The 142,903-nt window shown below is 37.0% G+C and overlaps 12 protein-coding genes and 1 pseudogene across 21 annotated transcripts in view; 7 read left to right on the top strand and 6 right to left on the bottom strand.

Moving 5' to 3' along the window:
• The window catches only part of LOC109077139 (B-cell receptor CD22-like), a 7,433-nt gene extending 7,365 nt beyond the window's left edge, over positions 1-68 (bottom strand). For both annotated transcript variants that reach the window (XM_042764209.1, XM_042764218.1), the window contains exon 1: positions 1-68. This exon is cut by the window's left edge and continues 60 nt beyond it. In XM_042764209.1, coding sequence (XP_042620143.1) covers positions 1-55 — 55 coding nt within the window. In that variant the 5' untranslated portion in view covers positions 56-68.
• Positions 69-26,417: 26,349 nt separating this feature from the next.
• Positions 26,418-28,441, bottom strand: LOC109075902 (annotated as a pseudogene).
• Positions 28,442-30,338: 1,897 nt separating this feature from the next.
• Positions 30,339-43,005, bottom strand: si:ch211-286b5.6 (B-cell receptor CD22). 3 transcript variants are annotated; one of them, XM_042764139.1, is made up of 9 exons: positions 42,449-43,005; positions 42,079-42,133; positions 41,457-41,783; positions 39,931-40,194; positions 39,513-39,767; positions 39,311-39,416; positions 39,173-39,230; positions 39,015-39,086; positions 30,339-30,634 (listed from the first exon to the last, which is right to left on the bottom strand). In XM_042764139.1, the coding sequence occupies exons 1-9, from the start codon at positions 42,464-42,466 to the stop codon at positions 30,560-30,562; spliced, it is 1,230 nt and encodes a 409-aa protein (XP_042620073.1). In that variant the 5' UTR covers positions 42,467-43,005; the 3' UTR covers positions 30,339-30,559. The 3 variants fall into 3 exon arrangements, with proteins under 3 accessions (XP_042620073.1, XP_042620065.1, XP_018974686.2); XM_042764131.1 differs by lacking the exons at positions 39,015-39,086; positions 39,173-39,230 and adding exons at positions 30,720-30,791; positions 30,878-30,935; XM_019119141.2 differs by lacking the exon at positions 30,339-30,634 and adding an exon at positions 38,632-38,929.
• On the bottom strand, positions 32,246-37,925 carry LOC109108380 (Fc receptor-like A). The gene is made up of 3 exons (XM_042764175.1): positions 37,662-37,925; positions 37,029-37,072; positions 32,246-32,649 (listed from the first exon to the last, which is right to left on the bottom strand). Exons 1-3 carry the CDS (start codon positions 37,688-37,690, stop codon positions 32,369-32,371), a joined length of 354 nt encoding a protein of 117 aa, XP_042620109.1. The 5' UTR covers positions 37,691-37,925; the 3' UTR covers positions 32,246-32,368.
• Positions 43,006-43,136: 131 nt separating the features above from the next.
• Positions 43,137-46,298, top strand: LOC109107136 (guanine nucleotide-binding protein G(I)/G(S)/G(O) subunit gamma-5-like). 2 transcript variants are annotated; one of them, XR_002020729.2, is made up of 3 exons: positions 43,137-43,292; positions 44,660-44,855; positions 45,572-46,298. XR_002020729.2 is itself a non-coding variant. In XM_019120437.2 (3 exons), exons 1-2 carry the CDS (start codon positions 43,137-43,139, stop codon positions 44,783-44,785), a joined length of 282 nt encoding a protein of 93 aa, XP_018975982.1. In that variant the 3' UTR covers positions 44,786-44,809; positions 45,572-46,298. The 2 variants fall into 2 exon arrangements, 1 of the variants encoding a protein (XP_018975982.1); XM_019120437.2 differs by having other exon boundaries at positions 44,660-44,809.
• A 133-nt stretch (positions 46,299-46,431) lies between these two features.
• si:ch211-286b5.4 (afadin- and alpha-actinin-binding protein A) lies at positions 46,432-51,199 on the top strand. 3 transcript variants are annotated; one of them, XM_042764161.1, is made up of 13 exons: positions 46,432-46,552; positions 46,836-46,907; positions 46,985-47,089; positions 47,718-47,786; positions 48,034-48,157; positions 48,433-48,511; positions 48,687-48,804; positions 48,978-49,131; positions 49,204-49,307; positions 49,378-49,539; positions 50,599-50,716; positions 50,807-50,957; positions 51,036-51,199. In XM_042764161.1, the coding sequence occupies exons 3-13, from the start codon at positions 47,021-47,023 to the stop codon at positions 51,088-51,090; spliced, it is 1,203 nt and encodes a 400-aa protein (XP_042620095.1). In that variant the 5' UTR covers positions 46,432-46,552; positions 46,836-46,907; positions 46,985-47,020; the 3' UTR covers positions 51,091-51,199. The 3 variants fall into 3 exon arrangements, with proteins under 3 accessions (XP_042620095.1, XP_042620101.1, XP_042620088.1); XM_042764167.1 differs by having other exon boundaries at positions 46,445-46,585; positions 50,807-50,927; XM_042764154.1 differs by having other exon boundaries at positions 46,445-46,585.
• A 704-nt stretch (positions 51,200-51,903) lies between these two features.
• On the top strand, positions 51,904-53,676 carry LOC109106554 (nanos homolog 3-like). Its single transcript, XM_019119913.2, has one exon. The coding sequence runs from the start codon at positions 52,021-52,023 to the stop codon at positions 52,519-52,521; it is 501 nt and encodes a 166-aa protein (XP_018975458.2). The 5' UTR covers positions 51,904-52,020; the 3' UTR covers positions 52,522-53,676.
• A 2,618-nt stretch (positions 53,677-56,294) lies between these two features.
• On the top strand, positions 56,295-69,755 carry LOC109100635 (coiled-coil and C2 domain-containing protein 1A). 2 transcript variants are annotated; one of them, XM_042764075.1, is made up of 29 exons: positions 56,295-56,468; positions 56,932-56,998; positions 57,835-57,988; positions 58,077-58,183; positions 58,289-58,516; positions 59,461-59,773; positions 59,875-59,984; positions 60,495-60,567; positions 60,652-60,741; positions 60,839-60,966; positions 61,056-61,128; positions 62,095-62,219; positions 62,294-62,405; positions 62,481-62,653; positions 62,937-63,059; positions 63,173-63,231; positions 64,056-64,172; positions 64,256-64,329; positions 64,587-64,645; positions 64,745-64,796; positions 64,874-64,973; positions 65,781-65,871; positions 65,948-66,139; positions 66,233-66,288; positions 66,365-66,437; positions 66,522-66,642; positions 67,456-67,532; positions 67,843-67,890; positions 67,984-69,755. In XM_042764075.1, exons 2-29 carry the CDS (start codon positions 56,954-56,956, stop codon positions 68,020-68,022), a joined length of 3,012 nt encoding a protein of 1,003 aa, XP_042620009.1. In that variant the 5' UTR covers positions 56,295-56,468; positions 56,932-56,953; the 3' UTR covers positions 68,023-69,755. The 2 variants fall into 2 exon arrangements, with proteins under 2 accessions (XP_042620009.1, XP_042620003.1); XM_042764069.1 differs by having other exon boundaries at positions 66,230-66,288.
• A 931-nt stretch (positions 69,756-70,686) lies between these two features.
• On the top strand, positions 70,687-82,813 carry LOC109106953 (methylthioribose-1-phosphate isomerase). The gene is made up of 6 exons (XM_042764098.1): positions 70,687-71,060; positions 72,783-73,006; positions 73,843-74,012; positions 74,087-74,263; positions 74,343-74,567; positions 78,774-82,813. Exons 1-6 carry the CDS (start codon positions 70,929-70,931, stop codon positions 78,905-78,907), a joined length of 1,062 nt encoding a protein of 353 aa, XP_042620032.1. The 5' UTR covers positions 70,687-70,928; the 3' UTR covers positions 78,908-82,813.
• A 1,455-nt stretch (positions 82,814-84,268) lies between these two features.
• On the top strand, positions 84,269-90,982 carry LOC109103404 (putative RNA-binding protein Luc7-like 1). The gene is made up of 10 exons (XM_042764087.1): positions 84,269-84,838; positions 85,751-85,845; positions 86,001-86,099; positions 86,186-86,296; positions 87,183-87,326; positions 87,488-87,664; positions 87,737-87,921; positions 88,897-88,926; positions 89,017-89,154; positions 89,924-90,982. Exons 1-10 carry the CDS (start codon positions 84,778-84,780, stop codon positions 90,141-90,143), a joined length of 1,260 nt encoding a protein of 419 aa, XP_042620021.1. The 5' UTR covers positions 84,269-84,777; the 3' UTR covers positions 90,144-90,982.
• A 10,561-nt stretch (positions 90,983-101,543) lies between these two features.
• Positions 101,544-112,782, bottom strand: LOC109067092 (myoglobin). 3 transcript variants are annotated; one of them, XM_042764049.1, is made up of 4 exons: positions 112,638-112,670; positions 103,032-103,117; positions 102,739-102,958; positions 101,544-102,428 (listed from the first exon to the last, which is right to left on the bottom strand). In XM_042764049.1, the coding sequence occupies exons 1-4, from the start codon at positions 112,653-112,655 to the stop codon at positions 102,288-102,290; spliced, it is 465 nt and encodes a 154-aa protein (XP_042619983.1). In that variant the 5' UTR covers positions 112,656-112,670; the 3' UTR covers positions 101,544-102,287. The 3 variants fall into 3 exon arrangements, with proteins under 3 accessions (XP_042619983.1, XP_018939646.1, XP_042619996.1); XM_019084101.2 differs by lacking the exon at positions 112,638-112,670 and adding an exon at positions 104,560-104,699; XM_042764062.1 differs by lacking the exons at positions 101,544-102,428; positions 102,739-102,958; positions 103,032-103,117 and adding exons at positions 109,458-110,311; positions 110,951-111,104; positions 111,178-111,263 and having other exon boundaries at positions 112,638-112,782.
• A 3,922-nt stretch (positions 112,783-116,704) lies between these two features.
• Positions 116,705-120,098, bottom strand: LOC109064489 (the record flags this gene model as incomplete). The annotated part of the gene is given in 10 exon segments (XM_042764963.1): positions 116,705-116,782; positions 116,867-116,952; positions 117,046-117,135; positions 117,252-117,893; positions 118,032-118,173; positions 118,347-118,540; positions 118,611-118,715; positions 118,829-119,033; positions 119,104-119,243; positions 119,324-120,098. Coding segments are annotated over 10 exon segments (2,418 nt in total), but the record flags the coding sequence as incomplete, so codon positions are not given.
• Positions 120,099-135,019: 14,921 nt separating this feature from the next.
• On the top strand, positions 135,020-140,167 carry LOC109067090 (ras-related protein ORAB-1). The gene is made up of 6 exons (XM_019084095.2): positions 135,020-135,224; positions 136,146-136,218; positions 136,440-136,535; positions 137,124-137,219; positions 137,325-137,456; positions 139,783-140,167. The coding sequence occupies exons 1-6, from the start codon at positions 135,211-135,213 to the stop codon at positions 139,978-139,980; spliced, it is 609 nt and encodes a 202-aa protein (XP_018939640.1). The 5' UTR covers positions 135,020-135,210; the 3' UTR covers positions 139,981-140,167.
• Positions 140,168-142,903: the final 2,736 nt, after the last annotated feature.

The following is a 142,903-nucleotide window of genomic DNA, read 5'->3' as shown; positions in this document are numbered from 1 at the left end:
TTTCTGCAATCATAAAACGGACAGATATGACATTATGAGCATCATCTATATACATCTCAAACTCTATTGTCTTGATAATCGATAGAAGTCGTGATGATTTCTGAATAATTCAGTGCTCAGTGAAGGCTTGACACGCTGAGGAGGTTTCTCATGTCAGGCCTCATGTAAAGAGCTTCACACAATGTTTACATACTCAGATAGCACAGGTACGTCTGCAAGATGTCTGTTAAAGATCGCTTCATCTGGAAAGCACCTGCTGTGAACAAATCTCTGATAGACATCTTATGTCAGTATTAAATGCATTCTACATCATAAACATCTTAAAGACATTTTATAACATCAATTTAACATCTGCTAGGAAACGTCTAATAGACAGATGAGCAAACACTCTAAAAAACACGTCTTGCAGATGTAAATGCAGACGTCAAATAGACGTCTCCGTGATGTACTTGTGCTATCAGGGTATGGATCTACAACATGTCTTCAACTCATCACCACATTTTAACAAATATATGTTGTAGCCCTACAGAATTTTTTTGACCTCATGTTAAATAATGGTAAAAATGGTCTTACCGTGCTGCATCAGCGTCGACACCCAAATGACAGAAATATCAGCAGCTTAATGTGTCAGTGACAGTTTTCACAAATGAATTTCACAAAATGAATCTGCCAGTGAAAAAATCCTCTTCCTGTATATGCATGACACCATCTAAACTACACAAGAACAACTAGAGAAGTCTCCAGAACCAAATAAGTTTTAGAAATCACTTTTGTTAAATCTTTGTGAGAGAATATGTGAAACGTGTGAACCTACGAAACAGTTCTTAGGTTCAAGATCCTCTTTTTGACACAAACTCTTGTTTAACTTAAGCAATGATGCTATGCAACTACATTTACACAATCAGAAACATGAGCAAATACATGGTGTTCAAGTGATTCAGTGCCAGTTTCTGACAGACAACACAAGCACTATTGAATAACTCCCAAAAACATGAGAACTGGGATTCATTACTCAAACATTTTCTGCACTTCCTTTCACTTTTCTGTCATCTGGTGGTCAAAAAGATGAAGCACATTTTATTGCCAGTTGCATGAAGTTAGTTTAGAAGCAATAAAAGTTATCAAAGCAATCGTTGTAGTTTTTTCGGTTGCACTTTATTTTACAGTGTGCATTTACCTGTACTTGTAACGAATATAACTATTAAGAGAAAATATAATTTTTGTTGCTGTTTCATAGTTAATGGGTTCCCTTCCCCCACTCATAACACAGAAGTTGAGGGCAGTGTTGCCAAGTCCGTGGTTTTTCCCGTGGAATTGGGCCACTTTAACACTGTTGCCATGGGTTGCTTTTCATGTCCGTGGGTTGAAATGACCCCAATTATATTTAGCACCTGGAATGTGATTTTTACCAGGGGAACCCCGCCAAAACGCGTGTATTTTATCCCCTGAGCACGATTTTTTTAATGGGGACCCCCCCTCTCAAAACGCAATTGGGCTAGGTTTGAGAGGAAGATGCAACAAGTGTTCATGTCTGTCTGTTTAAAATATGTTTTCCCCTTTTTCAGGTAAGTCCCTGAATATCCTAATAGTGATGCTCAAATGAGTTTGAGTATATACGGTGTTCGTATAATTATGTCTGAATTATGAAAAAAGGGATGAGACTGAGTCGCACATGGCGAACATGAATAGTTTTTGATGCTAGGCTATCGTTAGCACATTTCATGCACTGTACTGTTAATATAGTAAGTTTAAGGGTGTCTAACAACTCTTGAGGAAAATACAGTATTATGCTGTTAAGATGAGTTTCTTGTGACACTATTATCTCTTCACACTTTTTATTCTCATTTGAGTTTGTATCGTAGATGAGTGAGTGTTAATAGGTCAAGTGCTGAATCCTTCCATGTTAAATTTAGCGCCAGTTTGTTATGACTTTATTACATTAAAAATGTTATATTGTGATAACTGAAATTTTATGAGCTTGAGATGCACTTTAAGTACAGAGTATCTGAGTACAGATGACCTGTGAGTACAGAGTGTAATGTATAGTATTACGTTCATTTTGATTTAAGGTAATATGATTTATTCTGCATTTTCTGTATTTTGTCACACATACAGGTGCAAGCTAACGTTACATTGTTTATTGTGTGTTAGTGTTGTCAAAAGACCCGGTACTTCGGTACCAAGTCGTTACTAAAAAAATGAAAATGTCACGGTACCAGGTTTCTTTAAGTACAGGTGGTACCGAGTACCCCGTCAACCCGCTTCTTGACGCATACAGAGCTATGATTTCCGCGAAGCAGAAAACGCGGACGTAATCTCGAAATCCAGTCATGAAAATGAAACCTACATTTTAATATGGACAGTCACGGAATTTGTCAAAGTTAGCATAAATTAATCAAATCAAATCTCCATATGGGCCAGTATCTGTAAATGTTAATCCGCAAAAGTCGGTTGAAATATGAACCCGGCATGTTCTACACGTCTCTGAGTATGGCGTTATTTCCCTGTCAAATGTCGAGAGTGCATTATTGTAGCGCGAAAGTACATAAATATAATGCACGAGCGCGAATCTCTCTGCTCGCGCGTGGAATATAATGTGCGGAGCGCGAATCTCTCTGCTCGCGCGCAGGAACTGGGTGCGCGCTCTCAGATACACGTTGCTCTTGTAAGAATTTTCTTTGGGCTCGCTCAGAGAGTATGCCTGCACTTAAAACGTGTTCAGTGCAATCGCGAATAAGCGTGTATGTGCTTAGACTGTGTCCCGTTCGTTCGCGCATGGCCAAGTACTCTTCTCTTCGATTTCTTTCTCTTTGCTCTTGGCATAAACGCTGTCAAAACGGCAACAACCAATCAGAAATAGGCTTCAACAACTGACCAATGAAAACGCGACATCGTACATGGAATCTTATTGGTTGATATTGAACCGCACATGGAACACATGGAATAAGTTCTCTGAAGTTCAATCAAGACTCAGTCCCTCCAGAAAAACGTGATTATGCGATCGCCTGATTTCATGCATAATCAGCTAAAGGCCGCATATTTATGCGGGGGTCACATTTTTTTTCAAATACGCCGCACTTTCGCCGCATAAATTGCCAATTTCAGCAAGCAAAATGATTTCATATTTGATTTCACTGTATTTTCGTTGCAAAAAAGTATATCTTAGCAGAAAGTTGAAAAATGTTGCATTTACTTCACAGAAGTAAAACGCCAATATTTTCCCCCATTGCCATGGGAACCTTATGAAGTGACATAATTATTAATTAATAATTTAATTAATAATTTTAATTTAAAATAATTTACGTTGCAGTAAGAGATTGCACTTTGTGCATTTGAAGCGCTTAATTTAACAGAAAATGTCTGTTTTGTATAGCTACCTCTGTAAAACAGGAAGCACACATTTTTTTTTATATATATTTTATTTATACATTTTTACAGAAGTTGCTGAATATTCCTTTTGTAAAGCTACAGAACTTGTTTGACTCAATGTTTTGTAAGTTTGAGCCATGTGTTAATTAAGGTCTGAAATAAAACAGAATGAGAACAAATATTCTGTGATTTAGTATGCTTGCTTATCATAGGAAGTAATAAGAAATGACTCTTTACATTAAGGTAGTAGCCTAGGCTAGGGAATCACTTTTTTTTTCTCTTTTTCATCAAACCGCAGTTTTTGCAAGTTCCGACAATTTCATCGCATAAAATTGCAAAAATATTCCGCATATTCCATTGCATTTTTTAAGAAAAGTGCCGCAAAATCAAGGATTTTTGCCCTCAACAATCACAAAAAAAATCCGCTTTTTTCTGGAGGGACTTTGATGGATCCGCCGAATCGACGATCTCGGGTAACCAGTTTTATTTGTTTTGATGTTAAATATGTCAAATGTATCTTAGAAATGTCTTGGAAGAGGGCAATCGGATTATTTTACATATAAATTACCTAGACTGTCAACCACATTGTTCACATTACGTGCCATGCCCATTGTGAGATTTTTTTTAGATAAAAAAAATAAAAATGCGTGATTGATTATAACCAAGAGCGTTTATGCCAAGAGCAAAGAGAAAGAAATCGAAGAGAAGAGCACTTGGCCATGCACGAACGCACGGGACACAGTCTAAGCACATACACGCTTATTTTAAACAAAGAGATGAGATTCGCGATTGCACTGAACACGTTTTAAGTGCAGGCATACTCTCTGAGCGAGCCCAGAGAAAATTCTTAGGGCCGTTTCATAGTCAACGCATCTGTACGCATACGCGTCCCCAAGGCTACACATCGTTACGCTTCAGCCGCCATTATGCGTCGGAGCGTAGCCAAATATGTCGTCCTAGTTTTTGATACGCGACGCGCCGATGCACGCAATACTATGCATTGTCGGTGGGGGCAACATTGCATGTATTGTACATTAATTCAAGTATATTGAAGAAGAAGGTTTGAATACAATGGCGGGCGAAGAGGAAAAATTATGCGAGCTTATACGTATAACATACCAACGCCTATCTCTGCGCTGCCTTTGTTGCCGCCGATGTAAAATCAGCAATAGAATGCACTCCTCTCAGTTGCCATTGTGATCTGAATATCACGCGACCCGACTCTACTAATATCACCCGACTCGACTACCCCCTGTTGCATGAGCGGAGTATTGCATACACGCATCGCCCGTGACGCTTGCGTCCACTGTTTAGACTATGAAAGGGAGCACGTCGCTCGCATTGCTTGCTCGCGTTGCTCGCGTTGACTATGTAAGGGCCCTTACAAGAGCAACGTGTATCTGAGAGCTCGCGCGAGCAGAAAGATTCCCGCTCCGCACATTATATTCCGCGCTTGAGGAGAGAGATTCGCGCTCGCGCATTATATTAATACTTTTGCGCTACAATAATGCGCTCTCGACATTTGACAGGGAAATAACACCATATTCTGTGTGTGTGTGTGTGTGTGTGAATGAATGAATGGCAGAGACGTGCGGGTTTGTTTACTACATAGACTGAAGCGCATGACGCTTGCAGTAATTTCAGCATCTGCCGTCTCAATGAGGACATTAATACATAAACAACATCACCAGAACTGTTCTGAATCACTTCACAAGCAATTTACCGTTTCATTTGAGTAAAACCAGTGTCAATTTAAAGGTATTCACGGCAAACCAGGGTTGCCCACACATTGATTTATTACAATATCAAAACTGACCGCCACAAATAGATTTTCCAAAAGGCTTTGAGTTCATTGAATAAACATGAGCACTGCACGTTTCAAAATCAAAAACCGATGCGGGTGTTTTTATATCACTGTATTTCAGAAGGAAACCGACTGTATTTAGAAAATTTTCGATTTCATTTTCATTTCATTTTGCATGTAGTGCTTGATAAGGCAACGCGTTTGTGAGCTCAGCGCTGCTTTTGCAGCCGTTACCGGAGAATCCTGTATCTCACCCGCTCTAAAATGCGCCTCCTGCTGGCAGAAAAGTGAATTTACATATATATGTATAGTATAAGGCTGTGGGAAACACTGCAACCCGTCAAAATAAAAGTTAATTTTTTACATAAAGGCATTCTGCTAGAAATATTACTATTATTAAGTAGAATGTATGTGATACTGCTACTACTGTTGAAAAAAAATAAATAAAACTTTAATAAATCACACAATATTTCTTCCATGTTTTTAATTTTAATAGCAAATCCCCTTTATTTAACAAAAAATAAACATGTGTTTTAATTTCATTAATTAAAAGACAAATTAAATTTGGGAAACTTGTTTACTGTTTTTCATAATTATATTAATAATAGAAAAACTAAAAACAAAATTAAAAAAGAATAAAAAAAATCACATTTTTTTTTTTTATAGATAAAAAAAGTTTTCTTCTTTTTTGTTTTTTTTAGCATATTTTTGTGTTTTGCTTTGGTACCGAAATTAGTGGGTACCGAGAACCGTGGATTTTCACTGGTATCAGTACCAAATACTGAAATTTTGGTACCGTGACAACACTATTGTGTGTACCAGAATGTATATAGTGTTTTATGCCAGTTGATGCTCATCTCTTTATTTGTTTTGTCAGCAAGTACAATATGGGTAATTTTGTGTACAAAAAGAATGCAATGATGTTATATGCAAGTTGGGATGCATTTCTTGGTTATTTTGTAAAAATTCAATGATTCTTTTACCCACTCATAATGCAAAAGTTGAGGGAAACTAAACAATTGTTGGTGTCTGTCTGTTTAAAATATCTGTGTTCCCCTTTTTCAGAGAGACTACTCACAGTGTACTTACATCAGAAAGTACTGGAAGATATAAAGAACTTACATGGGTTAGGGTTAGGTTCAGGGGAAGGATCAGAGATAGTATGTAGTTATTACCCAGTTATTGTAATTACTAAAAAGTACATAGTATATACATTTATTTTATCTGTTTATTATATCATTCATTCGATGAGAATCAGAAGCAATGAAGCTTATGACAGCAAATATTACACAAACCATATATTTTCTGAATCTTTGTATAAAATGAGATGTCAAACTTCAAAACGCATAATGCCATAACACCCCCCACTTTGGAAGGTGTTAGTAAATGATGACCAAATGATGTAAATGTGATTATTTTGCTCTAAAACATCAATCGCTGGAGGTGAAAAATGGAATCCATGTGACTTAAGATTGAATATCAGCTTTTTGAAACTCACTTACAGTAGAAGGTGATCGCATAAAAAATTTCTTACAAATGTATTCTAATGCAAACTTTAGCAATACTCAGCATTAGTGTCTGGTCACTGAGAACAGATAGCACCATCTACAGACGAGGATGTGTACAACACATCTACAGTGTTTTCTAACAGTGGGCAACCTCTTTCGAGGATTTCCTAAAACTTCACCTATCTAGAGATATACAGTAATAAAGAGATACACATTAAAGTATCTTTCTTTCCTCATACATCGCATTAAACCAGAAATAAACTGTAGGATTGTTACAAACTATTGATAATATAAATCATGAAACCAGAAATATTCATATGTAGATAGCAACTCAAAACAGACCCCAAAACCTGTACTGTTTTATTTCCCATTCTCAGTATTCATATTCACCACTTCTTTCCCTTCTGTCCTTATATTCCCTAAATATATAATTCTTTCATGAATGTTGAAAAACATGGAAGATATGAGAGAAATGCTTATGTTGGATGTCAAACTTTATTAGGTTATTTCAATAAAGATACAGTAGAACAAAATCCACTCAGATATAAGAGCAGCTAGAAACTTTAATACAATCAGTTACAGATTGTCCAGAGTTTAACCAGAAAACACTGATTGAAAATAACATAATTCGTCTTTCAGTCCTCCAGTGAAGAGATACTAAACTACATTATTGCGATATAACTTTAAATACCAGAAATACACAGGTTAAAATGTAGCCTATTTGTGAGTGCAGCACAAGTGTAATGAAAATGTGTAATGTACAATATACTGTAGGAAAGACTGAAAAAAAAAAACATTTCTGTTTTCAAACTGTTATAAGCTCGATTACAGTAAACACTGTTACTTCAAGAAGGTTTTAAGAAGATTACTGATAATAACAGCATCAAAATATGGTATTATATGAGTTTCTGAGGAGCATCAGTATCTCCATCTGAGCAGTAATACTGTGAGGAGAGTTTTAATGTGGATCTGCTGAAGTTTGACTGCTAGAGTCTCATAATCAGACGATCTGGACTGAAGATCGAGAGCCGTGTAGGTGTCATCAGGAGCTCTGGAGTCACCAGACTGTGAGAGACAGATGAACAGAACAGTCTGTGTTTATATGGATGCTGCTGAATGTGAGAGTAAAAAGTGTTTGAGATATTTACTGACTCTGATCGTGCTGTAAATGTCAGCAGATGTTCTGGACACTGGATCCAGAGCTGTGTATGTATCATCACTGGAGTCAGCCGTCTACAGAGAAAGATTGTCTTTTATTTATACAGCTCAGTGCAACAATATCATCAAATATTGCAGCTGAAGATGGAGGTGTGTGTTTGCCTGCTTTTTGATTCAAATCTTCAGTTCCACATTCTCTCTGCCTCTTCCTACTGAAAACAGGAGAAGACTATTAAAATGTGTTAAAACACATCAAATAAATGATAAAATACTAAAAGGCAAGAAAAAGTCAATATTGTCTAGAAAATAAGATAAAGTTTTGCAGATATTTTTAAATTTACTAAAAAAAAATAAATTTAGTGTCCAGACGAACTTCACTAACCTTATGACACGTCCTGATAATGATGATGATTACGATGATGAGATCAATCCTGCCACAACTCCCAGTAAACTGTTTTGTAGAGCAGCTCTCTGAGTCCCTGAAACAAGATGTTCATGAAGATTATTTCACCACTAAGAGAGATAAAACTGAAAGAGTGTTTACAGAAAATACCTTTAACAGTGACTGAAACAGATGCTGCATCTCTGAGATCCATGTTTTTATTCTGAGCCTCACACTAGAATAAAAGCGTCCACTGTGACTGGAGTTAAAGCTGGAGATACTGAACTCTGTCCAGATCCACAGCTGAGCTTTGATTCTCCTAAAACCATCTGAAGATCAGAGCAGGAGGTTTTGAATCACTGCTGCAGTTCAGAGTCAACTGATCTCTCCCTCCCACTATGTCAGCAGATGAATTAAGGTCCCCCACAACATTTCCTTGGGCATCTAAAAAGAAATGAAATTCTCATCAACAATATAAAACCTGGAACTAGAGGATCTGTTCTCAGTGTCTGTTCAACTTACACATCACATTCAGTATCACTACATCAAGTATCTCAACTCCATTTTATTTCTGCTCTCTGCACGTGTATTCTCCCTGTGGTGGCAGAGCTGTTGTTTGAGACGCTGTAGATCTTCTAGATCCAGGCTACTGTCCACGCTTAAACAGGTGAAATCTCCATGCGGGTTTGAAATCCAACTGCTGCAGCTCAGAGTCACTGAATCTCCCCTCCACTAGTTACACCAGATAAGTAGGACCACCACCAAGAACATTTTCTTGGAGCATCTAAAATAGCAATGACATGTGTCTCGACAATAATAAAAACACTGGAACTAGAGGATCTGTTCTCAGTTCTTGCGCCAGTGTTCACTTACACATCACTTTAGTATCATACATCAGAGTATTGCTCTCCATATGTTATTTCTGTCTGCACGTGTATTCCTCCACTGTGATCTAGGGAGCTGTGTATCCGTTGAGATGCAATGAGATTTTCTTTGAGATCCAGCATACTGTCCTCCTTAAAACCAGGTGAATCTCCAGGAGGTGTTTGAATCATTGCTGCAGGCAAGTCCCCTGAACCCTCCTTCCACTATTTCACAGATGAATTAAGGCCACCCACAACATTTCGTGGGAGCATCTATCATAGAAATGAATTGTCGTCGACTATAAAAACACGTGGCACTATGAGGATCTGTTCTCAGTTCTTGTTCACTACACATCACATTCAGTATCACTACATCAAGTATCTCCTCCTGTTTATTTCTGGATCTGCACTTGTATTCTCCACTGGTTGGGGATCAGCGCTGAATCCTTGGAGATGCCATAGATTCTTTGAGATCCAGCATACTGTCCTCCTTTTTTTAACCATGTGAAATCTCCAGGAGTGGTTTGAATATCAACTGCGGCAGCTCAGAGTCACTGAGTCTCCCTCCACTATTACACCAGATGTACTGATGGACACATGCGACGCTCTGAAGAGAATGATATCTAGATTCATAGTATAATTAAAATGATGAGAGAATACTTATGCTATGTTATGCTCATTACCTTACCCTTTATCATTTTAAACAATTACTGAAGTGTTGTAGAAAATCAAAAGAAATTTGAGTGATGAAATCAGAAAGGGGTGAAAATTAGTTAACACCAAATGTGTTTTGTTTGTTTGTTTGTTTGTTCTTTGGTTGATGCTGTCAGTTTATCTCTTGGAGCCAAGCAGATTTAGTTTCCAGAATTAAACCACTGGAGGGTGCTTGCGAGATGCTTTGAATGGTTTCGTCTCAAGCCTTCATGAACATCTATTCTGACGTCTATTTTGCGCAACATGCAGTGATATGGTTATCACTAGGTCAGTCATTAAAATTTTCGAGAGTGAATCCTGCATTTAGATGTGGATGTCATTCGAAAAACTTTGCATGCATGCACGCGGACTGCTTGTCCTCTTCGCAGCATGAAATATAAAAAACTTACGGTATGCTTTAGCTTAGCTTTTAGATTAAGCATGTTTAATAATATAGCTAGCTAGGTAGACATACCTGATGCCATCAAAGCAAGTGTAACTGCTGCATTCATGCTCTCCTCGGATGCTCTCATTTCCAGAGTTTGTACCACTGAATGTGAACACAACATGGACACTAATATTACTACAAATACGCTTTTGGATTTCTATTATTAGAGCTTCCGACTTGGGTTTGTTTCACGAGAATTTTCTCAAGTCAGGAACTGATTCTATCTGATTATTCCTGACATCACATGAAGCAATCTAATTTTTAAAGCAATCAGGTGTGGTGATTATCTTCTTGCATCTGTTTTGGAGCACCGAGGGCCAAATATTTGAATCGACCGCTCGGCATTTACGTGGTACTAAAAAGCAGACGATATCTTCATTGTGATTCGGTCATACGGTCATAAAGGTACCGAGCCAGAGACTTCATCTGCCTCCTCCTCATCACTGTATCCTAGTTGGGACCTGTCTAGTGTCTAAGTCCTGTTCACAGCAAGGACAATATGTCCACTAGTTGTGGATGTGCTAATCGAGTTATGGTGTTAGTCAAGTTATTGGTTGAATGGCTTTAGGACCCTTCAAGTCCATCGTTTTTAAATTGCTCCATGGGCCAACTATACAACCCTTGTCACTTAAGACCGCCCGGCTGCTAGCTTCACAACAGCAGCATGTGTTGATTGGCAAGGCTGTTTGGTTAGCGCTTCCTGTTTGTAGTTTGGGGGCCAACAAACCCAAGCTTAGCTATGTATCTAAGGTGCTCTCTACTCCGTTCAGAGCACAGTTCATCGATCTGGTTGGCTCTTCCTCGTGCCTTTGAGACAAGCAGTGAACTTACTTTGGCCTGGTCCAGGCCCTCAGGACTGTGGTGCCCTCAAGCTAATTTTGGCAGTCAGAGCAGCTCTTTGTGTGTTTTTAAAGGCCGCTCTAATGGGCTGCTTCCGGAATACAAAGGCAGAATTACCCCACTGGATAGTTGATGTCAATATCCCTGGCTTATGACTAAATGGGTTCTGAGTGCTCCATTGGAGGTGAAGCCCCACTCCACTTGGGGGGATGAACTCCTCCTGTGCTGGTCCAGCAAGAGTTTTTCATTGGGCATATATGCTAGGTTTTTATAACTTAGGCTTCCCTGCCCTTCAGGCACCCCGGATTCTTGACCAACAGCCAATTGACCTATGGGGTGGCTCCTCCCGCGGGTCACAGATGGTGTAGCGATAAAGAGTATCAAGTTTGCACAGGGACCGGAGCATGAGACATCTTTGAGTTTCAGTACCATAGAGAAAATTTAAATATCCGAGGCATTTCATAGGTTTGATGATGTTTATTGCAGTAAAATGGCAAAAGCGATGTGCCTGGGGTTTCTTCTAACAACTGATTCCATGTATCCTGAGAGGGATAGGGCAATGGAATTAACTCATTTTATTCCATTTTTACTAAGCCCAAATAAGGCGAGCATGAAATCCTGAAGCATTTAACCCCAATCAATAGCTGACTAAAACATTAATTTTCTGGTGCATACACTCATTACGTACAATTTTCATCTGCTCAACAGAAACGTTTTATGTCCATCTTGTGCCGCAAGGTATCTCTGGCTAAAACTACTAATGTTTTCTAAGTTAGTGAGTTCTCACGTCATTACTGTAGGTGCAAAACCACTAAACAAAGGTCTACATTTCAGTGCCTCTCCATATTAAAGCTGTTCATTCTGGTTAAAACGCTGTTTGTTTGTTCCAGTTATCAATTGTAGTAGGGTGGCAGGGCTTACCAATGTTTAAATGGTCTTGCACCCCTAGTAATGGTCTTGAATGAGTTTTCCGGCTGGTGGCCAAGCCTCTCTAGTTAGCCTATGTTTCTAGGGCCCTCATGGTAGCGCCCTAGAGCTGAGCTCACAGAATGGCTTCTGTTCTTCATTTATAGCACACCGCTATAGTATATCATTTTCCCAAGTATCATAAATGCAATGTGAGAGACCATTTCGATAGGGATCGCTCCAGTTACTAACAATACTTTGGCACCCTGAGATAATGATAATGATAAAAATAAATCTCTGATCTACATCCTGTCTATACTTTATGATTTGTGTGCAGAACCCAGCACTGGACAAAAACTCTGGCATTTTCAGCATGAAATCCAACTTAAATGCCTCTGATTGGCCACTGAGTTCAAGAAATCAACAGATAAATCTGATCGGCTACATTGCTCAACGCTGCAAACATGTTAAAAACAGACCTTTGATGCTCTGCATAGGACAAATGACGCTCTGTATTTTTTTCAAATACAGACGAGGTATCTCTACTTTTAAAAACAGAGGCAAACTAGATGTATAGCATAGTTTGTCACTCGATAGTTCAGCTGTCACTGGACATCGCACGTGTCCACATCCAGTTCACCAGACCGACGTCAAGTACAAGTACACAACTTTTGTCCAATAAAGTCCCCGTCCGACACATTGAGAAAAAAAACTACCTTACAACACTTACCCCGATCAACAAATAGTGAAAATCAATACTATATCTTATAAAGAGGGTCCCTCTAACAACCGATTCAGCATTCTTGATTCATGCATTTATTTTTACAAATTCTTACACATTAATGAATGAATCAAAAAAAACAAAAAAACCGAATGAATGATGCCATTTATTAGCACTTTATTGGGTGTTGCTGTACACCCAAAGTGCTTTACAATCATATGTGTGTGGGGGTCTCTCCTCACAAGCACCACCAGTGAATACAGCATCCACTGGATGATGCGTCCAGCAACCACAGCACACGGCGCCAGTGCGTCCACCACACACTAGCCTACAGGTGAAAGTGAGAGAGAATACTAGAAGACCACTCAAGGATGGATTATTAGGAGGGCCTGACTGACAAGGGGCCTGGGCGTCAATTTGGCCAGGACACCGGGGATCAGCCCTACTTCTTTATGAAAAGTGATTTTTAGTGACAACCAGAGGGTAGACCTCGGTTTCACATCTCATCAAAGGACGGTGTATTTGACAGTTAGTGGTCCCATCCTATACACGGGGCATTAGGACCCCAACAGACGGCAGGGTGAGCACCCCCGCTGGCCTCACTAAACACCTCTTACAACAGCTACCCTAGTTTCCAGGCCTCTCCCATCCAGGTACTGACTGCGCTCAACCCTGCTTAGCTTCAGTGTGCGCAGTCGTGGGAGTATGGCTGTGGCGTGTGTATCAATAAGAGTGATTGTACCATGTCCAATAAAACAAAGATGTCTGTGGGGGCAGGTTTGTGGTGATGTTTTCATTAGTGGGAAGCCCAAAATTTATACTATACAAATGCTTCCTTTTGATAATATTCGAACCTGAAAAATGCTATGATATAATATTTTCACTCTAATGTAGGACAATGAATTTACAGATTTCTACTCACATATTACATTAAAAATAAAACAGGTGGAGGAGATATCAGATGTTCATAATCCCTGTGAAATCAGCACAAGATGGATAGTTTCCTGCATCATGAACGGACTGACTGACTATTGCAGCTGAAGCTGATTCTATTTCATGGTTTCCTGTAGTTTAATCTCTGTGTGTTCTGTGTAACCAGATTGCAATGTGGTTTTTTGAGAGCAGAGAGCAGCTGCTGTTACAATGTCAGGAGTGACTTGAAGTCTCCCTCTTTTACACTCTGCTGTGTCTCCACATGCAGATTTGCTGACGCAGTTAAACACACAACAACAATGATGCGACATCACCTCGTTCAGTCTATATTACATCATCATTGGTTTTGAACAACGTAACGCATTGTAAGTTACATAAATTGGCTTCATTTTCTTTTGTACCTGTTGACCATCTTAAGCTGAGCTCAAGGGATGTCGCTGTTAAAAGTCCAGTGATCTTCATTCAATGGCATTCTCTGCAGTTAGATGTGTTCATCAGCCTTCTGTTCAACATTCAACAAAGTGATTCTGTAAGTGTTTCTATTTCACTGAAAACCTCTTCCTCTATATTCCTGGTTTATAAAACACAGCGCTCAGTGTTGGTTTTAGACATCAGTTCCGGAGAAATTTCGTCCAATTGGAGCTGGGGTAATGGTAAAAGGATGGCGTCGTAAGAACGAGGAAGATACGGACAGCATTGTTAGGAATGAAAACACGGGGTGTCGATGATGTAGCACACAAGGTCGGTGAGGAGGGGGGGGAGAGAGGGGAAAAAGAGGAGAAAAGAGGGACAAGGGAGAGAGGGAGGAAAAGGGTATCTGATTGAATAAGTACATAATGTCTCCTAATGTCTTATGCCAAGAAATAAGTAAATGTCGACTCTAGGGGGGGAAAAAAAAAGCTCTCTCGGGCCCACCCATATGTAACCAAGTTTATTTCTTCCTTAAAGATTTGGAGATATTTAGCATTACATCATTTGCTGGCTAATGAATCCTCTGCAGTGATATCTCATGGCGACTCTTAAACTATGAACACACTCACCTGCAGTGATGATCACTAAGGTTCAGAAGAGACATCGTGAGAGATGTCAGCATAGTGAATTCTGAAAATTATGACATGAGATAAAGCTTTATCTGCATACGAAAGTACCATTTATTATTTTAAATGGGCTCTGTGAACCAACAATTACCAAAGACCTTTTGCATATGCCTCAGTCAACTCTGTCCTATCTTCATATACAGTAAATAGAAAAAAAAAAGGTAAAATGAATCTTACACTGTGTGTTGGAATGAATCTTTTTTTTCCACGTTGAAATATAAATCCAACAAGCTTAGCTTAACAAGAGCACACAGTGAATGTTTAACCGTTCCTCTTGTTTCTTAGTATTCCTCTCTCTCTTTCTCTCTCTCTCTCTCTCTCTCTCACACACACACACACACACACTTATTGAACTTCCCTGATCATTAGATATATGGACATAGGTGTGAGTTAGTAAGATAGCAGTCTTTCTGCTGAGATACTAAATGTCAGTGTCATGAATGTTTCAGTTGTTGTAAAAAGAAGCACATGTATGAATAAGATCCTGATTCCACCACTGTAAACTAAAGACACTTTGAAACAGCACTGAAAAAACTAATTGCATTGGTCATGTTGCATGGTCTTTTTTTCTCTCTTTACCTCTCTTATCGTATAATGATGATGATGATGTAAGAGTTCCAAGAAACATGTATGTTGAAACTCAGAAAAAGAAAAAAAAAACTTGTTTTGACCCTAATGACAATGATATTGAGAGATAACAAACCAAACCAAAAAATATTTTTAGCGGTAAGACCTTTAATTCAAAAACACAGATACTTCCCCATCAGCCCCCTGAAATACCATATATATATATATATATATATATATATATATATATATATATAAAGACAGATTTAAACCTTCAGTAATGATTTTCAAGTCCTCAAACAAATGACCAATTATTATGTTTTTTACCTGACTTAGACATGACTTTTCCCAATGCTTCTGTTTTTTACAAGCATAGTAATGCTTATCAGTTTAAGAAGAAAATCAACTATAAATGGAAATAAATGTTTCTCCACATTCCAGCTGTTGTTGTTGGGTTGCTAGTTTTCTAGTGGCCACACTGACTAATGCTGCTTTCCATTTGTACTCCAGAAGCTGGAAATTCCGAGTTCCCAGTACAAGAGCTGTTAACTAGAACACCCTCTCCCTTTTAGAATTTCGACTCAGAATCTGGAGGGGAATCGCAACAACTCCAACTCAGAATCCAATATGGCTGCTCAGTGTATCAACAGAAGAGAAACAGTAGTGAATATACTATTTATTAGCACTTATTTTTGTCTGCGTCTCAATAAACTATGTTACTGCTTTTTTTTGTAAGAAATTTAGGCACCTGCTACAAATGTAGAAAACCAAGGCCACTACAAACTTATAATGTGTAATGTGTGTTTAGTTCAGAATAAATGTAAACACTTAATAGATTTAATCCTTAACTAAAGGTGTGGCACCCGCCGGAGAACATAACACTTCTGTTCGTGCGCTTCTCATCTTTATCTTTCTGTTTTAGTGCTGCCTTTGCAGAGGTTGTGGAGCAGCATGCAACACCTTCAGTGTAAGAGCATTTAGCAGACTATCAACTTCATATAACAATTCCGCCCCTCCTAGATATCCACATAAATACAAAGTGTAACTGGAAAAAAAAAATCTGTCAATCACAACTTGAGAGATAAATATCCTTACGTTACAATACTTCTGGCGACATCCAACCACGCTCAACTTTAACAACTCTGCTTATAATATCAAAAAACATATCCTATTTTTTTCACGTAAGTAGTTGCCTTCAGGAGAAACTTAAAAACTCCATTTTATGTACCCCTTTACTTTCACAACAGTTGTTGTTTGAGCAGTACCTTGGAGCTTTGAGTCCGACTGCTGCACTTACTACAGGCCTGGAGGATCACTGGGGCACCCAATGAGAAGCACGCGTTTAAAGAGCTTCACTCGTATTTATTTTTTTACAGGATCAACAAAAGTTATTAAACTCATATAATAAACCAAACCAACATTCACCAAACACACACATATACTTTATTTTTATTGTTTACTCAAATCCTTTCTACACAGTTATAACACAGTATAAACTCTCCAGTCTCACAGTGAAATGGCCACAGATGACAAATGATAACAGCGGCATGACAGGGAAGTGTTAAACTGCTGAACTGTTAATGGAGTATCACATCTAAAATGAACCGCCGGCCTTCCTCTTTCTCTGTATTTGCACCCTCTTCTCAACAAGTCAATTCGACTTTAGAAATAAATGTCTAATAAAAGAGGTTTCAAACAACACACGCCGAGGCTCAAAACATGCATGCATCCTTTAAAGGCAAATAAAAGCATCACCCCACTATTGTTAAAAATTTTGTGAGAATATGTGAAACATGTTTGCTTTGAGAAAAAACCGAACAAATAATGGCAAGATTAGCTGATAGGATTTTGATATCATTACATAGTTAACTTAGGTCCTCACAAAAGCAGTTTATTCAGTGTAATGAAGCCTTTCTCCTTTCAGAAATCGATATTTTGCTTAGGCTTTCTTACAGCTTTTAGTTACCTTTCCGGTTTCTCACCAAATCATGTATTTAAAGTCACTGCACACGGTCCACCACACAGTTAACATACAAATTTAACAATTAAAATTGACCCTATACTTGTTTCTTAATGCCATCTTACTTGTGAACCATCCATTAGATCCCGTGGATCAAATAAAGCCTTGTTGGTAAGGCGGAATCACTTGTTAGTTGCAACTTCTATTTCATGCCTACTTCAATGGAGGAAAAGGGAGGAGCATGTTCAGTGGTCACATGCTACAATTCTTCATGCAACTTTAATGCTGCTGTAAATCACAGAGGAATCATCCGCACTTTCAGCATTTGATCTGTTAAATAAGAATGAAAAAGACAAATAAGATGAATCAGATTAATGTGGACCCATGAAACCTTGTTCCTCTAAACTACCTGTGTCTCATTTCTTAAGAAAAACTGGAGAGTTTATGTTTGTTCACATCTTCAACCTTATGACTCGTGACGCAGGACATCATGAAGTTGTCTCCACCCGGCAGAAACAGCTGGACGGTGATCTCTCACATCTCCATACTGACATCCGTCCTCCACGTCACGTTCCTGGTGTTTCTGTGGTGCTGGACGCTGGCGTACTGAACCTCGTCTTCATCTCCAGCTCTCTGCTGGTTTCTGGGTTTCTTGTGAGAGACACTGCCATACATTAAATCATTCGGTTCACCGGTTTTTGAAGCATGTGTGGTCATCTGATCCGTCACAGCTGTGCTGTTGTTTTCCTGAATAAACACACACAGTCCGGATAATCCCATTGTGATCACAATTATGTGAAAAATGCACTAAAATAGACGTTGTTCTAGACTTGCCTGTTTTGAAACATCACCTCGGACGCCGGAGTTTCCTGTTTTCCTACCAAAGAGAAGAAAAAAGGGTCAACAAAAATGTCCCTTCTAGTGAACTTCACAAACAATTACAAAGAAACAGCAAGTAACATATTGACTTAAAAGTATATAAAATAATTTTTCTTGTAAAACGTACTGGAATACTTTTTTATTTTCAACTACGAAAAATATGATCACACTAGTCAACAGCTACTAAAACACTATAATATTTTAAAATATATATATATATATATATATATATATATATATATACATATATATATATATATATATATATGTTTATTTGTTTATAGATATGTGTTGAATATTAATTTCTTAATTTAAAAAAATGGATTACTGTTCAAAACTTTTGGGGTCAAATTTCTATTTCAAATAAATGTTGTTCTTTTGAATTTCCTAATCATCTAAGAATCCTGAAAAGAAAATGGAAAAGCTGCTTTAGTTCTTAAATTCTTTCCCTAACTTGGTGTTTCCAGCTTAAAATGACTGGTCTTCTAAAAATTGCTTGCAATTTTCTCATATCATCACTAAATCTTGCATTCAATATTTTTTGTCAAAAATTTTACAAAAAAAAAAAAAAAAAACCCGAAAATACCAAATATAGCCAGGGAAAAAAAAAAAAAAAGTTGTTAGACCCTGTGTTAGCAGAAGGTTTAGTCCAATGTGATTCCAAGAGTGCGTAAGAACATGTGCAGAATGTTCTGTGTTTTTCTGGCCACCTGAGTGAAGAGAAAACATCATTTACTGAATGCTCATAAACCGAGTTTCATTAATAGCTACAGTTCAATTAATTTAAAACCCTGCAGATATTACAGACAACAGACTCTGATCTCTGAATCCAGGTTATTCTGAGCCTCCAATAGAAGCGTCCACTGTGACTGGATTTAAAGCTGGAGATGCTGAAACTCTGTCCAGATCCCCAGCTGAAGCTTTGATTCTCCTTAAACCATCTGAAAGATCAGACAGGAGGGTTTTGAATCACTGCTGTCAGCTCAGAGTCACTGAAGCTCCCTCCACTATTGACCACCAGATGGACTGATGGATACTGAGACGCTCTTTGGAGGATCTGAAATATATAAAATTACTCCTCACAGTTCTTCATTTGATCAGTTTGGACTGAATTTAAGCTAATATGAAGATCAAGTCGTGATGTACATCTGACGCTGAGCAGTGAACGTCAGGAGACGACAGATGTTTCTGATCTCTCACTGCACAGCTGTAAGTTATCCCGTATCATCAACTGCTGACTCGACGGGGCCGCCAAAAAGCACCAGCTGATCTGAAGACGATCCTTTCTGAATAAACGCTTGCCCATTTTATACCAGGTGAAGTTTGTTTTTACCTGAGAGCGTCACAGGTGGTCTTGACAAAATAAAACAGGTGATTCTCCCTCCAGTATCTCTGCAGAAAATCTCCACCTCTGAGCTCTGAAATCACAGAGAACCAAACATATATAATTGGTTGTAACAAATATATTATATATATTATTATATAATATATATATACATATAGTATATATATATTTATATAATATATAAAATAATACACACACACCATGAAACGAACAGGGTACAACTGAAGAGTGAAATAGTTTTTGTCTGTATACCTATCAACGAGTTGAAGCACAATCCCATTAAAAACCCCAGAAATCTTTGTTTTTTTTACTCCTGTCAGGATTCTGAGGCAGTCCATTTCCTTCATCCCCATGTGTCACATTACTGAGACTGCGAAAGAACATTCCTTCTTTTTTTTAAAAAATTTTTTTGTCCTTGGAAGAACTGAACTCTGTCCTCTGTAATCTGAATGATTCATCAGATTGATACTCGTTTCTGTAGATGGGTTTTACAAGTCCGAATTTCTGCTTTCACTGTGACATCACTTGGGTGTTTGTAAGTGCCTGATAAATGTATTTGTTGAACCCTTTACGAGCAACATTTTTTCATATTGGAGGTACTTAACCCGCCCCATTTTCTGGCTGCAGATCACTGGAACATATAAAATAGGAAAATACAAATTTTAAATGTATTTTATTATGTGGTATTGTTTTTACTTTTTATCACAACACAGATGCAAGTTTAAAAGTAAGATGTGCTCAGCCTTACACATCACTCTACTGGAGTTCTTCATTAAAACATTTATTTACTACTCATCTGTTACTTACCCATGTACCGCCAGAAGACCAAAAAGGACAAGAATCAAGAAAATAAAAGTTGACTTGATAATGCTTCAGCCTCTCTAGATTCCAAATTGTCTAACATGCCCGCTCTTATGGGATAACATAAACCTTTACAACACAAAATGGCACACTAACCAGTATTTCCATCAAGTTGTTAATTGATTCTTAACTAGCATTTACTGAAGGGGTTTGTGCTAGTATTGCAGAATGAAAAACTTACAGGATGCCGAGAACCCATTCCCACCATAACCCATTAAACTTTCATTAAACACAGAATACAGGCACCCCATACTGAACGACAGATAGGGTTTCTTCAACTTCGAATAAGATTAGGTTCAGACCACCAGAATCCCAAGCAGATAAATCGAAGAAAAAAGACAGAACATTCTGGAAGACATTACGAAGCTTGTTACATTTATGGCATAAATGTACTGCAGACTGAAGTGTATTTGCATATTTAAATATAATATTTATAACCTAACTATACCGAAACTGTAGAAAAACATGTATTTGTACTGATATATATATATATATATATATATATATATATTTTTATATGATATATATATATATATATAATATATATATATATATATTTTCTCCTACCTTGCTTGAATCTGCAGGTTTGAGTGTCATGTGGAAATGACAGTTTGCTGTATGCAAGTTCACTGAAAACTACTCAAGTCAATGGACTTCACATGTCACTGGCGAAATAGCTCTCCTTCCTCTTTTTCTTTCTTTTAACGGTTATGCTGTTGCTGAAGACCTTTTTTTAAAAAAAAAGGAAATTTTAAAATTTTTTTTTTTTTTTTTTTTTGGGGAAAAGGGGGGGGGGGGGGTTTTTTAAAAGTTTTTTTTTTTTGGTTTTTCTAACTAAGGGATTTGAAATTTAAAATTTTTTAAAAAAACCTAACTTCCGTTTAAAAAAATTATTTACAAAAATTTTTTAAAATAAAAAAAAAATTTTTAAAAATTTAAAAATTTTTTATATAATTAAATAATTATATATTTTTAAACTTTAACCCTTTGGGGCAGGGGGGGAAATCAGGTTTTTAAAATTACAAAAAAAGCTAATTTCTTTGATTCAAAAAATCCCGGAAACCTTCCCTTTTTTTTTTCTTTTTGGGGGTTTACCGGGGAAAAAACCTTGAAAAAAAGGCCCTCCCCAGGGGAAAATTTTTAAATTGTTGATTTTCCCAAAACACAACAAAATTAAAAAAAGGGTATTTAAAATACAGAAAACAAAATGTTTAAATTTTTTAATTTTGATTTTTCCTATTTAAAAAAAATAAAAAAATAAAATTGTTAGAACAGTTTTAAATGAAAAAAAAAAAATAAAAATTAAAAAAAAATTTAATTTTATAATAAATTCCAATTTTTAAAAAAAAGGGTTGAGGTGAAAACTTTTCGGGGGAAAATTTTTTTCTCTAAGAAGGTTTTAACAGGGGTTTAAATACCCTCCCTTTTTTTTTTTAAAGATGCGAAAAAACCAGAAGGGGGGGGGACGCAGACCCCCAACGGCCCTAACTCCCATCACCCCCACGCAATCACAAATGCGGAAGAGCCCCATGTGTAGAAAAGGGGTGTAAAAATTATTTTTTTCCCTATTGAACAGGGGGTTTAAACCCAAAAAAAATTTAAAATTTGAAGAACCCAAAAAAAACCCAAGTTTTTATTTTTCTTTCAATAAAGGGCCGTTTCTGAAAAGGGGAAATTGGTGTTTTTTTGGGGTGGGTTTGGTTTTTCCTGCTGGGAAACCCCCCCCTTCCCAGCCCCGGCCTTATTTAAAACAAGTGCAAAAAAAAATTACTTTTTAAAAGGGTAACCCCAAAGGGGCCCTAAATACGTCCAACCTCGGTTTTTCTGGGGCAGCTCCCCGGCCAAAAACCGGGAAAATTAAAAAAGTTTTAAAATCCCCTTAGGTTGAGTAAAACAGTTTTTTTTTTAAAAATTTTTTTAAAAAAAATTTTTTAGTACTTTGGTTTAAAATTTTTTTTACCCCAAAAAACCTTAAACAAACAAGTTAAAAAAGAAAAAGTTTAGGCCCTTTTAAAAAAAGGCCCCCTATCGGGAATTTTGAATTTTCCTTGGGCCCCCGGTTGAATTTGGAAATAAAAATTTTCAAAATTTTAATAAAAAAATTTTTTGCCCTATTTACCAAAATCTCTGGGAAAAAGTAGATTTTTCAAACACTTTTTTCTTGGGTTTTTTTAAAAAAGGTTTTTAAAAAAAACAAAAAATATTTTTTACAAAAATTTTGAAGTTTTTTTAAAAGAAACCCTAATTAAATTTTTTTTGAATAATTTTTTGGGGACTGGGATCGGGGGGGCAAAAAAAAAATTTTTTGGTGGAAAAGAAAATTTTTGGAAAACTTTTAAAAATTTAGTTACACCTATTGAAAAAAAAGAAATTTTTACAATGTATGGTGTATTTTTTCAAAATTTTTTAAAATTTTACATTTTTCCCCCCCCTTATCTCCCGATGCTACCAGGGACAAAAAAACCAAAAAAATTTGGAATAAAAATTTAAAGTGGGGTTTTTTTGGCATGTTTAAATTAAAAATTGGTATTTTTGACTTTTTAAATTTATATTTTTTTTTTTTAAGGCTTTCTTTTATTTTAATTAAGCCCTTTTTTTTTAAATAAGCAAAATGTTAAGGGAAAAAATTAAAAAGTTGTTACCCCCCATTTTTTTCCAAATTTAAACCCTGTTACTCGAAAAAATTTAAGAATTTTTTTGAAAAAACCGGGGGGGGGGCTGCCCCATAGACCCCCAGGAAAAAACAGTGTAAAGGCCCAAAAAAGGGTATAAAAATGGCATCAAAAATACTCCCCCCCCTCGACTCATTGGGTTAAAAAGGGGAAAAAACCCCTTTTTTGTCAAAGAAAAAAAAAAAACTTTATTCAAAAATTTCCCTTTTGTAAAACAGTCCCCTCTGTGTCTCTCCTTCCCTATACTGCGTATGCTCTTCGTATATCGCCCCACAAGGATGCCCCCTTTTCACTTCCTTGAAAGTTACAGTTTTAAAAGTGTCCTTTACAAAAGTGTTCCCTCCCATATAACCCCAAATTCCGTTGATGGCGATGGAGATTCGGGAAAGACTTTCCTACCTTTTTTGGCCTTTCACTGTTATTTACTTGGCGCTATGGGAAGTCCGGCCTCCCGGTTTTTATCCCAAAAAATCTTTAAATTGTTCTGAAGAAACAGAGCTTTTGGGGTTTTTAACGAATGGGGGGTTTGTGATTAATGAAAAATTTTCATTTTTTGGTGGGTATCCCCTTTAAAGTGGGGCAGTTTTTGGGGTTATATCAAAGCACATGAAAATAAAAAGAAAAAATTAAAAAAACGTTTGCATTCAACAAATAAAAACGTAAAAATTCACTGGGCTAAATCGAGGGAAAAAAAAGGATCCCAAATAAAATTTTGGGAACCCCTTGAGAATCAAAACCCTTTGAAAACGAAGAATTAATTTTTTGTTCTAAAAAGTTGGGAGGGAAAAGTTTCAGTTTGGGAGTTTTATTTTTTGCTCCCAGAATGTTTTTCTAAAGGCCGATAAATTCTATAAAAATTTCTAAAAAAATGTAGCGATAACATTGTTGAAATTATTCCCTAATTTCTTCTAAAGTTTTCAGCGGGTGTTTATTTTCAGAATGTTCTCTTAAAAGTATATTTTTCTAAAAACTTCTAAAAGTTTATGAAAAAATTGTTAAACGTTATTCATTTATTGAAGTTTTTATGGGGGTTTATTTTTTGTTTTACAGTGTTCTTCTGATTGTTTTTGGAAAAACCGGGGTTACGCCTAAAACAAAAAAAAAAAAACCCTCGGAAAAAAAAACCTAGGGGGGGGGGGGGGGGGGGCCCTTAAATATGTTTGTGGTTTTTTTTTTTTTTTTGTTTTTGTTTAACTTTTTTTTTAAAAAAAAAAACAAAAAAAAATTTTTTTTAAAATCGTTTCCCCACCCTTTTTTGCAGGGGGGGGGCTTTTGAGAGGCCAAAAAAAAAAACCCCTCTTTTGGGGTTGGGTTTTTTTTCACCCCAAAACCCCAGATAAAAAAAAACACAAACAACAAAAAGGGGGCGGGATAAAAAAAAATAAAAGGGGGGGGGTTTTTGCCTTGTGGGACGGGGAGGGGCCCCAATGGGGCGGTTTGGGGGGGGGGGGGGAAAAATAAAGAAAAAGAAAACGGTCTGTTGGGGAAGGGGTGGGGGCCAGTTTTTATTTTTTTTGGTGGGGAATTGGGGGGGGGGGGAAAAAAAATGATTTGAAAAAACACAGTTTTATTAAAAAAAAATTTTTTGTTTTTTGGGGGGGGGTTGGGAACTTTTCCAGTTTAAAAAAAGGGGGGGGGGGGGGGGAAACAATCTGTCACAAGCTCACTTTTAAAACAACATGGGAAAAAACAGGGGGGGGGGGGGCCTATCTAACGAAAATATAAAATTACCTGCCTTTATGCCTAATCATTTTTACAAATACATATTTTAAAATAAAACGAATAATATAAATAAATATGAAATATATAATATAATAATCTTAATAATGTTTAATATTACATTAGTTTGTGATGTTTTTACCTGTGTGTTATGTGTTGTGTCTCGCTCCTTATAATGTTCTGGGACTCTTGTTGAGCACAAGATCACTAGCAATCTCCTTCTCACAAGATGCTTCTGTTTCTCGCGTCTTCTCTGCGTTTCGTTTCTTCAAGGTAGCCTTGCCAAGAACCGGTCTCCACGAGAACACAAGTAGCTTACGGCTCTGTAAAAAAAAGGGAATTTAGACCACACTCGCTAACCTTCCCTAAATACTTCCCTCGGAGGGAATCCCCGATGGGCATTTTGTTTAATTCAAAGCTTTGTATGGGAAGGTAGTTTTACATGGCATACCCCGCAACCCCCCTCGGTTTTGTAAGAGCTACGCCCTGTCGCCAAATGGCAGCCCTATACTCCGGACATGTGTGGTACTTCCCTCAGGAGTCCACAACACTTTGGTGACGTCATGTAGTGCAGACCTATAGGTCCCTTGGCGCGAGTCCGCGAGGGGCGCATTGATAGGGTATGTTGTGGACAGACTCATCGTCACGGCGAAATTAACGGTCTGGGTTGTTTTTTGACAGAGCTGCAGGTTCGGGGGTATGCTGCTATTGTGTGTTGTTGTTAGTTTTTACCTTGTGTTTGCGAGATGGCTTGCCATGCAGAGAAATCTTTAGCGAAATCTCCTCCCATCCATTGTCTGATTGGCATTTCGCAAGGATTCCTGGGTAGTTAAAGTGTGCGGAGCCTGCATCTATGCGGGCTTCATGGAAGACCGCTTCAAGGGTACAAAGGGGGCGCTGCTGAGCACACTACAGAGCGCGTTAAAATGCTGAATTGGGCGGCCTACGGTCTCGTAGACCTCGGCAAGCACATGCAATTTAAGTCCACGAGACCGAAATTCCACATGAAGTGCGCCATTTGGGACAGGTCCCTAGTCTGCTTCATATGCACACTTCAGGCCGCTCCATAGACCACAACACGATTATGACATCATCGCAGATCACGTTTAATTTATCCCCACCCCAAACGTTTTTTATAACAGTCCAAGCATACATATATACATATAAAATGCTGCAACAAACAAATTTGTAAGTGGAAAAATGTAAACAATAAACCAACACCATAGCAGATTCTAAGTGATCAAGGGGCTTAGGACATTCTGATTCAACCCATTCCAAGCATTCTGCCAGCAGTGGGCACTCATGCAAAGTAATCAATAACGTACATCCGAGTAAACGAGACTGAGGGAAGTTGTCAAGTGAAGGGCATATAAATGGACTGGAACACAGCCTAGGTCAAAGGAATAAAAACTAAACAAGAGAACAGTATGCTAAAGAAACACAAAAGTCCATAATCGTGACAGTACTCTCCCCTCCCTGAAGGCGTGACAAAAGGAGTGAGGCAGTGGCAAAGGCCAGAAAGAGAGGCTAGCAGATGACCACAGCGGATCAGATGGAGGGAGGAGTCAGGGAGAAGACAGGAGGAGCCAGCAGGACCCAGACCGCAGCCAGGATGGCAGCCAGAGTTAAGGAGAGTGGAATTACTGTCATTTTCAAACAGCAAATCATTAAAAATGAAGGCCAACTGAAACTGTCAAATTAAATGAAGATGTCAAATTAAAACTGTACAATTAAATTAGAAAAAATAATCAATTCTCATTATTGAACAATGTTATCATATGCAGGATCCTGAGCTTTAGGGTCATCTGTGTTTTCACAGGATCTCTTCATATTCTGGAGAAGAAGTGAATATATTCATCACTAATAAGATCTGATGTTAAACATCCACATGATGAACAGCTACAGCAGAGCAACTCACATCCAGTGTGTCGTATTCAGAACATCTGGACTGGGGGTCAAGGGTCATGTAGGTGTCCTCAGGAGCCTCCAGCTGATGACACACAATGATGAGAGAATTAATTCTCCCTCCAGAACTGACAGACACAGATGAGAAGATACATGAGGAGATTTACACACCGTCTTACTGTGTCATGATCCTCTGGGGTTTTGATCTTCTGATGAAGTCACTCGTTTCCTGTGAGAGGAGAAGAAATGAACATGAACACAAACTGACTCTGAATCTTTCTAACAGTTCAGACACAGAATCTCCTTCACCTTCTGATCAAGAGCCAGATGAAAACCACCAGAATCACAGACATCAAAACAACAGCTGCAGAGATTCCCACCGCGACCGTGATCAGAGATGAGCTGCTTTCTCAGCCGTGCAGACGAGAGAAAGAAAAACTGTTACTCTTCAGACAATGAGCTGACTGAGATCAACAGAGATGATTCTCACCTTTAACAGTGACTGAAACAGACGCTGATCTCTGAGATCCATGTTGATTCATAGCCTCACAGTAGAAGCGTCCACTGTGACTGGAGTTAAAGCTGGAGATGATGAAACTCTGTCCAGATCCAACAGCTGAGCTTTGATTCTCCTTAAACCAGCTGAAGTTCAGAGCGGAGGGTTGGAATCACTGCTGCAGCTCAGAGTCACTGAATCTCCCTCCACTATTACACCAGATGGACTGATGGACACTGAGACGCTCTTTGGAGGATCTGAAAAATATAAAAAAATTACTTCTCACAGTCCTTCATTTTGATCAGTTTGGACTGAATTTAGCTAATATGAAGATCAAGTCTTGATGTACATCTGACGCTGAGAGTGACGGCAGGAGACGACAGATGTTTCTGATCTCTCACTGCACAGCTGTAGTTCCCCGTATCATCACTGCTGACCGACGGCAGCAACAGCTGATCCGAGACAATCCTTTCTGATAAACGCTTGCCATTTTTATACCAGGTGAAGTTTGTTTTACCTGAGAGGTCACAGGTGGTCTTACAAAATAAAACAGGTGATTCTCCCTCCATGATCTCTGCAGGAATCTCCACTCTGAGCTCTGAAATCACAGAGAAAATGTTTCATGTTTTATATGAAAGAACAGAGTAGAATCTGTGAGTGTAATATTAGTTTGTCTGTACCTGTCACTTTAAGCTCAGGCCCAGGAAAACCCAGAAATCTTTGTTTTTTTACTCCTGTCAGGATTCTGAGGCAGTAAATTCCTTCATCCCCATGTGTCACATTACTGAGACTGAGAAAGGACATTCCTTCTTTATTCTGGAAGAACTGAACTCTGTCTCTGTAATCTGAAAGATTCATCAGACTGATAGTCTTTTCTTTAGATGGGTTTACAGTCCAGAATTTCTCTGTCACTGTGAGATAATTTGGGTGTTTATAAGTGCTTGATAAATTTATTGTTGAACCCTTTAGAGCACATTTTTTCATATTGAAGTACTTAACCTCCCATTTCTGGCTGCAGATCACTGGAAAATATAAAACAGGAAAATACAGATTAAATGCATATTTATCTGTTAAAAGATACAGTATATTTGTGTTTTTATTTCCACTTTTTTTCTCTATAAGGGTAATCCACTTCAGCAGTACCCATATTGTCACTTTCTCTGAATGCTTGGATTGCCTTCATATATTGTTTGTTAAACACAGATACATTTACTTTAACAGTCTCATCTCCAGTCCAAAACAACTTTAAATAAGAATTTGTGACAGACTCACCAGGAATCATAAGCAGAGAAATCAGAGATTAAATACAAAGCATTCTGAAAGACATTAAGAAAATGATTAAAATGTCAAATATATAAGATTGAAGTGTATGGTTTCAGACAAATACATGCTGATCATTTATTAACATCAACAAAGCAATCAATCAGTTTATATTTGATGCAGAGGCAGACAAGACAGTGATGACGAAAGAGTATTTTTATTCAATAACAGGATGGATATGAGACACAAAAAACCTAGATTGAATATGAAATAAATGCAAACAAATTATTGTATAATTGAATAATCTATCTTCAATAATCTGAGTGTAACAAATCTCTGAGCATAGCATCTTAGATGCTAGATAAAAGAAAAGAAACAGAGGAGCAGAGGGAGCCCTTAAGCAGTCAGAGCAGAAGAGCACCCCTATAGAAACTTAGCACTCTTTATTTACTCTTATTATAAACTTTACACATATTGTCATCAATTAGCGTATGTCTAAATCAGTCACATTAAATGTCATAAACACTTTGTGACCAGTTTGATATGGCCAGCAGACTACACCAAACAGATAGCACCTGTGGTTTGACACCCTCTGAAAGAATATAGCAAGTATAAGCATTTCTCAGTTCTGCTGACCTTATTTGTGACGCTCTCAGCAGCAGTACTAAAGTACACTCAGTGCAGTACACTTCAAATTCTAAGAAAACACTTGAGTCAAGAGAAAACTCTTATTTTTCAAAGTGTAGTAAATTCTGCCATTGTGTAAGCACATTGTGCAAGACAGTAGCTAGCATGTGAGCCACAAAAACAAGTGTTATAACTCTTGACAACTTTTAATGATAAAGAATCATAATCAGATGATAAAGGAAAATACAATAAAATAAATTAATAAAAGAAATACACTCTGCTGCTCAAAGGAAAAAATATGACTAATAAGAAATAACTACTCAGCTGTCTTACCTTGCTTCACTGTAACCTGCAGGGCTCATATATTACAATACGAGCTGATCAGGCTGGACAGTGGGAAGCTTTGTCTCTAAAATGTTGTCATTTCCTGTCTGTATTTCCTCTGTATGAGTGAAAGATGCTCCTCCTCCAGTCACATGACACTAATGTAGATTCTACATAAACATGCGCTATGTGAACTTCTTGATGGACACACGAGCACCTTGTTTTTAAGACGCCGTGTAGGGATACAAGAAATCACAGATCATGCATAGAGAACATAACAGACTTTTTTCTAATGAGAGAACACTGAAATACTACTGAAACATACACTGATGAACATAACACTTCTGAATGTCGTTGTGATGCTTCCTCTTTTTTCTTTCTATTTTAGTGCTGCTTTTGCAAAAATGTGTGAGCATCATGCAACTCCTTCACGCAAAAATTTCCATTGGATGTATTAAGTAAATATTCATCCAACCTCAAATAACAAAACCACTCTAGAAATGCAACATAAATACAGAGTCAAATTGAAACTTACAAACAAATATATAAATAATGTACAACTTCATTCATTTTACAATGTACTCTTTATCATTCACGCATTTTACTTTGGGGCAAATATGTTTAGCTATACTGAGTTAAAGACGACAAAATAGAGATAAAGGACATGTAGATGAACTGAGAAGACTTACAGAAGTGTTTATGTCTGTAAATAGAAGCTGAAAATCCCATTTTACATGGAGCTTTGAACGTTAATCTAATCACAACTCGAGGATAAATAAACGTACGTGATAATAATGCCGGCTTCCCTTCACAACTTAAATTCTGTGAACTCTGCCTTGACACTTTTAATAAGAAGAGGTCGAGCCTCTTCACTTTTGTGTCCCTCCCCTTTATTACCATAACTTTCAGGACAGTTGTTCAGTAAACAAGCAGCACCACAGACAGCGGCCTTACTCCACACCTCTACAGTACACCTGATGCGACATCTGGAGGCAGGTAGATGTTTTTATTATATTTTTATTATATCATATATTTATTGTATCATAATCTGAAGATGAAAAATCAGAGTCTGTGTTCATTATACAATACATTATGCGAGTAACAATACATTATGCGAGTAATGTTTAATTCTAAACCAGAGAGAGTGGAAATCTTACTAATGCTATACGTGAATCTATAGGAGAAAATCAATAATTAAAAAAAGATTCATATCATGAATTAATCAGTTATCAATGTCTTCATATGCAGGATCCTGAGATTTAGGGTCGTCTGTGTTTTCACAGGATCTCTTCATATCCTGGAGAAGAAGTGAACATATTCATCACTAATAAGATCTGATGTTAAACATCCACATGATGAACAGCTACAGCAGAGCAACTCACATCAAGTGTGTCGTATTCAGAACATCTGGACTGGGGGTCAAGGGTCATGTAGGTGTCCTCAGGAGCCTCCAGCTGATGACACACAATGATGAGAGAATTAATTCTCCCTCCAGAACTGACAGACACAGATGAGAAGATACATGAGGAGATTTACACACCGTCTTACTGTGTCGTGATCCTCTGGGGTTTTGCTCTTCTGATGGAGTCGCTCGTTTCCTGTGAGAGGAGAAGAAATGAACATGAACACAAACTGACTCTGAATCATTATAAAGGTTGTTAAGGAGATTTAACCAGTCAGAGAGCACTTTATTGGTAACGTTGGGAAAGGACGATAGGTGGCGAGCTAGAAACTTCCTTATCCCTCCTGTCAGCAAACAGAGGGATCAGCTAACAAGGGTGTAGAAGCACCTATCCCTGACTGTAAGCCTAAAACTGACATTTCCTGATAAGTAATCTCTCAATTCTGATTGGTTGATTGGAATGATGTCCCTGGATCAACAAAGATGTTGATCCAGTAACATGTTGTACTTGGTCAAATCACGTTCACCATATATACATATATATATATATATATATATATATATATATATACACACACACACACACACACACACATTTTTGCGTTCTGCTCTTTTTATGTAGATTTAGAGTATTTTAGTTCATACATTAATACATAAATTTAGTCACCATGGATTTTGTACTGTTATTTGCCATAAATGCGATACATTCAATGCTGTAATATTGTGAGATGGTAGTGGCTGTTTGTAGCTGTGGTGGGGCTTATTTGGAGGAATATCCAGGGCTGTTGTTTACTCCCAGTCAGTCCCTGTATGATGATGTTTCAGCACTTTATAATAGACACAAAGAATTCGCCAAACCCTGTTATACAAGGAAAATGCGCCATCTAAAGGGCAATTTAAGTTTTGCAGTCCACTAATAATAAGATATATATCATGTATGTTGTAATTATATTATTGTAATATGCTGTTTGTTGGTTTATGGCAGACCACACACATACAAATATTAAAGTCAGACTGTTCTGAATCCTGTGCTGTGATTTTACTGACACCCTGGGGGGAAGACAATCTCCTAATCAGCATGTATATTTCAAACTTCCCCATGATACAGATTTTCCTTCACCTTCTAATCAAAAGTCTGAAGAAAACCATCAGAATCACAGAAATCAAAACAACAGCTGCAGAGATTCCCACTGCGACCGTGATCAGAGATGAGCTGCTTTCTTCAGCCGTGCAGACGAGAGAAAGAAAAACTATTACTCTTTATATTCAGACAATGAGCTGACTGAGATCAACAGAGATGATTCTCACCTTTATCAGTGACTGAAACAGACGCTGATCTCTGAGATCCATGTTGATTCTGAGCCTTACAATAGAAGCGTCCACTGTGACTGGAGTTAAAGCTGGAGATGATGAAACTCTGTCCAGATCCAACAGCTGAGCTTTGATTCTCCTTAAACCAGCTGAAGATCAGAGCAGGAGGGTTTGAATCACTGCTGCAGCTCAGAGTCACTGAATCTCCCTCCACTATTACACCAGATGGACTGATGGACACTGAGACGCTCTTTGGAGGATCTGAAAAATATAAAAATTACTCCTCACAGTCCTTCATTTGATCAGTTTGGACTGAATTTAGCTAATATGAAGATCAAGTCTTGATGTACATCTGACGCTGAGAGTGACGGCAGGAGACGACAGATGTTTCTGATCTCTCACTGCACAGCTGTAGTTTCCCGTATCATCACTGCTGACCGACGGCAGCAACAGCTGTTCCGAGACGATCCTTTCTGATAAACGCTTGCCATTTTTATACCAGGTGAAGTTTGTTTTACCTGAGAGGTCACAGGTGGTCTTACAAAATAAAACAGGTGATTCTCCCTCAATGATCTCTGCAGGAATCTCCACTCTGAGCTCTGAAATCACAGAGAAAATGTTTCATGTTTTATATGAAAGAACAGAGTAGAATCTGTGAGTGTAATATTAGTTTGCTGTTCCTGTCACTTTAAGCTCAGGCCCAGGAAAACCCAGAAATCTTTGTTTTTCTACTCCTGTCAGGATTCTGAGGCAGTACATTCCTTCATCCTCATGTGTCACATTACTGAGCCTGAGAAAGAACATTCCTTCTTTATTCTGGAAGAACTGAACTCTGCCTCTTTCTTTTCTTGTCTATCATATTCAAAAAAAAAAAAAAAAACCCTGGCTACGTGTTCTGTACTAGACTAACTGAGACTTGTCATAGCACTTGTATACTGTTGTTGTTCTCTCGTTGATCTGATTGTTTCTACTGTTCTCATTTGTAAGTCACTTTGGATAAAAGCGTCTGCTAAATGATTAAATGTTAATGCCTCTGTAATCTCAATGATTCAAAAAATTTATAATATTGTCTGTAGATGGGTTTACAATCCAGAATATCTCTGTTACTGTGAAGTTATTTGGGATTTTATAAGTGCTTGATAAATATATTTTTGAACTCTTTAGAGCACATTTCTTCATACTGTATATGGGTAATTAACCTCCCATGTCTGGCTGCAAAACACTGGAAAATATAAATTAGGAAAATACAGATTAAATGCATATTCATCTCTTAAAAGATAGTATATTTGTGTTTTTATTTCCACTTTTTTTCTCTATAAGAGTAATCCACTTCAGCAGTACCCATTTTGTCTGTTTCTCTGATTGCTTAGATTGCCTTTATATATACAAACACAGAAACTTTACTTATGAGGCGCCGCGTAGGATTTAAATCAAACTTCGCTTATGAATACATGCATAAAACACGTGCATATACACCTATACATTACTCAAATATACATGCATACTACTGGATGTTCACAAATACATATATGAAATACACATGCACACTAATATGAAATCGATACCAATACATATAATGTTAACAATGAATGCATACACACTTGTGAATAACTTGCGTATACATATAAACTTGACGCGTGCATACACCAAAAGACACTCGCATATATGTATAAGCTCGATCCATGCATATACACCTACACACACTCGCGCATACATATAAACTCGCTTCATACAAACACAACTGCCCATACTCGCATATACATATAAACTTGATCCGTGCATATACACCTATTAAACACTCGCACATAAATGTAAACTCGATGCGCATATACACATCCATAAAACACTCGCGCATACATAAAAAATAACATTTACTAACGTATACAGTTCAGATAAGAAAGACACATGCTTTATTTGTGTACATGTATATATGCAAGTGATTTCATATGTGGATGTGCGTGAACTTTTCAGTTTAAAAGGAAGGCATTTCAGTGTAAAAGGAAGTCATTTAAGCGTGAACGGAAGTAACCTGTCTATATACCGCATTTGCAATCATGGACAGGGATCGTGCTACAACTGAAGCAATTAGCGTTTTGCGAAATGTTCTTTTTTCGCCCGCTATTATAATAACACGCAAACGATGCCAACATCATCCGCCGGTTGAGTTCACGCACCATGATATCACACTCGCCAGCAGTTAATTGTCTCGATCTAGAAAAAGGTGAGAATTTTACTTCTACGCAATCTTCATGAAATGCATCCAAACGCTATGCAAATTACACACACAGAGAGAGAGAGTAAAATGTCCTGCCTCTATAGTTAAAAAATATAAAATGTGTTCCCAACTAAGTCCCAGTTTCAATAGTGAGCTTTGCCATTATCAGAATTAAGGATATCAAGAAATTTTAAATGTGATTAAAGTTTGCCTTTTGTTAAGCTGTATTTGTTTTTACAGGGCAAGGACACAATACCATTGGACTTTTAATAAGGATGTTATACTGTTGACCCATCCTGACGATAATGTAGTAGTAAAGCAAAAACAGCACTTGCATGAGATTGGACACATATTAAATGCGTTTTGAATTTGACAAAACATGGGATAGAACGGTTTTAAGAAAAATCAAAGAAAAAGTGCCACATGATTTAAGGTAAATGTTTTTTTTTTTTTTAAAGATGTTAGTTATTTTAAATGTTTTACTGTGTGTGGTATTATTTAAGGGTTTATTAGTACCACTGGTTTTAATTGTGTACAGTTTGGAAATACTTATGGGATGTGGCAACAAGCTCATTACACCTCAAGTGAAGGTCAGGAACTGGATAGCAGCTTGATTTTAAAGGTGTTTAAGCTGAAGGCCTTGTACGTAAATCCCTTAAGACCACTACTCTTGGTAAGACTGGAGTGTGTGTGTTTTTGTTTTGTTTTTTGTTATGAAGTTTAATTGATTTACTTTTTTTCTTTCCCATATGGGCTTCCTTATAGGGTTTAGGGTTATTTTAGGCCATATACAGTTGCACTCATAAGTGACGTGACATACAGCCAAGTATGGTGACCCATACTCGGAATTCGTGCTTTGCATTTAACCCATCCTAAATGAACACACACAGCAGTGAACACACACACCCGGAGCAGTGGGCAGCCATTTATGCTGCGGCACCCGGGGAGTAGTTGGGGGTTCGGTGCCTTGCTCAAGGGTACCTCAGTCGTGGTATTGAAGGTGGAGAGAGCGCTGTACATTCACTCCTCCTACCTACAATCCCTGCCGGCCCGAGACTCGAACTCACAACCTTTTGGATTCTCTAACCATTAGGCCACAACCTCCCTCATAAGTTTACATACCCTTTGCAGAATGTGCAAAATATTAATAGCTGAAACAAAATTTGAGGGATCATGAAAATTGCATGTTATTTTTTTTATTTAGTTCTGTCCAGAATAAGCTATTTGACATAAGATGTTTACATATACTCTACAAGACAATATAATAACTGAATTTATAAAAATGACCCCATTCAAAAGTTTACTGTAATACCCTTCATAAATAAACGCTTAAATAATACATCACACAGTAAAACATTTACAATAACTATATCATCTTAAAAATGTATATTTTTTACCTTAAATCATGTGGCACTTTTTCTATGATTTCTATCCCATGTTTTGTCAAATTCAAACGCATTTAATATGTGTCCAATCTCATGCAAGTGCTGTTTTTTTCTTTTGCTTTACTACTACATTATCGTCAGGAGAGGTCAACAGTATAACATCCTTATTAAAAGTCCAATGGTATTGGTGTCCTTGGCCTGTTAAAAACAAATACAGCTTAACAAAAAGCAAACTTTAATCACATTTAAAATTTCTTGATATCCTTAATTCTGAAAATGGCTAAACTCACTATTGAAACTGGGACTTAGGGAACACATTTTATATTTTTTAACTATAGAGGCAGGACATTTTACTCTCTCTCTCTCTGTGTAATTTGCATAGCGTTTGGATGCATTTCATGAAGATTGCATAGAAGTTAAATTCTCACCTTTTTCTAGATCGAGACAATTAACTGCTGGCGAGTGTGATATCATGGTCCGTGAACTCAACCGGCGGATGATGTTGGCATCGTTTGCGTGTTATTATAATAGCAGGCGAAAAAAGAAACATTTCGCAAAACGCTAATTGCTTCAGTTGTAGCACGATCCCTGTCCATGATTGCAAATGCGGTATATAGACAGGTTACTTCCGTTCACGCTTAAATGACTTCCTTTTACACTGAAATGCCTTCCTTTTAAACTGAAAAGTTCACGCACATCCACATATGAAATCACTTGCATATATACATGTACACAAATAAAGAATGTGTCTTTCTTATCTGAACTGTATACGTTAGTAAATGTTATTTTTTATGTATGCGCGAGTGTTTTATGGATGTGTATATGCGCATCGAGTTTACATTTATGTGCGAGTGTTTAATAGGTGTATATGAACGGATCAAGTTTATGCGAGTATGGGCAGTTGTGTTTGTATGAAGCGAGTTTATATGTATGCGCGAGTGTGTGTAGGTGTATATGCATGGATCGAGCTTATACATATATGCGAGTGTCTTTTGGTGTATGCACGCGTCAAGTTTATATGTATACGCAAGTTATTCACAAGTGTGTATGCATTCATTGTTAACATTATATGTATTGGTATCGATTTCATATTAGTGTGCATGTGTATTTCATATATGTATTTGTGAACATCCAGTAGTATGCATGTATATGTGAGTAATGTATAGGTGTATATGCACGTGTTTTATGCATGTATTCATAAGCGAAGTTTGATTTAAATCCTACGCGGCGCCTCATATTTACTCTTCAGTTTTACTTTCAATTTATTACAAGCATCCAAACACAAAATAAAACAAGATTAGCATATAAATTGGGCATTGTGGACATGTCTTATCTCCAGTGCAAAACATCTTAAAATAAGAATTTGTGAAAGACTTACCAGGAACCATAAGCAGAGAAATCAGAGAGTAAATACAAAGCATTCTGAAAGACATTAAGAAAATGATTAAAATGTCAAATATATAAGACTGAAGTGTATGGTTTCAGACAAATACAATCTGATATTTTAGTAACATCAAAAAAGCAATCAATCAGTTTATATTTGATGCAGAGGCAGACAAGACAGTGATGACGAAAGAGTATTTTTGTTCAATAACAGGATGGATACAAGACACAAAATTCTAGATTGTGGTTTTAGACCCTCTGAAAGAATATAGCAAGTATAAGCATATCTCAGTTTTGCAGACCTTACTTGTGTAGCACTTACAGCAGCAGTACTAAAGTACACTCAGTGCAGTACACTTCAAATTCTATGAAAACACTTCAGTCATAAGAAAACTCTGATTTGCCAAAGTGTAGTAAATTCTGCCATTGTGTAAGCACATTGTGCAAGACAGTAGCTAGCATGTAAACCACAAAAACAAGTGTTATAACTCTTGACAACTTTTAATGATAAAGAATCATAATCAGATGATAAAGGAAAATACAACAAAAGAAATGAATAAAATAAATACACTCTGCTGCTCAAAGGAAAAAATATGACTAATAAGAAATAACTCATCAGCTGTCCTACCTTGCTTCAATGTAACCTGCAGGACTCATATATTACAATACGAGCTGATCAGGCTGGACAGTGGGAAGCTTTGTCTCTAAGATGTTGCCATTTCCTGTCTGTATTTCCTCTGTATTAGTGAAAGATGCTCCTCCTCCAGTCACATGACACTAATGTAGATTCTACATAAACATGCGCTATGTGAACTTCTTGATGGACACATGAGCACCTTGTTTTTAAGACGCCGTGTAGGGATACAAGAAATCACAGATCATGCATAGAGAACACAACAGACTTTTTTCTAATGAGAGAACACTGAAATACTACTGAAACATACACTGATGAACAACACTTCTGAATGTCATTGTGATGCTTCCTCTTTTTTCTTTCCATATTAGTGCTGCTGTTGCAAAAATGTGTGAGCATCATGCAACTCCTTCAGTGACAAGCATTTGTGAGCAAAAACAACCTCAAACAACAAAACCACTCTAGAAATGCAACATAAATACAGTCAAATTCAAACGAACAAACAAATATATAAATAATGTCATTCATTTTACAATGTACTCTTTATCATTCACGCATTTTACTTTGGTGCAAATATGTTTAGCTATACTGAGTTAAAGACGACAATATAGAGATAAAGGACATGTAGATGAACTGAGAAGAATAACAGAAGTGTTTATGTCTGTAAATAGAAGCTCAAAACCTGAAAATCCCATTTTACATGGAGCTTTAAACGTTAATCTAATCACAACTCGAGGATAAATAAACGTACGTGATAATAATGCCGGCTTCCCTTCACAACTTAAATTCTGTGAACTCTGCCTTGACACTTTAATAAGAAGAGCTCGAGCCTCTTAATTTTTGTGTCCCTCCCCTTTATTACCATAACTTTCAGGACAGTTGTTCAGTAAACAAGCAGCACCACAGACAGCGGCCTTACTCCACACCTCTACAGTACACCTGATGCGACATCTGGAGGCAGGTAGATGTTTTTATTATATTTTTATTATATCATATATTTATTGTATCATAATCTGAAGATGAAAAATCAGAGTCTGTGTCCATCATACAATACATTATGCGAGTAACAATACATTATGCGAGTAATGTTTTATTCTAAGCCAGAGAGAGTGGAAATCTTACTAATGCTATACGTGAATCTATAGGAGAAAATCAATAATTAAAAAAAGAATCATATCATGAATTAATCAGTCATCAATGTCTTCATATGCAGGATCCTGAGCTTCAAGGTCATCTGTGTTTTCACAGGATCTCTTCATATTCTGGAGAAGAAGTGAATATATTCATCACTAATAAGATCTGATGTTAAACATCCACATGATGAACAGCTACAGCAGAGCAACTCACATCCAGTGTGTCGTATTCAGAACATCTGGACTGGGGGTCAAGGGTCATGTAGGTGTCCTCAGGAGCCTCCAGCTGATGACACACAATGATGAGAGAATTAATTCTCCCTCCAGAACTGACAGACACAGATGAGAAGACACATGAGGAGATTTACACACCGTCTTACTGTGTCGTGATCCTCTGGGGTTTTGATCTTCTGATGGAGTCGCTCGTTTCCTGTAAGAGGAGAAGAAATGAACATGAACACAAACTAACTCTGAATCTTTCTAACAGTTCAGACACAGAATCTCCTTCACCTTCTGATCAAGAGCCAGATGAAAACCACCAGAATCACAGACATCAAAACAACAGCTGCAGAGATTCCCACCGCGACCACAGATGAGCTGCTTTTTTCAGCCGCATCTAAAATATAAAAGAAATGACATTCATGATCAACAATCACAAAGCACATTGAACCTAGAGGATCTGTTCTCAGTTCTTGCACTTGTGTTCACTTACACATCACATTCAGCTTCACTGCATCAGACTCTATCTCTCCATGTTTATTTCTGGATCTGCACTTGTATTCTCCACTGTGACAAGAGCAGATGTTTGAGATGCTATAGATTCTTCCAGATTCTACAGGCTTTCCTTCTTTAAACCAGTTGATTTCTGCAGCTGGTTTTGCATCACTATTGCAGCTCAGAGTCACTGAATCTCCCTCCACTATTTCACCAGATGGACTGATGGACACTGAGATGTTCTTTGGAGGATCTAAACAGACATACATACACAAAACATACACAGTTGTAATAAACTCAAAACAAGTTCACTGCAATTGCGTTGTAAGCATCAAATTTTTCCCTCCAGAAAGAACTGTCATTTCATTATAAAGAACATGTGAGTTGTTTCAAGGTGAAGCTCTCAGCTTACTTACATCCAGGTCTAACAGTGACTTCAGCAGATGTGGACTTTAGTCTCTCATGGCCGCTTATGGTGCAGGAATATCGTCCTCCGTCCTGCAGCTCGACAGACTCCAAAACAAGTATGTTGTCCCCTTGGTTTTGCTTGTGCAGATGTCCATCTTTCCTCCAAATGTAGGTTGGTACAGTCATGGAAGGGATGCATGAACCACAGACTAACAAAATCCAGTCTCCCTCCATCACAACATCAGACTCGGTCTTTACCTCCAGCTCCGCATCTGGACCAGAAAGAATATGTGTGTGGTGTAATCAGAAGTACCTAGTAGTAGTACCTAAGTAACTAGTAGTTCATTATTTTTCATTTACAATGAAATATCTGAATTACTTTTTCAAATTAGTAATGCCAGTTACTTTGTCTTCCTGTTTTTTCCCATGTTGAGAGAAATCGTGAGTAAGTGCAGTTTTTTATATTTAAAACAAACAAGCAAGCCCAGCCCATGCAGATGAGAAAAAGTAATGCAAAAGTAATGCAATTGCTATTATTTACATATACCTGCCTGTCTAATAATATCTTATATCGTCAGTTAGGGTTTTCATAAAAACAACAACAACAACAGCATTGTTGGTAGGTATTTTTATTTTATTTAATTCCGTGAAATTGTAGCAAAAATGACAGTGATCTAACAACCATTATTAGCAGAATACAGTAATAATTGACACTGAACATAAATAAATACTACACAAAGTAAAACAAAAATAAAAACAGAAAATAGTCTAATGAAGACCAAGTTCCAGTGAAATACTGTATTTTCACAATCCTCTGATGCCTGTAAGTCATTCATTATGTGTATTTGGTGTGATTGAGTGGCAGTTTCTCTCTGCAGATGACAAGGTTGTAAGACGTGACATCATCTGAAATGCACAATTGAGTTTGGAGTTACAATGTGCCTCCTTCCATTTGTTTATGTAAAAACAGTTATGTTTATGAAGGCCAAAAGTAGTGTGTGAGCACTTCACAATGTTATGTTATGTTTATGCATAAAAAAAGAAAATTCTAATAATATGGACCTTAAATTCAACATCTTTGTTACTTACTTAGTGGAGATTGGCAAAGAAGTATCCTTAACCGAACAGAGCTGTTCGCACTTACATGTTCTCTTAAACTAAAAAGAGAAAAATGCATGACTGGTAGGAAACCAGTTACAGTTTGAAAGTTAAAAACTACAGACATTTTCAGAAAGAAATCCTTTACCTGTTGAGAGTGTGTTGACAGTCTGTGTGGCTGGATGGCTGAGCTCCAGAAAATCAGTAATGAGCCATCTTTTCTGTATTTTTATGCTTTAAGATACATAGTGCCGACAGTTCCGTCATGTACTCATTTATTATTTGAATGTTGTTAATTTTGAAAAAGTTGCATAGTGTAGATGTAGTTTTAATGCTTGACTCTTAAATAAAAAACTGTATAATCAGTTCAATTCCAGCGCTCACACTGAAATGTAAAAGGTCTTTATTCACACCTATCATCCGGCTCTTCACTCACCTGTTACTTCTAGCTGGATTCCCTGATCGTTTGTCCAATTTCGCCCGGAAGCAGTGCTGAGCACAAACCTGAAGATGCCCGCGTCACTCTCTCTCACGTCCTTCAGCAGCAGCGAGCAGTTCCCCGCGTCAGGCTGCACAAACTCCCCACGGCTTTCAAACACGGGGTCCTGAGAAACCCTGACCTTCTGCTCCGGTGATCTCTCAAAGAACCATTCGGCTGCGCTCACCTGCTCGGTTGGAGAAGTGTATCTGCAGGGTATGAGCACTGATGACTGCTGAACCACACACATTCTGCTGACGATATGAGTCACGTCATACTGCACACCTGCAATACACAAGCATGCATGCCTGATGCTGCTTTGCCTTTCTTAATTGGCATTATATGGTTCCATGATGAACCTTAAAACCAAATGTGCACTCTTAAAAATAAAGGGTTCAGAAGACGACTATTTCAGTATATAGTACACTGCACGTACAGAAAGCTGTAAAGTGTGAAAGTTTGTTCTCAACTGCAGTGGCACAGGATGCTTAAAGAAGTTCTTTTAACCAAATGTGCTGCCAGTAAAGCAACTTTGTTTTCTGCGTATCTGAAAACAGTCTTCTGTAAAGAAATATGTTACCTTTTCCCATCAGAGAGATCCAGATGAAGGACTGAAGCAGTAGAGCTGGACACACCTGCAAGACATGAGATGTATCGTGCAAAACCTCCATAAAATACCCGATCTATCTATCTTCACAGTGAAAATTAATACAAGTAATTATTATGTATTCAGTAGTCATTATTCATTAACCAAATGCTTAATTAATGAATTGTTCTTATCATTGCTTGACTTAAACTGACCATAAATGACCAGGCTCTTCTGTACTACTATACGTCTTATGCTAAAATACAGTGCAGTGTTAAGAGTAACTTCAGTGAGTTTAGATCAATGTAAGAAAGAAACATCTCAGTAATTTCAACTAAACATGATTTAAAATGAAATACATTACCATGATATTGACGAACATAAAAACAGCCGGTAGAAGTACAGACACTGTGGTGAAACAAGATGGCTTAAGACCAGAATAATATACATCCTCTTCCTTTGTGAAACTATGGAGAGAATTTGATCTGCACTCTGTCCAAAAAAAAAAAAAAAAATGCAGCTCTTAAATGGTGACATAACTATGTAAAGTACTGCATCTCTGAAGGCGCCAAATATTATAGCTCATTCTCATGTATAAATTTCCCAGTTTTTTTTTGACAAGGACAAAAAAAATACTAAAGAAGGAAAAACTTTTGAAAAGTTACTCTCTTTTTTACATAGTGCCGATGTCACAGTGTCATATTTTTGTGTGCCTAGAACATAATTAAATCCTCAAGAGAATATATAGGCTAATAATAACAACACACTCTTCCTGTTTATATTACTTATTTTAATATTGTAAACAAAAAACGTGAGCGGTTTGGTTCGACAAACTGTGGGACCGTCTGGTCTCTGAGACACTGCGCATGCGTTCATAACTTTACTCGTCTTTGGGGACAAATTTGTCCCCTGAGGTGAGTTAAATCTGACAAAACCTCTATTTGTAAAACGGTATAAAGTAAAAAGTAGATTTAGTATTCTATCTTTAATGCTAAAAATGTCAAACGTATTATGTGTAGCCTATATAAAAAACTCTTAAACGCCTGTCCAGTATGTTCAGGTTTAGACGCGCGCTCCTCCAAACTTCCGCAAACTCTCTCCGGACCGCAGGCATCATGTCCAACAATAACGCTAGCAGCAGCAGTGTGGCCGTGGCGCAGAAAGCCGTCAAACAGCTCAGACTAGAGGCCAAAATACGACGAATTAACGTACGTATGTCACCTTCAACAATAAACCTGGACGAGTGTTGGATTTTGAGAGTTCATGGATGAGTTTATCTTGGCTGAGTTACTGCTAGTGCTAACGCTAGCCGACGAAACAACACTTAAAACGCGTTTCAACTCGAGTGTAGGTAAATAGTTTCAGTTTTTTAAAGTCACGGCTTTCCGAGATGCGTTAAAAGTGTTTTATGCGAGTTTTACACCGCCAGGAGTGTATTTAAGGCGTGAAGTTCAGACAACTGTTAGATGTTGTTCCCCATGCTCATTAATAAAGCAAATATATGCGAAGACAGAAGGAACGCTGGCGCTGCTGTGGTGACGTTACAGTGATGACGTCAGATTTCAATAGAATGTTGTAGAGTATGTTACTTTAAAGAGAATTGGAGTGTGTCCAAACTAAACTTTTTGTTCTTTTTGTGTTACTGACCTTGAACAAAAACAGGATTCTAAAGACCCCTTTTTATTTTTTGCTTTATAATACTATGCAAAAAATTCCACTATTAATGCAATGTTTGCTAGTGGTGTTACATGATATACCTGAACTAAAAGGAATCGCGTTACCCCGATTTTAAAAACGGTTATTGTGGAATAAAATTACTCAGCGTTGAATAATATTTTGGTCATATTTCTCACCCCTAGCGCTTGCCCTAATCTAACTTACCAATGTTGCAAAAAGTAGGACAGAAACACTGGTCAAGTGAGAGATTTCGTTCTTTTTTTTTTTTTTCTTTTTTTTTTACATTTTACATCCTTTCCTACAGATTTTATATAATCATGCCACTATTGTATGACAGAAACCGATTTACATTTGTTTAATGCTCAGAAGCAATCAGAACTTACAGAAAAGCTTATTTCAACCATAAATGTAGGCCAAGGTACTACAAGTGAATAGGTTAAAAAAACTTATTGATCACAGTACATTAAGACAATCATTCTAAAGTCTTAAATGTGCAAATTATGTATTAAATATGCACTAATTTGCATACGTTTTCAAAACAGAAACCTGAATATTAAATAAAGCCAGGTTCAATCATTGATTAAACTGAAAGATTTGATATGATTTTTTTATCAGTACTATTGTTGTTTCTTGTATGTTTTTGTATAATGATTGTTTCTTAAGAAAATGTTTTATTATTGTAAATGATGCATTGAATTGATGTTAATGTTGCCATGAATATGGCCAGTTGCTGATATGGCATTCAAAAATAAATAAATATATAAATAAAGCCAGATTCAGAATCCTTCTTTTCAACCCCTCTGTAAAAACCTTCAGAATATAGACAGGAATAAAACTCCGGGGTGTGTGCACTCAATGCATATCATTAAACATGTCATCTTAATTGTAATCTCTGTAGGTTTCTCAAGCTGCCACAGACCTGAAGAACTTCTGCCTGCAGAACGCCCATAAAGACCCGCTGCTGGTGGGCGTGCCATCCAGCGACAACCCCTTCCGGCCGCCCAAGTCCTGCGGGCTCCTCTGAACAACTCTGTCTGATCACACATAGGTTACCAACAAACTCCTGTCCTTCTAAAGCAGCGTAGATGCATTTAGTAAATGCTTACACAATCATAATCATTTTAAAATTTATCAGGCCATCCAAGATGTATTCGAGTTTTTCTTCAATGTAGCATTGCATCACTTGCTCAGCAGTGGATCCTCTACAGTGAATGGGTGCCGTCAGAATGAGAGTCCGAACAGCTGAAAAAAAACATCACAATAATCCACACCACTCCAGTCCATCAATTAGCATCTTGTAAAGTGAAATGCTACGTGTTTGGAAGAAACAAATCCATCATTTAGACATTTTAACTGTCACTTCTGTCTAAAATATGAGTCCATAATTCATAACGCTTCGTCCAGTGAATGGCACCCATTCACTTTAGAAGATCCACTGGTGAGCAAGTGCTTTTATGCTAAATTTCTTCAAATCTGTTCTTGTGAAGTGAAAATCTGTGTGTTTCCATCGAGAGGTTTTTACCTTCAAACTGGTGCTTCTGGCAAAAATCTGTGTCCATAATATTGTTTGGTGAAAAAGTCATCTTGTCTGAATCGGGAGAGAAATATGCACAGGTCAAGCACCGTTTACAAGCAAAACCAGTTCTAAATAAGTCGGTGGATTTTGATGTGGCCTGAATTTCTCCAGATCTGTTCCCAGGAACAAACAAACCCATCTACATCTCGGATGACCTGTTTTCAGCAAATCTTCATTTTTGGATTAACTACTCCTTTAAATATATTAATATCTATGTAATATCTGTTATTTCAGAGCTGGTGAAGTGTTGCAGATGATGTGGCTGCCTTCAAGTGTCTGTTTCTACCTTTACACTACTCCATAAAGACCCCCTTAAACCCTAAACACTACTTAGCATAGCAACAAAAGAAATATTTCCCCTGTATTAATTTTTCCTTTAAACTCATTTCATATCTGCACAGTTGCTGTCTATTTTTATGAACTTTGTTATGAGTAACAATGCTGAATTTACACTGTATGGTACAATCAACTGTAAAAGTCATGACACCCCATGTTTTGAAAGCAATTTTATGTACCAAACACTATTTTATTTGTAATGCATGTTTTATCAAACAAAAGGACATCCTTGAAGATTGTATGACGTTTTCCCTGGTTTATGTGGAAGTAATGGAAAAATTAAACTATTAGAATATTTCTATCTAAAATTAGAGGACATTTTTCTACTATAGTCTTTTACTTATTTATGGCCAGCAAGATTTGGTTTGAAGGTCATTTGTAAACATGCTCAACGTCACATGTTGGACGTCTTCCTTTATCTGACGCTCATTTCAGGTCTTGGCATCTTGACTGATGAGCTGATGAGTTGAGTCAGGTGTGTTTGATGAGGAAGACCTTCAGTATGTGCTATGTTGAGGATACCTTGATTACCTACTGAATGAACATGTTCAAATTAAACCTTTATTCTCATTTCATTGACTTTTTGCTAAACTGACTTTTAAAAAATAAAGTGTTCTTGATCATTTATCTGTTGTCTTTTGTTGAATGGGCTTTAAAATGCATCGTTCCCTTAACTAAAAGTGAAGTGTGTTTTGTATCTGATATGGGTCGGTGCTCACAGCTGCTGGTAAATAGACTGAAGCTCTTAATCACTGATGAGATGATTGAAGGAAACCTGCAGCTGAAATGGTTGATTAAGTGAAACAGAAGTCATTTATGATCTCAGTTTGCTCCGTAACACTCTTTATTAACTTTTTAAGCTGCCTTATGAGTGAATAGGTGCATCAATTTTTTTGCTTTGATAAGACGCATGTATGTATTCATATGTTCAGGGAATGAAGTGATGTAGGAAATGCAATTTTGATAAATTACTTAATGTTATTCATTTAAAAATTGTGCAAAGAAAATCCCATTTGCTTGCTGTAGAAACTGACCAGTATATTTCACACTAACCACAGATTTTCACAATTACTGCCATTTATTTTGATACAGCATAAAAAAGGGCATTTTGCATAAGATGCTAGTGTTTTGAGTCGCAGTGATTTATAATGTTATGCTGCAGGGTCTGGGCTTATGGCACACAAGCGGGTCGCAAGATCACCGACATCCCACATAAGAGCTCAGGACGGCTCAGGTAACGGAACACACACACAGTCAGCATGTTAGAAGGCCGATACACCGATTGAGTTTGTGTTTCTCTGTGTATCTCAGAGATGCTGAACTCTGTGATTCTGCCTCCGTGTCCTGATGAAACCACACAGCTTCTCACACAGGATCTTCAGAGAGGAGCACAGGGAACTGACCAACTCATTACAGGTGCATACAACACCTGAGCCTCGCTGAACATCACCGTTCAGGTGACGCTCACAAAAGCGTCATATATTTTGCATTAAACCGTGACAGTATTTTTCATATCTTCCTTTCCACCTCTCTTGCATTATGTATTTAACTTTATTTTACTATTTATTTTTTATTTTATTGTACTTTTTATTCATATCATATACATATTAACTTATATTTTGCGACTACTATTATTATTATTATTATTATTATTATTATTATTATTATTATTATTATTATTATTATTATTAATTGCATTATATATTTTGGGACCCCCTCAAAAAAAGTGTACATCTCAAGAAGTGTTTATCCCAAATATATAAATAATATTCATAATTAATATTTAATTGTCATATATACATTATTTTTGTATTAATAGTATACTAATATTATTTAAATCATATTTTATATTAAATTAATATTAAATTATATATTGGTACCCACTCAAAAACATCAAGAGGTTTATCCCAATATTATACCAATAAAATTAAATATTGTTTCATTATTATTATTATTATTATTATTAAAAATAAAAATAATAAAAATAAAAATATTATTATTATTATTATAATAAAAGAATGACTGACCATATTGTCTTTAACAGGAGCAGCTTATAGAGAAGGACCTCCACATCTCCAGACTGCAAGATGCTCTGACCTCTGAAAGAGAAAAGGTGAATCTCTCGTATGATATGCTATTAATAAGTCTAATTTAAAGTTTCTATAGTACGGTGCGAGGCAATAGATCCCATGTAGGGATAACTGTAGGCTGGAGCAGTGGGCGTGGCGAAAGGTAGGGGGCGTGGATAAGGGGTTAGTTTCTGTTGTAGCATTCTCGGCATGCCACCTTTTGCCACGCCCATTACTCCGACCTGCAGGCAGCTACACCTGTCTCACTGACCCGGTTGTCTGTGTGTGCAGTGCGCGCGGCTGCAGTGTCGCAGTAACCAGCAGGGGGCGGAGCTGAAGCGCAGAGAGCAGCACATCAACCGCATGAGAGACAAACTCTCACAGCTCACTGACAGACACAAACAGCGCGGCGTCTGTGAGAGTCAGCACTATACAAACCAGCTCATGTTTAACTGCTACTTATTTCATCCCCAAGGGCCCCACAGACCTCTGGGGCCCTCTGCAGTCTGTTCCCCTCCCCCCCCCCCCCCCCCCCCCAGCATAATATGCTACTATTCCTAGTAGGTTTTTAATTTATACAAACTCCCAGGAGTGCAAGATGATGTAATCAAAATGTGTAAATGTTAGGGTTAAGTTACCATATAAAAGCCACAAAACATTTCACTGTTGAATGATATTCCCTGTCCATAGCCATGGAGATAATAAACGTGTTGCCAAAGCGGACAGGACGGAGAGAGCCTGGCTTCAAGACTGCAAGGGCTGATGGGAGGTACAACCAATGTCCTGATAGACAATACAAAGTATTATACCCATCAGAAATGTGTTTTATTGGCAATACTGTGCACTGACAAATCATGCATGTGTATAATAGTAAACAGTTTGACTTGGCATCTTCCTTTAATGCAAAATTTATAAAAGATGGCGCAAGTGCTCTCCCTCTGCAGGACAGAAGAAGCACTGCGTCTGCTGCTGGACCGAAGGGAAGCCGAGCTCAGAGAAGCCATGAAACTACGACACGGCCTCACTACACTACTGCACATGCTCAGAAATAATATGGAGCAGGTGATTAAAAAAAACTGCATGTACACTGGGAAGATTTCCTGTGTCAAAAGGCTACGTTCCAATTTTGCCTACTTCTAAGTATGAATTGTGACACACACACACTATCTAGCATACTGTTTAGGATGGAAAGTATGCAAATTGGGTGCATCAAATAGTAAAATCTTTTTAATTAGACCCTACGAGACAACAGCAATACAGAACTGGCAGATGAGACTGACGACAATGTGCTGGTCCAATCAGAGCAGTGCCTCGGTGATCATGTGACAGGAGGTGTGGTCCAGGAGTGGATGCAAGTTCAAAAAAGACTCCAGGAGCTCATGTTAAGGAGTAAGAACTGTGTGTTTTGAAACTGACAGGTTAGAAGAGACTTTCTGTATTTAATTCTGCGTGTGTTCTCAGGTCCTGTTGCTCATGGGACAGACCAGGAGAAGCTGCTGGCTCATCTTGAGGAAGAGCTGGAGCAGAGCAGACATCTGATCCAAACGCAGCAGCAGTTACTGCAGGTCAGACACGAGAGCTGCGGTTATGTCCGATCTTGTAGAACAGTAGTTGGAAGTGATCTCTCTCTCTCAGGACAGTGTGACTCCGCCCCTCCCCGCTGTGCTGATGGACTGCTACTATCTGGAGGAGTGGGAGCGGCTACAGGACCACTGGGAGGAGTTTAACAGGCAGAGGCGGAGCTTCCAGCAAGAGAGGCATGCCTTCACTGAAGCTGCTATCCGTTTGGGTCACGAGGTGAGAGAAACTCACACTTATTTTTGTATGTAAATGTGTTTATCTTTCTAACTTTGTCATTATTCTACATCTTCACATTTTTAATGGATGTATGAAGTCAGTTCACCTAATAGGTGTCCTAGCAGTGGCATCACTGGTGGAGAGAATCACGTTAAATTATCAACATAATTCACTAATGCAGTGGTTCTCAACCAGGGGTCAGGGGCCCACATGTGGGCTTCAACACACTTCCAAGGGGATTGAATAATACCTAAAAAAATTTTTTTAAAATAAGACAAAACAAGCTTTAAAATTAGATGTTTTTTTTTTTTTTTTTTTTTTTTTTATAACCACCTCAAGGGTTTTCAAGTTTTTGAAAACCTTGGCTATACGAGGGAGTTTTAAAGGTGTGATTTCTACACCTGGAGAAGTCTAGAAATAATTAATTAATTAAATATTAAAATCATTGACATTTTTATAATGAATATAATTTTTTTGTAATTATGCCAAGCTGTAAAATACTTTGTCAGGTGGAAATAGCTGTTTGTGAGTGTAAAAAAAAAAAAAGTTTTGATTGGTAATTTAAAATTATAAACCCTTAAGAATTCATGAATTGTGGAATTAAATTATTTTAATTTTAAAAAATATTTTGTTATAGAACTTGTATTAATTAAAAATTTCAATTCAAATTTTAAATGATGCTTCTAGTGTCTGTAAATTAAGTTTGCAAAAATCACTCTACAAATTACCCAGCTCGCTTTACAGTCCACAAAAAAGACATTTTTGAAGATTTCTTGAGTAGCTTTTTGCTACAGCAACAGTTTATAGTGACCACCAGGGGGTTGTCGAGCATAAATCAAAGCATCATAAAAATAATGCATCTTTTGTATGAGCACCTTGGTAACTAACTTTTCCTTTTAGTTTCCACAGAAAAAAATAAAAGCATAGGGGTTGCATAAATAATAATAATAATAATAATAATAATAATAATAGGATTTAATTTTGGGTGAAATATTCCTGTAATACTTCATAATCATAATTATCCCCAAGCAATTAAATCTGCATGTGTGTGTGTTTCAGAGATGTGAGTTTGAGCGGCAGAAAGCCTCCCGTTTGAAGTCAGACTTCCTCAGTTTTTCTCCAGTCAAGAAAACCTCACAGTGGAACAGGAGAGAAAGCACAGCACTCAGCGACCTACGTACACACACAAACACACACACAGCTCATACACGGATCATGTTTACAGCACTAATATGACACTATAATGCAGCCGTGTGTGTGTGTGCAGGTGCAGCAGCAGCACCGGAGCAGCTCTCTCTGTCTCCATGTGCCACACCATCATCTGAGGAGTCAGAGGTCACGCCTGGGTCCCGTCAGAACATGGTCATGACCCCCAACACCCCTGAGCTGTACGCTGCTCTTAAACTACCCTACTACAGGTCTAATATCTGCCACTGTACCTCATGCACCATTCGTTTCAGAGCACAGGTGGATTTAAGTGTCATTTTCTGTTTCAGGTCAGAATGGATCTCTCAATCACCTGATGAGCGCAACACAGACTGGCCCTTTTAGTTTACACTGAATAGTTTCATGAGCTGGAAATGTTTTTTGTGTGTGTGGAGAAGTGTTTTCAAAGATACATGTTTGAAAAAATTAAATAAAGGATGCCATATGTATAGAATTACCTTGTACTATTTTCACTTTTAAACACATCAAAATCTCTCAAACGCACACATCAGATCAATAATTGCATATATTGTTTTGTGCACTGCAGCTGAGACCGGGGCTAGTTGTCACAATGTCTATTTTTGAAGTACTATATTAAACTCAGGTCCACAAATGCTTTTCAGGGTTTTTTTTCTTTTTTTTTATTCACTGTAGAGGATCCACTGGTGAGCGCGTGATTTTATGCTAAATTTCTTCAAATCTGTTTCCATGAAGAAATAAACTCTTCTGCATCTTGGATGATCTGAGGGTGAGTACATTTGCTGCAAATGTCCATATTTGATTCAGCTGTTACTTTAAAATTAGATTAATTCCACTATAATATTTTTGCTATAAGATGAAAAAAACAAACCAATTTACATTTACAAGGAAAATCGAATTGAAAAGTTGCGTATTTCATAAAATACTTTGCAAGTTGTCCCATATTGTTTTTTTTTTAATCGCAATTTTACAGAATTAAATAATTTTAGTGTGCCAATTTTACAGGTTTTCTTTTAACGTCATACAATATTTCATATTCCGAAAACGTGCTCTTCTCCAATCAGTCAATAAACAACGGGCTCTCGTTGTGACACCTTACCCCACGTGGAGAACTATATCAACTCCACAGTTTTAAAGTAATACTATTTTATTTCAATCTCCTCTACCAATCGTTTTTTGTTTCGGGGGACACTGGGGAAAATTTTCGTGTACTAATTGGTCTCCTGCCGTGACGTCCGCCCTTTAAAAACCCACGCGTGCTCAGCGCGTGCTTCATGTTTTAGTCGCGCTCGATGAATGAAGGACATGGCCTTTTCTCTTCTCCGCTACATCCTGTCGGCTCATGGATCTACGGAGTCTACAAATCAGGAATTTCAGCCCTGGAAGGATTACATGGGTCTGGCAGACATGATCAGAGGTATGCAGCGGCCAGCAGAGCAGTCAGACGCGGACGATGACCAGAGCGAGCGAGCCGCCGCCGCGCACCTGGAGTCTCCAAGCGGCCCGACGGGAGCGCACGCGACCGTGTCGACGGAGAAAAGAAACCCGGAACGCGGCAGGAGGACCAGTAGCCCATCCGAGAAAAAGTTCTGCAGCTTCTGCAAACACAACGGAGAGACTGAAGCGGTGTTTACCTCACACTGCTTAAAAGACCGCGCTGGAGACGTGATGTGCCCCTACTTGAGCCAGTACGTGTGTCCCCTGTGCGGAGCCACCGGGGCCAAAGCGCACACCAAGAGATTCTGCCCGCTCGTGGATGAAGCTTACAGCTCCGTGTACGCCAAGGCAACATGGTGAACCGGGCATTTCTGACCCACGGAAGACCTGGCCACGGTAAACGAGAAAATTAGATTGAACATTTTTACGAGAGGTTTTAATATTTAAGTTTTAACTGTTTGATTCGTAATGGCTTGTGTGTAAGTTTGCATGCACGTGTGCTTCCACGGTTCGATTGTGCACTTTTATCTTCCTCTGTTTCTTTAAATTGTGTGCAGTGGTGTTGTGTGTTTCACTGTTTTTCTTTTCAACAAACTTGTACACAAGCAAATAGGCTCGCTACAGGTGCAACCGCGTTTAACCACTGTCTGTACAAAAACTAGCTTGCCCTTGTTTAATTTGATAAAGACATTATTTGATAATACTTTTATTGTGATACTCTGTGGTACAATATAGATTATAAAACTTTTAATGTTAATATTTAGGTGTGTTTTACTGTTGAGGGCTGCCTGTGTTTTGCCTCAATAACAAAAAACTAAATCTTGTTTTATTTCTCTCTCCACTACATTTATATTTCCTCTTATGTTTGAGAACATGCTCATCAGGTTTTGTTCGGATGGCATCAGGAAATTCATGTACATTTCTGTTTAAAATGATGTTGTACTTTGTGATGGAACAAAAGAAAATGAACAGAAACCTGTTCAGTGGACTTTTGGAAATCTGTGTGTACGGATCACAGCACTTCAACTGAAATTGGTTTAGTTTGACCATTTTTGATGTCTGGTTTTACAAAACATGATTTGACAATCAAACAGCACAACAACATCAGGAATGAGTCATTTATGCAGAATGTGTTTTGAACAAGAATTTGGACAGATTTATGGCTGGACCTTTGAAGACAGGTTGCTAAGGTTACGACCCTTCAGTCTGGGGGTCACACTCTGTGATTGACAGAATTACAATGTTTATTTCTCTGCTTGAACCTCCTAAGAAAAGTGTTAACTTTGCCTTGCTAAAACAGAGCAACTCTATGCAAGTTGTGCTTTTGCTCTTCAACCCAGACTTCAAACAAGTGTAACAGATCTGTTGTGAACAAGTGACTGCTGGCAAACTCTGACTACAGCTAAATCACTCTGAACGGCTTAGTGCGAATATCTACATACTGTGTTTTTTTTTTTTTTTGTTTTTGTTCTCTACACTATCTTTTCTGCCTTGCTCCCTAAATCCAGTCTTCCTGCGTGCATCGATCAATATCTGACTGCAAGATAAAGAGCAATGAAACATCAAAATTATTATGGTTTATGGTCAAATTATTTACCATTTTATTTAATATAGTAAACATACTAAACAGAGTAAATCACAAAATCAGAATCATGCTTTTTAATTGCTCAAGACCTCGGCAAATCATGGCTTACTTCATACAGGCAATATCTCTGGACAGGCTGCATACAAGCCCTGTGGCATCTTCCAGATCACAGGAGGCTTCTGAGTTCGGGAGATCCTCAAAACTGAGCAGAATTAAACAATCAAAATGGACAAAAACACCTTGTACTGTACAGCACATTAATGTGTCCAAAACAATAACGTCTGAAATATAACCAACTTCTAGAAATCTAAACAGACCTCCAGTAACATTCAAAGTCTCGTCCCTTCATAACATTGCTGTTGAATCACTGATGGCAGATGGAGTATTCTGACGATGCTTTTCATACTTTCCTGGACCTTGACACTTTTACTTATTTGGCAGTCTATGGGACAGTCTCAAGCCTCCCTGTTTTCATCCAAAATATCTTAAATTGTGTTCCAAAGACGAACAGAGCATTTACGGGTTTGGAACGACATGGGGGTAAGTGATTAATGACAAAATTTTCATTTTGGGATGGAGTAACCCTTTAAGTGTATGTTTTTCATTGAACAGAATAACTCACTAGCACGTCTTCATTTTCACCACCTGGTGGAGCTGCAGGTAAGGACAAACTCAACACGCTGTCCTCCTCACAGTCTGCCTTGTTCTCAGCTGTGACAGTGACGGCAACCACAGTAAAGTCCGAAGACTCACACTTATCTTCTGTCTCACAGATTACAGGAGGTGCACTGATGGTCTCACTGGCTGTGATATCCATGAGCTCCACAGACTGCTCATCGGTGTGGACACTATTCATGTCACATTCACATAGACAACACTGCTTGATCTCATTGCTTCCCACTAAAAGTTCTTCTCCAAAACAGTTAGCAACCATAGAAGTGGATGCTAAGGCTTCTTTGGCCTCTTTGAGGACTTCAAATGAACTATCACAACTGCATCTTGAGCTGAAACATTGACTGAGCCCATGCAAACTTCAGAGAAGTCTACAGTACCAATCTCAGTTGTGACATCATTGCTATCTTCTCTAATGATGCATTCATTAGCATTTTGCTCCATGCATTTGATTTAATTTTGCTCAAGAGGGTTTAGATCATTGTCATTAGCGTGGGATGAGATCGTATTGTCAGTTTTGTGGGTAATATGCTAGCTTGACATGCATTCCACCAATATCTGAACTTCATTCCCATACTGAACATCAGGATGTTCCCGTTCCTCAGTATATCTTCAGATGGCCAAGAGGCTGGGAAGGAGGGCACAGAAACCTCTCACTCATTAACTCCCTCTTGTTCAAGGGAAATGGAGCTATCATTTTTTACACTGTCTCTCATCATGAGCAGCTCATCATTAGTAACTTGCCCCTCCTCCAAACACGTTCCCTCTAGTCGGCTGTCCTTTGAGCATCTTCTTCCTTTCTCCAAGCCAACACATTCCCATCCTCGTTCTTATTTTCCCCTTTACTAGAGGATCTGCAGAACCTGCATCTTCAGGCATCTGAACTCCTATCTGGTCAACTGAGGTCTCAGCTACGATGTCTAAAGACCCAAATTGTTCACCCATCTTTGGTTCAGTGGCTATATTCTCCTCATGGGACAGTTCTCTCTCGGTTTGATTCTCATCTGATGGTAGTTCAGAGTCACAGTCATCTGGGACCTTCTGAGATTCACTTTCTTCATCCTCTAGCTCTAAGTTGGACTGATCTAGATTAATAGCTTCTGTGTTCAAAGGTCTGGAGAGAGTGTATTTGTTGCTAATGTCAAGTTCTGGGGTTTGTCACTGCATGCAATCATCTTATTTTCGGCTTCAGGTTTGTTTCTTCAGTGCTTTTCTGCCGTTTCACTCTGGGCTGCGTCCTCTTAGGGGTTTTGAACTCTGCTAAGATACATTTAATCGCATCAACATGTTCTCTATTTACTGAAAATGAAATATGTAATACAGCTCTAATCAAGCTGGTAGCGTGAATGACTGATAATTATGTTTACATGGGTCCAAGGTATCTGTCGTCTTTCTTTTGGTCATTGTCTTGATTTAGCCCAGATTCAACTAAATGAATAAAAGTTCAAACATGTTAATCACACACTTAATTTGCATACTGTATATGGTTTGTTAAAATGTATTAATTAAATTTTCCTCAAACCCAGTTTTGTAAAAAAAGAAAAAAATTATTATGAATCGCTTAACAAATCAAATAAACAGTTTTAAAACCATTTTAAAAATATTTAAAATATATAAAAAATATAAATAACGTATCATTTATCTGACAGACATTAAATTGACAAGTCAGGAAGGATTCGTGACGCCATATTTAGTAAACTATTTCTGCACCTCTTTACAGAGATAACAAACTATAACACGACAAACCATCACAAATGTTAATAAATGATTTAAAATCGTAATACACCGACACGCTAGCGGCTGAACTACAAGTCCTGGGTTGTGGTTGTGGGCCGTTCCCGCGTGCCGTAAAGCGCGAGCCTCTGCCGTTGCTATGGGAACCCTGGCGAAAAGCAGGAAGTGCTGAATCTAGATTGACAGCGGTGCGGATCTGTGTCTATCTCTGTATTAATGACACTCTGGTGCAAAAACTTAATCACAGGCAGCTTATTCGTCTTAACGGAACAGATATTACCCACGTAACCCGCACTCGGAGGAACATATGATCGAGGTAACGTTATCGCGTTCAAATTATTAGTAAATCGAGTCTGATGTAAGACTTAGCCTCCTTGCTAGCAGACACTTTGACTGAATTAGTTGTTTACTTTATGATTTATATTATGAATGATCCGATATTTATTTTATTGCTTCGTTGGGCTTTGCCTCCAACAGTTTTGGTGCAAAACCAGCTAAATAAGTGCTTTGGATTGACTCGTTTAACCCTGTAAACACTAGCAGGTTAAATACTGTTGAAACATTTCCTGTTGATCTCATAGTCAGTTAATGTGTAAGGTGACGGAGGTCTGGGAGAAATATAAAACAATACCGTGGATTATGCGAATACAAACGTCATGGTTCACGTAATGTAGGACTGCGCCGTGACGTCACTCGCTTTCTGGCGCGGTTGGCTGTGGTGTTGTTGACAGGCTGACCCTGATGCAGTGGCTGTTATTAATGAATCACTCTCACTTCAGGTTTGAGGGTCCTGTGGAGAAAATGAGTCGAAGCCAGAAGCCCCCGCAGAAGGGCAAGGCCAAACAGGTAATACACAAGATGAGAGTCAAGACTGTGCATGCTTATTTAAGTACTGATTTATTTTATTTTATAATATTTGATGAAAATGACAGACTTGTGGTGACATGTGTAGGACTTTTTTTATTATTTAGTGTGCTTAAACTGCATTTACTTGTGTGTGCCACACATGCAGGTGCAAAAACTTCAGCAGTTATTATATAATGTTCAAACAATCAATAAATCAGTTTTGAGGTTTACTATTGCAAATTAAAACCAAAACCTAATTTAAAAAACGTGTTACTTGAAATAAAATAAATACTAACCAAAATATAATATCAAAAACAAACAACAAAAATAGCTGCAAAGGCAGCTATGTAACTTACAATTACTTTCACCTGAAGTACCATCATAAAATAAGATAAACTACAATCAAAGGAAAGATATGAAATATTTTAAATGCATATTAAGTGAATGTAGGTGCATAAAATGCTTTTGAATTTGCAAGTTCACATTAAAATAATCAATAAATCAGTTGCTCTCCACAGGGTAATTACAATCAACTAAAACTAACAACGTAAAGAAAATAATACATTTTGTTACTTAAAATAGAAAAAAAAAATCAAAACGTACCTATTTTATTTTACAGCATTTCTCTTTTTCATTTAGTTTAACTTGAAGTACTAAAATAACTAAAACAGAAATAAAAATAATAATAAAAAACTAATGATAATGTCACACAACAAAATGACTAAAACTTTAACTGAAATTGAAATGACATGAAAATGATAAAACAATGATAAAAATTAAATAGTATCTCAACGATACTAAAATAACCCTGGCTCTCCATCCTCACATGGAATCAGATGAGATTGCTGTTGGATTTGGCTCCTGATGATGAGCTGGATGACTCTGGAGGAAATGATGACGAGCTGGAGGCAGAGCTTCTGGCATTGATGGGAGGGGGAGGAGGAGGAGGAGGGAGGGGCGGACCAGCGGCCAAGAGACCTGGAGGAAAAGGTGAAGATACTGCCTTCTGCCAGCAGCAAGCCATGCTTGGCACCCAAACCTTTTTTCCTCATCTTTCTCTCTTTTTTGCGTCATGTAGCTCCAGTGCCCTTGGTGGACATTGAGCACATTGCAGCCCTTTGTATGAAAGACCTGGACGAGGACGGAGATGATGGAGGTGATTTGGAGAACGATGCTGATCTCTTGGTAAGACAAAAACCTTCTTGTCTTCACGTCCTCTGCAGGGGGCACATCAGGTACGTTCTTTCTCGCAGGAAACGTTTTGGATTGGAGTTGTTTTATGTGTTTCAGGCTGAGTTGAATGAGGTACTGGAAGACGATGAGGAGCAAGTGGTGAGGAAACCTCCTCCGTCACCAGTGCCTCCTCAACGCTCAAATGCAGCGCCCGCATCCCAGAATGCACCTGCCAGCCTGGAGGCTCGCCTGCAAGAGCGCTTGGACATGTACCAAACGGCCATTACCAACGCCAAGGCTGCGGGGGAGACCAACAAAGTGCGGCGATACGACCGCGGACTGAAGGTGAGACATGTCCAAGACTAGATATGGACTTTCTGATAACTGATGCTACTATCTCAGAGAGCAGGGTGGCTGATATAAAGGCGATATATGATATTTATTTATATAATATTTACTAAAAATATGCAAATAAATTAGAAGACAATAGTACATAGCAGAAGCATAACAATTACTGCAATTATATTTATTTTACATGGTATTTATTACAATTATTCTAAATAAATAAGATTATTTAATTTACCTATAGTAAATAACACAAGTGTAACAATTGCTGCATTCATATTTACATTTATTTTACATACTATTAAAAGTAAATTATTTGAAAATGTATCAACTTGAAGAAAAATAACAATTTGAACTTGATTAAAAATATCTGTAAAATAAACAATTTATACTATATTTGATATAGTATATGTTTATATTTTTAGTATATATTAAAATTTAATGTTATTTTTACTACATTTATGCTGCACTAGATAGCAATAATAAAATATAATAGCGAAATGTGATGTGCGAAGGCCACAATATGCTCTTCAGCTGGATTTGCCAAAGTTTGTGAGGTTTTTGGAAATGTCTACCAGATATATAAAGACTTGTTTAAATGATATACATGTGTATTTCCTTAATATGATGGCATATTTATGAAGTATTTTAGCGTTTGCCGTTCTGTTGTTCGACAGAACCGGTAAACAAAGACAGTAAACTAATGAAGACAGAGAACAGGAAGTCCTATGCTTCTGCAGTCAGGTGCTGTCAAAATCAAAGTCCTGCTCACGCCTTTTATCAGTCAAACAGAAAAAAGACTGAAAGTTTGTAATGTCTCAGATAGTGATCAACCAAAGGTGATGTATTATATGCATCAAGTATCCAAGACATTACAAACGGTCATTTTTTCCTCATGTTTGAGGATTTCAGAGCGGTCGGTAACATGTCCTCTTTGTTTTTAGACTCTACAGTCTATGTTGATGACGGTTAAAAAGGGGAAACCCATCGATGAAGATGAGATTCCTCCTCCTGTCGCCACCGGTGGAAAACCCTCCACTGCTCCGCAGGCCGAGCCAATCAGAGAGCCAGAAAAACCTGCTCCAGCAAACACGCTACCACAGACGGCTAACGTCAAGCCAATGCAGGACACCCAGCCAGCCGCTACATCCAAACCTCAGCTGCTACTGCCTCCATCACAGAGAGCGACGGTCATAACGCCCGATACGCCAGCCATATCACCCCTCACACCCGGCCAGCCCAACACACAGCACTCAGGTACACACACACACACACACACACACACACAGACGCTCTGACGTTATCATTCAACAGTCACTGTCAAGCTGTGGCCGTACACATTTGTGTGTGTGTTTCAGAGCTCAAAGCGAGCATTTTAAGCAGACAGAGAGAGTATAAGCTGGCAGCCTTAAAGGCCAAGCAGAGCGGAAACACTGATCAAGCCAAACAACTCTACCAAGTGTCCAAGGTGAATGAGTTTTACCACCTGTCTGTTTCACTCATGCTGCATTTAAACACTGTCATGTTTCATTCTAGCAAATGGAGTCACACATTCACATTCATTTCTTTGATGCCATTCACATTTTGTTCACGTGCACTAACATTGAAAAATCTGGGGTCTGTACAATTATTCATTTAAAGAAAATATTACTTTCATTGAGCAAGGAAGCATTAAATTGATCAAAAGTTACAATAAAGACCAGAGTTATTGCAGATAAACTAGATATTATAAAAAAACTAAAACTAGGGAAAAAACATTATATTACAATACTACTGGTATATATTTACATAAGAAACAGAACAGACTTGGTTGAAAGCTTTAAAACTCTTACTGACCCCGATCTTTTGAACAGAAGTGTAGGTCTGTTATTGTGGATTGATTGTAGATTTATCTGCCTACACAACACTAGATTACAATTAACCACAACAACTGGGAAAATGAAATCTGACTTGCTCTCCGTCTCTCGCTTCTTCACAGAGACTGGACTCAGTGGTGGAGAGTGTTGACAGAGGGGAGTTTGTGGACATCAGCTCACTGCCGCCCCCTCCTGGTACTGCTTTACCTCACAGATCTTCATTCACATCTGTTTCATTCTGGTTCGTCTGATTTTGATGAAAGTGTCTCTGTCTTTCAGGAGAGGTTGAAGAGCCGCGTTCTAACCCTCCTCAGCTGTCCGCTAAACCAGCCGCCCCTCCTGCTGCACCCACTGCTGCCCCAGACACAGGTGAGAATGTGTGCGTGTACACCTGACATCCCACACACTGATCAAACCCAGTCAGTATCAGTTATGCTGTAAATGAAAGCATATACGTGTGTTTCAGCTCTCTCTGCTCCCCGGAGCGTCGCCGAGGCCTTACAGCAGCGCATGGACAAATATAAAGAAGCTGCAGAGAGCGCCAAGAGCAAAGGAGACGACCGCAAAGCACGCATGCACCAGCGCATAATCAAGGTAACAAGCGCGAAGACTCACTTAATAAATGAACAGCTGCCATTTCATTCATCGCTTGTGTGTGTGTGTGTGTGTGTTCTTAACTTCAGCAATATCAAGACGCCATTAAAGCTCATAAAGCAGGACGGCCTGTGAATTTGGCAGAACTTCCTGTTCCACCAGGTAACGCTTGTTTACTTGTTTCCAGCAACAGCCAAATTTCTGACAGATATAGTAAGACATCTTTGAATGTCTCTCACCAGTTAAAAAATGTACCATATAATGTGTTAATTAAAATCTAAAAATATCAAGAGGTGTTTATGAACGTTAGAGTGTGGTGTGCTGATAATTTATTATATACACGGCTGTTCAGATGTTTGGGGTTGGTAAGATATATATATATATACTTTTTTTACTTTACATTTTTTGGAATTTAACTTGAATTTAATGGCTGAAAATAGCTGTTTTCTGTGTGAATTAAACATTTATAAATTTATATTAAACATTTATTGCTGTGATGCGCAGCTGAATTTTCAGCATCATTACTCCAGTCTTCAGTGTCACATGATCTTCAGAAATCATTCTAATATGCTGATGTGCTGCTCAAGAAACACTTCTGAATATTATCAATGTTGAAAACAGTTGGGAACAGTTCATATTTTTGTGGAAACCATGATACGTTTTATTTTTCAGGATTATTTGATGAATAGAAAGTTCCAAAAGAACAGCATTTATTTGAAATGGGAATAGAATGTATTTCTTTAAAAACAAAACAAAAAAAAAACCTTACTGACCCCATACTCTGAATTGTAGTGTATCTTTAAAATGATGGAATTCAATTAATTCTAAGAGGTAAAACAGATATAATGTAGTTATGGAAGCCCATTGCTGCACAGATTAAACATTTTTATCTTACAATTCAGACTTGTTTTCTTAAAGTCCTGAAAAAAAGGTCATAATTACTTGAGTTTTCTTCTGTTTTTTTTTTCTGTGATGGAATGAAAATAAAAATATGATTTTGAATTATTTTTTTATTTTTTTCACCGTTCTGAAATTTCTTTCTCAGAATTGTGAATTTCCATGTCAAGCTTCTGTAGTAGATAGTTTGTGCCCCTCATTTTTGACATTGTTAATGTTTGTGCGTGTCAGGTTGTCCTCCGCTGCAGGGCACTGAAGGCGGCCAGCAGAATTTTATGGGCGTCCTGGAGACAGCCATGAAACTGGCCAATCAGGACACAGATGCCGACGCAGATGAAGACGAGAATCCGCAGAAGGTAGCGTCAGAGTTCAGCGAAACATCTGGAAACTGTGCTTCAGTCTGACTCTTCATCTCTCTGTGTCTGTGCAGCCATCAGCTCAGCCTGGAGTTCAGAAATCCAGAGCTCCCGCTCCTCCGAAAGCCTCGTCCGCCGCAGGGATGCCCACCAGCTCCACAAACGCCCCCAAACCAGGAGGGAAAGGTAGATGTGCGTTTATATATCACCAGTAACGTGTCCGCACTGTTGTGTGATGTGTGTGTGTGTGTTGTTTTGTAGCCCAGCAGCAGCTGGATTTCCTGACCATGCGCAGGCAGCAGTTCGTGAAGGCCGCATTGCGCTCTAAAGAGATGAAGGACATGCAGGGAGCCGCTCAGCACCTGAGAAACGCTAAAGGCCTTGAGCCCATGATCACTGCCGCCAAGGCTGGACTTCCTGTGGACATCACCAAGGTTTGTGAATCACTGACGCACCAAAACATCACCGGAATTGGTTTTAGAGGGCTGAAACCTCCTGGGAACTCTGTGTTTACGAGTTACGAAGTCGTAACTATGAAGTCAGATGCTTTGATCAGAGCAAGATGCTGATGTATCTTTTTTTTACAAAAAGACAGCAAGATTTTTAAACTCTACTTCTATAAAATGATGAATAAATGATGCACATGTGGTATGGTTATGCTTTTTAAGATTTTATTCAATTTCTGAAAGTGCTATAAGTTGATTGTCTGGTGTCCAGGTGCCGGCCGCTCCGATCCGTGAGGACGACTACAGACTGTCTCATTCACGCTCGTCCGCTCTCTCTCCGCGCTCATCTGAGCAGTACGCTCAACTCATGGCGCATCTCAAACAGCAGCACGAGGTTATTACGCACACGACCAGCTAAACAACAGAGATCTGATCCATCTAAACAGAATTCAAGAGAAATGCATGCTTTATTTCCAGTCTAAATTACTTTCTAACACTTGTTTCCAGAAATGCCTCGCGTACTCGCAGCAGTACACTCATATGGGGAACGTAGCTGAAACTGCCAGGTGTGTGTGCTTCATTTATCTTGATGATGTATTTTTTTAGAAATCATTGTCAGGTAAGCAGAATTTTCAGGTGTGTGTTTTGAATGATGAGTGTACACCGCTCTTCAATACAATTCAATACAAAGTTTGAATTTTGTATTTTTTTTGGAAAGAAATTAATACTTTTATTCAGCAAGGATCCATTAAATTGATCAAAAGTGACAGTAAATATGTTTAAAATCTTACAGAAGATTTCTATTATGAATAATAGACTTCGAATGGTTGTGTATAAATCAGAACCAGCCGGATTGTATCATGTTTACCTAAGCATGCATTAAAAATGCAATTTTTCAAAAATCTACTTTTTATAAATTAATGTTTTTTTTTAAAGCACTGCCTCTTTTCTTATTTAATATTTATAAAAATATAGTTTTTACATATTAATGGAATTAAAGGTGTAAATGAAATTAATTAAAAGTTTTTTTATTAATTAAAAAATATGTAGTAATGATCAGAATCCATGTTCTAAACATAAATATTATATTGAAGTATCATTTCCTGAGCTTGTGAGCCTTAAAGTGTATTTGTTTGTGTGTAGGTTAGATTTTGCCTACATTGTGGAGACTAAATGCCTCCATGTATAGTAAAACCTGAAATGAACATTGTGGGAGCAGCAAACAGTCCTCATGAGAGAAACGGATTTATAAACATAGTAAATAAAAAAAAAACATGCTGAGGGTTTGGTTTAAGGATTACTGCTGAGTAAAGGTTATTAGCTCTGTATAAAAATATTACAAGTAAATGGAAAGCCCCCATGATAAAAACAAAAAAAAATGTGTGTGTAGGTTTGAGAAGCTGGCTGAGGAATGCATGAGTAATATTGAAGTGCTGAAGAAAGCTCACGCTAAAGGAAGTTCAGTTCCCAAATTCCACACAGAGGAGCGCACCTTCAACTCTGTCAAGTAAGAACACACACACACACAACATGTGGCTGTCAGTGAGGACGTCCTATACAGACTCTCTAAAAGTCTTCATCTCTGTTTAGGATCTTTCCTAACCTGACGTCCAATGACATGGTGTTGACCATCGTGAAAGGAATCAACCTGCCTGCTCCTCCAGGTGTGTGTGTGTGTGTGTGTGTGTGTGTGTGTGTGTGTGTGTGTGTGTGTGTGTGTGTGTGAGAACGTCTGCCTGTGTGTCATAAGGCTGTAAAAAGGCTGATTTGTCTCTACACAAATATACATGTTTTTATTCATTTTTTTCAAAAACTGTTCACTAACCCCAGCCTTTTCAACAGTAATGTCTATATATAAATTTAAAAAAATGAAATTCTGTGACAAAATGACTGCAAATGTTGTTTTCTTTGTTTTCTCCAGGAGTCTCAGCCAACGATCTGGATGCGAGTGTGCGCTTTGAGTTCCCGTTCCCCAGCGCAGTACGCAACACATTCACTCTCTTCTATACACACATACAAACACACACACACACACACACACACGCTATTGGCATCTAACAGTGTGTGTTTGTTTCTTAGGAAGAAGCTCAGAAAGACAAAACCAGCTTTGTGAGAAACTCCAGCTGTCCAGGTACACACACACACACACATGCAGGATCTGTGTTAAACAGGTGGTGGCATTAGCTGACAGTCTCTGTGTGTTTTCAGAGTTTAAAGAGGAGTTCAAGCTGAACATCAAGCGTGATCACAGAGGCTTTAAGAGAGTGGTACAGGCCAAAGGCATCAAGTTTGAGGTCATACACAAAGGGTGAGACTCCTATTAATCAACACTAACAGTGAATCTGACAATAACACGTGCAGATCACATTACACCCCATAAGAACAGTAATATTTTGCATAAGGAAAATTAAGATTATTTTTTGGATTATTAAGGGTTTTTATGGAAACTGATTTCCTCCACAGAATAAAATAAGACTTTTCATCTCAAAATTCAGTATTGTTGTTCCAGAATTGTGAGTTTACAGTATATCTCACAATTTTAAATTTTTGCTATGAATTCTAAATTTACATTTCACAGTTCTGATTGTTTTTTCTGAAAATTCAGAAAAAAAATTCTCAAAATTCTATTTTTTTTTCCACCATGGACTAAAACAATACCAAAATTGCAAATTTGATCAATTAATTTCAACTTTTTTTGGCAAAAAATAAACATACATAATTTTTGCATAGTGACAATTAAGCAGATTTTCTTCACAAATTATCATTACTGTTATGTATCTGCATTTTTTACTTATTTTTTATTGTAGATTTTTATTGATGATTCTCAATACTGTCATTTTTTTAAAAGAAATTTAAAACAAATCAGCTTAAATGTTTTAATACAATTTAAATAATTAATAACACTTTTTTTATTTTAATTGTTTAATTGTCATGAAATTTGTTCAAATTAATGGTCCTAAAAATAAAGCCTAGTTTATTTTTTAGGCAAAATTGTTTTTCACTTTTCATATGGGGTTGAAATGTGGTGTCACTATCATTAGCAATGACTCTTAATTATTTGGTGTGTGTGTGTGTGTGTGTGTGTGTGTGTGTGTGTGTGTGTGCGCGTCTGCAGTGGTCTCTTCAAGACAGATAAAGTGGTGGGAAGTGCTCAGCTGAAGCTGGAAGCTCTGGAGAACCAGTGTGAGATCAGAGAGATTATAGACGTGAGTGATTCACACAAACTCACCTATCACATGCACACGAGCGCTGGTGTCCCATGAGCCTGTGCTGCTGTTGCAGGTGTTGGACGGACGTAAGGCGACGGGAGGGAAGCTGGAGGTGCTTGTGAAGATCCGTGAGCCGCTGGCCGGTGTTCAACTGCAACCGGTGACGGAGAAATGGCTCGTCATCGACCCGCTCACACCTTCTCCTGAGAAAGACCAAGACCAAGAGAAAGACAGAGAGCGAGAGAAAAGCAGGGGAAAGGAACGGGTATGAGATGCTGTTTATGTTACACACAGGATGTGTTCTTGTATACAAAGACAGCTGGACAGAAGCTGCATGAAACATTTTCTTTTCTAGCAGGCTTCTTCTCCAAGATCCAAACCCAGAAACGATCATGACAAGAACTCTAAACCAAGGTAACACTAAAGCCGATGGCACTGATTTGATGTTGCTCTGTGAGTGTGTTTAACCCGTGTCTCTGGTTGGTTTCAGCTCGTCTTCTCCGCAGTATAAAATGCACAGCTTCAGTCTGCTTCATCATGACAAACAGAGACTGGACCTGAAGGTGTGTGCTGGTGTCAGTAGCGATAGGATTGAGCTGTTGACTGGATATAGAGTGCATCATGAGTCATTTTGTGCGTCTCTTTAGATCAATGATTATAAGAAGAACGGACGAGACCCGTCAGAGCTGATCAAGCAGCACATGGACGTCTGTCAGCGACTGCAATGGCAGAAATCATACCTGGAGAAACATCCAGCAGCACTCACAGGTACCACATGCAATTAGAAAACTTTTAATTAAGGTGCAAATTATGTGCACCGCCATTCAAAGTTTGGAGTCAGTAAGATTTTTTTTTTGAAAAAGTTAATGCTATAATTCCGCAAGGATGCATTAAATTGATCAAAAGTGACTTATAATGTTAAAAAAGATTTCTGTTTCTAGTCAATGCTGTTGTTTGAACTTTCTATCAATCAAAGTTTTCACAAAAATATTCGTCAGCACAGCTGTTTTTAACTTTGATAATAATCAGAAATGTTTCTTGAGCAGCAAATATCAGAATGGTTTCTGAAGCATCATGTGACACTGAAGACTGGAGTAATGATGCTGAAAATACAGTTTTGATCACAGGAATAAATTACATTTTATAATATTTTCAAATAGAAAACCGTTATTTTAAATTGAAATATATCACAATATTATTGATTTTACTGTATTATGTAAATGCAAACTTGGTGAACAGAAGAGACCTCTTTCAGAAACATTAAAAAATCCCAAACTTAGAACAGTAGTTTATATAATTAGAAAAAAAGAGGAAAAACACCCCAAAACCTAACCATAAACAGCCCTATTTCACTTAATATTTTCTTTATGAAATACGAACATAAAATGCTGCATGTGGACTGCTGGGAATAATTCTGATTGATGACTCAAATTAATCTGTGAATCTTTTTTTAAATGGTTCATTTAAAAGAACCTTCTAAATAAACTGATTCAGTATTGATCTTCGCAGCGCTACATATGAGAGACGTTCAGTAGCAAAACAGATCATCAATAATGTACTGGATCTCTCTGTCTGTCTCAGAATATGAAAATGTGCTGCAGAAGTTTGTCCACGGGCTCTCGGATTCAATCAAACTGTTTTCCAGCCAAGGCAACAGGGTGAGTACACCACACACACACACACACAGTCAGACTTTAGCTGTTCTGCGTAATCACACTGATAATCTGTGAGGTGTCTATTGTCATTCTCATGTCACTCAGAAGTACTTGGCATTTTTGAAGTAAAATGGGTTGCGAATGTCACTTCATATTGACTTGAAACACTCCTGCAGTTGCTTGGATGTGCAGATGTTTCATCAAAACTTCGTGATGTGCCTTAAAACACAGCAGAAGCTGGATGTCGCTTTTGAGAAGTCATTTCCACAATTTTGAAACAATTGTTTAGATTAAAGCTGTTCTGGTTTCTCAGGATGCAGCAAAAGATGCACTCGGCCGACTGAAGATGGTGGAGAACGAGGTGAATATGAATATTAAAGCCTGCAGTGTCTGTGGTTCAGTCACGTCTTCATGTGAACTCACTGTTGTGTCTTTCATTGTCTCTCTCTCACAGCTGGAGTCCGTCAGGAAGAAGAGGGCTGTCAGACAGTAAAGGAATGCGCTGAGTGACGTGACTGTCTGCTGGAAAACTCTTCACACTTCTGAAATCATGAGAATATAAGCGAATCGTGACAGATGTAACGGAGCTGCAGAGGGAAACACTACACCTTTCACAATGCTGCACTTCATTACTCTGTGGTCCAATCCATCAAAACAGTCCTCCTTTTTCTCTTTTGTAAGGACAGACATCTGAATGTTTTGAGGCAGATCAAACTCAAAAATACACATCAAACAAACATTAAAAGGGGGCTATCTCATAAAAACCCATCAACAACATGACTGGATCACATTTTTCTAGCCCCCAAAAAGAAAGAGATTAGAAATTATATTTAAACACGTTATTTTAGGACCATTAAGATTTTTTTATTTTTTTTGAATTTGACAATTAAGCACACTTAAACTGTAATGTGAAAAAAAATTATATATTATTGAAATTTAAAATAAGTATACAGCATATTCATTGTTGCTGTACTAAATTTATTTTTCATTAAAATTTTAAATTAATTGGAAAATATTTATTTAAAAAATTCTTCAAATTTCAAACAGGATTACAGGAATAAGAACATAAATATTCTGTTAAAACATTTTGACTATAAAATGCATTATAGTAATGAGAATAATGGAGGAAAATTGTGCTTAATTATCAATGCAAATGGTCCTTATATATAATTAATTATTATATATAAATATAATATATAATTTATATAAATGTTAAGTATAAGATGATTATATATATATATATATATATATATATATATATATATATAATTTTTTGTGAAATATTAATTAGTGATATTCCCCCATGCAATCTATAAATACTTAAAAAATAAGTATACTTATTGTTATGTTACCGGAGAACAGAATTAGAGACAGACCGTCATTCATTCCTCTGACAGTTTCATGCATGTAACTAGCACTACAAAAACTAAATTGGTCTTTATTTTAACCCAGTTTTTTTTTTTTTCCCTTTTCCTCCTATCTGACATCATCATCGTTCATCCTAACCTCTCTTTCATGTCTAAATGCTGTTAATCTGCAGTCTTTATTGTAATCTCCCTCCTCCAGCATTCCCAGATTAGGATAATGTCGCTGCACAACAGTGATATGGGAATAATCTCAGCACTCCAGGGAAGATGTTCAAGTGTGTGTGTGTGAGTGTGTGTGTTAAATGAAGGAGATGCGGATAATATCCCATAATCGTGGATTATCCGCACCCTGATGCTTCAGCAGAGCGAGCGTGAGACCAGGTCGTCAGAGGAACTTGAACGGGGCTCATTGTGCGGGTGTTTCGGGTGGGGGGTCCATGTGTGCCTCTCTGTGTGTTTTGGATCTGTTTAGTTTGATAAGATCAAGTGAGAGGTGGTGTGTCTGGGTGATAACATCAGTATGTTTGTGACTGAAGAAGTTTTTGTGTGAGACATGTGGCCATTCAGATGCTGAGATCAGTATGTTTCCATGACAACCTCTTTATCCGGCCCGCCATCGTCTTTTAGGATGCTGTCTGAACCCAATCATCCTTCATCATCCTCATTCACTCTAGCATGTACAGATCAGGTTCATAGGGTCTCCGCATATTGAAGGCCATCACTGCTAATGTATTCATGTATAGACTGATGTTATGATGATGGCTGTATTTTTTTAAAAGCTGCATTAATTTGTTAATGTGTCTGCGGTGAAGAATATGATGTCTGACATAATAATTAAAAAGGAAAGCTGACCTGAAAATTGAGATTCTGTCATCATTTACTCATGCTTGGGTTGTTTTAAAGCCATTGACTTATCTCCTTTTGTATTAGAAATATTTGTTTTGCAGAATGTCCTGGCTGCTCTAAACAATGAATGCTAATGGGGACTGGGACATGCTCGAGAAAAACACCTTTAAGGTAGGTTATAAATGTTTATAAAGGAGTTATTATTCAAATGTTATAGTTATCGTCATAGTTATCCTTGAGTCTTTCTCAACCAGAGGTCTGTGGACCCCTAGTGGTCCTTGACTTAATGCCAGGTGGTCTGTGTCAGTATATATTTTGTACATTTAAACATGACATGTTCCCATGAAAGAAAAATCCAGTATAGCTGATGATATGGCCAAATACTGGACGAGTCAGAATTATACTTGATTGCATTTGGTCCTCAAAAAAACACAAATGATACAGAAATGAGTCAGTTTTGTTCTGGGGGTCCTTGAGGATGTTTCTGAATTGGACTGGGGGCTGGTTCTCCAGAAGGGTTGAGATTCACTGTATAGGTATGTTTTGGGGAGAGAAAAAAAATAAAATAAATGTGTGAAGGTTTTTAAAATTTATTTTGTGTTCCGATCAGAAAGACTCCATGTATGTGGGTTAATTACAAAATTTTAATTTTAGTAAGGAAACGTGGCTTTAAATTAAAATGAGCGACGTCACGACTTATTAAAATGTCAAATTCTGAACAATAGTGCCCGCGTGTGCGCTTTTACGAATTTTTCCACAGAAACATTATCTTGCGTCCTCATTGCGAGTCATGAACATCTGCTCTTCATTGGATGCTTCCATTCAGTCGCTAAGAATAGTCTGAATCGCTTTATTGTTGCTTCGCCGCAGTTATAAGGATAATAAAAGGCTTCGTCTGAATATCAAATGCGCTGCACACAATGCGGGAGCGCGCAATGACTGACAGGAGTAGGCGTGATCAAGAGGGCGGGGCTTCCTCCACAGCGAACACGCGGTTCCGTGATCGGTGCGTCTATTTTCTCCGATCCGTGCAGGCCTTTTAAACTACGCCCACACCTCGCGATTCACGATTCACCCCGCTTTTAACACACCCCGAAGCCACCGGACGCGAAAAGTACCGACGGAACCCGTCACAGATCGGCGCCAGCGCTCCCGGAATACCTTCACGCAGCTTCTCATACGGGTCATGACGCTGGAAGCGATCCGGTACCGGTCCGGGTCTCTGCAGATCCTTAACCAGCTGCTGCTGCCGCACGAGACCGTGTACGAGGAGATCCGTTCGGTGCAGGACGGATATGATGCCATCAAGAGCATGAAGGTACGGCAGGCCCGATCGACGGATCCTCTGCCCGGTTCCGTTCACGCACGTCCGACCATCTCGAAACCGGGTAGAGGCCCCTTTGTGTCGGATCAGAGCACGGGGTCGCGCTTTGTTCATGCGTGTGCATGTATGATCCGCATAGCCTGCGCTTAATATAAAGTCCCCGTGACCTGGAAGAATATATTTCTACCATAAGAAATTAAGTGATTAAACCGAAGGAAGCACCATGTGATGTCATTAATAAACCCCAGCTGGCCTCTGTTCTGTTCTGGAATGATGCTGCTGCACATCATTCAACGCTACTTGCGTTCAGTCTGCGATATGTTTTTTTTTTTTTGTTTTGTTTTTTTTGTAGTAATGCATGCTCGAGTCTTAAGCACTGTATTTAATCTTGTTAATTGTTCGTATGTTCACAAACGTGTAGCACAGACGCTTTTGGTTGTTGTGTTTTTTAACTGAATCTTCTGAACTTTTTAAACCGTTCCTGTATCGTGTGAACGTTCCCTTATCGTTCGCGAACACACGTTGTGACGTCATGAAGGTGTTTCGCAAACCCCCGGTTTTCTTTCTCCAGCCATTCAAGTCTTGATTAACGTAGTGCGTAATTAATTTGTTGGGGTGATGGCTTTCCGGCAGCCGTGTCTGCGCTTCATTAATAGTCGTTTCTGCAAATATCTCGCATGAATTATTGATAAGCCGGGGATTCGGGGGTTTGGGTCCTGTGCCAGCCGCTGTCACTGTCGAGATCTTTACTAATGCACGGGAAATGACAATCAAGTCACGATCAGTCGTCCACCAGAGAGCCTCTCTTTACTCTCTGTTTGTCTAAAAAAACATTCTCAAGACTGGCTTGCACAAAGAAACGTTTACATACCATTTCAAGTTATAATAGTCAACTCTTAAAGGGACAGTTCACCCAGAATGAACATTTACTTGTTCCAAACCTGTATTCGTTTCTTTCTTCCATTGAACACAAAAGAAGATATTCTGAAGAATGTTGGTACTGTTCCGTACTATTCTATTGAAGTCAGTGGTTAACAGTCAACTGTTCGGTTACCAACATTCTGCAGAATATCTTCCGTGCTCAACAACTCGTGGGGGAGTGAATGAGAGAATCTTCATCTCTGGGTGAACATTGTGACATCATATCTAATCAGCTCTTTGAACTGGATGATGTCAGAATGATGTGATTGTTCATTGCAGGCAGAATTCCGAGTTCTAAAGAAATGATGACATCATGCTTACCGTAACTTCTCTTTGTAGTTCTTCAATAACCTCTGAAGTGTGATTACTGTGAACTCCGGATGACTCCGTAATTTCTTTGAAACTCTTAAATGGAAATTTAAAAGTGATTAGTACTTTTGCACATTTATTTAATTGAATTTCCTGGTAATATATAACATTTTGAAAGTAAAATGGGTTTTGTGAATTATCCTCGAGTGTGTGTCTTTTTAACTCAAAGCGGTGAACCAATTCATGTGTTTCTAATCACTATGAATACATTTTTGGGGCTTTTCACCCCCTCAAAAAACTAGTTTTTCATTCCAGTGAGCTGGTTTTAGAGCTGAATGGAACTGTTAAATCAATTTAAATTTAAATGGATCATCTCTGAGGACAGCAGGCGTGTGAAATTAAGCTCCTGGTAATGAGGCTCTTAATGAGAAGCCCTGGCGTTCCTTTGGCTCTGACTCTGTGGTGTTTTGACCTTTCACCCTGCAGGTGCGCGGGGCTCCTGCCTTGGCCATCGTGGGGTGCCTGAGCCTGGCGGTGGAGCTGCGGGCGGGCGCTGGGGGCGACGACCTCGTGTGCTTCATCAGGGACTCTCTGTGCCACCTGACGTCTGCGCGACCCACGGCGGTCAACATGGGCCGAGCCGCCCGCGAGCTCATGGAGTTCACAGAGAATGAGAGCATGGAGAAAAACACAGAGCAGCTGAGAGACAGGTGACAATACAACAGACATGATGTTTAATCTGCACGTGAAGATTTATGGATATCTCAAAAAATGTCATCTTTGACAGATATTTAGAGTTTTGTGTTAATAGCAGGTGAGCTAGATATTCCAGAGAAGATGGGTATATTCTGCTTTGTTTTCAGCGTTATTACCTTTGAAAGGTCAAACTCAGATCATAGTGTCTGTGTCAGTGTTGTTAGTGTTAACTAGAACTATTAAAATAGTGTATTAATGGAAGTAAACCTGAAATCAAATATAAATATTTTAGATGAAAAAACTATTTTTTTCAGTTAATTGCCAAGGCAAATACAATTTATTCTTTAAATTTAGGCTAAGTATTAAAATTACTGAAACTAAAACTGAAATAAATATTAAGAAATAAAAATTAGAAATTAAGCTAAATGGAAATATTAAGAAAAGAAAAAAGCACATAAAATTCCTAAAAAGGTAAACTAAAATTAAATTAAAACAGAAAACCTAAAAATAAAGGCTAATTCTAAATTACATTCTATTAAAAAAAAATAATAATAATTTTTAAAGTAGTATTTAAAATATTTCAAATTATTTACACACTTTTCTACTATGTGCAATGTCTGATTAAAGAGCCTTAAAGGAAATTACACTTGTTATTGTATGTTTTCAGTTTTACTGTGTAAATGTTATTCAGATACAATTTAAGTCGTTAATAGCAGTTATATCTAACAACATTTCATTTCCAGGAAAAAAATAAACAAATGATCCTAACAGGCTTAATATGAAGTGCTGCATTGATTACCTTTTTATCTTCCTCTAACGTGTCTGTCTCTTGGCCACGCCCCTGCTGCAGCGTGATTGGCTGGATTGAGGAGATGTTGGAGCGAGATGTGAACGACAACAAAAAAATCGGCAACTACGGCGCGCAGCACATCCTGTCCGGAGTCCCGCGAGACTCCGTCACCATCCTCACGCACTGTAACACCGGCAGCCTGGCCACCGCGGGATACGGCACGGCTCTCGGTCAGTCCGCGCGATTTTAACTGATGCAGAGATTAAGAATGATGGCTGATAATGACTGTAACTGATCCGTGCAGGAGTGGTGCGGTCGCTGCACACGCTGGGCCGCTTGAAGCGTCTGTACTGCACAGAGACCCGGCCCTACAACCAGGGCGCCCGGCTGACGGCGTACGAGGCCGTGGCGGAGGGATTCCCGGCCACCCTCATCACAGACAGCATGGCGGCGCTCGCCATGAGGGAGAAAGGCATCACAGGTGACCGGAAGAGTCGGTTCGCTTGAGGTTCATGTCTATATCAGGTCTGTCAGATGTTAATGTTCTTGTGTGCACACAGCTGTCGTCGTCGGAGCGGACAGGGTTGTTGCCAACGGTGACACGGCGAACAAGGTGGGCACGTATCAGCTGGCCATCGCGGCTAAGCATCACGGGGTACCGTTTTACGTGGCGGCACCCAGCACGTCCTGCGACCTGAGTTTGGAGAGCGGACGAGACATCGTGATCGAGGAACGTCCACCTGAGGAGCTCACCAGCATCAATGGAGTTCCTGTAGCCGCTCCTGGTAAGTGTGTACAGTGCAAAATTATCACACTGCACACAAAAACGGCACAGATTTAAAGATCCGAAGCAGTTTAGTTTGAAAACTAAAACTCCGGAAAACATTACAATAAAATAGAAATAGATGAAAATCTTTTTTAGTTAGTTGCAGAGGAGACCATTCACATTTTCATTTAGTTTAAACCGAAGCACTAAAATTGCTTACTTGTAGCGATGTTACGATTCACTGCGAGCCAGTTGAAAATCGATTCAAATATTTGACGATTCAAGTTGAGATGCTAAACGAATCACGATACATTTAGGGGTGGGAGTTTATATGAATGCATCTCTGAGGTATCTGACTGTCTTTAGAAAAGTTTAGATGATATTCTCTTTTTATTTCGAAGTGCTGCACTGGTTTGTTTACAGCGGTAACCAGGGAAACGCTGTATGGCTGCTGTTCCGTTAGCGCCTCCTGCTGTCAGAGAGTGAATCTGCGTCTCATTCAGAGCATCTGCTGTCTGTTTCCTGCAGATGTTTTATGTAGTATAAACCACTGGTGGTGGTTGAGGAGATTACCCACTTCTATGTAAAGCGCTTTGAGTGCCCAGAAAAGTGCTATATAAAAATGTAAGGAAGGAATAGTACAGTTTCTCAAAACAAAAGTTGGAGCAAATTTTGTCTAAAATTTCAATTTAGTTTTGTTATTTGGCATATTTCTGTTTCACAAAGAAATGGGCAGCACTTTGTCCAAGCAATAATAAAAGGACACCTTTTCATTTATAATTTGTCTTAAATCTAATTTTGTTTAGAAAGAAATCGGGAGAAAATCTAATCGTGAAATCAGTATCATGAATCGAATCATGAGTTGAGTGAATCGTTACATTCTTACTTACTAGGAATAAAACATACTTAAACTGAAATATATAAGTTAAATCTAAATCGGAATATTAAAAAATATACATTGAAACAACAAAATTACTAAGAAATAAACTTGAATTTAAAAAAAATAAAAATAACAAAAAAATTTTTAATTCACAATATTAATAAAAAGTATATAAATAAAACTAAAATATCACTGATCCAATTTTTTTTTTTACTAATTCCCAGATAAGCACTTCCAAGGATGAGCATAAACATAAAATTTATGTTTTCCACTTTTTTTTAAAGATTGTCTATAGATAAAGTAGTTAAAGTTTAGGTTTTTTTTAGACACTTATTAGCAATTAACTGGGCATAAATAATATAATTTATGTTTCCACTTTTTTTTTACCTGCCTTTAATGTCACACATTTAAAAAAAAAAAATCAAACTGTGAGAATTAGTGGCCGATATTTGGCATTTTTCAAATATCAGCATCAGGCGATAAGTTTTTCTGCTATACAAATCTGTCCAATAATCTAATATAACATTTAAACTGCTGAGAGCGGCAGCGCCAGAGCACACAGTGCTCACACTCTTCCTCTTGTTTACTGTCGTTAACAGTTCTGTCTAATACGGATAGAAGTCTGTCTAATAATCAGAACGGTTAAACAAAGAAATTAATGTATACAAAAAGTATTATAACAATTGCTTTTATATTAATAGTAATAGAAAGGCAAACATTATAATACTTTCTCGTTTGCCGTCAGCATTAATCAAGTATGCATTTATATAATTTAAACAAATCTTTGAATGACTAATGAACATTTAATTCCACAAACCTTGCAAACTTAGTCGAATACTATAATAATAATAATAATAATAATAATAAAGGTCCAAAATAATAATAATTATATCGGCTTCATATCGGCTATCGGCCTCCCTGCTTTCCAAGATATCGGCATCGGCCGTCAAAAAAAAGGTCCAAATATAAAATAATAAATAAATAAATGCATTCTCATGGGAATTTTTGTGAAATTTAAGTATGTTTCTATAAATCTATATATATATACATACATATATACATTTATAAATTTTTGAAGAATAAAAAGTTCAAAAGAACAGCATTTATTTGTATACACTATCGTTCAAAGTATTCGTCAAAGAATCCTTTTTTACAAAAAAAAAAAGAAACAGCAAAAACATTTTTAACAATTACAAATAAATGCTATTCTTTTGAACTTTCTGTTCAGCAAAGAATCCTGAAAAATAAAATGTATCACAGTTTCCAAAAAAACACGAAGCAGCACAACTGTTTTTAACATTGACAATAATCAGAAATGTTTCTTGAGCAGTAAATCAGCATAATAGAGTGATTTCTGAAGGATCATGTGACACAGAAGACTGGAGTAATGATGCTGAAAATTCAGCTTTGATCACAGGAATCAAATTTTCACATACAATCAGACAGAAAACACATAAATGAAGCATTGGTGAGCAAACACACTGAAAATGCTTTTACTGTATACTTGATTAAATAAATGAAGCATTGGTGAGCAAACACACTGAAAACATTAAAACTTCATACCAATCTCAATCGTTTGAACGGTAGTGTAAGTGTATTAAATGAGTTTTTGCATCATCTCCATGTACAGTAAACGGCTAATTGGAATTATTATTATTTTATTTATTTATTTATTTTTGTAAATGTTCATAGCAACAGGAGTTTTTTTATGGTAAAGAAGGGGTGAGAAAAACAGAAAAAGATGATTAGCATGTGTGCGTATGTGACCTCAGGGCTTAAGTGAGATTTGAAACAGAGCGGAGCTGCTTTAATTAAATGGTTCTGATATGAGCGCGAGGGAGTGAGGGAGGGAGGGAGGAATGATCCTCCGTATGTGTGAAAACAGAAGAGAGAGAGGATCCAGAATCATCAGATTAATTAAAGCTGCAGTATTTAATAACTGCCGGCGTCTCGAGGGGGAGAGACTCTCTTGAACTCTGCTGTCTGACGCACAACAGACAAGACCGGGAGATTGAGACGGGAACGCGGGTCCCAGATCAGCATGGGAATCAATTCATCTCAACAAATTAACTTGTTATCTGACTGGAACGGTTATATGTCTGTTATATTTGAAGAGAAATACCACGAATCAGACAGTTATGAGCTAGACTGCTGTCTCTCTGTCTGTAAAGTAAAATAGTACAGTGTTAATATGTTTGTTCATGGGAACAGGTTTGGAGAAATGTAGCATTACATCATTTGCTCAGCAGTGGATCCTCTGCAGTGAATGGGTGCCGTCAGAACTAGAGTACAAACAGCTGATAAAAACATCACAATAATCCACAAGTGATTCACACCACTCTATTAATTTAAATTTTTTCTAAAAAAGTGTCTTCTGCTCACAAAGACTGCATTTATTTTATCAAAAATACTGTAAAAACAGGAATATTGTGAAATATTATTACAATTTTAAATATTTATTGTTAATACATGTTAAAATGTGATTGATTCCTGTGATGCACAGCTGTATTTTCAGCATCATTGCTCCAGTCTTCAGCGTCACATGATCTTCAGAAATCACTCTAATATGATGATTTGCTGCTCAAGAAACATTTCTGATTATTAACAATGTTGAAAACAGTTGCTGCTTCATATTTTTGTGAAAACTGTGATGCATTTTATCTTTCAGAATTCTTTGATGAATAGAACATTCAAAAGAACAGCATTTATTTGAAATAGAAAACTTTTGTAACATTATAAATGTCTTTATAAATGATACATTTAATGTCCTTGCTTAAATAAAAGTATTAATTGCATTAAAATAAAAATAAATAAGTGTACCTAAATCCGCAATCAGAAAAGTTTTGACTGTGTAAACCCTTGAAAGCAGAGATAGTTAACTAAGTATAAAAACAATTTAAAAAATGTTATTTGAAAGAACTGAAATATAAATTAAATTATTTAACTTATTTTATTTTAGCTTTTTGCCAAAGCAACACTTCTTATTTTAATTGATTCTAATTTTAAGTACTATAATAACAACTAATAATATTATTATTATTATTATTATTATTTTATTATTATTGTACAGGAAAAAAAAATATATATATATTTATATATATATTTTTATATATATATATATATATATATATATATATATATATATATATATATATATATATATATATATATATATATATATATATATATATAAGAAAAAAATCAAAAAATTAAAAACAAATTTACTAAGACTTAACTAAAATGAAAGTGCAAACAGAAAATATAAAATAAAATCTAATTCAAAGATTACCATAAGTTCTAATAATATATCATTGACTGAAATGAGACTGATTCTCTCTGTTGTAGGTATCGACGTCTGGAACCCGGCGTTTGACGTCACTCCTCACCAGCTGATCACCGGCGGCATCATCACGGAGCTCGGCGTGTTCCTGCCGTCTGAACTGCAGGCCGCTCTGACGGGGAGACTCACCGCTCTGTAAGGCGCCTCTCACCTCCGGCGCGCTCCTAATGTTTTCACCTCACTGTGGTGGAAGTTGCACCTTTAATTACACACACAAGCGTCGACACTGAGGTGTTAGCAAGGTATACAAGGCTCGCTCCATTCAATTCAACACTTTCAAAGTGGAATAACACCATGTGACACACACTTGTACAACCCAGGGATGCTTGTAAACACACTCTCACACACACACTCACACACACACGCACACACGTTCTCCTTCTCTCTGAGTGTACAGCTCATGTCACATCATCTCATGTCTTTTGTCTTCATCGTTGTGAAAACCTTGGTCATTTGTTCCCTTTCCGCTCGTTTTTTCCCTTCTATCTGGCTCAGCTCCAGTTTTTAACAGGAAGTGTTTCACAGAGATGTTAAACGGTGTAGATCATTCAGAGTATTTCAAAATAAAAGCCTTGCACTAAATACGGGTCAACTGCTGTCCATTAAGGGGGAATCTCACGAAACCTGTCCAGAGCTTGTCCAGGTCTTATTTCATCACCTAATAAAAAAATATTTTAAATATTCTCAAAAGTACACGTAATTTGTTTTTTTTTGTTTTTTTGGCATTTCTAATGAGAAAATATTTTGCATTACACTAAAGGGGAAAATGTTTTTAATTCTTGTTTTGATATTATTTTCATTTTTTTTTTTTTTTTTTTTTTTTTTTTGCAAAACTAATTGCAAAATATAACGCCATATTTTCTTTTGTTTTGAGGTGAAGTGTTTTCATGAGACTATCCCTTACAGGTCCGACTGTTTATTAGTTATAATAGATTTGAAAAACTAAGCCCATTTCAGATATAGGCTGTACTTTAATGTACTTTATTGTACATAAGCACGCCAGTCTTTTTCCAGGCAGTGCCAGCTGAACAAACTATCTCATGTTACTAAATCAAAATGCTAGATTAACATTGAGACATTTAAAACCTGCCTTTGAGCAAATAAAACAAATACAGAGAGAATGACCACTCGTATGCAGAGAGTTTTAATGTTATTTGAGCTTTACAAGCAAACACAGTGAGTTAGAATGAAGTAATAAAGACCAGAATGGTCGATCTGCCTAAAACGAACAATTACCGGTCAGTGATTTGAACTTCACTTGCAGTTTTCAGGTTTATCTCGAGCTCTATTGGTTGACAACACAAATTATTTTCACGTACAACCACAGATGCTCGAGTTAAACCTGCGGTATTTCTTTAAATCTGTCATTTAGGCAGATGTATTTGATCAAGGTGTGGGAAAATGGTGCTATGGAGCTAGATGTTAGACAATACCTCAGAAGAGATCCCAGACTCCTCTAGTACTTCCACTCTACTTACACAACCGTACTTGTTGTGTAAGTAAATACAACACAGAACTATCAAACACGATCACAGCTGAGCCTGGGTGAGCGTCTGCAGGCACGGCTGCCTGACCTCGGGTCAGAGTCCGGTGTTGTCCCCAATTCTGCACCCTCTAGTACTTATAGGTTTAGGAGTAGGAGTGAGGGAGGGGTAAAGATTAGGCAATTAATTAGTGACTTCAACGAATCTGGCAGGGGTGCAGAATTTGGCACAACACCGCCGAACTGATGCTGACGCGTGCCACTGTGGGTTTAAGTGCGGGTCTGATCCGGGATCAGCGCTGTGAGTTGGTCTGGGCTTGTGCTCCGTGTTATCGAATGTAACGAGGCCCGAAATCCTCACTGCCTTACGAGACCAGCAAAAACACCCCGCCCACTGATGTCCGATTGGCTGAATGAGACGGAGCCACGCCCACGGCTCAGAGAACACTTACGGCTTTCTGAAATCACCATAGCAACCCCATCATATAAACTTATGAAAAGTAACAGAATTTATGTTTGTTTGTTTTTTTGTTTTTATCATAGTACCCCTTTTAAACTGTTGTTTAACACCAAACCGATTGTTCAGCCGATGAGACGTCTCTTCGAATAAAATGTTCGCTAGACGAAAACACCATAGAACAGTTTGAAAGTTGTGAGCTGTCAAAAAATGATGACCTTTATATGATGTGTGCCATGACTGCACAGCCTCGTTTTCATCCGCGTTAAATCCAAAATGGCGTCTAAGGCATGATAAAGGCATATGGTGCGTCCAAAATCCCGCACTTGTGCACTATTCTATGATGCTTTGTGGTATAAATACTGCGAGTAGTGTGTTGAAAATTACAAAAAGAAAAAGTGCACTATAAATACCTGGATGATGCACTTAAATAACTGAAAAAAGAAAGAAAAAAAATGAATGTTGGACACTTTATCCACTCAGTTGTCGCATCTTTTATTGCGTAGCGAAGGGGGAGGGGCTTTCAGACTCTGATTATGAATGACAAAATAACCTTATATAATTCATACATTACATGAGTGAGTACATAGTGTATAGTGCATCACTTGGGACGCAGCTATAGATATCTATAGGTAGATGTCTGCAATCTTGGAACGGTCACTCACAATAACAATCAATGAGTTTCAAAATGCAACAATATTGCTTAGCCTCTGAATGTAAAAACTGTCAAAATTGTAATTGCAGAAGAAACTGGATAAACTTTCACAGGTAATAGTGTATTGGTTTGTGTTTTTAATATGTATTAACTCAATGTTACAGATTTTTAAACATCATGTTAGCCTACAGCTTCGACTTCTTGTATTGTGTTAATTAAGAAAAATCATCTGCTGAAGTCTATTGCAGATACAGATATTCTCACATGTGTACAACTACAGTTGCAATGCACAGGCAACTTGCTCTCAGTTTTTACTGACAAATATAGCGGATGGCTTACATATAGAGGCCCATAGAAACAGACTCTTATAGGACATCTATCTATACATATCTATGGATTATTTAGATAATAACTTTGCATCACACACGGTATTGAATGCACATTCATTTTTACAGTTTCATCTGTTTAAATAAAACATGTAGCATCAAAACACTTAGAGCAGCTGTACATGTTTGTCTAATTTTTTTAATCCAAATTCTCATATAATACAGCTCAAAACTGTTTAATTTCTTTGATTTTTAAGACCAGAACTATGAATAGGAAATATGGAAAGACATAGTGTAGCATCGGAGTCATCCATGTGGCTTTGTAATGTTCTGAAGGTACAAAATTATTTTTCACATCACAGTATTTTTATTTTAATTGGACTGTGTGAGCTGATGATTTGTTTTATGTATATCTATACACTGTATATCCATGAATTGTGATTCTTGGTGATGAATCTGTTGTTAAAAAGCTTACATTGAGAGGCCCTCTTTAGACACGACTCGCCACTCGACAGCTAAGAGGCTAAATCTACAATATAAGCAAAGAAATGCCTGAGATTTAAAACATTTAAGACGAAATGCTTTGAAGCGCTTCACATGCACGGCCTGGCTCTTGTAGAAACTGTGATTCAAGCAGTTAGCTGGTGTGCCAAAGCTGTAAACGTTCATGGACTCTTCTCTCTGTATTATACGGAAATTTAATGTAATGCAAAAATGAATAAATCTTTATTCAAACACAGAGAGAGAGGTAGATGGGACGTTTTCTTCTTCACCAGACGACCCAAATACAGGACGGTCAGCTGATAAATAAGCTCATATGTTTGCCATGTGCTTTAATGTGATGAGAGGAAACTCTGGTGCCAAAACGATAATGTGACTGTGATCAGTGGGAAGCGTGACGGTGGACAGACGTCCGTCTGAGAGGACCTCTTTGTGTTTCTGTTTGTTCTCGTTCTTCTAATTGATAATCACAACTGAGTTTGATTTTGTATTCTGTGGAAGTAGTTGGAGAAAAAAAAAAACTATTAGACTGGATGTTTTTTATACATATGATATAATATACAACATACATAAATTAAGAGATGTCTGTTCCACATCAGTACAATAAACAGAGAGAACCAATACTGCTGTGTCTGTGGTCATTTCTTGGGTAATTATTGACCTGTGAGATGCTAACAAGGAGACCAAATATTAATGAGTACTCAAATAGTGCTTGATCTTTTAAAATTTGATTATACTATTAAAACATATCATATCTTTAAGAATTTCCAGGTTCCCCCTCGTTCCTAAAACATTATAGTTAAAATGTCAAGTTTTCGTTGTCAGATACAGACATGACGGAAGCTGGGGGTGGACAACTTTTGAACCGGATGATTATTTTGTTTAAACATCATATTTTTAATTTAGTACTGCCCTTCAGAAGCTACAGAGGATACTCATCAGTTTCAGAAGATACTTTGTCCCTGAAGACAAAATAAGTACAATTTACCATGATCTTCAAATTCAAAAAGTTTTCACCCCCCAGCTCTAAATGCATCCGTCGTGTTTCCTTCTAGAGCGGGAATCTTTGAACCTTTGGTAATAGTTGTGTATGAGTCCATTAGCTGTCAGTGTGAAAAGATGGATCTCAGAGTCATACACTGTTGGAAAAGGTTCATATATGAAAAAGCTGTTGGAAATCCAAAGACCTGGAAGTTTAACTGCTCAGGACAAACAAGGGACTCATTAACAACCATCACAAAACAAAAATACAGCCGTGGATCATCTAGATAACGACACACAGTATTAAGAATCAAGTGTATGTAGAGTTTTGAAAGGGGTCATTTCTATAAAATCAGCTATTAGTTTGTCACAAACATCTTTTACATAAAATATCTTACTCAGGACTATATAAAAAATAACATGCATTTTGTATGATGCCTCTTATTTTGGTGAAATAGTTAACGTTTTGCAGATTCTGCAAAGTTTTAACCACAACCGTATGTATGAATACACAGAGCTGGGTAGGAACTGATTACATGTAATCTGGATTACATAATCAGATTCCAAAAATTAAGTACTTGTAATTAGATTAGATTACATTTTAAAGTAACCGTAATCAGAGTAGTTACTTTTTTACTGATTACATATTCACACAGCAGTAAATCATTCATAATTTGTTGAATCTCCCTAATTTTTCTTTTTCATCCATAATAACAATGAATGGAATTAATTTTCTCTCTCTCAGTATTTTTACATCAATATGGAACACGATTATCCTGGTTAAATCAATGTGATAAACACGTTAGGTCAAAAGTCATCTAAAAGTAATCAGATGTGTAATGTGATGGATTACGTTACAAAGAACATTTTTTTTTATCTTGTAATTTGGAATCAGTAATGGACTACAATTTGTAAGTAATCTACCCAGCACTCTGTGTATGCCAAAAAAAAACGTATAAATTAAAAAGAAACTGAGACATGAGTTCCGCAGCGAAAACTAGGCATGGACTGGTTGGTCCACATGCTCTGATGACCTCACACTCGCGCAGCGGCGCCGACGTGATGATGTCAACCGCGCGTCGGCCAATCAGCGCTCGAGCTCTGCGCCACTTCCTCGAGGTCGCGTCACCGAGCGGGAGCTGCGTGCGCGGGTCGGAAGTGTCTGTCTGAGAGGAAAAAAAATAACATAAAACAATAAAGCAACACCAAATAAACACTGTCAAACCTTTGCGAATATGGACCATTACACTAAATATTGAACTTCGGATGATAAAGCAGCGCTAGGACTGATAAATAAGCGCACATAAGGCGGACTGAGGGGCGTTGGGGAAGAGTTAGCCGCTGCTGCTAACGCACGATGCTAACTCACTGATTTATGACTGACTGAGTTCAGCGTATTTCAACTAAAAACTGCGCATTCCGGAGGATTTGAAAGACGGGAGTGCGCCTGGTGTCAGTAGAAAGTGTGTTAGTGAGGTACAGGAGGTGAATTGTCTTCTCGGCGGCCGTTTGTGTTGAGGCCTGCTGTACGAAGAGTTAGATAAACGCGTCAGTTTAACTCATCAGCCTCGAGGATCAACACGTGTACGGAGGTAAACAGGTGAAGATGTCGGCCCAGGCGCAGATGAGAGCCATGCTGGACCAGCTCATGGGCACGAGCAGAGATGGTGAGTGTTTCTTTCGGTCTCGTCAAATCGAAACTAAACCATGCATTTGATTCAATCAGCGATTCGTTACTTTAACTGACTCCGTTTGATGATTTATACTGTATGCATCGATACAGACCTGTTTAAAAAGTCACGGTTTTCATGTGTTTCATTGCTCTCGTGGGTCGGTTAAATCATTTAATATCTCTGAACTCAGTGATCGGATTGATGGAAACACGTCAGATTGATGATTTCCTCGCCATGACTGTGTAATCTGTTACTCTCACTCTTTGATTGGCATGATTAAGTCATTCTAATTATTTCGCACGATAAATAGTTTAATCAGATTTTAATTTAATTAAAAATCATGACTCTCCCGAATTTGACTGTTAATTTGACATTGCATGATTTTGTGAAATCTGTAACTTGACTGAAATTGTCATAATTTTATTTATTAAGATTTTTTTTTTTGAATTAATTTATTTATTTTATTTATTTATTTTTAATTACATGATTTGTAAACACCATTATTTGATTGACATGATTTTATAACATTGATGAATTTGTTGATTCGGTTAAAACTCTTATGGTTTGGCTGAGATCATTATAAATGAGTCATAAATGTATTGTTATATGAGAGTCATGAATATGATGATTCGTATGCCATGATTCACATGTTTTGCTTGACATAATTACATTATCTTACAAAATTATTAAAATAATTATTCTCTCTTTTTTTGGCATAATGACGTCAAAATTGTAATTTGATCAACATTCTCATAATTTTCATGATTTATTTTTAAAATGAGAATCATGAATTGTTGCAAGGCTGTTCATTTGAATGGTGTGTCTCATTGTTTGTTTGTCACGATGAGAATCATGGTTAGATGAATTGTTTTGATGCTCATAATGTGTGGATCTGATTTCTCGCAGGAGACACGATGAGACAGCGGATCAAGTTCACGGACGAGCGGGTGTGTAAGAGTCATCTGCTGGAGTCGTGTCCACATGACATACTGTCTGGAACCGTAAGTGTCTCATTATCATTCTTCATCTCTGTGGATTTGACTTTACTCATCTAAAACCTGTTTGTTAATTGCAGCACTTCATTCATGCTACGCCACGGTTGCATTATGACATTAAAAAAGTTATCTGAGGTTTCTAAATGGTTGTATTTGTGTAGCGCATGGATCTGGGGGAGTGTGTGAAGATTCACGATCTCGCTTTGAGAGCAGATTACGAGATCGCATCTAAACAGCAGGAGTATTTCTTTGAGCTGGATGTGAGTAAAAACCCTTCCATTCATATACATTTGACTGTGTGTGTGTCAGCTGCTCATAAATGGCTGATTGTGGCGTGTCTCCTCAGGCCGCAGAGCACCTGCAGTCCTTCATCGCAGACTGTGACCGAAGAACTGAACTGGCCAAGAAACGTCTGGCCGAAACGCAGGAAGAGATCAGCGCTGAAGTGGCTGCTAAGGTAAAACCTGATGATCTGCGGTGGGGAGTCCCTAAACGTTTCTCTGCAACACGAGATTTCACTTGCACATCATTTTCATATTGAAGTTTCACACACCTGCGTTTTGTTCACAAACCAGTGAGTAGTGAGTCCTGGTCCACAGCTCTGTTATAAATGGGCCCTTCAGTGTGTCCTTTTCCAACTTCCTGTTTCGATAGAAAATACATGCAATCAGAAAAGAAATCCACTTAATTCTGTTTTTTTTTTTTTTTTTTTTTTTTTTTTTTTTTTTTAAGGGATCATATCCTACACAACCTTGTTTCCAGCACAGAATAAAAAAAAGATTGTAAAATCTCACAATTCTGACTTTATTTTTCACAAATCTGATGTTTTCTTTTCTAATTTAAATTTTTTATTTAGAATTTTAACTAAAAGTCAAAATTGGCAGATAGTCAGAATTCTAAGGAAAAAAGTCTGAATTGTGAATTATTAGCATAGAATTCTGAGAAAAAAGTCAAAATTGTGAAGTGTAAACTGAATTCTGAGGAAAAAAATATCGGAATTATGAGTAAAAAAAAAAGTTGTGAGATTGAGAATTGTGAGATATGAATTTGTGATTGCAAGAAAGTAAAAATAAAATACAAAAAATCCCTTTTTTTGTTCTTTTTGTGTGTGTGTGTGTGGCAGAAGTAGGCTTCCATAATATCTTGCCATTTGGTAGCCTTTAGTTATTATGTCTGAGATCAGTTTGAAACGTTATTGAAAGTCTGTTATTTTCAACCACAAATAATTTTATTTGTCATGCCCATTTGCCCCACTCTCTGACCCTTACTATGAATCTTGTCTGTTTTTACAGCTGTAACTTTAAGTCTTCTTCATGTTCTCTGATTTTCTGTTTGATTGGCAGGCAGAGCGTGTGCACGAGCTGAACGAGGAGATCGGGAAGCTGCTGGCGCGTGCAGAGCAGCTGGGCGGCGAGGGGAACGTGGAGGAGGCGCAGCAGGTGCTGGAGAAGGTGGAGAAAACACGCACCCTGAAGAAAGAGGCAGAGGTCAGTGTGGGGTCAAAGGTCATGAGGGCCAGGTGGAAATATCATTGTAATCCTCCTTACTACCTGTAGAGCTTAAATCACAAATTCAGTTTGATTGGGTGTAAAAAAATATTGTGGCGTTCTAATCGCATTATTTCAAGTAAATATGCTGTTGTGTTTAGGACATATACCGCAACTCCATGCCAGCCTCCAGCTTCCAGCAGCAGAAGCTGCGTGTGTGTGAGGTCTGCTCTGCTTACCTCGGTCTCCACGACAATGACCGCCGCCTCGCTGACCACTTTGGAGGGAAACTTCATATAGGTTTCATCGAAATCCGTGAGAAACTTGAAAAACTGAGGGTAAGATGGAGCACACAGAGCTCAGTCGGGCTGTTGTCGCGCGGCTCTTCATTGACGATCTGTGATTTGCAGAAAGCTGTGACGGAGAAACAGGAGCGCATGCGCACGAGGAGAAGAGAGGAGCGTGACAGAGAAGAGGAGCGAGCCAGAGAGTGGGAGATGGAGAAAGAGAGAGAACGCGAGCGGGAGCGCGAGAGAGAAAGAGAGAGAGAGCGCGAGCGTGAGCGAGAGAGAGACAGAGAGAGGGAACGCAGGAGGTCCGTCTCTGTATTCTGCTTTCATTTCATTCACCAAAATGTGTTGAAATCATAAGAGGCCTTTATATTATAGCTGAAAAAGTATCTTGATATTTATGTATTTTGCTTCCAATTAGTTGAGCCTTAATAGTCAAGACAAATCAAGCCACATTTATTTCTGTAGTGCTATACACAATACTAATTGTTTCAAAGCAGCTTCACAGTAATAAACAGTAAAATAAGGCAATATAAAAAAGAAATAGTTAGGTTGTAAAATAATTCAATTTCAGCTTTAGAGCAGCTCTACTAGTAGTCAGTAGTATCATTATTCAGTTCAGTGTTGATTCATTTTATATTCAGTGTTGATTCAAGTAGTTCAGATTCAGTTCAGATATACAATAACAGTAACAGTTATTTGCAAAGTTCATCAAGTATGAAATTAACTCATTCAAACTATGAAGCATCTCTACAGAAGACAGTAGTGATTCATTTCAGATTCACTTTAATGTTGATTCATTCATGTTAAGATTCAATAACAGTGATGCAAAGTTAGTGTCATTATGTTTGATTCAGTAACAGTGTTGATATGGCAAAGTTCATTATGAAACGAACTCAATTCAATTATAAAGCAGCTCTAAAGAGACAGTAGTGTCATTGTTTAGCTCAAGTCAGTTCATAATATAGACTAAACAGCCAAATAGATTCAGAATCTAATAGTAACTTAAAAACTTCAAGAACTAAAAATAAGCCAAATCTAACGAACAATGATCAATTTATGTTTTTGTTTTTGCTATTTAATTTGGAGGTGTAGTAAAGCAGTAGTTACACATACTTTAAAGATGTGAAATATCACACAGAGACTCCTGAGAACATTTTTAAAGAGTTGAACTATCTGACATTTAAATAAAAAAAACATATATTTGTTGTAACACAGAAATGCACAAGTGTTTTATCATGATTGTCTTTCGTTAAGTTATTCTTCATCCCTCTCTTTAGGTCCAGATCCAGAAGTGGTGAGCGATATCGGTGAGGACCAGCTTCCTATCTAATAACATCTGGATCAGTATCATATGTATGTACTGTGTATATATATATATATTTTGCTCTGCTTTTTAGGGAAGGAGGAAGCTCGTCCTCTCATCGCTCTCGTCGGCACCGTGAAGATGGAGAGAGGGAACGAGACAGGGAGAGGAAACACAGGCACAAAGATCGCCATCGCTCTCGCTCCCACTCACACAGGAGCAAAAGGAAGAGGTACCACAACAACGTCAGCTTGACTCGACCTGTCTGAGTCTATTACACTTGAGCAACAGGGCATGATTTACAGTGATTTTGCCATAGTCAAGGACAGATTAATGTGGTCAAATCAGTGTAATGAACAACATTACGACAAGATACCAGTGTTGTTCAATTAAAAGGAATACACGTGGTGTGTTACATGGTCGTAGTTCATGTTTAAGAGCCAGATCAATTTGAAATAAAGTAACGGAAATCATTATTAAATAATTTACATTGTTTTAAATAAAATAAGTGTATACAATATAATTGACAATCAGACCAATGTTCAATTAAAATAAATGCTGTGTTTTGTGTTAAATGGTCATGATCAATTGTAAATAAAGCATTTTAAATAATTAGAATTTACTTTTAAATGACTACATTTTGATTTGGAATTATGTAGATTTTAAAAGTAATTTATATTTGGAATTTTAATTATTTGAAACTATTTTTAATAATTTGAAATTAGCTTTAAATTATTACATTTATATTTGGTATTTAAATTAACATTTTTAAAATGTATTTATTATTTTTTATGTGGAATTTTTATTTTTACTTAATAAAAATAATATTTGTAATTTATACCATTTATAATTATTTTTAAATATGTGATTAAATATTTGTGTTGATATGAAAAAGTAATGACTTGGTTAAAATAAATTGTTTAATATATATATATATATATATATATATATATTCCCATTTTTGCCTGTCTGTCACACTCACTACTGATACATTTCTGCAGGTCTTCCCACACCAGAGACCCGGAGCCGAATCAGCCTCAGGAGAGATTGCGGGAGAACGCCGCAGACGAGAGATGGTGGGACAACGGACGCAGGGACATGGAGAGAGAGAGATCCCCCGTCTCCCCAGACATGAGCCGAATGAAAGAGCGGGAGAGATCCGTGTCGCTGGAGAGAGATCAGCGCTCCAGCTCCGAGGAGAGAGAGTCCGGAGAGATCTAGAGGGAAAGATTCAGATACTTTACTGTAGCTACCGATCCCTGCTCCTTCTCATAGCCGGCAGTCGCCCACACTGATCTGTCAATAACTGGATGAGCTTGCCGTCCGGTTACTCATACATCAGTAGAAGCTCAGCGGCTAGAGAGGAAGCCAGTCACAGATTGCGTGTGAGAGAGTGTGTGTGTGTGTGTGTGAGTGTGAGTGTGAGAGAGACCAGCATCAATATTTGAGATACAGATGACACTTCAGACAGCAAGAGTTACATACTTTGATCTAGTTGATCCAAACTAGTCAGCGAACCAAAAGAACATTTGAACAGAAGTGTTGTAGAGGGAGAAGAGTGCACTTAGAAGTAGTTTATTTTTTATGTTGCAGAATAAGGAGAGGTGGATGAAGGTAAACCTGCAGGAGTATGAAACCACCACCGGAGAAGTCTTTTTCATCCTTTTAAACTGGCTACTATTTTTTTTTTCTTCTTTTTTAAATAATTAAAGCTCCTTAAATGATTATTTTGATGTGGATATTATTGTCTCCTGTTTTTTTCTCTGATTTCATTTGATATGAATCTAAACTAAGAGCTGAACTGAGCAGTAAACCTGGAATGAGAAATGTTTTGTTTTTGTTTTTTTTTCTCCACAAAACCCACACCCGTTTTTTCACACATAACCACACGCATTTGTAACTCGGCTTGGGTTATTTCTCATGGTACCATGATGTCTGCGAGTTTCTCTTTCCCCTTTTAACACTCTTTCATTTTGCTGTGTTGAGAGGTTGTCTTGAAACTTCATCTTGCCTTGTCATTATGCTATGAAATAATAAATCTCTTGCGTTCATTGTTTAAAGCGTTTCAGTCTTCTTGAGAACTCATTTGAATCCATTTTCTGCCATTGCTGAAATAAATGTGAGTGTTAATACTTTATTTGCATTTCTGCACGGAAATACCAGTGTTTGCAATGAAACAAAAGTGTTAAAGTATCAGAAGACCACCACACTTATAATGCTGCGTGATGTTACATCTATATTAATTCATTTATTGAAGTCCAAAATGTAGTTAAACATCACTGACTCAATCTAATCTTAACACATTAGATTACACAAGCCAAAATCAATTAGTAAAAAAATAATAATAATAACTAGCTTTTTAATTCCAGGTCAGCATATTCTCAGTATTTGATATGGCTGATAACATATCGGAGTAAACCACATTGAGTATGAATCAGTGTTGCCAGGTGTAAATTGAATTGGTCTACTTAACACTTGCCGCGGGTTGAAGCAATAACGTGATATTTATCCCCTGGAATAAGAATTTTACGAAGAAACCCGACAAAAACGTATATTTTACGCCACGTAACGCGATCGGGCTAGTTTTGAGTAGCAATTGGGCGGATTTTATTGTGAAAACCTGGCAACCCTCATTCTGTGCGAGCATAGACCTCAGGAAAAAATAAAAAAACATTATTTGTTTGTTTGTTTAAACATCTGAATTTTAATAAAAACCCTTCCGTTTTCTCCAAAGACGAAATTAAAAGTTTGAGATCAATAATTTTAAGATCATAACTGTGTTAGGCGGCTTCTGAACGCGCGAGGGCAGCAGCGCGCACTCTATGGTGGGGCGCGCGGCCGCGGTGAGATGTCACGCGCGTCGCGCGTCGACTTTGAAAAATAAGCGCGAGGAGGAAGCGCCGGGTTTTTTTTTTTTTTGGTAAACATACAAAGTGCCTGAACTGAATCTGCTGTCAGAGCGCAGGTACACGGATCTCTCTCTCTCTCTCTTTCTCTCTCTCTCTTTTTCTCTCTCTCTCTCTCTCTCTCTCTCTCTCTCTCTCTCTCTCTCTCTCTCTCTCTCTCTCTCTCTCTCTCTCTCTCTCTCTCTCAGTGGAAAGCTCTCTCACTCATCTGCACTCTGCTTCCTGGGGAAAGTCTGTTTCCTGGTCACTGATGGTGAGCGAGAGCCTTACTCAGTTATAAACATGCACACACTCACTTTTGCCCCATTACAGTTTTTCACAAAAAGAAATTAACTGTACTTTTGAAAAGTGGGAAAAAAAGTTAGAAACGTTGCTTTTTATTTAATTTTTAATTTTAATTTTTTGCTAATGATAGCACACAGATCAGGGTTTTAATCAGTTTTCATGTGAGTGCCATTTTGGTAACAAGTAGCAAAATAAAGGTTTCTGTGACATTTGGTTTGAGCTTGAGATATATGAACAGCATTTTCTGAAGATCAGGCGCTTCCTTTTGCTGATCATTTGCTTAAGTGGCATGATTTTAATGTTTAAGAAAATAGTCTCTTTTGCTCAACAGAGCTGCATTTATTTAATCAAAAATACAGTAAAATTGTGAAATATTATTGCAATTTAAAATAACGGTTTCCTATGTAAATCTACTTTAAAATGTAATTTATTCCTGTGTTCAAAGCTGAATTTTCAGCATCATTACTCCAGTCTTCAGTGTCACATGATCCTTCAGATATCATTCTGATATGCTGATTTGCTGCTCAAGAAACATTTCTGATTATTATCAATGTTGAAAACAGTCGTGCTGATGAATATTGTTGTGGAAACTGTGATACATTAGATTTTTTTAGGATTCACGGATGTGGATTTATTCAAGAGAACAGCATTTATTTCAAATAGAAATCTTTCGTAACATTATAAATGTCTTCACTGTCACTTTTAATCAATTTAATGCATCCTTGCTGAATAAAAGCATGAAGTGTCTTACTGACCCCAGATGTTTTACCTGCTCAGTGATTGTCAGAAGTGTGTGTGAGGTCAATGTAAGAAAACTGTATTCCCCACATCAGAGCCCAGCACACTGCAAACACAAAAACACAAACACATGTAAACACACACACACACACACTGTGAGTTCACACACGGTCACATCCTGCAGACGTGTGTTACAGTGCATTGCTCTCTCGGTCTCTCAGAAGGCAGATGGCGTGAACGCAGCAGCCGTGCGGCTCCTCAAAATTCTGAAAGTGTTCGCAGGAATGTCGCCCATAGCAACCACCGCCCTCTATTTGTCCTCTCTGACCCGCTCCTCAGTGACCTCTGACCTTGAAGAGGACTGAGCTTCAATATAATCAATTGAGAAATACATTAAGACTCGGCTCATTACTTTCAATGTCCACACAGGAAAGACAAGTTGCAGATAGTCACATTGGACTGCAGATTAGTTCAGGTGGGTGTGAATGTTATTTTATCATAAGTGTCCATGAATTTTATCTTTTCCGTGGGACTTTATTATCTATTGTGTGTTTTTATGGCTGCGCGGCATTTATAGTTAACTCTTGTACTGAGTTAATAAAACCTCCAATCCAGCAGGGGGAGCCATTGGGCAGCAAATGAATCATTTCTAACATATTCCACAAATTGCCATCCCTTTACAATATTTATAAATAAAATAATTGTTTTTTTTTAACCAGGTGACTGTACTGTTTTTATGTTCCATTTAAGTTTTTTTATTTTTTATTTTTATTTAATTAATCCTGTTTCTCATAAAAAATAAGTACAATAGGCCTACTAGTAAAAAATGTGCTATACTTGGTGAGTTTTTTTACTATTATTATTATTATAATTCCCATGTTTTGCCAGTTTTAATGACTTAACTATTATTATAAAATAATGGTAAAAAAGAGTAAATGAGTCCAAAATTGTGACTACTGAACGTATAAATCAATAATATTCTTGCCCTAAAATATCCTAATATCCAATAATTATGTCAGCAAAAATATTTCTATGGTTCGGGAATGTCTTGCAGCATTTATCTTGAGTTTTGACAGCTAAAAAGTTAAACAATGATTTGTGAGATTAAATATGCCAGTGTTATTTTAGATGCTGTTATAGTTTATTGATAGTTTGAATTAGTTTTTATTTTTTCTGTTTTCATCTTTTTTAATGTGTTTTATTACATTGTTTTATTTTTTTTATAAGTTGTACATAGATGTTATTCATTTTTATTTCAGTTTTAGTTATTCTATTATTTTAAGTTAAACTAAATGAAAATGGGAAGTATATTATTTGGCAATATAAATTTATTCGATACCTTTTTAAAATATTTTTTCAAAAATATTTTGCTATGTTTCAGTTAATGTTTAATTTCAAGTAGAAAAAGAATGTGTGTTTTTTTTTTAATGGGTTTAGTTTCAGTTCACTATAATAAACCTGTTCATCTCTTTTTGGTGCACCACAGTAACCTCGTCCCAGAATGCTCTCTGTTCTCCCTCGACACTTTTGTGTTTCTATGACAACCTCACCTGTTGCAAACCAATCCTATCGGTAACCCGAGTCCTGAATAAAGGACTTTCTTTGCGAAGAAATGACAAAAAGGCTTTCTGGCATCTTACCTGTGCTACTCTCTCTCTCTATCTCTATCTCTCTGTATATCTCTCTCTCTCTCTCTCTCTCTTCGTTGGTTTCCTCGAGTCGTGACTGACCTCATTTGACAATCTCCTCACTGAACACTTCACACACGGGGTCAAGTCCAGATATCCTCTCACCCCACAGACACTTCGACTGTCACGAAGAGACCATCACAGTATAACTAGTAAAAGACACTTTTGATGGCGCTCATGAACTGGGCTTGAATCTACAACCTTTGGGAAAGGCATTCCATATTTGGCTTCGACTATAAAAGTCATTAAAGTACTGTACAGAATGATTATTCTCATGAGGTCACACACAAAATGAACAGACTCAGATGCTGCTTGAGTTCATTCTCAGTGGCTTTGTGTGACACACTCTTTAAAATAAAGGTGCTCCACGATGCCATAGAAGAACCTTTTTGTCTAAATGGTTCCATAAAGAACATCTGAAGAAACTTTCTGTTTCACAAAAGGTTCTTTGTGGTGAAAGAAGGTTCTTCAGATTACAAAAAGATTATTCTTTAAAGATCCTTTAACTGAATGGTTCTTTGTGGAACCAAAAATGGTTCTTCTATGGCATCGCTTGAAGAACCTTTTGAAGCCCCTTTATTTTTAAGCGTGTATTGTTCCATGATCTGCTCTGCTGGTGTCCATTAGAGTCCTTCACAAACACACGTCTCTCCAGAGACCTGCCTTTGTCCCACTCGACATTCTGTTACTGAGTACTGCAGTGTGTGTGTGTGTGTGTGTGTGTGTGTGTGTGTGTGTGTGTGTGTGTGTGTTGACATGCTGAGTCTGAGAGACAGCAGAGGATGCGTTTCTACACACACGTACCACTTTCAAACACATTCCTGCTGCCCTTATTTATGGCCATGTAAAGTGTGAGTTTGTTAAATGGAGCATCATTACTGTTATTAGTCATAGTTACTGATCTGAACCGTCCCCATCAGTAAGTGTCACACACCTGAAATCACGTGTGCTGGAGAGGAAAGCTTATTTTGGTTACCAACCATCCACAAAACTCTAGCAACCATTTAGCAACATGTTAAGAATCAACACCTAGCAACAGGCTAAAATTGTGTTAAATTGTAAAAATCCATATACAAATAAAAGTGACCTGACGCATAGAGCGCATAGCAACTGCATAGCAACCACTCAAAACACATAGCAACCACAGAGCCATGTGTTGAATAAAAAAACTAATAAAACCTAGCAACGTCTTATCAATGCCATCGCAACAACCCAGAAAAAAATGAGTAACTGCTCAACAATGTGGGAAAAATCAGAACACCCTTAAAACTGCATAGCAACGCCCTAGCAACCATCTAGCAATGCTCTAGTATTGTGAGGGAGATTTGCGTGATCAAGCACCACTCTATGGGTAGTTGACAAATAGGCAGTAAAAAAAAAAAAAAAAAAAACGCACATATTTATGTAGTGTGAAGTCTGATCTTTGAGAAAATATAAAGTGTCAGCTTTGTCAGTGTGTTTTTTTTTTTTTTACATTTTTACTGAACTGTACCATAAGTTTGTCCTGTGGTGTGACATCGCAAAAATTAAGAAAAAAAAACTCTTAATAGTACATAAATAGCAAGAGAGAGATTTATCTTCATTGTTAGACACTTATTTTCATATAGTGCTATTTACTTAATATGAAGTTATAATTAACAATTTCTTCCTCATGACTTGTTGGACAATTTCAAAACAAACTTTGCTGTCGTTTGTTCAAAACTGCTGAAAATTATACCATTTTAAGTTGAGTGATATTGATATTCTTCCCCTATTGCAACACTCGACTGTTTTTTTAAGATATTTTGAGATAAAAACAAATTTGTGGTTCTTTTATGTGTGTCACTCTATGTCACACTAAAGGACAGAAATCTTATTAAATCAATACTATACAAAAACTAACATATCAAACTACAAAAAAAGTTTAATAACTAAACAAACAATATCAACATGTATTTTAAACAAAACAAAAAATAATTTTCATCAATAAAATCTAGTCTCTTAGTCAATCAGTGTATTACTAAAACTCTTCTAGCCCCCTGCTGCATGTGTGTTACTATATGGCTGCACTTTTTAAGGCATCATTTTTACTTTATTTACTCTCTGCATTGTTCTCTTAGGATCTCCTCCATTCTGCGAGGATCCCTGTTAATTTTCTCTCTATATTTCCGTGTCCTCTCTCTTCCACTAATTTCTCTCCCTCAATTCTTTCTGTCTCAAAAACAAAGAATCACATTTTATACTTACTTTCATGACACTTTATAACAGTACAAGTTTTCTGTAAAAACATCAGAAAATAGTTTCATGTAATTATTGCAATTAAGATCACTTAAAAATAATCAAAAAAGAATAAAAAGGAGTTAAAGAGACCTTGTCCAGGCGTCACACCAAAGGACGTCTCAGCCTTTTTCTGTCAATTAAAGACCTTGCTGTTCTGAGCTAACGTGTCATTAGCGGTTTGCAAAACACATCTGCATCATTTTCCATGATTATGGAGTTTAACATACATTTTTAAATTAAAAAAAATATAAATTAGGGGTGTCACACCAAAGGACAAAAAACTTTTAAAAAACTGTAAAAAGTTAAATATTTGAACAATTCTGAGACAAATATTGACCATGTGCACATGTCATGGGCTTCACAGGGGTCTTCAGTAACATGATCATGAATGGGGTCCTTCAGCTAATTAAAGTTTTCTCTGGAATTGGCCGATTTAAAATCAGGATATAGTGTCACACCAGAGGACATGGTTTTCAGAGACAAAATGTATTACACTGCTACACTTTCCGAAATATATAGATGAAAAAAAATGATTGCCATTTACTAATGCTTTATGCTTTTCTTTTTAATTTATAAAAGTTTAAATTTATTGAACCATGCTTGGGACAGTCACACCATAGAACAATTTTGACATTTGGCTCAAAAATGTGAAAAAAATAAAAAATAGTAGAATGCTGCAGCTTTTTTAACAACAGTTCCATGTAGGATGAAGACATATTTAACAATTTACAGCATTTTAAATAACGACAATATTAATTATATAAATTTTTATCCTGTGGGACAGTGCAAATGCTATGTCATGTCAACAACCCCTATAGAGATTAAAAAAAAAAGTCTTGCCGTGCTTATTATTTATTATTTCAGTGTTTCTGTGTTTTGAGTGTACGTGATCAGCTTCATGTTCGATGAGATTATCATCAAAAGCCTTCACTATATAACATGCCTTATTCTGAGCTTGAATTGTGTGTGTCTCTCTGTAGAGCTCCAGATATCTCAGATTTCCTGCCATGCCTCTTCCTCTCACAGCAGGTAATACAGGATGACACTGAGCTTCCTTACAAACACACACACAGAACAATGCAGGTACTGAGGAGGAGAAACACATCAAACTGACGATTACAGATGCGCTGATTGTATGAGCTCAGAGGAAGCTCTCTGTGCTCAGAAGCTGCTTTTTGTTTTTGTTCAGGAGACTTTCATTTCAGTGCCACCTTTGTCTTAGAATTTCTATTGATAGAAAAACACAAATAATTCAGTAATTGCCATACAGTATGAGTTTATTTGTATACAAATGGGTTTTTAATCTTTTAGCTGCCAAAGAACTGAAAATATGATCATCCTCATGCGAGAGACCCTCGTCCTACAATTTAAACAAGGCTGCTATATATTTTCATGAATAAAGACCCAATTTATACTGGAAAAATGGGTATTATAAATATGTATAAAATATTATTTGTATTAATTTTTAAAGCATATTTATTTTTCATTAGTTTAATTTACTTTAATATATTTAGCTTTTTATTTAAATCTACTTTTACTTGTTTTAATCTAATTTTTATATATTTTGTTAATCTGTTTTTTATTATTTATTTAATCTATTTATGTATTTAATTATTTATTAATTTTAATCCATTATTAATGTAATCTACTTTTACAGTGTTTATTTTAATATACATTTTATAATTTACTTTGAACTGTTTTATTTCATTTTTATTTATTTTTAACACATTTTATTTTATATATATATTTCCATGGACCCCATCACTGCACTGTTGAAAACCCCAGCTCCACCAAAGAAAAGGAGAATCATCTAAGAAGCAAAAAACTCATAAAACTTAACTTACAAAAAAAAAACTCAAAAAACTCTCTATTTGCTCTCCTTTCAGTTTCGTTGCTTTCTAGGAGAAACTGGGATACTAGAGTTCAAACAGATGCACTTTATGTAAGTTATATCGTGTGTGTGTGTGTGTGTGTGTGATATCATGTGATATCATGTGAAGTAAAAGCAAGTGGCTGCTGCTGTGCAAGAAAACTCTGTGTCTTCAGTCACGTCCACAGACGTCCTGGAGTGAGATTTATGAGGGATATAGAAGCGCGAGTGACCGTGTCTGCGAGCGTGTGTGTTTGTGTACTGCTGCAGATCAGACCGTGGTAGGAAATACTTGTCAGCAGAAGAATATAAACAAGAGGTCGAGATTTAACAAAGTGTAAGAGTCACAATGCCATAAATAAAACTATTTTTATGTTGAGGGAACGACATATTTTTCTCGCAACAAATAAAGCATAAAAAAAACCTGCGTCACCACAGCAACAAATTATTAACAAACATAGAATTAATCAATAATATATTATTAATTAATAAATAAATTATAATATTTATTATAAAAAAAATAACATTATTATTAAATTATTATATTAACTATAGGCCTTGGCTACTGTATTATGTGCGATAGGCAGCATTCAAATGAAGTTTATCATGAATAAATGTTACATAAAGTGCGTAATATAAAATAGGCCTACAAGACAAAAAAGTATCCATCCTACAATCTTGTAAATCCATTAACTGATTGTCTTTTATCCCGTAATATTTGTATATTATTATTATTATTAGCCTATTATCATTGGTTATTTTTTTATGTTCGTTTATATTCATTTTTTCCCTTCATTTCGATCTCTTAACATTCTGAATACTTTTGTAAATAATAGCCTACTGTAAATGCTCGACATGCTAGTAAAGCTTTGATTGTTGACTGTAATTTTTGCTTGAATGCAGTCTAAATTTAACATATATTTCATTTTATTTTGGCTAATTAATAGACCATAATTATAAATACTATAGTGTTTCATTGAGGAAAATATAATTCACGAAGTTTCATTTGTGAATGAAAACACAACTTGCTCATTTATCATCCCACATGGGCATAAATACAATCATAAAGTCAAAACTTTATTGGCATAACTGTCAGGCGTTTATTTGCAAAATATATGGTAGGTTAGCAAATACTAGCATAGTTAGCCTATAGCCTATAAAACGTTAATTACACTGTTAAAAATGTATTGTAATTTTACAGGAAATTCCTGGCAACTAATTGCCGTGAATTTATAGTAAGTAATATACAGGTAATGTACTGTTTTTAATACAATAAAGTACTGTGCATATACAACAGTGCTACTGTGATTATAGTAGCATTATTACAATAAAATGCTGCATTTATTGTTGTTGTCATACAATCCTCAACAATGGTTACAATCAAAAAACTGCATGCTGGCATAAAGCATGTCACTGTTGTTGTGGTTCATATGCCGAATGTTGATGTCTGTGAGTGTATAAATGACACAAAACATGTTTTAAAAAGAAAACCAACAAAAAAAATATTACAACACTAAAAAACATTCACCACAAAAAAAACAACAACATCACTACTAATTACTTCTTTTTACTTTAGTTAATTAAACCACTTTAATGCAGTCATTTGGCTGTAAACAGCTGCAATAGAAGCAACTCAACAAAAGTAGAGGGTCAAGAGCCCAACTGAAACAAACACTGATCTCCATGATGGTGATCTATAAAAAAAAAATTGACATCGACATCTAAACCTCTGTTAATTCTCAATAAGAACTTCTATAGATGTGTGGCAGAAATAAAGGCAATCTGGTTAGTAATAATTGAAGCTGGTAATGCTGTTTGTTGAGTTGTTTAATCAGATCTTGAGAGATTTAATGTCTTTTATCTTTAGTTCATCTAAGGCTGTGGCTGAAGAAAGTTGTAGATTGTGTTCTTATTTCTCTTTCTTTCAGTGGTTGTTCACAGCAGGTGTTTGAATGATTGAATGTTTCAGGAACATCATACTAACCTTTAAATATCATTCTACTAACATTAAGGAAACGGGATCTTTTTATGTTCTTGGAATGTTACAAATCAACGTTCCTAGAATGTTGAATTTTAAATCAAATTTAAGTTGAAAGAACGTTTGAGGAGCATCATACCTTTTAAAAACGTTCCTCTAACGTCAAGAAAACTGGACATTTTTTATGTTCCCAGAACCAACACTGAATAATCTGTTAGCTGGGAAAGTACCAATTTTAATGCTATCCCACAAGGCTGTGCAGTGGCTGTAAAATAATGCTTCTATGGTGTAGTTACAGTAATATTACAGGACTGTCCGTCAATTTCCCATCATGCATTTGCATTTACAATAAAAACATGAATACAATGTGTTGTTGTAAAATTAATTGTAAAAATTACATCAATTGCTAACAGTGTAGGTAAAGTGATACACAAATTGAAAAGGCAAATAAGCATATTTAATAATAATAATAATTATATTTTACTATAAATATTGTCATTAAATATTGTTATATTCATACATATATATATATATATATATATACATATATATATATATATATATATATATATATATATATATATATACTATATATATATATATATATATATATATATATATATATATATATATATATATATATATATATATGTAATTTTTATTTTATTTCAATTTATTATATTTTAAAATAGCAACAATTTTCTATTCTAATTCTAGGCCTATTATTTTTATAGAAATAATGTGGTGAATTTGTCACTTATTTAGTTTTCCAACCCTTTCTCAAAAACAACATTTGAAATTGTTTAATTTTGTCTTTTTTATAATATTCAGTAGTGAATGACAAAGGTGAACAATTTTTTTAATGCATGAATGATAAATAAAGACAACATGATTCAGTTTTCTGCCGGTAAAAGCGACATTTATTAATAAGTGTTGCTTTACAAAAGCAAAGCAATTAATTTATAATGCAGATTAATTATAATAAGACAAAGCAAGTGTAAAGAACCAAATGTCTATGTTCTTTCTAAATAAGAGCCGCATCACTGGAATTAAACTATTTTAATTGTCATTTTCTCTTGAATTAAAAATACAATTTATTTATGTGCAATCACTCAAGTGCAATTCAAATGAAGTTTAGTCAAACTAATCTGAGGCTCCTCCTGAGACCCTTCGCACCTGCGGTCACTGTCATGACATCATCAGATCAGCTGACATTCTAAACCTGACGTGATTGGCTCTGCTCATTCCAGCTGACCTTCATTATTTTGAATCTAAGGAGGATGAAAGCGAGGCTGTGAGGGACTGTACACGCGCTGTAGAAAGATCACGTGATTTTCACAACTTTCAAAACTGTTTGTGGAGTTTTGTCTACTAAAAGTTTAACATTGAACGATCAGCATGTTGTTAGCCCATCGAACGCGCTGTACTTCAACTCCAGCCTCGTTTTCATTCCCGCCAAAATTAAACACGATGCTGCCCTGACAAAAATCTCTGAACACAGTTTTGTATTTATTTGTGATTTGTTTCCTATGGATAGTTTTATTCATATTTGCTGCACAGTAACTTCTATTCACTAATGGCATTATCGAGACGAGCACTTTTTCTATGATCCCGCTGAGTTTGTGACGCTCAGCGTGTCGTTTAACCGGCGAATCCGATCTCCTTGTAGTAGCGGTCGATGTCACGGATGATGCAGTCCATGACTCTCTTGAGCGCGCCCTGTCCGGCCGTGTCCAGACCCGCTTTCTCCGCCATCACCTTCACCAGCACCTCAGTGATCAGCTGTCGACACACACATACACACATTATAGTATATATATGAATTTGGTCTATTTTACTACTTACTTTTTTACTTTTCTACAATTAAGTATAATTTATTATTTATTATTTGTATCTCGTATTATCTAATTATAAATTGTAAATGTTTATTAGGCTATTTATATATAAATAATGTACAACGTTTAAAATCAGTTCTTTGAGGCACTAGGTCAGTTCAGGATGCTGTCTATGTAGGCAGTGAGTCAGTTCACTAGGTTTTGGGACAGAGGCTGTAACTGAATGTCAGTCTGTGAATGAAAGTGTGGTTGGTTACCCTGAAGTTGTTGAGGGCGATCTTGTGCTTGTTGGCGTGTGTGGTGGCCAGCGGTTGGAGGATGGCAGCGTGATCTCCTTTGGCCCTCAGCAGCTCGCCCAGCTTCTTCAGCACAGTCGCACCGTGGGACGCCACCAACGTGTCTCCCGCCAGTTCAGACTGAGGGATGCCCTTGAACTTCGGGAAGAGCTTCAGAGTGTCCGGATGCTCCTTAAACAAACTGAAGAGAGAAAACATCAGGCAGACCTGAGCAGATCACATTCACATTAATCATGCTTGTGTCGGGAACAGACCGGGTCAGAACTTCTCCTCCATGACCCGCGTAGTCGGCCTCAATGGCTCCCCAGCATTTCAGAACCCGCTCGTAATCGGCCATCGTCTGCGTGAGAAGACAAACCAAAAAAACACACACCTATCGTAAATGACCAGCCAAAGTTCTTCTGTGAACATTTCAGGCATTTGGAATTGCTTTTGCATCATTAAATGAAGTGTTTATGGGCGACGTGCTTCAGTATGTGCCACTCAGATTAGCATCACATGGACTTCGCTTGACTCGTGACCGGTAATAAGCCACTTTCAGCTGTAAAGCAACTTTAAAACTATATGCATTGAATAAATGCAATTCATATGACCAGTTTATGTCAGGAAAGAGAGTCTGTTGACTTGCATTATTAACTGTGCTCTTGTTTGCATGCACTAAACAAAAAACGAGCGTTGTGAGAATATATGTTTTTAGATGAATGACTGACCTCTACATTATATCTCTAAAGAACTCGTTTCTGTTATATATTAGCCAAATTAGCACCAATGGTCCCATAAATATATCTTAAAATAAATTATTTTTAATAGACATTCAGGTTTGTTTGCATTTTGCTTCGCTGATTGTTTGCATTCATCAAAATAATGTAGCATCTGATATAATTATAATTATTAATTTATGTCTGACCTGAAACCCTGCACTAATGGTGTTGCAGTATTTTCAGTTTGTGGCTCCAGTGATGAGGAAACACTTGAGTGACCCTGAGGACTTGCAGTTTCACTTAATGCTCCAAAGATCCCACAAACACACACTCCACTGTTGATTTACAGGCTAATAAATGAGCATTTTAGCTCAAGTTTATTTTACTTTATTATTTTTTTACTATTATTACTATAAGTTTTTCTTTCTAAAAAAAAAATACTACACATTTTAAATTCAATTTGTGCTTTTTTTGTATGTGTTTTTCCTTTTATTTAAGTTTTTTTTTTAAACTTAATTGATATAATTTTAACTTTTTAATTTTTCACTTTCTCAACAAATTCTGCCATGAATTATAATGAACATTTTTTGTTATCATTATATCTTCATAATTAAAAGTCTTATTTTACTATTATTCACTCAATAAATTGTTTAAAAATTGATTTCACATTTAAGTTTCATTTAAAAAAATTTAATTTTACTAGTTTACCCTTCTCAAATTGATTTTGCACTTTTAAATTCAATTTGTACTTTTTGTGCTTGTGCTTTTTTATTTTATTGCTGTTTTTTCTCTTATACTTTTACTTTTGAGTTTCATTTTTAACTTTTTAATTTGAAGTTATTTTATTATTTCACCCGGCCTCATTGAATTTTTTCTTAAAAACTATGATTTCACTTTCAAGTTAAATTTTTAACTTTTTTAAATTTACTAGTTTACCCATATCAAATTCTACTACATTTTTTTTTATGATTTTTTTTTTTTTTTACGAAATCATGTATAAATTAATTTTATTGCTATAACAAGCAATATTTTGCATCTTAACTTTTTCACAAAGCAAAGAAAGTCCAGTCAAGCTCCTTACCGATATCAGCGTCCTCTCTGAAGACCGTGTGACTGGTTGTGGGTTTGGAAAACTCCTCAAATGAGCTCAGATCATCACTTTTTCCCCACGTTCATCTTTTATACAGTATCCTTGTGATGTCACTGCCCCTTACCTGTCAATCACACTGTCCCTCTTGGTGTCTTGAAATGTTAACCCCACCCCTCCGTTTGCTCCACCAGCACACACACGCACAAAAACAAAAACAAACACACACACTGGCTCTGTGACCGAAGCCATTTGAGGTGCTCTGATTCCATCGCTGTTTTATTCCACAACAGTTGCATTACTGCACAACACACAGCTAGATTTACTTTAAACAGTCATTTTGAGGTCATGCCAGATGTTTGTTTTCTTGTTTTTAGATAAGTGCTTTTCTAGCATTTTCAATTCCACTTTTTCATTCTTTAAGTTCACGTATATAGTGGAAAAACAAAAACAAATGAAGCATCTCTGAGTTTGATTTGGGGTGAATGGATGAAAGTTCAGGAAAAACAAAACAATGACTGACACATCTGCAAACAAACACAGGAAAAAAGCTCTTAACCTCAATCCCATGCTTTTTATATATAAATATGAACAACAAGGCATTAAAAGCAGTGCAACCCTGTCATTGACCAAATCTGTCCTAGCACTCATTGTCTGTCTGCTGCAGTCACCAGACAGGTGTATTGGTTTGCTTTTATAGGGTTGTAGTGTGTGTGTGTGTGTGCGTGCGTGCGTGTGTGTGTGTATGTGTAGATAAGGGAAAAGCCGTTCCTCTCCATTTGGACTGGTTCAACGACGAGTCAAGATCAGCATCCAAACTACACTGTAAAAAATTAATTGTTAGTTTGACTCAAAAAAGTAGGTTACCTGGTTGCCTTAAAATTTTGAGTTCATTGAAACAAAATGTGAGAATGAGAATGTGAGACAATATTGTATCAACTTAATCAAAGGAATTAAATTAACTTAAATTTGTAAGTTAACTTAATTCCTTTGATTGCTTGAATAAGCTGATACAAAATGTAACCTTAAATTATATGAACAAACGAATTTAAGTTGTGCACTAAGCTTAACTACATATAGTTTGTTGTAACAAAGAAGTTTACATGGTTGCCTTAAAATTATGAGTTAAATAAACTTCAACACAAGTTAACATGACAAAAACTTCTTTAACTAATTATTCTGGAATGACAGCACAAATAAACCATAACTTTAACATGTCACATTTATTATAACATGCACAAAAATATTAATCCACTGAACTGTCTGACAGGTATATTTTTGTATTAAATATGATAGAATTAACTGCCGCTTAAATGAAAACATTAAAACACATTAAAGCACACAAATCATTTGCCCACACAACTAAAGTTTCTATCTAACAGTACTTGAGAAAAATGGCTCATGGACATTGAAGAACATGCAGAATGTAGCCCATAAACACGTGAAGAACAGCTGCTCCCACCAATGTTCGTGAAAACTGCACTGTGTTTTGGGTAATCAATTTTAATGATGTAAAGAAGACCCATCAGGAGCACAGATGATTTCTGGATGTCACAGATATTGGTGAGAAAAAGAAACTCTTCCAAAATGATAGCAGTGTCAATGGTTTCTTTTGGAAGCACTTCCCATTGCTTCTCGTTCACTTGCTCGCTGACTGAATTATAAAGAACAAAATGCAAACAGCTTCAGTGATTAAATGGGAGTTTTTGAGAGTGCTTGAACTCTGACTGAAGTGAAAATGTTCTTTGATAATATAAATGGTTTTTGCTCTCTGTAAAATAAAAATGTTAGTAACTTACAATATTTTTATTAAATTCACATTAAATACAAAGTCAGTCGTATTAAAATTATTTTATGGCATGACATATACAGTGTTTTTGTTGCTATATTTATATATTTGCTAGACTATGTTTGATTGCATCATAGAATTGCTGTTAATAGTGTTCATCGTCTGTTTGATTACGTCTTTAATTGATTTTTCCGTACATTTCTGTCATACGCACATAAACTGACAGTCACCACTGATAAGCTAGGCTACTACTAGTAAATATTGTAGAAACGTAATTTTCTGTAAAGTTGCTTTGCAACGATCTGTTTCTAAAAAGCGCTATACAAAAAACTTGAATGAACTGAAGTGAATTGAACTGAATTGAATACAGTGCTATTGTGGCTGTTGTCACAATAATGTTTGGAATCAGCACCAGTTCTCTCCTGTGCAGAAATTATGAGCAAAATATTTTAAATTTTGGTTAGTTTTTAACCAGAACTTATTTGTTAGAATTAAATAAACAATAATGAAGGTTTTTTTGACAGTATATAAAATTTTATAAAATCTTTTAGAGTTTATGATTTGTTTAAAAAAATAAAACATATTACAGATTAATGAATAAATCAGTATAAGAGATTGTAGATGGTCTAATGAATATAAAAATCAGTATAGAGTTTATATTTGTTTTAAAAAATAAAAAACATTACAGATAATTAAAATCAAGAACAAAATTATTTAATTAACAAGTCTAATGTTTGTGATTTTTGTTCATGTAAGTTATAACTTCTGACCTTTCAATCAAAACATACTAATTATTTTATGACATCAATTCCTGCTTTATTTAATCAGAAACACAGTCTAAACGTAGTCTATTGTACTTCTATTTAATTAAAAGTAGGTCAACAGCGCCCCCTACAGATTAAAACACCTTACTGAGCAGATGTTAGGACCTGGGGGGGGGGGGGTGGCTGCTGCCTATGCACGTGCTATTACTGTTTACTCTACACCGAAGACATCATTCTGTACGTGCTTTCACTAATTAAATGCATGCATCGATCCAAACCAGTGAATCTAATCACCATTCAGACAAAACTGTGCTTCAAGATTAAACCACACTGCTGACATGATCTAATCACTAGCACACCCTGAGCACATGTGAGTTAATATATTCCTCTTATCAGCAAGACATATCGGCATAATTTTTTATATCGTGCAATGCCGATATTTACATTTAAAGCCATTATTGGCCAATTCCGATATCAGTCCGATAATATCGTGCATCCCTAATTTTAACAATATCTTTACTACATTTATGGGATTTGAAGGTGTTATGGGTTTAGAACAACATGAGGATGAGTAATTAATGAACAAATTTTTATTTTTGGGTGAACTATCTGTTTAACTGTGAAATAAGCTAACTTTTGAACATGAATCCCCTGTAAAGTTACTTCTCAGTTACTCTGTGTTAGTCCTGCTACTGATGCATGGAAATGCAGAAACTTTTTTTTACCTGCAAATTGCACAAAAAACTAACACAACTCTTAGTAGAAATACACAACACAATTCTGAATGCTTGTAAATACGATCTAAAAACTTGCATACAGAATATATTGTATTATATTGTATATAAAAATACAGACTATAGAAATTACAGAATTACAGAAAAACAAAAAATATATAATCTAATAAAAAAATTACATTAAAAATGAAATTTTATGAATCACCAAGTACCACAATTTCAGCCAAAAAAATTCTACTTAAGGAAAAAAAAAGTCACCTACACCATGCAAATTTAATAGAGCAAATTTTTGATTGTAGAGCTCAGAGGAAACTCTCAGTGCTCAGAAGTTACTCTGTTTTTGTTACGAAGACTTTCATTTCAGTGTCACCTTTGTCTCAGATATTTGCTTAGAATTTCTGTTGATAGAAAAACACAAATAATTCAATAATTGCCATACAGTATGAGTACAAACAGGGTTTTTTAATCTTTTAGCTGCCAAAGAACTGCAATCATCCTCACGCGAGAGACCTTCGTCCTACAATTTAAACATGGCTGCTATATATTTTCATTAATAAAGACCCAATTTATACTGGAAAAATGGATATTATAAATATGTATAAAATATTATTTGATATAAATTTTTAAGTGTATTTAATTTTCATTAATTTAATTTCTTTATTTAAATATATTTATCATATTTATTCATTTTATTAATCTATTATTTATTTTAAACTCTTTTTATTTAAATCTAATTTTACTTGTTTGTTTTAATCTCATTTTTATATATTTTGTTAATCTGTTTTTATTATTTATTTTAATCTATTTATGTATTTATTATTAATGTGTATATTATTTATTCATTTTAATAAATTTTAATTTAATCTATTTTTACTGTATTTTTTTATAATTTACTTTGATCTGTTTTTATTTAATTTTTAGTCCAAAAATATAGACTTAACCCAATCCTTACCCCTAAACCTAACCCTACCCATAATTTATTCCTATAACCAGTGTGAAATGATAGCTGATTAACAAGAGTCTTGAAGCACCTAACCCTGATTGTAAGCCTAACAGATATTTTTCTAGATAGTTCTGATTGGTTGATTGGAATGTTGATCCAGGAAAATGTTGTACTTGGTGAAATCATGCTCACTGTGGCCCCCTGTGGGTCCCCGGGCCCTAGTTTGAAAACCCCAGCTCTAGCAAAGAGAAGGAGAATCATCTAAGCTCTCCTTTCAGTCTCGTTGCTTTCTAGGAGAAACTGGGATACTAGAGCTCAAACAGATGCACTTTGTATGTCAGTACAACAGTTTCTTCCTGTTGTTTCAAAGATTGCAGTAACATGGTAAACGCTCAAATGTGGGGTTTTAATACGGTTAGCATTCTGACTCTTGGAATTTTAAGATGTAGAATAGTAAACACCTGTTTGTATTGAATAAACAAAAGTTTTTGCATGGTATATTTTTTTCTTTTCATTTTGCAATGTCCAAGAACAGCTTAAAAAGAGAGATGAGTTGTCCAGACACTTGTGCAGTGCCATTTTTATGTCATCCCACTTGTGTTGGGGCTCATGACTTTAACCCATTTTTTTTAATGCATGAATGATAAATAAAGACAACACGATTCAGTTTTCTGCCAGTAAAAGCGACATTTATTAAGTGTTGCTTTACAAAAGCGAAGCAATTAATTTATAATGCAGATTAATTATAATAAGACATAGCAAGTGTAGAGAAACAAATATATATGGTCTTTCAAAATAAGAGGGACATCACTGGAATTAAACTATTTTAATTGTCATTTTCTCTTGAATTAAAAATAAATGTTATTTATGTGCAATCACTCAAGTGCAATTCAAATAAAATTTAGTCAAACTAATCTGAGGCTCCTCCTGAGACCCTACGCACCTGCGGTCACTGTCATGACATCATCAGATCAGCTGACATTCTAAACCTGACGTGATTGGCTCTGCTCATTCCAGCTGACCTTCATTATTTTGAATCTAAGGAGGATGAAAGCGAGGCTGTGAGGGACTGTACACGCGCTGTAGAAAGATCACGTGATTTACACAACTTTCAAAACTGTTTGTGGAGTTTTGTCTACTGAAAGTTTAACACTGAACGATCATCAAACGTGCTGTACTTCAACTCCAGCCTCGTTTTCATTCCCGCCAAAATTAAACATGATGCTGCCCTGACCAAAATCTCTGAACACAGTTTTGTGTTTATTTGTGATTTGTTTCCTATGGATCGTTTTGAATTGCATTGGCTGCACAATAACTTATATTCACTAATGGCATAAACAAGACAAGCGCTTTTTCTATGATCCCGATGAGTTTGTGACGTTCAACCACCCCTTGTAGTATTTTCCTTGATGCACTTGATGACGTGGTTCATGACTCTCTTGAGCGCGTAGCCCATTCTGGCCTCTGTTAGACACTGTTTATCCTTCATCACCTCCATCAGCGCCTCAGTGATCAGCTGTCGACACACACACACGACTGAGTGTTAACATGCAGAAGTCCGAGTGTTTCTAAGAATACGTGAAATCAGCATCAGCGTGCAAATGAAAGGAAGAGGTCTAATGAGTTTCCTCTACTGGAAACAGGCACCTGCACACATAGACATCAAAGGGGGCTTGACCACCTGCCCTTTTTCTTCCTTGAAAGAAAGTGCCCTTTTTTTTGGGAGTGTTTTTATTTTTTTAATAAATGAATATATGAATATATGTGCATGTGTGTGTGTTTCTGTTTGCACACAGCTTTCCCTGTCAAACAAATAAAACATGTAAATATCAGGTCAGGTCAGGAAATGTTGAGACTCTGTCAAGGTCCGATGCCTTCCTCCGCATCTCTGGAGCACGGCAGTGTAGCACACATTCTGGTCTGCGTATCACAGGCACAGACAACTGCAGAAGTGAAGCCCTCCCTCCCTTTCCAGTTGTGTTTGTCTTGGTGTGGAGGTGAGACTAAGCTACATGTGCCTGAAATTTACAGCTAATTATCCTAAAGACAAAACAGTTCAGGATGCTGTCTATGTAGGCAGTGAGTCAGTTCACTAGGTTTTGGGACAGAGGCTGTAACTGAATGTCAGTCTGTGAATGAAAGTGTGGTTGGTTACCCTGAAGTTGTCGAGGACGATATTGTCTGTGTTGTCGTATGAGGTGTCCATCTGTCTGATGATGTAAGCGAGATCATTTCTAGCCTTCAGCAGCTTACACAGCTTCTTCAGCACTGCAGCACCGTTGTCCAGATGAAGATGCTTCTTAAGCAAACTGAAGAGAGAAAACATCAGGCAGACCTGAGCAGATCACATTCACATTAATCATGCTTTAGTCGGGAACAGACCGTTTCAGAACTTCTCCTCCATGACCCGCGTAGTCGGCCTCGATGGTTTCCAAGCATTGCTCAACCACTTCGTAATCTATCTTTGTCTGCGTGAGAAGACAAACCAAAAAACCCACATCTGTCGTAAATGACCAGCCAAAGTTCTTCTGTGAACATTTCAGGCATTTGGAATTGCTTTTTCATTAAATGAAGTGTTTATGGGCGACGTGCTTCAGTATGTGCCACTCAGATTAGCATCACATGGCCTTTGTTTGACTCAAGACTGGTAATAAGCCACTTTCAGCTGTAAAGCAACTTTAAAACTATATGCATTCAATAAATGCAACTCATATGACCAGTTTATGTCAGGAAAGAGAGTTTATTGACTTGATGAATGACTGACCTCTACATTATATCTCTAAAGAACTCGTTTCTGTTATATATTAGCCAAATTAGCACCAATGGTCCCATAAATATATCTTAAAATAAATTATTTTTAATAGACATTCAGGTTTGTTTGCATTTTGCTTGGCTGATTGTTTGCATTCATCAAAATAATGTATATAATATAATTATTAATTTATCTCTGACCTGAAACCCTGCATTAATGGTGTTGCTGTATTTTCAGTTTGTGGCTCCAGTGATGAGGAAACACTTGAGTGACCCTGAGGACTTGCAGTTTCACTTAATGCTCCAAAGATCCCACAAACACACACTCCACTGTTGATTTACAGGCTAATAAATGAGCATTTTAGCTCAAGTTTATTTTACTTTGAACTTTTTTATTTTTTCACTACTTTTTATTATTATTATTATTAGTTTTTCTTTCTCAAAAAAAAAAACCCTTTATTGATGTAATATTTACTTTTTAATTTGTTTGTTTTTTATTTTACTAGTTCTCACTTTTTCAACAAATTTTGCCATGAACTATAATCCAATTTAGTTTTATAATTTTATCTTCATATTTAGATTTTTTTTTTACTATTTTACACTCAATAAATTTTTACAAATTATGATTTCACATTTAAGTTTCATTTACAGTTTTTAATTTTACTAGTTCACCCTTCTCAAATTGATTTCACACTTTTTAATTCAATGATTTTTTGTGTTTGTGCTTTTTTCTTTTATTGCTGTTTTTTCCCCTTGTTAAAAAATGACTAGTTTTCACTTTCTCAACAAATTCTGCAACAAGCTATACTTTTACTTTTAAGCTTAATTTTTAACTTTTTAATTTGAAGTTATTTTACTATTTCACCTGGTCTTCTCCAAAACTTTGATTTCACTTTTAAGTTTAATTTTAACTTTTTATAAAATATACTAGTTTACCCATATCAAATAAATTCTACTACAAATAATTTTTTTATGATGTTTTTTTTTTTAATGAAATCATGTGTAAATTAATTTTGTTTCTATTACAAACATTTAAAGTATTAAAATAATATCTAAGAATGACAGGTGCAGTCTGCTGGTAATAACCTTACCGGTTCTTGCGACCCCATCTGAAGAGCGTGTGACTGGTTGTGGGTTTGGAAAACTCCTCAAATGAGCTCAGATCAACACTTTTTCCCCACGTTCATCTTTTATACAGCATCCTTGTGATGTCACTGCCCCTTACCTGTCAATCACACTGTCCCACTCCATGTCTTGAAATGTTAACCCCACCCCTCCGTTTGACCCACCAGCATACAAACACACACACACACACACACACACACACACACACACACACTGGCTCTGCGACTGAAGCCATTTGAGATGCTCTGATTCCATCGCTGTTTTATTCCACAACAGTTGCATTACTGCACAACACACAGCTAGATTTACTTTAAACAGTCATTTTGAGATCATGCCAGACGTTTGTTTTCTTGTTTTTACATTAGTGCTTTTCTAGCATTTTCACTTCCACTTTTCATGCTCTTCTACAAGTTCAAGTATATAGTGGGAAAACAGATGAAGCATCTCTGAGTTTGATTTGGGGTGAATGGATGAAAGTTCAGGAAAAACAAAACAATGACCGACACAAGTGCAAACAAACACAGGAAAAAAGCTCTTAACCTCAATCCCATGCTTTTTATATATAAATATGAACAACAAGGCATTAAAAGCAGTGCAACCCTGTCATTGACCAAATCTGTCCTAGCACTCATTGTCTGTCTGCTGCAGTCACCAGACAGGTGTATTGATAGCATTTGTAAAGTCGTTTGTGTTGTGTATGTTTGTTTGTGTGTGTGTGTGTGTGTGTGTGTGTGTGTGTGTGTGTGTGGATAAGGGAAAAGCCATTCCGGTCCATTTCGACTGGTTCAAAGACGGGTCAAGATCAGCATCCTCTGCCAAACTACATAAACCTGGCAGAAAAAAGGAAATAAAAATGTACTGTCACTAGCTCTGAAAGTCAGACGCTTTTAAAGTGAAGTGAAAAAGTGAAGTGGCATGTGGTAAACCATACTCAGAATCTGTGGTCTGCATTTAACCCATCCAAGTACACACACATTAGTGACCACACACACACACACGTTTGTTACACACACACACACACTGGCTCTGCGACCAAAGCCAGTTGAGATGCTCTGATTCCATCGCTGTTTTATTCCACAACAGTTGCATTACTGCACAACACACAGCTAGATTTACTTTAAACAGTCATTTTGAGATCATGCCAGACGTTTGTTTTCTGTTTTTACATTAGTGCTTTTCTAGCATTTTCACTTCCACTTTTCAGCTCTTCTACACAGTTCACGATACTTCCGGTCAGATGAAGCATCTCAAGTTTGTGTTGGGGGAAAAAGCTTACGTACTTAAAAAAAAAACATAAATGGAGCGGAGCTTACGTACTTACCAGAGCAGCGCCACCCACGGTTTTGAAGTATAATTGGCTTTTATTCATAAGAAACGTTATACTTTATGTGCGCATGTTACAACGACACATTAAAAAAAAATTGTTTAATATAATTGTATATAATTATTCATTTAATTGCATTACGTGAGCTATTTCCTCGAGTTCGAGATAATAAAAATTAATTGAAACTTAAGGCATTTTATATGAAATATACTTTAATCACAACATAAAAAAATATACTTCAAAGCAAAGAACATGTGTATCATGCATTTCACTACAAAAAAATTAAAACATTGCTGTAAAAATCTTCAAACACACAAAATTTTAAAAGAAACAAATCAAAAACTAGATAATTAAAGTTTATGGAATAAACTTGCTAAACAATTTGCCATGACAATTTTGTATAAAATGAAAATGACAATTTACAAAACAAACAATTCACACATTGTCATGACCATATGGCATTAATTTAAATTAAAATGTATCAAATGAACAGTTCAGTTTTAGGCCCATTTTGTCATGACATTCTTGTATAACTAATTCCATGTCATCCCTGAACTGAAAAAGAAACGTAAAGGGCTCCCTCGAAGAGTCTGTGCTTTCACTGAGATCATTGAGGGCCTTTTCCTTTTCCTCCTCAGTCATGGTGAGGAAAAGAGGCTCTTCCACCGGCCCTCTGAGCAGATGGTTATTGGAATCAATCCATTTCACAGCTTCTGCCATGTCTCGGATTACTGGTAGCTCTGATTACAGAATATTAAAGAAAAAATTAATTTTTACATTTCTTACAGATGTTTATATATGTATGCATTTATGTATTTACATATGTATTTGTGTGTGATTAGTCAACATTTGAAGTGGATCAAAAGAGTTAATCAGTAAGTTGTCCTAAGACAAGAATGGTTATTGTTTTGATTTTAATACAACTTTGATGAAAGGTTTTGATCCACTTCAACTGTACATATGTGTGTATATATGGGCTTTATATCTGAGACATACCTCACTGCTGCTAAGCTCAGCTGGTTCTCTGTGTGGAAGAGCCTCTTGAAGGGTATCTGCACTGTAATATACATATTTTGGTTCATTTAAAAATGATCAGAAGGGGGTGCAAATGTAATGGTGGGCTGGAGGAAATGTCCAGTATTTACCTTTCAGAGAAAACCCCAAAGTTCTCTAAAAGAATTAGAGTCCACCATCTCCGAATCTTTGGCATGTCACACTGGAAGAAAAAGGAAAAAAAATAACTGAAATATTAAAATATTAACAGCTACAACAACATCAGTTAAACACATTTACCTTTATAATTACTTACAGATGTAAAATCAAAGGGTGCTCCCAAGGCAAGATGTAGAGCATACTGGAATAAAAAAAAAGAAAACAAATTATACACACACACACACACACACACACACACACACACTCTCTGTAAATGCAAAACAATAATAAAAAAACCTGCCTTGTTCCTCATAAATAAACCAATTATGGTGTAATTATTTAGTTATAAATAAAACAATACCATCAACATGAAGACTCCACAGTCCACACCACCAATCTGTTGGGGGATATCCTAAAAAAAAAAAAATAATAAAATATAAAAAAAAAAAACCTTTTACAATGTTTGACACTTCCCACTATCCCAACTTTAGCATACTTCCTATAACCAACCTTGTTTTTTATTAGCATCCATGTTCCAGGTGCAATTTTGGCTGTCATCTTGCTGCAACAAAAATACACATAATAAACATATTTGCTAATATGCAAAATTACATACAGTTTGATGCTCTGAAACCATAGCAGTCAACAGTATTTGGGTCTTTCTTGTAAAAACTGTCACACCATGCAAAGACAGAACATCATGCAAGTAACCATTAAGCAAGCTTATTAAACTCTTGCACAGAACACAGCAAAACTTGAACACAAACATTGAACAGCGAACCTTGAACAGCAAGCCTGAACTTAGAACCTTGAACATTTTCACTATTTTATTTTTGCAACCTGAAAGCTTTCATATATCTCCCATCACCCAACCCATATGGATTGGTTGAATCTAGGAAGAACATGTGTCTATCTTTTGGCTTCATGACCTGCAAAAAAATGTTAGTTCTTCCAAATCATGAAATTGTATTTCTGAATTGTGATAAGACAAACACAGTAAATTTTTTTTGACAGTTAATTTTTTTGAAAGTTAAATAGCTAGATCACAAATGACATACACACAACATCCAGTGTCCTGGCTTCCAAGCAGGGAAGATAATGCAGTCTTTTAGTGCAATGTTATCCTGTAAACAATACATATATATAAAAACAAAAAAAACATTCAGATGGTTAAAATAAAATTGGTCACTGCTGTAAATGGTATGTAACTTTGTGGCCTCACTGGAAATGACAAGGATGGGTCCAGATTATTTGGAGGCAACCAGGTCACCACAACATATGCATTAGCTGTCCACACATCCAATCCCTACAACATAACGTACTTATGTAAGACTATAAACAAGCTAGACAACTATGTCTCAGGTTATTTGCAGCTTTATACAAATACTTACTCGTTCCATAGAGACCAAAGTAATTACTTCAAGACAGCTGTTTGCAATCTGAATTTTTTAAAAAGAAAATTGTAAAGAGTCACAGTCATTTCTTAATATTATTGTATGTTACTTTGTATCAACTTACTGTTGCCTCCAACTGCTCATTGAGACCGAGAGTCCAGAAATCTTTCTTTTTCAGAACCACGTCTCCAACTTCAGCAATTGTCTCATCTTGGTCGCCTGTCCCCAAAGCCCATTCAAGCTTAGAGAGAAGAAAAAAATTATTAAAAAACCATTTTTGGTTTGCCATTGCAACATCAAATAAAACCGAATACCTTTCACATACCATTACTGATTGCCTATGAGTTGGCACACAATCCCAACAATCTCTACTGGCAGACAGGCATTTATAATTACACACCATTTCAGTTTCTGCTGTAATAATAAAAATTTGAAAATTACATACAACAACTTTATGCATTACAGCTTTATGATATATTAAAACTTATACAGGTTTACACTTACTACTGGTTGGGACCGTCATTGATGTCGGGGTAACATGCTCCATCTCAATGTCTGTGGGGACTAGCTCGTCTATAGAGATGTCCGAATTTTCTTTAACAATACAAAACAAGCAACAAGTTAGACACAAACATATTTCTTTTGTTGGCTTATGCATTTACACTTAAAAAAAAAAAAAAGGTATTTAATATAAAGGTATTTTAACTTACCCAGCACAGCCTGTCCATGCATATTCATCACCAACTTTGATCCAAATGTCTTCATTAATCTAGTCCTCACTTTGTTGTTCTTGTTTTCGTTATAGTGGTGAATTATGGTCCTCATTTGAAAGAGGTGTGTTGATGGCTGAGACATGTTCAAGAAGTAGTTATTTTTTCTCATCTTTGAGAACAGTTGCTCTGCAACCTGGCTATTTATTTTGCAAGCTAGTTGAGGCACTATAGTGATCTTCCTCAGAACATCTCTACTGTCTTTGGTATTGTTCTCGTGAAAACGGTCAGATAATATGTAATGATCAGAAGATCCTGTCAGTGGGTGTCCTTGAGGATCACTTGCACTTTTTTTTCCCTCCAGCCAAGGCAAGGACACTTTCAGATTTCCAGATCTGGCAAGTGTTATGTTTTCTTGAGTGGGTTCTGCCAAGCGTCCCTCATGTGGATGAATAGGAATGCTTTCTGGTGCCCTGAGATTGGCATGTGTTGCTAAACCGCGTGCAAAGTCATAAATGATAATGTTCGGCATGTGCTTCCATGAGAACAGAAGATCAACAAAATCTCAAGGGCTTTCTGCTCGAAGATTGCATTTTAAACTGTAAACTACACCACATGGGCACATGATGACTCCCCAGCCTCCTAATATAGGAAAGAAAAAAAAAAGGGGAAAAAAACCCCAAAACAATTTAAAAGGAAAAAAATAAATAAAATAAAAGTTTTGAACATCCATGTACTGCCAATATATTAATTGTATTATCAAAAGTTAGATAAGCTCACCAGAGGCACCCCAGATTTTTTCAAAGATTTTATCATATGTTTGCCTCGATTTCATTTCATTGGACAATCTGAGGAGGAGGTCACTCCGAGAGCCAGTGGAGTCCAGACCACATTCTTTGCATAGTTTCCGAATAACAATAACCTACAAAAGTATATTATTTAAAAAAATATATATATATAAATATAAATAATAGTAGTAATCATTCAATCCAGAAAAAAAATACATTACAAACAAACCTTCTTATATATATATATATATATAAATATAAATAATAGTAGTATTCATTCCAGAAAAAAAATACATTACAAACAAACCTTCTGCTTTTGAAGTTCTTCTTTCAGCCTCTCCTCTGTCACCGTAATTTCTGCAGTCTCTGAGGCAGACTTTGAAGAATGAACTTTTTCAAACTCTGTGTTTAGCACATTGTCTGAACGACGTGTCCTCTTGCCAATCCAAGGAGCCCAGAAGTGATACGTAGGTTTAACTGCAAATGGATTTTGTGCACCACCTATAACAGCAGAATTAAAAACATAATGAGCTGTAGTGCTTTAGTGCATAAAAAATCCTTTTCCACATACTTGCAACAAATCCACGACATATCATTTCTTTGGATAGTGCCTCCCAGAATGTTTCTATATTGACGTCCCCTCGGAAGTTTTCAGGAGGTTCCTCTGTGTCACTTGCTGAAAAAAAAAAATCTGTATTACACTGTGTGGAAAAAACATGTAAAATGAATGAATGAATGAATTAATTAATTAAACAAACATGGAAGTGAACATGATTATAATAAACATACCAGAAAAATGGAAAACACCCTTTTTGTGTAGATCCATTATCACCACTGGGGGATGGTCACCACAGGTAATACATGAGTATCTGTACTCATGTTCCACAAGGGCCTCAAAATGCAAGTAGGCATGAAGAACCGTGTCTGGTGCCGGAAACTTCAAACCTGTCAAATCTTCCAAATAATTTACTGCTCTGCTCACCGATGTATGCACCTGGAAGTAACATACAAGTTTTGAGTAACATACATAAACACATACACCACAGATTTCAGTTAAAACTTACCTGAAGAAGGCTTCTCAAGGTTAGGCATAAGGGTATTGCAAGGATGTTGTGGTCATCAAAGTTATGTAGGTGGTCTTTCCACTCCTGATAACGGTAGAACATTCCACATAGTGGGCACTGCTTACAGTAAATGGCAACATCTAAAAATGTAAACAAGTAACACATCAGAGGACAATTTAGCTGAATACCACATATACAATTAAATAACACCAAATCATACCTTCAATTATGGACCAGTTTGTGAGTATTTTAGCCTTCTTCGTAATTAGGATGGGTTCACTGAGGGGAACAACACCTGGACAAATCTGACAGACACATTCATCTGGACAAAGGATTTTTGGGTAATCTTTGTCTGGTGATGGTACCCGCACATCATCTGGTAGATCAACAGGAATCTTCTTGTGCTGAAGAATGTAACATACCATATTATTTAACCCTTGATGTTTTGGAGGATAAACAGGATTGTCTTCTCTGAAATCCTTCTCAGACTGTGCATATGGTTCTTTGCGTGGTGATTCTTCTCTGCTGAAGACTGTTCGAAACAAGTCGCGTTGTGTCTGAAAAAGGTGCCATTTTGCAATATATTTGTGCACACATGAGCGCCTCAATATGGCACAGGGACAATGCCATGTGTTTAATTTTGAGTCATATACAACCATTACACGCCCCAACCTGCTGTAATAGGAGACACTGGGTTCAAATACTGAAATGAACTTCTTTGTTTCAGGGGTGCCGATCGAGGTTTGAACAGAGAGTGGTATGTGACTGCTGTTAGCATGCTGCTGCCGAGTAAGGCAAATCTTCTTCTTTTCATTACTAAACCACTTTGCTTTCACCATCTCGGATAAAATCTCTTCTTTCAGGGAGACTGGTTCTGCAGAGGATGCACAGTAATTTACAGAGCGGATGTGTTTGCACTGGTATGATGACAGGCCACTTCTCTGTGCAACTTCCATACTGACCTGACATTCATGTGATTCACAAATGACCTTATGATGTTCATGTCCCATCTTGACCTGAATATGAAGAGGAACACTGTGACCCTTTGTAACTTTAAGAACTGTAAATATGCCATTTGTCCTATCGATGCACTGGCTCTCAAGATGGGATGTGGCATTAATGTCCTGTATTGGCTCTTCTGTGTGTTTGCGGTCAATGTGCTTTTTTAGGTTTCTTTTATTAATGAGGATATTGCAAACTGGGCATCTTTTTCTGATCACAGGCCTTACACAAACCCTTCCTGAGAAGACTTGGTGTAGTTGGCACTGCAGTGGTTGGAGATGGTGTGGTCAGAACTGCAGTGGTAGGAGATGGTTTCCCTCTCACAGCTGGTGTGGTCAGCACTGCAGTGGTTGAAGATGGTGTCCCTCTCACAGCTGGTGTGGTCAATGCTGCAGTGGTTGGAGATGGAATTGTGGCTGAAGTTGGAGGTGGGGTTTTTTTGCAAACCTGTACATGTTTTTCAAAATCACCTCTCTTTAAAATTGTTGTTTCACAGTATGGACAGTGGTGATGTAGAGCTGGTCTACATCCTAGTCCACATATGTGTATAGTATAGCCTAAAATAAATTAATAAGTAAATTGGTAACCTATTACACAATAATATATTGTAAGTACATATTAAACAAATCAAGATACCTCCACAGACTACTGCCTTGTTAAAGTGGCTTTGAAGATGGGTTTTTAATTTGACCAGTTTGGCTGGCTTAAACACGCTGGCCGCGCAAAAAGGGCAGTGATAATTGCTGCAACACTTGTTGCACTGCTGCAGCTCAGGTAATGCGTCACCACTCTGAATAGTTATATGTCTCTATAAGAGATGAAAGCACGACAAATGGGATTAAAATAGCTAAACTATACGGTAACATTATTTCACAAACAATGCATACAACAGGTGAAAACGAGAACAAACTATTCATATGCAAGGCCCATTTACAACACGAGATTAATCAAAACATCCGCAGAAAACTTCTACACCCTTAAAAACGACAACAAATTGAAGATTCAATAAGACAATGAAGCCAATCACAAATTAAATATAAACACCTAATAAAAACTTGTGAAAAACTAATGAAAAACTTATTCACCATAAGACAGCAAAAGTACTCACCGTGCTCTCCGCCATTTCTAGGTGTTTGACTATCAATCTTACTTCTATAGCTCAGGGTTCAATATGATTTTAAAGACCTCATGTCTCTTCAACAATATCCCCTAGATCAGGGGTGGGCAAACTTGACATTAGATTAGCTCCAACTCTAATTAAACACACCTGATGGGACTTTATATCCCAGAGAATTAGATCGGATCAGATGTTGATGTTTTATTGGTTAAATCAATTAGTGATGAGCACCTGCTGTTCTTGAGAATTAGATCGGATCAGATGTTGATGTTTTATTGGTTAATGCCACCATCATGGAGATCAGTGTTTGCTTTAGTTAGGCTCTTCACCCTTTAACTAACTTACAATAATGTACTTCTAAGCATTTGCACTGTTGTTTCTCAGCAAACATTTGTGCTTTGAGGAATTGAAACTTAAAATAGTAGATGAGCTTTCTCTTTCTGTGTACAACCCATGATGAATGAACATCATGTAGTGTTTTTTTTTTTTTAGTTTACTGACTGACATTCAACTACTAATGGAAAAAGAAGCCAAACTAAGCAAATACCAAATCTAAAGCATAAATATTGAAGAAGAAAAAAAAACATCTTTTCAGGCTTTTAGAAATGAACACTTATCATATGATCCTTAACAGTGGTAACGATAATTTTTCATGCTGCAGTGCATGATGGGAGTTTTTACTATGGTGGTACCCAGCATGAACATTTTGTTGATTGTCACTATTGTTGAGATACATATGCTGGTTCTTGACGTCTCTGTGTGTCTAGATAATAATGGCCTTTAAATTTTTATGTGAATTATATAGGTTTAAACCTAACCAGACCAACTCATGGTGACTGTCTCATCATATAATAACAGCTAATAGTTACTCATTGCATAGTACTGATCTATCTATTCTACAACACCTCACACATTGTTACAGAGAGAGAGCTAATGAAAGTAGATAAGGGTCAAGAGCACAACCAAAGCAAACATTGACCACCATGGTGATGACATCAAACTTAATTATTTTTAGTAAAACATCAACATCTAAACCTGTTAATTCTTATATGATAGAAATAAGGGCAAACTGGTTTGTTATAAGTCAGGGATCCTCAAATCTGGACCTCAAGATCCACTTTCCTGCAGAGTTTAGCTCTAACCCTAATCAAACACACCTGAGCATGCTAATCAATGCCAATCAGTGGGATCATTAGAAAATCACAGGCAGGTGACTTTGATCAGGGTTGGAGCTAAACTCCAGGGCAAGATTCGAGGAAGGGGGCTCTAGAGTAAGCATGGGCAAACTCGGTCCTGGAGGGCCAGAGTCCCTGCAGAGTTTAGCTCCAGCCCTGATCAAACACACCTGCCTGTAGCCTTCTAGCAGAGGTGGGACTTTCAAGTCACAAGCAAGTCTTCAAGTCATATCCCAGGTCAAGTTAATGAGATAATTAGTTGACTAATTAAATGATGATTGTGCATTAGTGATGAACACCTGCTGTTATTGAGAACTACAGAGGATCAGATGTTGATGTTTTATTGGTTAAAATGATGCCACCATCATGGAGATCAGTGTTTGATTTATTTGTGCTCTTGACCTTTTGACCAATCAAAGCATTATAAAGGCATTTAGTGGACTTACATGTCATGTTGTAGCCAGGTTCACTGATGTCATTAGTGGTAGTGCTTTAAAGTGCAATTACAGCTGCATTTTAAGGAAATATGAAGAGCTTTAAAAAAAAATTGCACACCAGTTTAGAACATCTGTACTGTTTAGACACGCAGACATCAAGAATCAGCATATGAATCTCAACAATGGTGATGATCATCAGACAGATTCATATTGCATTGCATTCTGGGTGCACCAATCGTAACTCATCCATGTGTGCATTGCGACATTAATAAATTATGCAGCTGCATTGTCTTAGTATTTTCTTTTATTTTTACTATTTGCTTTTTATTTTTGTTATTTTTTCGTTGTGACTTTCTACTGCCTTGTTTTGTCATGTTCAAAAATCACATAAAAATTCAAATAAAAAACATAATTTTAAAAAGTCGAGGGTCAAGAGGCAACTAAAGCAGCCACTATTCACAAAAAACGGTAAGTTGAAGGGTAAAAAACATCTAAACATTTATTCTCAGTAAAGAACTTCTGTTTTAGATAGTTTAACTGGTTAGTAATGCATGAAGCTGGTGATGTTTTTTGTAGAGTTGTTCATTCATCTGCTGAGATCTTGAGAGATTTAATGTCTTCTTTTATTTCAGTTGATTTCATCTAAGGCTGTGGCTAAAGTCAGTTGTAGTTCTTGTTTCTCTTTTCTTCAATGATTCTGCTTTACAACAACCATCCATCAATAACTAACAATCAACAATCAATTAATCAATCAATTAATTACATCAACTTCAACAACACTGCTTCAGTGTTACTTTAACAGTCTTTTAGAGTGGGGCCATATATGCTCCGAGCAGTGTTAATTCAACACTCTGGAATTTAGTGTGTAGTAATAATAAGGAAACACATAGTAAGAGTTGGTCATAAAAACTGAAACAGAAGTGAAGCAAGGTGTGGAAAAGAGTCAAAGTGTCCCTGCATTGTGGAGTCTATGGTCTTTACACTCTTCGGTCTTTACACAAGGAGGGCTGCCAAGGTATACTAACCTTTTTTTTTATACCCATTTGACAAAACGGAAATTAGTTGAACACACTTTACTGTTTATCACAACAAAGGGCTAACCAAGCGTGATACAGTACTAGACCAAACACAACTTCAGCATGTCTTAAAAACAGCTCTTAACCTCAATCCCATGCTTTTTATATATAAAATATGAACAATAAGGCATTAGAAGCAGTGCAACCCTGTCATTGGCCATATCTGTCCTAAAGCACTCATTGTCTGTCTCCTGCAGTCACCAGACAGGTGTATTGATAGCATTTGTAGGATTGTAGAGTGTGTGTGTGTGTGTGTGTGTGTGTGGATAAGGTAAAAGCCATGTCCATTTGGACTGGTTCAAAGACAGGTCAAGGTCAGCATCCTCTGCCAAACTACATAAACCTGGCAGAAAACAGGAAATAAAAATATACAGTCACTAGCTCTGAAAGTCACACGCTTTTAAAGTGAAGTGAAAAAGTGAAGTGGTATGTGACCAAGTATGTTACCCATACTCAGAATTTGTGCTCTGCAGAATATAAATTTTGTGGGTGTATATTTTCATCTTACACATTTACCCTTTCAAGCCCACAGAAAAATCCTGTAGTATCCACACTACTCAGAGAAAAAGTAACACTGACGCAGGGTTGCAGTCAGATAATTAAGCGAATATGTAAGTGATTGTTGAGTATTAGTGAAGAACATCTGCTGTTAAAAGGCAGATGAAGTTAAAAGAAACAAGAACAGAACACTGAAAACAGACAAGCAGAAACAACAACTACAAATGACTTCCAGACATTACACATTATTATTACTAACCAGTTTGACCTTATTTCTGTCATACGTCTACAGAAGCTCTTATTGAGAATTAGCAAAGGTTCAGATGTTTGTTTTATTGAAAATATTTGGTCTGAATTACCTTTTTGGTGGTCAGTGTTTGGTTCAGTTGGGAGCCTGATCCTTGATCCGTTTCCCTGACTGTTCAAACTGTGTGTTTACAAAGCACATTTATTACAGCAAACACAGTTGATGAAATGCTCTTTGATTCACTAATTTCATTGTGTTTGATGCCTTAAATGTTCTATATTATTAACACCTTTTATTACATTTCATGCTATCACCACTGTGAAACCACACAAAGAGTTACTGCAGCAGTCAGCATTAATGAAGGATTTAAAAAAAAAACTGCTTCGCTGAGAAACATTCAGACATCAAAAATCAGCATTTGAATCTTAACAATGGTATCAATAAAGAAAAATGGAGAAACTTTTAATATCTCAAAACAGGCTACAAATTGTCAAAAATATCAGCAAAACAATACATGCAAAAATAGTACGACCAATCAGCTGCATAATTTATTCACACTGCAGTGCATGCTGGGAGTTTCATTCCAGCATGCATTGCAACATGAAACTTCTGTCACTATTGGTGAGATTCCTGTGCTGATTGTTGATGTCTTTATCTAAGAAATGGTTAAGTTCTAAACATTTTTAAAAAAGTGTTTTCAATTAATAGTGTTCTATGACAGGAGAACACTTAAGCATGTTGAGTTCATATTCTGGTCAGGTCTGCTTCCCAGTAAGCAATATAGTTTGCAATATTAACAAGGTGTATATTGAATTTGGCCTTTTTATACAACTATCTTCTTCCATTAAACCTATGGGAGGGAAACATTCAATTCAGCTTGTTGCGTTAATATTCAAACCCGCTTTCCTGTACTGAATAACCTATACTTTGTTAACAAATCGTATTAATAAATATACTGAATTTGGGGTTTTCACATCACTGTCTTCCCTGTGCCACGTTTAGCACTTTCTTTATAGCTAATGGTTTTCAATAGGGGACAAAACACTTTATGTGCAATTTGGCGCATTAATTGTTTTCATATTCGACTATTCTGCTCATCTGTAAATAGTAGGCTAGTCTATGCTTTATTAATAAGGTGTGTCCTCCATTGTCACTGTTTTAGTAGGATACATGTACCACATTCCTGGAGGCCCCCCAACACTGCAGGTTTTCCATGTCTCCTTAATCAAACACACCTGATTCAGATCTTCAGCTCATTAGTAGAGACTCCAAGACCTGAATTTGGTGTGTCAGACAAAGGAGAGATGCTGTTGGGGGGCCTCCAGGAACGAGGTTGGGAACCCACATTAAGCATCTGTGGCACTGTCAAGCATTGCAAGAAAAAAATTATAAACTAGAAAAAAGTTTTGAATTAAATTATTCAAATGATCATTTCTAAAGTCACGATTTAGCAAAAATAAAAAAAATAAAAAATGAGAAAAAATGTCAAATATTCATGTTTCTTGTAACGCTACACAATTCAATTTTCAGACCATATGGTGCAAATGGAAAAAATAAAAAAATGGAAATGAATTTTTTTTTTTTTTTTTTTTTTCAGTTACTTTCAGAGTGCTCTGGAGTAATCTCACGTGCATCATGAGAAGACAGATTTATGCGGTCACCTGCAGGACAATCGGTAGATTACACCTTTACGTTTATTCAAGTGTAATGTGATTATAATAGAAGGATTATTTGATCAGTTAATTATTTCATAAACTTCAACACTGTTTCAGTGAAGATTATTTTGTTTTCTTGATTTTTGGACAAACACAGTTTCTGTGTGTTGCTTTGCATTAACAAATGGAGATTACATTGAAATAACATGAGTCTAAATCTAACACATCCTGAGAGTGTTGATTTGGTCCAGAAACAGTATAAAAACCCTTAAATGATATTGAAAACATTGCAACATTTTAATCAATAAAACATCAACATCTGATCCTCTGTAATGCTCAATAACAGCATGTGTTCATCATTAATGCACAATCATCATTCAATTACTCACTTAATTATCTCATTGACTTTAACTCTTTGAGGACTTGGGATTTGACTTAAGACTAGTTTGTGACTTGAAAGGAATTACTTGGTTCCTCCTCTGCTGAAATCAGCTGCTGAGTTCATGGGTGGAATAAACATATGGCAGGACTTTTACTTTCTGACCCCTGGACTTTAAACCTCTGCCAAGAAGCACCCGGCTGTATACATGATAGGAAATGTGTGTGGAGTTGGTGTATGATGGAGTATGTTGTTTAAAAAGCTAAAAAACGCTGTGCAGTTTTACAAAGCCTTTATTATAATGCACAGAAGATGGAAAAAACAACATTAACCTGTAACTCGCCATGTCCCTGAAATGATTGTTTTGCTAAATTAAACTGATCTTTAGGCTAACAGTTGAACAATCCACTACATTTAATAAATGAATTGGGTTGATTATCCACAGGAGGATCAGGTCTTCAGATAGAAGAATTAATAATTTGATTTTTGAAAATTGGATTATTTCATATCATCAGAGTAAGAAAGGAAATTAAAAGGATGTATCAGTATTGTTTTCATTTACATAGCATGACAAGACAATTATTGTTAAGTATAATTATCTGTCACGCAGTTGATAAATGACACCGCTATAGGCTAATGTGTCTGCTGTGTGCCATTTCAGTTTTTATAAAACTAATTTTCTTTACTACATTGCAAAGCATATACTTTTTCCTCCCCTTTATTTCAGGAAAATATGCTGCTCCTCATTATTTTAAAGTGAAGAAATCGAGAAAATTTTATTTCTACCAGCCAGTGATGATTCTGAAAGAACATACCTGGAATCTGTTGCTATAGTTATGAAACCAATTTCATGTGCATTGTGTTCTTATTTCAGTGCAGTTATTAAGACTGTGGTTATTTCAGCAAACAGTTTCATACATTTTAACAGCGTTAAGTGAAACTTTTATATATCATTCAGTGGTACTATTTAGAGATCAGTGATGCACATGCATTTTAGACACTTTTTGTTTTAACTCAGTCCATGTAATAAATAAACATCCTTGAATAAGCCACGTTTTAAGCGTTTTCCTCCCATAGAAAACCATTGGCCTAAAAAGAAAACGCTTAATGTGGTGTAATGAATTAAAACGTTTTAAAAAGACCAAACTCAGTAAACATTTTTAATAAAACAGTGTGTGTGTGTGGATAAGGTAAATATTGTGTGTGTGGTAAATGTGTGTGTGTGCAGCATCCTCTGCCAAACTACATAAACCTGGCAGAAAAGAGGAAATATAAATATTCCAAAGACGGGCCAAGATCAGCATCCTCTGCCAAACTACATAAACCTGGCAGAAAAGAGGAAATATAAATATTCTGTCACTAGCTCTGAAAATCACACGCTTTTAAAGTAAAGTAAAAAAGTGAAGTGGCATGTGGCCAAGTGTAGTGAACCATACTCAGAATTTGTGCTCTGCATTTAACCCTTTCAAGTACACACACACATTAGTGACCACACACACATACCATGAACACATACCCGGAGCAGTGGGCAACCATATTGCTGCAGCGCCCGGGGAGTAGTTAGGGGGTCCAATGTCTTGCTCAAGTGTCTCAGCTCAGTCGTGGTATTGAGGGTGGAAGAGATCGCTGGTTATTCACGGTTATTAATGCTTCACAATTCAATTTTCAGACCAAATGGTGCAAATAAAAAATGTAAAAAAGCAAACCAAACGTTTGTGACTGCGGACTGTTTTACAAACGCTTAATGCAATGTAGCCTACTAAAACAATAACATTGAAGGTCCAAATTCAATGTTCAAATTCAAATTTACACACATTATTAATAAAGGATATTTACAGACAAGCAGAATAGCCAAGAATATGGAAGCAATACATTGCACGCTAAGCATATTAAGCGCTTAAAAACGCTTAGTGTGTGTGGCTTAATGCACAAAGGCCATAAAAATATAAATATAAAAAGTCCAAGTTTTGTATAGAGTTTATTAATAAAATATATACTATAGGAAAGCAGATGAGCCAACAATATGAAACACTGTTGCCAGTAATTAACTGTTAATTGTGTAGTTATTTACTGTAAAGATACCATGGATTAAATTAAAACTCTTTCTGCTAAAACTGCAGTGTAAGATCAGCAATATTGCAGAACCAGTTAAAATATTAAAAAAAAAAAAAAAAGCCCAAAAACTAAACACCAATTACACACAAAGTCATCATAAATCAACACATGAACCTCAACAATGGTGATAATAAAGTGTAATGTCGCAATGCATCTTGGGTACCATAGTACAAAACTCCCAGCATGCAACACAGCATGAATAAATTATGCATCTGAACTGTCCTTTTATTTTCTTTGATTCTAACTATTTGGTTCATGTATTTATTTGTATTTTTTGCTGTTTTATTGTTGGGTCTTTTATAACTTTTTGCGATGTCCAGAATTGATCCGATAATCTGAATATTTTGTCACCATTGTTGATATTAATATGCTGATTTCTGTTATCTTTGTGTCAGCTTTGTTGAAGCTTTTGTCCTCATTTTTTAAAGCTTTATACTCACATTGTAATAACACAAGCGTTTATAACGTGAAAGCATAAAACTACACAGCTGCTAGATTCAATTGACTTCAGTGAATCAGGCCATTACAAGGTAATTGTGAAACCGTCAACAGCAAACTATCATGTACTACAAATGTGTAAAAACACTCTGTCACAACAAACAAAGAAGATGAATGATTAATAATAAGAGTCAAGAGCCCAACTAATGGAAACACTAACCACCAGTATGGTGACTTCATGTGAAACAGACATTGGATTTAAACCCCTGTTAATTCTCAATAAGATCTTGTGTAGACCTCTAACAGAAGTAAAGTCAGTCTGGTTAATAAATAGCAAAGCTGGTAAGGCTGTTTGTGGAGTTGTGTAATCCTCCTCTGCTGAGATCTTAAGAAATTTAATATATTTTATCTTCAGCTGAATTCATCTAAGGCTGTGACTGAAGTCAGTTGTTGTTGAGTTTCTATTCGTCTCTTATTTTCTGTTCTCTTCTTTTCTTCAGTGATTCTGCTTGTTAATGGTCCTATTAAGTTGAGATGACTCCATATTTTATATGCACAGATTTTTTGACTCTGATAAGGTCTAGTGTGATTTATATTCACTAAGGCCCCGTTTAAACTAGTGCGTTTTCGTTTTCAAACACATAACTTTTGCTACGGTTACGCCTATCATTTACACTGCTCGGGCGTTTTAGACCCTCAAAAAACGGAGACATTTGAAAATGCTGCAGACCTCGTTTTAGTTTGAAAACTCCGGTGTTGCATTTCAGTGTAAACGGACCAAAACGGAGACTTTTGAAAATGATGGCGTGGCTGCCCACATTCACTCTGCGTATCCTTGAACAGCTGTGTAAACAATAACATTGTGTGCACTGTTGTACCCATAGATATGTATAAGTAGATTCCACATTCAATCGCTCCAAGCACGTAGACGCATCCATGCTCTAAATAATAGGGAATCTACCTATTCATATCCATGGCTGTACCTGCATGAATGGTCACGTGACATGCGTTTTAGGTTGTGTAGTGTTATTGGAGATCATTTCTGAAACGCAGCAGAAACGCCAGTGTAGATGAGGATCGTTTTCATTCTAAAATGCTGTTTTAAAACGAAAGCGTTTGTGGCACAGTCCATGGCCACACCTACAGCCCACAGCGATACAAACAATAGAAAATCATTTAGATTTAATTTATTCAAATGATAATTTTTGAAGTCACGATTTAGCAAAAGTAAAATGCCGCAGCATAAATGGCTGCCCACTAGGGCTGGGCGATATATCGAACGATATGATCATGCGTATCTAGTCAGTAAAGCCGGTTCCCTGATTAGCACTAAATCGCCATCACCTGCTTTCAAGTGGAACGGCACTTAATAGACAGAGCCGTAGTTCACTGACAAGGTACGCAATATCGCGTTCATTATCGAAGGCGATTCATCTGCGCTATAATGAACGTGATATTTGCGTACCTTGTCAGTGAACTACGGCTCTGTCTATTAAATGCCGCTCCATTTGAAAGCAGGTGATGGCGATTTAGCGCTAATCAGGAACCGGCTTTACTGACTAGACACGCATGATCATATCGTTAGATATATCGCCCAGCCCTACTGCCCACTGCTCCGGGTGTGTGTTCACAGTGTGTGTGTTCACTGCTGTGTGTGTGCACTTTGAATGGGTTAAATGCAGAGCACAAATTCTGAGTACGGGTCACCATACTTGGCTGTATGTCACGTCAGGTCAAACTTCGGGTCTCTAACCATTAGGCTATGATGATAAAGTTTATATGATAAAGTGTTATTATTTATTATGAGAGTAATTGACACCGACTAGAACTTTAATGTTCCACCAAATTCAGCTCAGATCTTCAGACTCGTCTGACTCTCGTTGCTGTATAACTGGTCAGACTGACCTTCCCAAAAAATCCTAGTGACTTTCGTTATCTGAGCAATGAAGGCCTTAATACTTAATGTCCACTAGAGGGGGTGACAGGATTAAAAAAATTCAGTCTACTCTTTTTCTGTTTACATCAGTTTAAATGACAAATAAATACATGAATTTCATGTGTACTGCCATGAATATGCAATATCTTTGTACAAGAACAAGCTTCACACTTCAAGCTCTACAACTACTTAAAACTTCCCATTATGGCTTTTTCAACCTAACTCCAAGTTTTTTTTATGATATTGTTTATTCACACTGGTTTATGCATTTAATGTTTGTCAAGCTGGAACTTTTATTTTTCATGAGCTGTATATTTTAAGATGTACTAGGTGTTGATAAATCACCTGCAGTGAATGTAAAGAGCTAATGTCAGGGCTCTCAGTCCTGCTCCTGGAGGGCCAGTGTCCTGCAAAGTTAAGCTACCCCAAATAAACACACCTAAGTTAAGAAAGGTCTTCAGGATCAGTAGCAATGTTCAAGCAAGTGTGTTGGAGCTGGTTGGAGCTGAACTCTGCAGAACATGGTTCTCCAGGTTCAGGACTGGGTATTAAATCTATTAAAGTCAATAGGATTTTTGGGGAGGTAAGTCCGTCCAGTTATACAGCAACGAGAGTCAGACGAGTCTGAAGGTCTAAGCTGAATTTGGTGAAACATTAAAGTTCTAGTCGGTGTCAATTACTCTCATAATAATAATAATGTTTATATGTTTTTCTTATATTCGCAGAGATGCTGATCCCTCTGTTCTTCAGAACCTCAAATCGAGGAGCTGTTGGAGGCAGAGGTACGCACACCAAAAAACTGCATCTTTAAATATCCTAACCAAAGCATAGTAAAGTAGAAGGAACAAATATTGTGCTAAAACAGTAACATGAGTATTTCTCATGTTCATGGGTATTGCTCATGAAGGATCCTGTTTGTGGACTTCAGCTTGGCCTTTAACATCATCATCCCAAACCACCTCCTGCCCAAACTAACTCAGCTCTCCGTGCCCATCTCCGTCTGTCAGTGGATCAACAGCTTCCTGACAGACAGGCAGCAGCTAGTGAGGCTGGGAAAATACACATCCAGCACCTGTATAATCAGCACCGGAGCGCCTCAGGGCTGTGTTCTCTCCCCACTGCTCTTCTCCCTGTACACCAACGACTGCACATCTAAGGACCCCTCTGTCAAGCTCCTGAAGTTTGCAGATGACACCACCCTCATCGGCTTCATTCAGGACGGTGACGAGTCTGCTTACAGACAGGAGGTTAAAGATCTGGCTGTCTGGTGCACTCTCAACAACCTGGAACTGAACACGCTCAAAACAGTGGAGATGATCGTGGACTTCAGGAGAAACCCCCCTGCTCTCCCCCCACTCACCATCATGAACAGCACTGTGACTGCAGTGGAGTCACTCAGGTTCCTGGGCACCACTATCTCTCAGGACCTGAAGTGGGACATTCACAATGACTTCATTGTGAAAAAGGCCCAGCAGAGGTTGTACTTCCTTCGCCAGCTGAGGAAGTTCAACCTGCCACCCTGCCATCAGAGGAAGTTGTGGACTAATGGTTAAAGATTCGGACTCGTAATCCAAAAAGTTGCGAAGTCGAGTCTCTTGCAAGAGGCGCTCTCTCCACCCTCAATACCATGAACCCCCAACTGCTCCCCGGGCGCCAAAGCATAAAACGGCTGCCCACTGCTCTGGGTGTGTGTTCACAGTGTGTGTGTGTTCACTGCTATGTGTGTGCACTTTGGATGGGTTAAATGCAGAGCACAAATTCTGAGTATGGGTCACCATACTTGGCTGTATGTCCCGTCAATTTTTACTTTTTTTTTCACAGGAGCTGCTGAAACAGTTCTACTCTGCCATCATTGAATCCGTCCTCTGCACTTCAGTAACTGTCTGGTTCAGCTCAGCTTCTAAATCTGACCTCAGAAGACTACAGAGGGTAGTCCAGACTGCTGTGCGAATCATCGGTACAACCCTCCCTTCTCTTCAAGAACTGTACTCATCCAGAGTGAGCAAAAGGGCTGGCAAAATCACTCTGGACCCCTCACATCCAGCACACTTCCTCTTTGAACTGTTGCTATCTGGTCGACGCTACAGAGCACTGAGCACCAGAATGACCAGACACAGGAACAGTTTCTTCCCTCAGGCAATCCATCTCATGAACACATGATAACTGTGGAACACACAACACTATTTATACACTCATACATTTATTTATCTAACACACATACTTACATCTACATTTCAGTTTGCACATAATGTAGGCCTACCTGTACATACAACTGTCTATTGTTATATATCTGTACATACAATTGTGAATTTGTATTTTTTTTATTCCTTATTTACTTGTTCTATTTTATTTTATTTTTTATCTGTGTTTTTTGTTCTGTCGCTGTCATTCTGTTACACTGCGGAAGCTTCTGTCACAAAAACAAATTCCTCTTATGTGTAAACATACCTGGCAATAAAACTCATTCTGATTCTGATTCTGATTCTAAATATATGTTGGCTTTCTCAAGCCCAACAAAGAAGAGAAACATCAACCAATTTAGTATGTAATAAAACTAATGAAATTATAAGGCATGAAAAATAGGGATTTTATTTGCCCTTAACCCTGTTAATATTTGTCAATAAGGTGTGTTCATTGAACTGAGTTGGCACATGCTTACATTCATAAATGTAAACTTTATTTCTAATTTATTTCATAAATTTAACTTTATTAATTTTCACAATTATTTATTAATGTCACACACACCTACCTAGTGCCTTTTGGCTTAAATAAATGACGAGAGTGGTAAATGTTACAGACAGATTATCATGGAACTGTTCAGTCTATTATTGATTTTTATTTCCACTTCACTTTTATCCAAAGAGACAGAACTATTTGCACTGTATTTATCGGTGGGACAATATTCCTACAATACTATAATCCAGAAATAATTTAAAGGGGTCACTTGCAAGTCGCAGCAGCAGGAATTATGTGCCCAGCTACAGCTGATTCACATATTATGTTAATTAACAGTGAGTGGTGGTTTCAGACATAATAGTACTGACTCTTATTCTGCCTGAAAGAATGAAAAGACCGTGCTGAAGGCGGAGCGTTTCGACCAATCAGATGAAAGCAGCGTTTCAGCGCCGCCCACAAGTGCGAATGAAATATTGAAGCCATAAACCGATTTGTAAACCCCAAACGAAAAATGATAAATCGAGCCAAAATCTCAAACTAAAAGGAAAAAAGAATAAACGAGCCATTTTCCATTTCTCGTTATTGCATTCCAAATAGGAAATGAAATGATCAAAACATGTGCCCTGCCATAAGACCTTTCATTAGACCGAGAGTGATCCCGGACAGAGTATTGTTTTTGACTTGCTTATAGCGCCATCTAGAGAACAAAACTGCTAACTGCTAACGTGCTTCAGTTTGTGCATCTTGTGATGCACCTACAAGAATAATTAGCACAGCAGTGCGCTCTCGTTGGATTTACAGTGTAAAAAGAAACGCAGTCTTATTTGAGTAGGAATGTAGATCCAGTGCTGATCAACTTAAAATGATTTAAAAGCAAAACAAAAATGTTAAAATAAACTTTTCCGATTTCTGGCAAAATAAAAGTCATTTGGAAACTCTCCAAAAACATTCCTCCCAATTATCTCCATAATATGCTACATACTAACATGTTTAACATATTATAGAAATATAAAATGTAAATAATTATTTACGACATTTTCAAGTTTGTCTTAAAAAATTAATAATAATAATAATAATAATAATAACCATGTGTCTTCAGTTATTTATGTGCCAGGACTTTTATTTTGGCGGGTCGTGCAGCGAAAGTAACCGAACATCGTCTCTCTGATGATTATTCAAGCTTCACAACCGAGTGGCCATTTTTTTAACGTGTGTCCGGATCCCGGTTCCGCTTACTTCTCTCCTAAAATCTCTTTTAACGTCAAATAATAACGGCTATCACCCGCAAACGAGTCTCGAACTTCAATAGCCTTCATCGCGGAGCAGAAAACGACAGATAAATCGGGAGTTGTCGACATGAATCCTGAATAGTAAGTTTGTGTAGAAAAGCGCTGATGACACATCAAACGTTATCGATACTTTCAACATTAACAGCTAACGTTAAATAAAACACTGCAGTAAATTAAATATACACTTTATATATTAGGATTCGTTTATTAATAACTATCACAACTGTATGCTGTGTCTGTTTAACCAGATCAGACATCCGGGAGTCGTTTCGATTTGGTTTAAAAGTAATTATTTGTATGAATATGGATGTTTGTGTACATATGTGTGGTAATGTTTCAAAAACATACATATATATCATAACTGTCAGTGTGTTTCTGGAGCTCAGACACACTCAAGTGCCACGTCGTAATGAAACTGGTCAGTTCAGTATGACGCTGTCTGGCTAATCGCATATCTTATCGTGTTTATAATGAAATAAAATCATCATTGAGAGCTGATCGTGTACTCTCAGTCCTGTGAGGATGAAATGTCATCTTAGGCCTGAACTGAGACATCCTGGCTGAGTTTATGACATGTTGGGTTGGGTAATTAAATCACCTGTTACCACACCACCCTTTCAGGTTCTGTGGTTTTACCATGGTACAGTGATGGTAATACCGTGGTATTGAATGACTGCTGTATTTATATATATGTAAACCTGTCGAGAACATGCATAGATCATAATTCACATCAGAATCAGATGAATAATGTCTTTGTGTCATGATTTTCTCTGTGCAGGTTTTCTCTTTTTCATGCAGAATTTATTTGTTGTTGTTGATCTTTGGGGTGAAATATGAACCTGAGATCTTCATTAATGCCGGCCCTTGAGACGTGATCACACACACACACGTGTTGCGTAATAATCACCACTTCCACGTCACAGAGGACACGGCTGACTGGGAGTGTAAGTGATCACCTGCAGCTGATGGATGTCGTTAATCGTCCTCCGCTTTCTCTTTCAGTGATTACCTGTTCAAGCTCCTGCTGATCGGAGACTCCGGCGTCGGCAAGTCCTGCCTTCTGCTGCGTTTCGCTGTAAGTTATTAACCTGCCATTAAGATCCTGTTTACGCACACACCGATCAGATAATGGCTCTTATTGCGCAGGTGATTTGACTGTCAGAGAGCTTCGTGCTAAAGGTGAAGAATAATGCTGCAATCTGACTTAGTTTTGCAGTCCTTTTTGCTGTATCTTTATGCTGTAACACATCCATTAGTAAGTGTCTTGTCTGTTATTGTGCGTGTGCATTTCCTCAGGACGACACGTATACAGAGAGCTACATCAGCACGATCGGAGTCGACTTCAAAATCAGGACGATAGAGCTCGACGGAAAGACCATCAAACTACAGATCGTAAGAACTGCTCGTAGCCACACATGCTTGATTTCACACACCGTTGCATTTCTAAATGTTTCAGCGTGCAAACACACGTTCATTACATTGCTTTTCAAAAGTTTGGGATCGGTGAGAGTTTTTTATGCAAACCAAGGCTGCATTTATTTTATCAAAAATACAGTGAAAATAATAAAATATTATTACTTTTTAAATTTACTATTTTCTTTCTGAATATATTTTAAAAAGTAATTTATTCCCGTGATGGAAAGCTGTATTTTCAGCATCAGTACTCCAGTCTTCATGATCTTCAGAAATCATTCTGATATGCTGATTTGCTGCTCAAGAAACATTTCTGATTATTAACAATATTGAAAACAGTTGTGCTGCTTCATATTTTTTTGGAATGCATGATACATTTATTTCATGATTTATTGATGAACAGAAAACAGACAGCGTTTATTTGAAATTGGAATCTTTTGTAACATTATAAATGTCTTTACTGTCACTTTTGATTTATTTGATGCGTCTCTGATGAATAGAAGCATTCATTTATTTTTAAAAAGGCATGTTTCTTTGCTTACGGTGTGTGTGTGTGTGTGTTGTCAGTGGGACACAGCCGGTCAGGAGCGGTTTCGCACCATCACCTCCAGCTACTACCGAGGAGCTCACGGGATCATCGTTGTTTACGATGTCACGGATCAGGTGACCAAACACTGCATCAGTAGGGATCTCTGAGTGTCCGTGTGTTTAGCAGTCACGTATCAGTGATGTTTTAATGTGAGTTCTGCTCTGGATGTGTTTCTTCAGGAGTCCTTCAACAACGTCAAGCAGTGGCTTCAGGAGATCGATCGCTACGCTAGTGAAAACGTCAACAAACTCCTGGTGGGAAACAAGTGTGATCTGACCACTAAGAAAGTTGTGGATTACACAGCAGTGAAGGTACAAGACCTGTCCCGTGAACAGAGCTCTGCATTCAGCTAGGGATGCAACGATACCATTTTACCATCTACTACATATAAACAACTTCATTTTCATGAAAAATAACAAATGAAAAAATATATAATCATAATCTATGTCAAGAGTACTATTATAATCTAGGTTAGTGGATAATTCAGCAGCAGAAGATACTCTAGAAAAATCAGGGGTGCACAATAATTTCATATAATCTAGAGAAATATTTGATTTACAAATAAAAGTGAATAAGTCTAAAATCTGGTATAATGTTACACATTGCTCTTTGTATTGATGTAAAATACATTCATTAAAAAAACAATTATATACCTTTATATGGAAATCTAAAAGACATTTCTTTTAAATGTATAGCACAGTAATGAAGACAGCAACATATGATAGATAGGACAGATTAAGAAAGACTATTAATAATCTTTGATTGTGCAGAAAAGTATTATAATACTAAAGGCGCCAATGCAGAGCGGCACAGAGCACTTATGCACATCCTGTGCACAGAATGATGCGCTTGAAACAACACGGAGTCACAGTGCACAGGCTGCGCAGTCCTCCGAGTCCACATAGAAAAGTTAGTACAGCACACATGCTGCTCTGCTCCAGTTCATCTTCACAGCAGTTCAGTCAGTGTACTGTTTGAGTGAATGAATTACTCCGGGATATTGGTTTATTTCGCGTCAGAGGGAGTGTCAGCCACGTTAAAAAAGTGAATAACTTAAGTCATTTGTGAATTTATACTTACTGGAGACACGAACTGTTTCAAACGATCCAGTCCGATCTGGTGAACTGGTTCACTAAGAAGAACCGGTTAAATCGAACGATTCAGTCGTGAACCGGACATCACTAGTACAAAAGGAAGAGATGTAGATACGTAGTGTATTAAATCTGTGTGTTAGTTTATTGAGCCTTTTCTTTTAACAATTTTAAACCTAGTTACTGTGCACTCTAGAAGAGAGTTTCATCGTCTTGATTGTAGTAACCGAACGCAACACGCAGTTTGAATGCTGAATGGAGGACAACAGACAGCCACAGTGGAAAGAAGAGTTTATGTGAACTTGAATTTAATGACTTCAGTATGAATCTGTACCTCACACTGAACTATGGAACAGCTTCAGAACACTTGAAATACATCTCACGCAAAATAATGTGTTTCTTCATAATGCTTTTGTCCCAACCTTGGGTCTCAACAATAACACAGAATAGTATACGCACAATATCGGATGTGGATCGGCCTCGTCTGATCCGCAGAAAATGCCAGTATCAGAGCCGATACCTATCCTGAGTATCAGATCGATGCATCCCTACATTCACCAAAATCCTAACACTGTACAGCTGTTTTTACAACGATTCCCACAGCCCCACAAAACCTGGCTTTCCTGGTTGCAACACAAAAGACTGGTTGATTAATATTTTAAATAATAAACAATTATTAAACTACGACTGATTCTTGAAGTTAATATATTTTTAATTATGATTTTTCTAAATAATAAAACTTGTTGATTAAATGCTATTATTATTAATTAATAAAAAATTAATATTATTATTTATAAATAGATATTTTTTAAAAACCTTTCCTGGTTGAGGCTCCAAAGCCTGGCTGATTAATCATTTAAATCGTTACTGATTATTTAAATAATTATTAACTGTTAATTGTTAAATAACAAAATTATAATGTATTTAAAAAAAAAAAACTTTTCTGATTGCAAACAGTGAGAGTATCTGATTAGTTATTTACTTTTATATGTATTATTTTTTTAAATAATTATAACCAATAATGTATAAATAATCTATGAAAAAAACTTTCCTGGTAGCAGCCCAAATAATTAACAGCCTACTAATAAACAATTATTGAAATTATTGCACAATTAATCATTTGTAAAAATAATAATAATAATAATTTCTATTTTAAAGACATTTCTTGCTTTCAGCCAAAATTATTATTTTTTCATTATTGTGAAATAATTAATTAATATTAATATTTAAAAAAAAAATGAAATTTGTAATCAATTACAATTAAAAAATCATTAATCATTTAACTTAAACTATTATATTCCCTTTCTGTTAATTGTTATTATTAAATATGTAAATATATTTATGTGTATGATTAGTACTAACAGTAGGTCTGATTAATCATTTATTACATTTTTACAGCTCTAAATATATTTAAATTCTTATTTATAAAGTGTCATATCCACATAGTGATATATGACCAATTATTATTATTTTTTTTTTATTCCTTATCTAAAATGACCACGCGTCCACTCTCATTGAGATCAGTCTGTTGTTTTCTGTCTTTCAGGAGTTTGCGGACTCTCTTGGCATCCCGTTCCTGGAGACGAGCGCGAAGAGCTCCACTAATGTGGAACAGGCCTTCATGACCATGGCAGCTGAGATCAAGAAGAGAATGGGCCCCGGGGCCACTGCGGGAGGCTCCGAGAAATCCAACGTCAAGATTCAGAGCACGCCGGTCAAGTCGTCCTCCGGAGGATGCTGCTGAGACCAACGACAGTAACGTTACCAACCATACGCCACAGCTGAGTTAGCAGGAATTGAGAGTGTGTGTGTGTGTGTGTGTGTGTGAGAGAGAGAGAGAGAGTGTGTGTGTATGTGCAATAAAGACTGAGAATATTAATGATAAGGAGAGTAAGAGAGGATCAAATTTAACATCGCCTGATATTGAATCATGCATGCACATCGATGCATGACCAGACAAACACGCGTCCAACCGTCTGCCGGGTTAAACAGCTCAAATTCCGTACCACTTTAGAAAACCAAACAAAAGCACCCTCCGACTCCAGAAGACCCCAACCAGGCTTTTTCATAGAACCTCAACTAGGCTTAACAGAGATTTCCGAAACTATGGCTCCCTTCCTCTGGGGAACTTTGAAGGAAGCGGTGGACTGTGATGTCATAACTGACCTCTGAACAGAGGGTTCCGTTACTATGGCTCCCAGTGGGGTTGCTACGGCGACCTCTCCTTCAGCCGCTGCCTTCTCTCTGGTGTGGTGGACCGTTTGCCTGTTTGGGCATTTCTTCTGTTGTTTTTGTTTTTTATTCGTGCTCTGCAGCATTTCAGTGGTCCTCTGAGCATGACCAACACAACACTTACAATGAGCTAGTCATTTTCTGACATGTGCTAGTTGTTTTCCATGTTTCTAACTGCATTATCCTCCTGTGGAATTTTTGGTGGTATAATTTGGAAAATAAGAACCAAATCTCGGGCTGCTTGTAGTTTAAAGGAACAGTTCGCCCAAAAATGAACATTCTGTCATGAATTACTCACCCTGCAAACTTGTTTGAGTTTCTTTATTCTGTTAAACACAAAAGAAGATATTTTGAGCAATGTTGGTAACCAGACAGTTGCTGGTAGCCATTGACTTCCATGCTTCAGAATATCTTGTTTTGTCTTTAGCAGAATAAAGAAACACTTACAGCTTTGTGACAACATGAGGGTGAGCAAATAATGACTGGATTTTCATTTTTGGGTGAATGCCTTTAAATGTCAATATAATTGGTTATTTCTCTTAATTAGTTTTGATTCTTACACATTATGTGTATTATATGGAAGCTTGTTTTCCGCACAGAAAATAAATAAATAAAAAGGTCAGTGCAACTTTTTATCTCACAGTTCTGATTTTTTAACTTGTTTTTTTCTTGCGATGAGAAAACTGTGAGTATGTCAGGAATGCAAGACAAAAACAGAATTGCAAGATTAAATGTAATAATGACCTTTTTAAAAATCTTTTTTATTTTTAATTTCTTGGTGAAAACAGAATTGCCAGAAAAAAGTCAGGTTTTTTTGTTTGTTTTTTTGCAACTCTAAAAAAAATAAAAATAAAAAGTGAATTGTGAGATTAAAAAGTCCCAGTTACCTTTTTAATTTTTTTATTCCATGGTGGAAGCAGGTTTCCATAATATCCTGTATTCTGGACCCGGCGTTTGTTTACTGACAGCACAACAGCAGCGTCACTGTAACAGGAGCTATAGCTGATCGTGTATAAATGTATCTATATAAATCCCAGATATGACATCACGATAAATAAAGCAACATTGCTTGTGTAACTCCTTTGTTTTCAGGGAGAAAATGCTCTTTTTCTCCTGTATTTTTGTTTTCTTTTACATCACACAATGTTTAAATAATCTATGAAGGAGAAGTTTAATAAAAATGGTTTTAACTGGAGTGTGTGGTAGCATGTTTCATGTGTTCGTCAGTGTTTCCAGCGGGTGGCGTCATTAGCCAGAAGCTGATGTGTTCAGACCGCTCGGAGATTGTGAGTCACTATGTTCACATTATCTTATGAGGCTCACATCTACTAGTTACACACGCTAGTGTTCAAAAGACTGAAGGTTTTTTATTTTTTGGAGAAATTAATACTTTTATTCAGCAAGGACGCTTTAAATTTATCAAAAGTGAGAGTAAAGACCAGTGTTTGGGAAAGTTACTTTTAAAAGTAATGCATTACAATATTGCATACTTTTTATGGAAAGTAATGCATTACATTACTTTTGCCTTACTTTTTGTCAGCTAAGCTGGGCTTGCTTATTTATTTTTTTTTATAAGAAAAACCCAAAAGTTATATTTTTGGCAACTGTAAAGTCCCTTTCACATCAAAAGTGAAATTAATAAGCCTCTGGCTGAAGGAAGTGGATCTTCTCGGCACCTCACTCCCGATTTCTCACGCTGCTTCTGATTTTTTACTTTTGACAAAACAAAGTAACTTGCACTACCTATTTGAAAAATTAACTCCGGTATTTTCTTGTAAAGTAATGCATTGCTTTACTAGTTACTTGATGGGCAGAAGAGACTTGTATCAGAAACTCTTATTGACCCCAAACTTTTGCATCCAAGTATTTTCATTGTCCTTTTTGACAACAAATTACTTCTTGCATTGAATAAAATAATTCAGAAAACTTGCAGGACAATGAAAGCGAGGCCTCGCGCGTGCAAGTCTGACCTGAAGTCTGGCATCTGCACACTTCCACGCTCCTGCAGAAAGAGACAGCTGTCCTGCGGAGGTCAGGGTCAAGGACAATGAAGGAGCGCATGGGACTCCTCGCCTTTATTTTGTTGGGGGTTGCTGGGAGACGAAGGGTCGGGGGTCTGGTGGGAGGAGCCGAGCGCAGCGGCAGCTGTTTGGAGGAGCGGCGGAGGGGTGTCTGGATGAACAGAACACAACGTGAGAACGACAGACTTTACACACAAACAGGTTATTTTGTCAAAATGACATGAATTAAACAGTTACATAGAGTTATTGGTGTAATCACTTAACTGTGCAGAACTTTCTGGTGTGTTTTCTTTCTGGTCCCTGATCTCTGGCTCTCTGGATGTGGCTTTAGTGTAAATCTGGGGTTTTTATGCTGACACGCATTCCAGAATACTCTCATATGTTCATGTGTCTGTTTACTGAGACGATCCGAAA

The sequence above is a fragment of the Cyprinus carpio genome, chromosome A1 (genome assembly GCF_018340385.1).
Source record: "Cyprinus carpio isolate SPL01 chromosome A1, ASM1834038v1, whole genome shotgun sequence".
Lineage (NCBI taxonomy): Eukaryota > Metazoa > Chordata > Actinopteri > Cypriniformes > Cyprinidae > Cyprinus > Cyprinus carpio.
Note: the sequence above shows the minus strand (reverse complement) of the source record. Positions and strands in the feature narration are given on the sequence as shown.

Coding starts and splice junctions, on each gene's coding strand:
- LOC109108380 (XM_042764175.1), bottom strand. CDS start 37,690: ATGAGTCCTGCAGGTTACATTGAAGCAAG. Junction 37,073..37,661: donor GCAGGTTACATTGAAGCAAG/GTAGGACAGCTG, acceptor AATGTCTTTCAG/AATGCTTTGTATTTACTCTC. Junction 32,650..37,028: donor TTCTCTGCTTATGGTTCCTG/GTAAGTCTTTCA, acceptor CTGTGATTTCAG/AGCTCAGAGTGGAGATTCCT.
- si:ch211-286b5.6 (XM_042764139.1), bottom strand. Junction 39,231..39,310: donor ATCTGGCTCTTGATCAGAAG/GTGAAGGAGATT, acceptor CTCCTCTTACAG/GAAACGAGCGACTCCATCAG. Junction 39,087..39,172: donor GATCACGACACAGTAAGACG/GTGTGTAAATCT, acceptor GTGTGTCATCAG/CTGGAGGCTCCTGAGGACAC.
- LOC109107136 (XM_019120437.2), top strand. CDS start 43,137: ATGTTCAGGTTTAGACGCGCGCTCCTCCAAACTTCCGCAAACTCTCTC. Junction 43,293..44,659: donor CCAAAATACGACGAATTAAC/GTACGTATGTCA, acceptor TAATCTCTGTAG/GTTTCTCAAGCTGCCACAGA.
- si:ch211-286b5.4 (XM_042764161.1), top strand. CDS start 47,021: ATGAAACCACACAGCTTCTCACACAGGATCTTCAGAGAGGAGCACAGG. Junction 48,512..48,686: donor ACTGCAAGGGCTGATGGGAG/GTACAACCAATG, acceptor CTCCCTCTGCAG/GACAGAAGAAGCACTGCGTC. Junction 49,540..50,598: donor CTATCCGTTTGGGTCACGAG/GTGAGAGAAACT, acceptor TGTGTGTTTCAG/AGATGTGAGTTTGAGCGGCA.
- LOC109106554 (XM_019119913.2), top strand. CDS start 52,021: ATGAAGGACATGGCCTTTTCTCTTCTCCGCTACATCCTGTCGGCTCAT.
- LOC109100635 (XM_042764069.1), top strand. CDS start 56,954: ATGAGTCGAAGCCAGAAGCCCCCGCAGAAGGGCAAGGCCAAACAG. Junction 59,774..59,874: donor GCCCAACACACAGCACTCAG/GTACACACACAC, acceptor TGTGTGTTTCAG/AGCTCAAAGCGAGCATTTTA. Junction 64,173..64,255: donor CGCACCTTCAACTCTGTCAA/GTAAGAACACAC, acceptor ATCTCTGTTTAG/GATCTTTCCTAACCTGACGT.
- LOC109106953 (XM_042764098.1), top strand. CDS start 70,929: ATGACGCTGGAAGCGATCCGGTACCGGTCCGGGTCTCTGCAGATCCTT. Junction 73,007..73,842: donor ACAGAGCAGCTGAGAGACAG/GTGACAATACAA, acceptor CCCCTGCTGCAG/CGTGATTGGCTGGATTGAGG. Junction 74,568..78,773: donor AGTTCCTGTAGCCGCTCCTG/GTAAGTGTGTAC, acceptor TCTCTGTTGTAG/GTATCGACGTCTGGAACCCG.
- LOC109103404 (XM_042764087.1), top strand. CDS start 84,778: ATGTCGGCCCAGGCGCAGATGAGAGCCATGCTGGACCAGCTCATGGGC. Junction 84,839..85,750: donor CATGGGCACGAGCAGAGATG/GTGAGTGTTTCT, acceptor GATTTCTCGCAG/GAGACACGATGAGACAGCGG. Junction 87,922..88,896: donor AGAGAGAGGGAACGCAGGAG/GTCCGTCTCTGT, acceptor CCCTCTCTTTAG/GTCCAGATCCAGAAGTGGTG.
- LOC109067092 (XM_042764049.1), bottom strand. Junction 102,959..103,031: donor GGAGGAGAAGTTCTGACCCG/GTCTGTTCCCGA, acceptor TTCTCTCTTCAG/TTTGTTTAAGGAGCATCCGG. Junction 102,429..102,738: donor TCGCCCTCAACAACTTCAGG/GTAACCAACCAC, acceptor GTGTGTCGACAG/CTGATCACTGAGGTGCTGGT.
- LOC109067090 (XM_019084095.2), top strand. Junction 136,536..137,123: donor AGACCATCAAACTACAGATC/GTAAGAACTGCT, acceptor GTGTGTTGTCAG/TGGGACACAGCCGGTCAGGA. Junction 137,220..137,324: donor TTTACGATGTCACGGATCAG/GTGACCAAACAC, acceptor GTGTTTCTTCAG/GAGTCCTTCAACAACGTCAA.